Source organism: Apostichopus japonicus, chromosome 8, assembly GCF_037975245.1.
Source record: "Apostichopus japonicus isolate 1M-3 chromosome 8, ASM3797524v1, whole genome shotgun sequence".
Classification (NCBI taxonomy): Eukaryota; Metazoa; Echinodermata; class Holothuroidea; order Aspidochirotida; family Stichopodidae; genus Apostichopus; species Apostichopus japonicus.
Window position 1 is genome coordinate 18,341,848 of NC_092568.1, and position 136,510 is coordinate 18,478,357.

The following is a 136,510-nucleotide window of genomic DNA, read 5'->3' on the forward strand; positions in this document are numbered from 1 at the left end:
AATTGGGCTCCTACGCCTGTGGTAGTAAACATTTAAAACTTCCCGAAATATTTGATTCGACGTGGGTTTCGCTTTGTAAACTCTTTTTTTATTTAGAAATTTTTATGTAGAAAAAGGGCACATTTTTAATCTGAGGAAAAGTGGGGGGCACGTGCCCCCTGTGCCCCCCCGGTTCAGCCGCCCTTGTATATATAAATATATATATATGTATATATATATATATATGTATATATATATATATAGATATATATATATATATATATTTATAAATATACATACATATGACATGTGGCGTTTTATTTATATAGTTATTTATTTATAATATTAATACAGAGAGAAATCACGCACAACGAGAGTGTGAATGTGTATTCCGCTGTTGTTCTCGATACGTTATATGGGTACATAGGAAGGTGGTAGATTGCATTTCATTTACCCCACTATTCTTTCCATTTAATTCTTTTGAATATGAAGATAAATGTTACTTCGATAAAAGATCATATGTATACCTTATTGATGACCTTCACCCATTTAGACAGTGTCGTTAGCAACTTAAATGATTTTCCAGAAGTAAATCTATATTGCACTTATGAAAGGATAACACATTTTGTACACAGTGGGAACAGTTGCATTAATTAATTGTGATAGTGATCTATAGTGATAGTGATAGTGCAAGTTACACAGTTTGTTTCAAAGTGATCTTCAAGCAAACAATTGAGGTGATATCATACAGATGACACAAATTGTCACACAATGTGACCGAAATTTGTATATCACTCTTTTCTTTAATTTATATACTACAATTTTCTACTTTATAATTATAGTTCCATACATTATATAAAGTACAACAGAACGTTGTGCTGCAGTCGCCACATACTTAGGCCTTGGTAGCGCAGGTATCGGAACCATGGGGTCATTGGTTCGGATCCCAATTTAGCCTAATTGTTGACCTTTTCAGGTATGCCATTTTCCTAGTCACTTTTGAGTTGTTCACTTATATACTTATAGGCTAAAAGCAGATATCTTCTGGTAGCCTGCATGCAGAAACTCCGGCGCCTACCGTATACATATTTATATGCCAGAACAAAGCAAAACTGTAAGCAATGTCTAATTTTTTGGGTGGGACTAATGTAAACATGCGGGATGGGCATGAACACAAAAGATGATTCATAGATGATCATTATATACGCCATATTGAAAAAAGCAACGACAAAAAACATTCAAAGATACCGTAATACTATCGTCAATGGACGCCAATTAGGCAATACGATAGATAGTGTTTGTGCATTCCAGTTAATAGATATACTTTAGAACACAGATAAATGATGCATGTGGTAAACTTTATTGAGCTAACGGTAGTAATGTTTGCTTTAAGTCAGCGGAAAAATGAGATTAGGTTTCTTTCTTCCTTTCAATACTTTGATGTACGCGTTTCTGAAGTCAGGGCTACACCAGCCATAAATCAGAGGGTTTACTAACGAACTGACGAACAATATAAAGTCACACGCTGAAGATATCACGAACCTAGAAAAGGCGTCATAACTGCCCAATATAAAAACTACCGACTTGATTGAACTTGGCGCCCAACAAATCCCAGAAACAACAATAATCCTTGCCATAGTAACAGTGAAACGAAAGGATCTTGTAGGACTTTGCCGTTCCGGCATATGTTCCGTTGCTCTACTCCCTGTCTGTTCCGATGACGTAGTCGTCGCCGACATGGGATTACTAGGTTCATGCACCGGGCGTGAGTTGATCCGTTTCAATGCGATCGAATATATGCGTGAATAGAATGCAACGATAGCGAGGAAGAATACCAGTACCGCGAATGCTGAATACAGCTGTGCGATACTGTGGGAGCCCCCGTCTTTGTAATAGGCTTCCCCACAAATATTAACGTCTGCTACATCCGGTCTATCTACGAGGCCACCGACAACTGGCCACATTCCGGTAATCAGACAAGCTAACCAAATGCATCCAATAAAGAACTTGACGCGAGCCAAATTCATGATCTTCTTGTACTTCAACGGCCTGGATACGGCGATGTACCTGTAATGGGACGGAGAATGATGACGGAACAATGTTAAAATGAATAAGTTGAGTTAAGATACTAAGGAAGGAAGCAAACAATTTCCTTGTAAATCTTCGCACTAATTGTTCTGATATACTTGGGTGTAAGACACGAGTGGAACTCTAGTCCACATGTATCAGGTTTCCTTGTCTGCGAGATATCGCAACAGAAACGTACACTTATATTTGCTGTGTCATGGCCCCCTGCACCCTTTCGTCAGTGTCAGTCGGGTATTTTTTTTTTATTACATTGACCCGGGAATGAATTAGACCAATGCTAATAGAGATGTACATCGGCTTTGAGTACAATGTTTCAGTAAGCTGTCGTTTTTGACGAACTTATAACCGTAATAGTAAAGACTTTGCGATCTGCGGTCCCCATTACAATTTGCAAGGTCGGTAAAAATGTATAGCACTGTCAATGAATAATGGGCCGGCATATACGCGAGTAATGCCCGTGACGGTTTTAAACCCAGTCCGATCCAGGGTATAGCTTCTGAAGAGCATTTGCCCAGATAACATCACATTGACCCTCTTACCATGCTTCAACTTCCTCCATGGAGTAGTTGAAGGTTTAACCTATGATATTGAGATGAGGTTTTCCAACTAGCAATGGTGTACTATTTTGTTTCCTTCGATATAATTTTCACATCGTTAGTCACCCGAAAGCGGTAATGTGTTTCTGTTTTAATCTAGATTTGAAAAAAAAAGTAATTCCATTTTACAAAGAGCTTGAATGTTATATTTCTAATAACGTAAGATGTCAGTTAAATATGTCTCTTCTTTGAGAAGAGAGCTGGACATTCAAAAAACATAACAAAACCTTCATCCCCTAATTTATTCTTAGTACCCACATGGCAAACTTATTTCATGGAAGGCAACCTTCTGATACCATCCCTGAACGCTATTTAATTTTTTTTTTAATTTAGTCATCTTGGGTTAAGTGTAACAAATTCGCAAATTGGTGAATTGAGCGAGGTACATTAGTTGCGAGAACATGTAATCTGCGAAGATTTGTTTTTCTTGATGCATTCTCAAAATTGACCGTTCGCCAATAATATTTTGACGAGGAGGTATTACCTCCTGCTGTGATCGAACTTCATGGAGAAGTCGAAGGAAACACTAATTGGAGTAAAGGGCCGGACAGAATAATAGCCTTGTTTACACACCAGATTACTTTTTATTATACATTTTTCTCCAATACTACTACGGCTACTACTACTACTACTACTACTACTACTACTACTACTACTCAGGCGCGGATCCAGGGGGGTCCAGGGGGTCCGGACCCCCCTGTTCTTGGCCAAAAAGAAAAAAAAAGAGAAAAAAAAGAGAAAAAAAAAGAGAGAGAAAAAAAGAGAGAGGGAAAAAAATATTTAAATTAAACGCCAATTTTAAACATGTAGGACGTCAGAAGGGCGGTTATCCTTACAAGTCAGCCAGGTGTCTCTTTTCCGTCAAATGAACTGTAGTGTGCACGCGTGCTAACGTGCAAAAAATGCCTAAAAATCTCAATTTTCAGACCGAAAAGTTTCAAAATTGAGGTGGTGTTCGAATTGTTTTGGGCGGTGAGGTGGCAGAGCGGTAGGCTGCATAGGATGCGCCGACGAATTCTTCATGAGAGATCGTTTTCTGCGGTGAGAAGGCATAAAATTGTTCTCCGATCAACAATGGGCAAGGAACGTCTTACAGCTCTTGTTCTCATGAACACGTATTATAACACTCCTATCGACACTGACGAAGTGGTCCGAAAGTTCATTGAGAAACATCCACGGCGTTTGTTCTCTCCATACTACCATGAATAGATCATCAATAAAACTAGCTAACTCGTACTGATGCAGATACATTTCGAGTGAGTTTTTGTAGGTGCTTTGAATGGCTAAATTGAAGGGGGTTCCCTGTTGTACTTAAATATCCAAGAATTTCACAACGGATAGAGGGAAACCCACTCCCCTTAGACCCTAGGATCACTGGAGGCCAAACCCCTCACCCTTCCAGAATCCTGGATCCGGCCCTGCATCAAACAGTGGTGACGGAACGGGAGGGGAATTGGTGGCTAAAGGCATTATGATTTTTGTATCATCTCAATTCATCTGATATGTATTACCATATTTCATAGATTGTTTTTTTCTCATCAATTGAGAAATTGCAGACATAAGATCCATATTTTCAGGCTAGGTACATGCAGCTTAGAATACTCGGGAAGTGCCGTTTCCGGCCATCTGGGGGGGTTTGTAAAGCCAAAACTTTTCTGGTACGCTCCGCGCCAACCGATGGTGGCGCTCCGCTTAGATAGTCTTTCGATCAGGCGCGGCTGGACCAGTCAGACCCCCCCTGTCTAAAATCCTGCATCCGCCCCTGCTACTACTACTACTACTACAACTACTACTACTACTGCCACTGCCACTGCCGCTGCCACTACCACTACCACTACTAACGATACCACTACCACTACTACTACTGCTACTACTGCTACTACTACTACTACTACTACTGCTACTGCCACTACCACTACTACTGATACCACTACCAATACTACTACTACTAGTACTGCTACTACTGCTACTACTTCTACCACCACTATCACTACTATTACTACTACTACTACTACTACTGCTACTGCCACTGCCACTGCCACTACCACTACCACTACTACTGATACCACTACTACTGATACCACTACTACCACTACCACTACCACTACCACTACTACTACTGCTACTACTACTACTACTACGACTATACTAAGACTACAACTACGGGTCCGCATAGTTATAAATGGTAGAGGTAATATCGAACTTCTGTCTGTAATTACATAGCATACTATGGATCGATAATTATTCTTTAAATTGCCTGGATGGACAGATCCGACTTTTAAAGAATGTTGGGTAAATATTTTATCCAGCATAAATATTAGTATTTTACCAAATGTGGGTAAAGTTTTGCCTCCAAACAAGTATAAATTACGATGGTCCAAGCAATTTAATTGCCAAACAATATAATAATAAACTGGTCAAAAGTGGCTACATTTCACTTCATTGGAGGCAAAACATTAACCCAAAACATTGATACATACATACATTACCCAAGGTGGGTAAAATATTAACCCTGGTAACATATTTAGAGTGACCTGTAATTAACTCTTTTCGATCGAATATTTAGTCTGTTGCTCAATTAGGATAGCGATAACATATATCTACGGTGGGGTTTTAAAGTGATTCCTTATTTTCCCAGCCCTGACGAGAGGGGATGGGGTCAAGGGGGTACAGCCTTGAGCCCGGAGTCAATAAGGGTTCCCGGGAAAAGATGTGTTAAAGAAAAAATCTCATTAACGAAAAAACCTTGAATACAAAAAGAAGACTTCCAGAGGGGGGCCCGGTGACATCAATCCCTACTATATGCCCATGTCCTTACCTATCTATTGCGATAAATACCAGATGCAGCATCGAGACTCCACAAAAGAGTAGAAGTGGTAGGAAGAAGATGTACCTAGTGGAGGAGTAGCAGGTAAATGGACTGACGATGAGGCGATTGGCGACATTCAATGGGATCGCGACCATCCCCGTCAAAAGATCTGCGAAAGCCAGGCTGACCAGAAAGTGATTGGCAGGTTTCCGGTGGATTCGGTGATCCCCAAAGAAGGCAAGGACGACCAATAAATTACTTAAAACGATACCAAGGCACAGTGGGAAGAAGGCAGCCAGGTAACAGAATAAACCAAACGTTGTCACTTTCAGAGACAGGATACTCGTTTCTCCATCTTCCGTGACGGGTTGGGTCAAAGGGATCCCAGTTATTAACACATTTGCGTTTTCTTGCATGTCGGAGGTTTATCAGCACCTCACTGGTCACGAGCATCAACTATAGACACTGACGCTTTCCTCTTTAAGCATATGACTACTATCCTTCTAGTGGTATTCCCAGTGGTGATGTAACTTGACTGGCTGCCTGAATTACCAATTAATAATAATGACAGAAATGTTTACAATCCTATATTATGCTTGTTGACAAACGTGTACTGAAAAGCTCCCTTGTTTTATTATACAGCTATACGGATCACCTCATCATCCCAACATGATGAAACGGTATACACGTGAACAACTTTCTAGCTTTTGTCAAATTCAATGCCAATATCTGTAGACAATTTTCAAAACGTTTATTTTTCGTCAATGCTTATCTCTGTTGTCAAGCGATATATTCGGCTTTCCTTTTTTTTTCTAGTTAGAATGTTTCTTCTTTCTCACCCTTTCTTGCTGTAAAGATACTTTTCCAAAGTAGATTGTCACGCAGCAGCTAAAGAAAACTATTCAGAATTTTTCAGTGACCCAGCTGAGTATATTGGTATACCATACCGTGCGTTTTCCACTGATCCGCTGATCAAAATTTATATACCCTGCACATTACAGTCTCACTTCATATACTGACATGAAACCTATACGCGTAAAATATTAAAATGATATTTGTTTTGTTTTAGTTTGCCAAATTCATGCCAATATCTATATACATAGACAAATTCAAAAATTGTTCTCCCGTCAAATTGTTAATCATCAGTTGTGTATGCAGACAATTAATATGATTTAGATCGCGCATGTGCAAAACTTGCGCAATTGGCATTTATATGGATTCTTCTAGATCAGTAAACTCGTGCCACTCATGTGTGAAACACTTGGCATTCTACTATATAATATCGTTTTTAGTTAAAAGTCACGATTTCTGCTAATTATTAGCGAATTGAACACGATACAGTGTTTGCTGAGTACACAGGTAATTGACTTGTCTGGATTGGCAAGGACACATATATATCATCAGGATTGCACTTGATATATATCTGTTCCCTTCGCTGGTGAGAAAAATATGCCTATGTATATCTATAGCAAATGAAAAAAATGATTACGTCTCAAAATGTCTGTATATTATTTTCGCTGGAATAGAAATAATAAAAATAATATCCAACTATATATATCAGGTGCGTATCCAGGGGGGGGGGGGCGTTGGGGGCGCGCGCCCCCCGGGTAAGGAAAAGAGGAGAGAAAAAAGAGAAGAAAAAAGGGAAAAGGAGGGGGGAAAAAAGAAAAGGAGGAGAGAAAGGAAGGGAAAAGAAAAAGAAAAAAGAGAGAAAAAGGAAACAAGGAGCGAGTAGAAGATAGCTAAGACCTCGGGAAGAGAAAGAGGAACAGTCATAGTTTAAACGCTGATCCCTATTATATACACAGGGTAGTCAGTGACAGATCAAGGATTACGGAGGGGGTGTGCGCCTCACCCTACTCCTTACACCGACAACTCCATTTTTGACATTTCCATTTTTCCTCTGTCACTAATGTATCTATATAAATACTATATATGGTCTAGACTATCATAACGCGTGTGTGTGTGTATGGACGCCTTAAACAATTGTACAATTGTGCTATATGGAACCAACTGTGGCTGGTCTTGAACTCGACCGAGTCGTCGGGGTACATGACGCATTTCGGGAAGGGGGCGACCGCCCCCCCCCCCCCCGAGCAAATTTTCTTTATGACATCGCTAGTAATTTCAAAATAGACAATGCTTAGATGCAACTTACAAGGCCTGGGAAGTGTCATTTCCAGCGATCTGGGAGGCATTTTCGGCCAAAATTTTTCTTGTACGCTTCGCGCCAACTCATGGTGGCGCTTCGCTTCGATAGTTTGCCTACAGGCTTCGCCCCTCCCTTGGCAATTACTCGCTACACGCCTGTTCGAATTTGTAAAGCAAAGAGCAGATATAACATCATATCAGTAAGCATTGAAATGAATGTTCCACGTACGATGAACAGCCTCAAAAACTGTCTATGTGTGTAGTAAAAGGCGTAGGAGCCCAATTGGATTTGGGGGCTGTAATGACTTGCCCGAAAAATAGCCAAAATTTTTCGCGCGCGAAGCGCGCGTTCAACATATCGATATATCTATATTGCTTGTCCATAGATTGAATTTTGTGCAACATTATGGGTATGTTTTCAAGTGATTTTATTCACGAGAAATCTGAATTTTCAAATTCTCAACAAATAATGGGCTTAAAACCTTCAAAAGTGGGGCTTTCGGATATTGTGGGCCGTGACGTACAATCACCTACAAAAGCAATCATCCATAGGACATGCAATCAGGTCGAACATGATGTGTGACTGGTGACAATCTTCAAAAAGGTTATGGATGGAAAAAAAAAACTTTTGGGAAATACTTGGTTCTCAGGCAAAAGTGTACATCTGGTTGGTCATTTTCAAGCCCGAGAAGTGCTATTTCCGGTGATCTGGGGGGTATCAAAATCAGAAATTTTCTTGTACGCTGCGCGCCAACCGATGGTGGCGCTCCGCTTAGATAGTAATTCGCGCCCCCCGGGTTAGAAAATCCTGGATACGCGCCTGTATATAGTGACCAGATTTGAAGAACGGTTGCTCGAATTCGGTTTGGTATGGTGTATGTTACAGAGGAACATAATGGGGTTGTTGTCGATAACGATTGAAGCATGTACGCATATAATACCCTTTTTTTTTTGCAGGTTTATAACATGATAACTCACAATAATTCCGAATGCGCAATCCGATGTACTGGCGACTTTGCTTCTTCTCATTTCTCTATAAAGTGACTGTTGTCATGGGAACTTCACAATTATACCTACAGTGTGTATAGTTAAAGTTTTAATATGAATACTAGACTATTTCAGCTAACTTTAATGTTATAATATCCCAAGTATTAAACGTAATACCACACATAGGCCTACCCGGTTTACGTCAAATTTATAATCAATTCACTACATCGCCTGTTTGGTATGATTACAATTATAGGCTTACACTTTCATTTGTAATCGCTCTGAATTCCAAAGAGAATAACGTGTCATCTCTGTTACAGATTTTCATCCACAGAAGATATCGATATTTTGCTACTGTACAAAACCACAATATTGACCGACATTTATAACAGCAGGAGTCACTCAGTATTACTTGCAACGCGATATCTTTTGGTTCGACATTAGCCGGTGGTCGAAGTGCCTTAATTACACGAATAATTGCCCGGCTATCATCTGAGGAAGTAATTTTACAAAATATCAGAGAGACGCTCTACCAAAAATTGCAAAACAAAGAAAAAGCTATTAGAGATTACACACATAGAGTGCAGGCTGTTGGAATTAATTCATATAGTGCCGGCGTATTGCCACTTACACGGTTTGACCCCCAAACAAATGTAGTAGAAAGGTCTGTATGTGCTTATTGTTTTTTGTGGTTAAGTTGTCGATAAACTTAAAAGGAATTGTACCAAATAAGTCATAAACGACTAAATGTATTGATTGAAAGCATAGAAATTAACCCGGACCATTTGTTGTTACATGTATGTGTATATACACTGTATTATGTACCATGTTGATTAGGATTGGATCAGTTAAGTTATTTAGGTTTTCGTCACCATTCTTTCTTGGGTGACTTGTCTTAAAAGAACCAAATTGGTTTCCATTTCTAAGGCACTCGTGATACACATTTGACGATGATCACAGAGTCGTAGTCTCGATGCAACGGGACTAAGAGCGGGGGGGGGGGGGGGGGTGAAAGTGGATAAGTTAAGTATCGTAGTTTGGTGTTCGTGGACATGTTCCAGTCTTTTGGTTTTTATTGCTCATGTATGCTCTATCTTGATTATCTGCTTAAAAAGTAAAAACAATTGTGAAACGGCCTTTTCTCACAAAAAGTGCCAAATTATTTACCACGTGTAGTATCTTATCCCATTCGAACCGAATTGTGGTACCTTACTGGATGTAACACTGTAGAGAACAAACGGTTACTTTGTCAATGGAAGGCGCATGGCTGGGGTTGAGAGTGGATCAAGTTGTATGCTTTTTGCGTGCACAGACTTTATCTTGGTTGACTTCGTTGAATCGGTCAAGTTATTTGGTTTGCGTGCCTTAAAGTAATCAATTGCTCTCAAATTTAAATTGAGAACTGTAAACTGTATACTAAAACATCTTGTTATGTGTCATGAGCTCACTGTCATTTATAGGATAAAATTCACCAGAGCTCCAATTGTACTAGAAACCTAATGGATATAGGCTACAATACCTAGTTTTTTTTTTATTATGATAAGTGGAACGCGTCTTAAAGTATCCGTCTTTAAATTTACTGTATTATCGGTTGTATGGTATAGGCCTACTCGACATATTTTCAACTTTGTTTTAAGGTACCGAGATTAATATACCTAGGTTAATTCGCTACTTTGGAGTCCGTGAAATGTTTTATCGTCAGAATTGTCACTAGATCTTTGTCCCGCGATTCTGCTATAGGTCTGTATTCTGATATGGCTCCCTCTTTTAAGCGGTCGAAGATATCGACGAGGATAATGGCTGAAAAAACGATGTCGGAGAGGGTTGGTGTAATTGAAATCAGAACCAAGACGACCGAGTTTACCCCATCCCAGCATTTCTGAGTAGAATTGGCACCAACAATTTAAAGGGGTGGCAACAATTTAAGGAGGGGTACAAATACTCGTGTTCTGTAACTTGTGAAACGTTTTGTTACACATGATGGTGGAACAGATGGGTTGAGGCACAGAAGTCTGCACGTGGGGAGGGAGGGGGTAAGGCCTGGATACAGGCTTGCCCCATCCCCATGGGAGTAACTCGACATTTATTTGCAAGAAACTCGTCAACATTCTGCATTAGTGAACACGTGAGTCACAGGAAACCATTACCATATTAGAGTGTCTATTGTAACATCCCGGGTTGCGACTATACACAAAGACTATTCTGGGTCAAGGGCGGCGGAAGCACTTTTAATCTGGGGGGGGGGGGCACCGACATCAAAGGGCACTTTGCAGAAATTTGATTGGACTGATGCAGCCTTATATTTAGTACCCTTTATATTATTGTATTATCTTATTTGCGTATACACATCACTCCATCAACGCCCCCCCCCCCCCAAAGGAAAATATGCATACTAGCACTGCAATATCCAATGAGCAAATTGGGAAACAAGGAACAAGTTTTCTTTTGAGACAAAATGAGGTGAAATCATGCTAGTTGCTAATGTAGGAATCTTCCGAATTAGAGTTTATTTCTTGTCAATATCTTAACAAATTTTTTCCATTCGAAATAGCTTTGAGTTTGACCCACAGAAATTCATTAAAAGTCAGGGGCGTAGCCAGGATTTGCAAAGTTGTATGCACGACTATCTGAGTGGAGCGCCACCATCGGTTGGCGCGGAGCGTACAAGGAAATTTTTGGTTTTACAAACCCCTCAGATGGCTGGAAACGGCCCTTCCCGAGTGTTCATTCTGGTTCCCTGGCCTCTTGCTAACTTGAGACACCTCAATTTTTATGTAGAAAAAGGGCACATTTTTAACCTGAGGAAAAGTGGGGGGGGGGGGGGCACGTGCCCCCTGTGCCCCCCGGTTCCGCCGCCCTTGTTCTGGGTCAAGAAAAGATAACAAAGTTGAAAAAAAAAAGAGCACGATTTGGACGAACATGAGGCGCTGTTCTCATGTATTAATTGAGAAATGTAAAAAAGCTTTCCATTCTACCTCAGTAGTCCTTTAAATTTTTATTGTAAAATGTTGATACTCTTAAATGAATAAAAAACTAATTCTCTTAATAAGCTTCATCTTAGGTCTTTTAAAGCTCACTATCGACCTAATTTATTTGATGTCTTAACTTTTAATTTTTATTTTGGCACAGAACCTCTCCTCCTATACGGGAGTCAGCCTCAATGACCCCACTCTGTAAATTCCTTCGTCCGCCCTGTGGCTCTACCATAAAGTTTCATCCCCCAGTATGTTAATCAATCAGGGGGAATTTCGCTATGCCCCCCCCCATTCCCCTTCCACCACCTCCTAAATAATTGTGCATGTCACTGACCACTGCCCAGGCATATCCTCAAAGACTAACCATATAGTAGAACAAATTAACTATATAATGATAGTTTTCTGTTGAAAAAAAAACTTTTCTTTTACCATTATATTTCTCACGTGTTAATTAGCTTTCCTACTATTAAAATACACATTATTTTTTGTTCACTTGTCTGTTTTCTGTTTGAGCAGGGTAGTGAGATATTTTGTCAACCTTTGAACTTGAACCATAGTTGCACATACAAAACACAAAAATAGTTATGGAATGGTTTATGTAGTATCAGGAATGTCTTAATCACTGGATCCCATATTACTTCATGGAATACAACAAATATCTGGAGCAAAGAATATATACTGTGACAAATGAATTGACACAAAGTTCGCGAACACAGCGAAAACATTCATCAAGCTGATGTATTTAAGTACATTTAAAATGACATAAACTCTTCTATTTTGATAATATCAAATAGTTCATATCATAATATATAACAATATGTTTTTATAATATCTATTCCCAGCGAAAATAATATACAGACATTTTAGACCGTAAAAAAGGTGAATACTGGTGTTTGAAGAGAAAGAAACAGCAAAATGGTAATCGAACACATTTAAAAGAGAATTCGATTCTGATTTTGTGTTAGACTGAATATATAGGAGGATACAGGAATTGAGTTTGATGTGTTACAATGGCTTTCACCTTCTTCAAAGTTTATTTCTTAGTAAATTTAATTGGACATATTTACAGACAACAACAAGACTGGGCTTGATAGTTTTCTTAGTTTTTGGCCTCATGCGGTACTGAGCCAAACTTTGGGTCATATAATTGATAAGACTCTGACAAATAGGGCAATAACAGAAAAGGGATGGATGGGTGGGTGGAATAAAAAAATGCTATCAAAGTTTTAGCTGAAGAGAAGCTGTAATAAGGAAGGTACAGAAAACTGTGTCAGCCTCTTTATTTGCTAAAATTCTGGCTATGCCAATAACTCAACCTCTTACAATCTCATTCTCTTTGTAAGGAGATATATATATATATATCATAATAAAAAAACCTTATTTTAGCTTACTTTTGGTTTGGAAATGAAAAATTAATTCAAAAGCTAATTTACTCAAAGGTGACATCATATCTTCAGCATCAAATTTGATATTTTGCAAAAATCCCAGTCATGATTTCAACATTTCAAACTTACATTTTCACTTTTAATAAAAAAAAATTAAAAAAACAAACAAAGACACTACATTGAAAAATGTTCAGTTTGATTACACACTAACTGAGTACAGATGATTAGTTAAATTTGAACTTTGAAAGACAGAAAAAATAATTGGTTAGTTGTTTAAGTCTTACATTTTCTCTGTTAATAAAAAAAATATAAAAAAACAAACAAAGACATTACATTGGAAAATATTCCGTTTGATTACACACTTATTGAACTGAGTACAGACGATTAGTTAAATTTGAACTTTGAAAGACAGAAAAAAATGATTGGTAAGAACATGATTTTTAGCGAATGATTATCTTATCACCTTTCGACGTTGTATAAAAGCCATCCGTTCCCTCCATGATATCGTTCTACCTGGGTAGCATCTCATCCATATCGGCCACTACGTAGGACACCACTGCCCAAACGGCAGCACATAGATCCATCATATAGGGATCCTGCACAGACATAGTATCACCTGAAATGATATTAATGGAAATAATAATAAAACCCCCCCAAAAATGGATACATTTACTCAACCAGTAGACCCAAACTTATTGACAGATAGATTAAATGCTCTCTTATAAGTGTAGGCCCTAATAATGAAATATGTAAGAAATGTATTGCATCGTTGGTAATAGTGACAAAAATATAAATAAAAGTAACGGATTACATCCCAGAGGCTGTTCCATCAACCCTGAAACTGTCAAAGAATTGAATAAAATCATCATGTGACCACAACACTGGGCTTAGTTTGAAAAGCTTTTTTCCATGACTGGATGACATAATACAACATACCTCTTCTGCTATGATCAGGCCGAGTCAAACTCTGGTTTTTTACCCTAGAATGGGTTGCAAAACCTTTTATTATGGGTCATGAGGTATGAAGCAGATTATAAAAAAAGGTAGTGGGGGGGGGGGGGTGAGAGGGTAGGGAATGGATGGTGGTAGTGAAAAATGCAAATTTAATGAATAATAATCTACTCACCATCTGAATGATGAAACCAAAAGTAACGGTCATTTTGGTTCAGAAGATTACCCCCTGGTACCCCTGCATCCATCCATGACTGGACATCTCCGCCTTCGGTGCTTACTTGTAAGGTAGTTGCATTTATGGGAGACAGAAGGTCCAGAACTTGCTTCATAATTTCTTGGGTCGCTGCATTACCTGTTGTTGATCAATTAAATAATAAGCAAGCTCACATAAAGTATAGCTACCTGTCACTCATATTACATCAACACGTTTTAACCTGTAGTCGTCCATTTGTGATTTTTGTCAAAAACTGTCGATAGATTAATAATCTATGAACCATTCTGGTGCAGACTGAAACACATTGTTTGTTACACAGTTCCATGCTGTAGTGGGTAGTTTGTCGGGAGTGTTGTGGTCAAGTGATTAAGGCAATGGACTGGCGATCTAAGAGTTGTAAGTTTGAGTCCTGGCCAGATCATTAAATTGTGTCCTTAGGCAAGGCTATTAATCTCCATTGACTCTCTTCATCCAGGTGTGTAAATATCAAAATGAAGACAAAATGAAATCAAAATGGATTCTCTTGCAAACTTTGACTTTTACACTGTACAATAGTGTTCTTACCAGAGTTAGATATACCAGTAGGAGTGAAGGTTCCACCATCTGATTCCATCACGAGATCGTAGTTGCTAATATTTGACTGTAAAGTATTTAAGCAGACGAAAGTTTATATCTACGATGCATTGAGGCTACGATGCATTGAAGTCTTGATGACATAGTAACATCCTGAATAGGTTATTAACATGTTTTTTTTGTTGTTTTAAATAAAATGAGATTTCACTTTCATGAAGAAATCATATAAGTGGGGACTGGATTGCAGCTATACATTTTATGGGAACAATGTTCTTCACATGATTGAGTTTTGAAAGTGTGTGAGAAAGAATGACAAATATGATAACCAACAATGATTTTCATATTTTGAGATGTAGGTGCATACAATGAGACCCATATGAATTATTCAGATATAACCATGTGAGTGTTTGCTATAACATTTACGATGTCAAAGAAACACGAGGACTGATCTTTGATGAATCAATCAACTAATAGTGTTGGTCAGTTACTATACACACAAACACGCACACAGATATAGAATATTCCCCTTTAAGTGCCTGTTTGTGCAAGCATGATATCCATTGTTCCATGACAAGGATACAGTGCATTCCTGTGTGTTCACAATTTGAAAGGTCTTAATATGCGAGGAAGAGCCGAAAGGCCGATCATCGTTGTGATCCCTTGCCACATTTAGATGAAAACACCCAACAGTAAATGCTGCCCAGAGGATTTTCAAAAGCTGACCATTACTGAGTTCAAGTGCCATCAGCAAGGTTTTTGCACGCACGCACACTTACACCAACACACCTCATCACCATCGCATGGATTCCTTAAGTCTTTGGCAAGGAATAAAAAGAATAGAGGTTAGAAATTAGTACAAAGAGCATGACAATGTTTTATCAAGTGATGTACTCATAAATTTAGAGGTGTTCCTCCACCATGTTCTATAGTGTGATGACTAAATAAAATTACAAGCTGCACAGATCCGACAGGTAATCACATCATCACCGATTCGCTACCGTCAAGAACCAATCACAAGTGAGAGTGAACATTCAAATGAGGAAACAAGGGTCTTGCACAATGCATTTTACAAAAAAATGAGTCTTCTGTACTAAATGGTCTAATGAGAGTTGTGTTGTGTTAAAATGATATTTTTAACTATGTATGTCTTCATGAATATCAGAGCATTGGGAAAGCAATGGATTTAAGTACAACCAGAGGATGGGCTGAAAATATGTAACGGAAATGTAAGCCTAATAACTGATAGAATTAGATAATTAGTGGATTAGTAAAAACCATTTTACCTTGTGCTGTTCATAGTATTGCTGTGACCCTACATATCCCTGCTCCTCTCCTGTCCAAAATACCGCCCTCATCGTTCTTTTGGGGCGTAGACCAAGCTGTCTTATGACCGACAAAGCCTATACACATGAAAAGCAAACGTAAACTGTTGAATGGCATCTTCCAAAATTTCAAGAGGGTTTTACCTTATGCTGGTCATAGTATTGTCTTGCACCGACAAGGCCTTGTTCTTCACCAGTCCAAAATACAGCTCTCACGGTACGTTTTGGTCTTAGACCAAGTTGACGCATCACTGATAAAGCCTATAAACATTGATAAAGCATGGCAGAATAGCAAAACAATTTTTACTATCTAGCTTAAAGAGACTATTCACAGTGGTATAACTATGCAGAAGGGCCGGGCAGGGCAGCTGCCATATACTGGCTGGCTCTAAAGCAATGCATAGTTGGTTCTGAAGCCTGTGATTTCCTCTTGAAAAAAAAGAAAGAAAAAAGACACTAGTATCGTCTGGGGTGCTAAATGAGCTGCCAATTCCCAACTCTGCATATTGCGTCACTCACCGGGTATGAATTCATGCACCAGCCTGCCCTTATGAGGGTTACAAATTATTCCCACTCCCCCTATCGACTGCTGGTTACATGAAGACTCACAGACAAGAGAAGGGGGGAAATACCATCGTTGAGAAGCATGGGTGAAACAATTCCCAAAATTCCTACGTGTGCCCACATTACGACCATACTGTACATAAGCCACATTTCAACAGCATTCATTGACATTGCTGGGAAGAGAAGCCCCTTTTAATAGTTAAGTTATAAACATAATATAATGATCACTGTTCCCCTACAGCCATTTAGCTGTAGGTTACACCCATTACTAGTTCTAATTCAATAGCGTCTGAAAATTTCAACTTGAATCGGGCAAACAACCAGCAATTTTCAGCCATCAAGCCTTTTAACAACTTGATAGCCTGTAAAATGTCGGTTCAAAGCACCAAGCAGACGGCAATTAGTATTTTGCGCATAGGAAAGTACAATAATATAGTGCCCACAAGGATCATCAAACTACTTCTAACATTAAACTGAACACAAATTACACAATTGAATAAAAAGTACAAAGAACGATTTATAAGTATTGTAATTCTACAACCATAACCCACATAGTTCTCTCCGTCTCTCACTCCATATACGACGGACATGTAGAATGACTCAACGTACCTGCCAAGACACAAATGCTCCACCGCCATCATCCATCGCTCCCTGTCCGACATCCCAGCTATCCAGATGTCCGGAAACTAAAACCACCTGGCAACAGAGAGAAACAAAATGAAATCCCACCTCCAAAAAGTGACAGGCAATGTGGACATTAAAAAGATCAAGTTGATACTTTTGTTGGATTGTGACAGACCCTGTGGTTTCAAAGTTGCAACACACTCTGTGCATGTTCTCTTGTGGTTAAAATGATTACTTCTATATTAGTGATAACTTTGAGAGAAGCTTGCATTCCCTAATGATTTATACTATCAACATAAAATTAGAGAAACAGATTTTTAAAGTTCACCTGTTCAGGATACTTGCTGCCAATTATCTCCGCCACAGTATTTCTGGATACTGCATCAGGTAAGGTCTGGGCCTCGAGAATTAATTTAATAACAATCTTTGTTCCTACAGAAAGTCAAAGAAGAAAGCATCACAAATTTCAATAGTGATACTGAAAGATTTGGATCCCAACTTGAGAAAATGAATTTGTTGAGGTAGAAGTTGCTTCCCAATGTAACCAACCATACTTAAAGGCATTGAAGACTCGCCCCAACAGTGTGCGGCCATCTGAAAAAGTTAACTATCTGTTGCTTGCAAGTGACGTTTTGTTTGTGTCGCTACAAAATGCAGACAGTAATGAAACGTGATACCTTGTTATCTTTAGCTGGACCTGAGATGTCCATCGCTGTACACTGTGTTCACTGTGCTGTGGGTATTGACCGCAGCTGTATGTGCTGACTGTACACTAGTGTCTACAGTAATTACCAATGGTAGCATGCTGTGTGTGTATTTTCTGGGATCGATGGTGGTGTCTAACACTTCTGTTACACCTCATTCAAAACTAAGTCAGATTACCGGCATTAGACGTTTCTTTTTGCGTAAGTCTTCACACCCTTTAACTGTACTATACAATACCAAAACATAATGTCTATAAATTTTACTGCTTCTATACTATTGACATCCAGAGATAGTGATAATTGCAAAAATATGTCTGCTTCATATTTGATTTGATTTCCTTTTTCAAAATTATTTCCTTTTTAAAAATGAAGGTTATAAAAAACTAAGAAACGACATATATACCTCTGGCTGCCATCCTGGATAACATCTCAGCATCTTCAACAGCAATGCAGGCAACCGGAATCTTCTTTATGGAATCTTTATAAAACTGAAAATAAGATCCAAAAGAAATATTTCATGGCAGGAAAATTCTTCACCTTTACAGTGGATATACTTGAGCGATTCCTTCCATGTGACATACAATAGCTATGAATAACAAGATGACAGATTTGGGTTAAAAACAATACATGAATAACAACTTATCCTGTCAGTTAAAGCATTTTTTTTTTACTTAACAGTAAGACCAAGTAAATATCAGAATTATATAGCAGAAAAATATGAAACTAACAATAAGATGAATATGAAAAAAAAGAAGAGTTTTTGCTAATATTCACAATATTTGAATGATGAGTTTAAGACATATACCTGCATGCCGGTGTGAGGGCTATGAATTGAAAACGATGCAACAGATCTCACAAGGGCTGCAATTCCTCCTACTTTAGACGTCTCCTCTGCAGCAAAGTCTCGGTACTGTACAGACACACCATAGTTAACCCAGTCTTGGTCAAATACCACAATCTTTCCCTTAGCCTGTCCGGAGAATTAGCAAACACAATAGGTACGTAGTTAATACATTCCCAAACTCATGTAGCAAAATTTGGTGCCATTTGTGTAGAGTTGTATAAAGTCATGACTGGAGTTACTAAAATAAAAAATAGATAATAATTCGCACCCCCGGGTTAGAAAATCCTGGATATGCCCCTGTATATATATATATACAGGCACGTATCCAGGGGGGGCGTTGGGGGCACGCGCCCCCCGGGTAAGGAAAGGAGGAGAGAAAAAAAGAGAAGAAAATGGGGGGAAAAAGAAAAGGAGGAGAGGAAGGAAGGGAAACAAAAAGAAGAAAGAGAGAAAAAGGAGAAAAGGAGAGAGTAGAAGATAAACGCCAAGACCTCGGGAAGAGAAAGAGGAACAGTCATAATTAAAGCACTGGTCCTATTATATACACAGGGTAGTCAGTGACAGATCGAGGATTACGGAGGGGACGTGCGCCTCACCCTACCCCTTACAACGACAGCTCCATTTTTGACGTTTCCATTTTTCCTCTCTCACTAATGTATCTATATATATATACTATATATGGTCTATCATAACGCGTGTGTGTGTATGGACGCCTTAAACAATTGTACAATTGTGCTATGGAACCAACTGTGGCTGGTCTTGAACTCGACCGAGTCGTCGGGGAATATGACTCAATTCGGGAAGGGGGCGACCGCCCCCCCCTCTAGCAAATTTTCTTTATGATATCGCTAGTAATTTCAAAAGAGACAATGCTTAGATGCAACTTACAAGGCCTGGGAAGTGTCATTTCCAGAGATCTTGGAGGCATTTTCGGCCAAAATTTTCTTGTACGCTTCGCGCCAACTCATGGTGGCGCTACGCTTAGATAGTTTGCCAATAGTTTGAATTACCAAGGAGAAAATTTTTAAACTATTCATTTCCTTAAGCTACATCATTGCTATATTTATTTTTCTTTCAGTAGTTGCCCGAGTTTTCAGGGGAAAAGATTTGGTTGGGGGGGGGGCTGCAGCCCCCCGCCTCCTACGCCTATGTGTGTAGTGTTCGGTTTCGAAATATCTGAAATCGGAAATATCTGGGTTTTTTTCATTTCCTTCAACAAAGTTTTATAATAGCCGTTATAAGAGGTTTTAATATTTGTACACCAATAAATGAACTGTGTCTGAACTTTCGAAAATTTCCTGACCAACATTCTTCATCATACGTCCCTCTACCCGTGCAATTTGACCTGTCTGTGAGGGGTTGAAGGAGGTTTTTCTATATTGGTTGTCCATAGATTGAATTTTGTGCAACATTATGGGTATGTTTGAAGTGATTTTATTCACGAGAAATGTAAATTTTCAAATTCTGAACAAATAATGGGCTTAAAACCTTGAAAAGTGGGGCTTTCGGATATTGTGAGCCGTGACGTAGAATCACCTACAAAAGCAATGATCCACAGGACATGCAATGAGGTCGAACATGATGTGTGACTGGTGACAATCTTCAAAAAGGTTATGGATGGAAAAAAAACTATTGGGAAATACTTGGTTCTCAGGCAAAAGTGTACATCTGGTTGGTCATTTTCAAGCCCGAGAAGTGCCATTTCCGGTGATCTGGGGGTTATCAAAACCAGAAATTTTCTTGTACGCTCCGCGCCAACCAATGGTGGCGCTCCGCTTAGATAGTAATTCGCGCCCCCGGGTTAGAAAATCCTGGATACGCCCCTGATATATATATATATATATATATATATATATATATATATAAATGAAAATCGTAATGAGTTGGAAAATCAAGAACAGTGAAAAAACTTTCAGCCTCCACCGGGATTCGAACCACGGGCCTTCCGCTCTGTACGCGGACACCCTAACCACTAGGCTATGGACGCTGATTGTATGTCCAGAGGTTCCAAACCGGTAAGGAAGGTCGTAATTCCACTGTAGGCGTTTGTCACCTGTATCGAGCAATACTAGTTCTGTTTTTTGGTGACATATTTTGCCTTACTCTAGAGATCAAACATGATGCTAACCAACTCGAAATCATTTGTGATTCCTAAAGCCGGATCTCGAAAGAGATACTTTGAACAGACTTTATGTTAATGCAATGGAGGTAAACGACAAAGGCAAATGAATATATATAAATGAAAATCGTAAGTGAAAAAACTTTCAGCCTCCACCGGGATTCGAACCACGGGCCTTCCGCTCTGTACGCGGACACCCTAACCACTAGGCTATGGACGCTGATTGTATGTCCAGAGGTTCCAAACCGGTAAGGAAGGTCGTAATTCCACTGTAGGGGTTTGTCACCTGTATCGAACAATACTAGTTCTGTGTTTTGGTGACATATTTTGCCTTACTCTAGAGATCAAACATGATGCTAACCAACTCGAAATCATTTGTGATTCCTAAAGCCGGATCTCGAAAGAGATACTTTGAACAGACTTTATGTTAATGCAATGGAGGTAAACGACAAAGGCAAATGAATATATATAAATGAAAATCGTAATGAGTTGGATATATATGTGACATTTTTGCCTGGATGTATTTCCTCTTTGATGCACACTGTTATAAATGCAATTTGCCACAGACACAATTTGCATCTTTATGACACGAGAGGACTTCAATTATTATTCATGGAAAATCAAGAAAGATAGAGACATGTAAAGAGGAAGAAGGCAAGGCTAGCACAAACCGGACTTACCTCACTTGATCTGTTGTGAAGTTCATCAAAGGAATGGACCACCAGAACATCAGCTGTCATTCCTTCAACAACAAAAAAAAGTAACAAAAGACTAATTAAACAGTTCATTCATTAAAATTATTTTACAACAACCTATGATACCCCTGACAAATTGGTTTAGAAAAAAAAAACAGCCAGTTTAAAGATGGTCTGTTGGTTGTTCTATTCCCCCAACCCCCCCTACCCCCCACCCCCATGACCATTATTTTCAAACCATACTTTACCTTCAGGAGATGTTCCAACACTTCCCCCTAAGCTCAGCAAGGCGATGTCATAATTTCTCGGTTCCACCAAGGTAGCAGACTCCTGGCCTCTCACCCAGTGTGGTACCTAAACAGAGATAATGAATAATCTAGGTATTTTAATAATATCTTTAAAATTAATAACAACTTACTCTAGCTGAATACTTACAGTATACACCCAGGCCTAGAATTACACAATTTTAAAAACTGGCTTAAAAATTGTAAGCGCATTAATCTACATGCATGCTAAATCAAGTTCCCACTTCCACCCATCAGTTACTCAGTGAATTGAATTTCATGGCTATGTTCTTAATGGCTACTTGCAGAACAACACAGACAAAACAAACAGAGCTAGTAAAAGGCTTCAGATCCTAAGTGACATTATGATATCACAAAGTTACAAAATGAAAGCTACTCCCAGACATGAGTTTGGCTGTTTGGGGGTATTTCTCTTCACAACAATCTCTGTTATTAAACCAAAGTTGATGGTTTGGTTTGTGTCGCCTATATATATAGCATCACAAATAAAAACTTCAAGAGGTTTAGCTTTGGAGCTTTTACATATAATAACTATTAGAGCTTACAGTGACATTTTCTCCATGAACATTTTCTAGGCCATCTTTCTGAAGTTCTTCGATGAGGTAATCTAAATGAAACAAAGTATACATTGTCACAATACAAATATTTTCAGCTATATAGTAATAATCTTGTCCTAATTGTTGCATTTATAATTAACATTAGATTGTTCTTTCATACTTGGCTAATTAGGAAAAAAACATATTAAGATCTAAGTTGAATTGCACTCTTGCTAAGAATGCACAAAGCACACAGGAAGTTAAGAACCTAAAAGAATACATAGATCACCAGTGATAGCTGAGACAGGCTCAAATTGTACATGTACCAACACAGAAAAGACTGAAAAGGGGTAATTTCCTGTAAATTTGAATACGGTTCCTGTTTGGTCAAATCAACTTACCGATTGCATTCTCTAGATTCTTTGATCCAGAGATTCTGTTACCAAATGTATCAGTGAACAAAGCCAACCTCTTGTAAGCTTGGCCTTTACCAGTTCCATTCAACAAGAATTCAATAATTTGGTTAGCAACATCTGTCAAAATATGAAATAAGAAATATATCTATAAAGCCATTTTCCTTGAGAGGTATCTCTAGACTTAGTATAAAAATAGCCATTTTATTGTTTCTTTCAAAAGATGGTATCAAACACATTGATTGAGACCCAACTGAGCTGGTGCCTAAAACTCATCAATCTTTCACAAAACTGTTATAATTTACCTATTTAAAAACTCATTTCATTTACAGATTGGCACTTTTATTCTCAGGCACAGCCATAAAATTCTTGCCACAGCTTACTCCTAATGTCTCTTTCTACAGTCTATCATCATTTGGAAAATTAATTACCCTGTATTTTTTTCTCTGACTATCTTAAAAAATGTAGTAGTGCCTTAACTATCAATTGACTAAACCTCTTCTGTATTATTTTACACTTTGATTCCTTTTTTTTTGGATAATTATCAATTTTTTACAATTCACCCTGAGATGAACAAATGAAATAAAAATCTTTGGTACATTTCATTAGCAGCTGTAGTGAGATTACAGTTGGATCTTCTGATGGAACCCTACTGTAAGGCCAATGGAGCTTATAATAAGTATTTTTCATTCTTGCAAATTTGGACAAAATAAACTTAAGATTCCTTTATCTGTCAAAATATACCTTAGTCTTGGTCACATAGTCCTCTACAGCAAGATATGGAACAAGGTCAATTCTCTAGCAGGTTTTTTCTTTAGATCATTTTATTGCACATTGCATCACTGACACAGCTTGCATATAGTTGTAATTGGCTGGAAATGTCATCAATGGCTGTTGTAATTAATTAAAGTGACTGATTTACCTCTGTATGATTCAATCTCTTCCTTAATGCCTGTGGTATGATTGACAGAGCTGTGCTTGTCTATGACCACTGCAACCGGAGCTGAGGTGCATTCATAGACTGAGGAAACAAAATATAGTAACCCTAGAGATAATTGCACAATAATATCTGATACATGTCACACATTGACAACAGCTCAGTCTTTGTCTGCCTTCAAATTTCAAATGATTATATGTAACATTGGAAAATAATTCAATTGTACGACTAATGTCATTTAATGTTGGTGATGTATGATCTTAGTAACTTTAACAATAAACAGTGATTTCAATTAATAATGATGGGAGCCTCATTGCATTAGTGAACTGAAATATAATGGAAAAACAAAAATCTTATTATATTAGTGGATAGCATTGTATGAGCCTAGGCCTATATGAAACAAAGAAGCCAGAATATTACACTAAAAATTTATCATTGGATTGTCTGGCACTCCCTTTGTTTATACCTAGGATCCAGCTGAATGAATTATCACTGCCTTGGTATGAGCAGCATCATACCCCGGCCTACAGCAGCCCATCATTTACCCCACCAACCACTGGTTCTCAGGCCTACTGTATGTCTATAATTATGTCTATAATTATGAATAGTGACACCGAAATTTGTAGCATAGCGAGAACTATCACGTCCAGTTCTGAAACTGCGTGTGTATGTTATGTAGCGTTTGTCAGAATATTACAAGGTTTAACGTTAGTAATAGTACATCGTACAGAACTTCTAACTCGGGCTAGGCTAAGTAGCAAAACAGTTAGGCCCTAGGTCGATTTTGTGTCGAGTTCTCTAGGATATGAGATCTTCACGCTACAACGACTTAGGCTACGAAGCAGCCGACTTGCTCCTGTTAAGCAAATTTCATATCTTACCAAGCAGAGACATACAAAGTACTTCAAACAGCGACATTAATAAGCAAATGTTAGGTCTCATTTTGACTGATGATCACTAAAAACAGTTTATTACGGAATAGGTCTTAACCTTGGAAACTTCCGGAAAAAACAAAGCAGACGACAGAGAAGGGTAACCAAACTTGTAAGGGGTAAATCTGCTACATAATTTCTAATTGTCGATGCAACCCACTGAGTTAGTGTAGATCAGTGATGCAACCTCTTCTGTTCAAAGATTATATTATCTTTGTTATACCAAAGAACATAAAACTTCGTTTCTAATAACTTGCTATTGCCTTTTTATGAATCATGATGGAAAAGATCCACCAAGTCGTCTGCTAACCAAAAACAAATATGCTAAGAAGCAGATTTCTGGCCAGAAATTGTACTTCAGAAGGTCACAGTTTATGCATGACGATCATGTAAACTGCATTCTGGGATGCTTAAAAACAGATCTTCAAGTTACATTTAAAAAATAATGTTAAGGTTCAGTGGTTCCAGTGGTTGACACGGTTTCATCGTGAAGTTCCTGTTTAAGATCCATGGGCATTGAATAACATAACAGTGTTGTGCACCATGAATCAAACGAGTTTTGATCTCCACCAACAACAGTAGGTTAATCTACTCTATACAAGGCATCCACAAGCCAAACATCAAATTTACCACTGTTTATCTGGTAAGATACCGTGTTTACAAATTAAGCTTTCACAGTGTGACATGTGGTGCACCCAAAATACAGTATCCTTTGTCCTCTACCAAAAACAACCGGTTGCTTTAACTCAAAATGGGGCATGAACGTCACGCCAAGTATCAGATTCATTACTGTCTCACTCCTTGAGATATCGTCTCTACAAGGTTTTCACAATATCACCCCTGCTGACCCCAAATGACCTTTGACCTCCACCAAAAACAATTGCGTTCTTGTTCTTAATATGCCAAGTATCAGATTCATTACCTTTCCCTGATTGAGATACCTTGTTCACAAGTTTGTCACTGTTTAACCTATGGTGACCCCAAAATGACCTTTTAACTCCAAACGAAAACTCAGTATGGTACATCTACATAAAATGGTTGAAGTTCATGCACCTTATTGAATATTGAGTTATCATGTTTACAAGCCAAAGCGTCGCATACACACGCAAACATACACGGCACCATGACCGCAAAAATGATTCCTTTTGCGTTCAGCAGGGAATCAAGAAACGAATATTTTGACCCTTGACCTCAATTTTAAAGTGAGTGAATACTCGCGCAAAAAGAAACGTCTAATGCCGGTAATCTGACCTAGTTTCGAATGAGGTGTAACAGAAGTGTTAGACGCCACCATCGATCCCAGAAAATACACACACAGCCTGCTACCGTCGGTAATAAGACACTAGTGTACAGTCAGTACAAACAGCTGCGGTCAATACCCACAGCACAGTGTATAAACGATACAGCGATGGACATCTCAGGTCCAGCTAAAGATAACAAGGTATCACGTTTCATTACTGTCTGCATTTTGTAGCGACAAGAGCAAAACTTCACTTGCAAGCAACGGAAAGTTAACTTTTTAAAGGTGGCGGCACGCTGTTTGGGGCGAGTCTTCAGTGCCTTTAAAGGTCAAGAGCCTGTTTCTAAAGACCCCGGCCAGAAGTTGTGTACACCATCAATTCTGATCATTTCGACACCAAAATCAACCATGTGCGGTATTTGATTCCCGAGATCGATACAATTGTCACCATTTTAGGATGAAGTCAATGACCTTCCCTACCCCTTATTTCAACTCACGTTTTTGTTTGTAAATCTTGACACCCATACCTACCAAAATCAGTTGAAAGCAGCTTCTTTAACAAAATTTTCGCAGATTGGCTCGAATAAGGCCCTATATGGTTAATTTTGGGTTACTATTTAAGTCATCTGGTCGTTATGCAAACTAAAGGTCACCAGCATCACCGTCAGTCACCCATGAGGAAAAGTACTTTGTGGCTGGCTCTGGCAGTAATTTTGCAAGTTAAAGTTGGAGCATGAATGATCATATTATATCACTTTCTAGCATATATTGACTAAATAGTAATGAGCTATAAGAAGCGAGGAGGGTACGGCGGTCATAAGGTGACATGCGAGATCTAGAGTTACCATGTTAACATAACACGACATCTCGACAAAATTTTAATTTTTAGTCGAGATACCGAATTACGCTAACTTGACATTTCGGTAAAAATTCGTGAAAATGTCTAGTTGTCGAGTTTCACCTAACTCGTCATCACGACAATTGTCCAGATACCGACTAACGCTAACTTGACATCTCGGTAAAATTTTAAAATTTGAGATGTCAAGTTAGCGTAACACGGTATCTCGAAAAAAAATCAAAATTTTGTCGAGATACCGAATTGGGTGTAACATGGCAACTCGACATTTTGACAAATTTTATGTCGACAAAAAATCAATATTTTGTAGAGATGTAATGTTATGCTAACATGGTAACTCTACATCTCGCCTGTCACCTTATGACCGCCGTAGAGGAAGGTGCCTAATTTTTAAATGGTGGTGGTAAAAAGGAATTGCCTATAATTTCGTTTTGTTACAATGCCACGTACCAGCTGCGTGTGCGGGAAGCGGGTGGGGGAGGCGCATTCGCGATGTCAATATTCGACACAACAGATACGCTGATACTCATTTTGAAGTGTTCTTATGATAAGTTGTGTCTGTGAATAAATTTAACGTGCCTCTTAAGTTTAGCAGTTGACCGAAACTCTGGTAGTATGAGTGGGGAATGAGCATTAGTCAGCACCATGCAGTCGCAGTATATTTTGAGAATAGATAGTTGAACTTTTAAGATAATAAAAGTCGTAATATTCAGGAATAAGTCGAAATTGCGAGGATATTAAATAGTCGAACCCTCCATAACATTTTTGAGATGGGCCAAAATTTGGAAATTTAAAGTCGACATATTGATGCAAAGTGCTCGAAAGATGGAGAAAATAGGTCAACTTTGGAAATAAAATAAATAGTCAAAACTTTTAGATAGATACTCATTGCTGCATTTTCGAAATACAGAAGAGTCAAAATGTTGACACCTAATATTAAAATTTCCACGTTTTAATTGAAGGAATTCAATACAAAAACACACCTGTTTTCTGCCATACACTACTTTGTTGATAGCTTCCTACGTCACTAAATTAATTACTTCTTAGAAATATAGGATTGTATGGGAGGGGTTAGAAAGAGGCAGTGGCGGCGGAACCGGGGGGGGGGGGTGGGGGCTTGGGGGGGGGGGCTCAGCCCCCCAATGAAAAAGTTGAGGGGGCAAATGCATGATAAGCCCCCCAAATATTGACCAAGGCTCCGAAACGTGCATCTGCCCATTTTTCAATGCATACTTGTCGATCTGTCCGATGTACACGTATTCTATACTGTATAGGTGTAATAATGTTAGTAATTGCTGGAGGACCCTCGGCCCGTCCCCTGGCTATAGACCACATTGTCACCCCAACCGGGTCTTCACGCCCCGTGAAAAGTGGAAGCAGTGAGTGTGAGTACCGGTAAGCGTAACACAACTTCGTCTTAGGCCAAAGACTTGTCTCATTTCAGCCAGTTCTCCAACATCCCCTTACTTAGTGGCGGAGAGTCCATATATACAGTCAGGGGCGGATGCCCCCCTGACGGACTCAAATGGACTGCTGGCGCCCTTTTCAGCTTTTCACTATTTTTTACTTATTCGCGATTATTGACTATTTTAATGCGCTCTCATATACCTATTGACATTTGTCATATTCTGTTGGTGTAATTTTCCGACAAAATGGCGACCACACCTATTTATTCTCCGTTTATCTGCAAATTAGCAAGGCCCGGAAAGGGTCATTTCCTGCAATCTAGGGAGTAACTTTACTCAAAAATTTTCTGTACGCTCCGCGCCAACCTGTGGTGGCGCTCCGCTTAAATAGTGTCGAAAGCGCCCCTACAGACCATTCTTGCCCCCCCCCTGACCAATACCCCTAGCTCCGCCACTACCCTTACTACACTCAAAAACGTCTTTGCGAGTACACTACGAGTAATAGCTACTCTCTTATAACACCATCGAATATACAAATTACAATGTTTTTACAGACTTTACGTGCAATCTGAGAAATTGCAGGCTTGAGACCAATATTTTAGGGCTAGGTATTCGCAGCATAAAACAATCGGGAAGTGCCGTTTCCGGCCATCTGGGGGTTTGAAAAAAACCAAAATTTTCTTGTACGCTCCGCGCCAACCGATGGTGGTGCTCCGCTTAGATAGTCTCCACACATTAGCCCTCCCAATACTTGTTACGTTCCGCCGCACCTGGAAAGAGGTACATCTTACCGCTGCCATGTGTATGCCGCTGCTGATTAAATGCATTTCCATTCATGAAGGGCCCCGGGCAAGTATCGGGAAGTTTGACCCTTCAGTCCTGAAAACTGATTGACACCCCTGCCTAAATATCAAGTAAGCACTTAGAGAAATGCCTTTATAACTGGCTATTGATGGGATATTAGATGACAGTTTATCCAAGGAAAGATCTAAAATTTAGTTGCAAAGGATAATGCATTACAAATGATTGTGCACAAGGTGGAAAAGGGGGCCGGGGGCTGGAGGGGGGAAACAGATGTGGGGGAATGAGGAGTTGCAGATGACTCTCTGAAATATCCCTCCAAGTCCAAATACTGCATTTTGTATCACAAAATTGATCGTACCTTACGCTAAAGCTTAACCTTCATTTTAAGTTTCATCTTCTACGACCAACTTCACAGGTATGTCCAACAGTTCATAGAACAGAGTTAGTTAAGCAGGGACTTCAAAGACAGAACGAGTACAGCCACGTAAGAGATCTTCTTTTTATTGTAGTTATCTCTGACATGATACTGAACATCTCCTATATATTATACTCATCTCAATAGTCTTACTATGCTTTTCTATGCTTTACTCTTACAATGCGTTCTTCATAAAAGTTGGTCCATGCAATTTTCTCTTAATAATTGTACTACTCTTTTCTCATAAAGATACTATGCCTTCTTATTGATAGTCACACTATGCTTTTCTTTAAATAATCATACTATGCATTCTGACTGATAGTCACACTATGCTTTTCCCTTAATAATCATACTATGCTTTTTGACTGATAGCCCCACTATGCTTTCTTATTCCTATTCATACTGTACTTTCCTCATTGAAATACTATGCTTTCTTACTGATAGCCCCACTATGCTTTCTTATTCCTAGTCACACTGTACTTTCCCTCATTGACAAACTATGCTTCTTTATTAACTTTCTTCACATTAATTCTTACTATGTAACTTCATCATCATTAATCAATTGAATTTCTTTCATAAAATTATAAATCTGACAAAAATCAAACTCGGTCGTAACTGATTTCCCTAAAACAGAAATATATTGAGTCCTTGCAGAAATGAAATTTTGAGGAGAAAGCTTGAAATTAATATATTCTTTACACAGTAACAGAAATTCATGAAGTAAACAATGTTTTCTCTCCTTTGTATTTAATGTTATTGAGACTTCATACGGACAATCCTTCACAGAGCACTGTTTTGTATGGTATTCTGTGTTTCCTTGACTGTCCTTCGAGCGAGACGTCTCCCTTGTATCTCTTCCATTTCTATATTGCACAGGAACAGAACGAGTTCCACCAGAAGAGCTGATGTTTACAGAATTGAATTTGTCTGTGATCTGCTCGAATGGTTTGATGGCAAGTGGTGGGGTAGTTACACAATGTGGATATATAATGCACGTCAAAGCAAAGAGATCCTTTAGAAGATGTCCAATGGCCGATATGGTTGTAGGAGTCAAATCCTGGAAGAAACAGAAATGCTAGAGGAAATTGTGTCCATGAAAGGAAGGATGGAAAACCAGACAGCCAGTTGGCTTTGTGATTCCTTGCCATACAATTTGATAACAAAAATCCACATAACTATTTGACTAATGTAGAGCAAGTGAGTTGAATTTGTCCAAGAAGAAAGTCAGAACCAGATTAGATCAGAGATTTCTATTCTTTTTTTATAGCACTCATTTGTGGGCATCAACCAATTAATTCACCAGTAAGTATTTGACAGTATAGAAATTTTATTCCAAAATGTTTCAATATCCAGAGAGAACAGTCTTCGTATGTGAAATATAGACACATAGATGTATGCGTAAATTACCAATTTTGAGCTACTGTAGCAATCAGCTCTGCCACCAACCATCCCTTTAATAATTTATAATGAATGGGAGTTTCATGACATTATTAAAACACTGTGAAATATTTTCACAACCTACTGCCAAAGCCATGTAATATAAATCACAGAAAACATGGCAACTTTAAAGACCAGCTGAGATAACCTGGCTTTAATGTGTCATTTCCTGGACATCTACCACAATGCTTAACAGATAGTAGGTGGGGAATGGCAGGCTACTTTGGGAGGGGGAATGGGGGGGGGAGTTTGGAGGTGTTGATTCATCTCTGATCCTGTACGGAAGTGAACTAATATGTGGCTGACACTACCACTGTGTAGTCTAAAGTCTTCAATCACACATACAGGCAGTAGATCAGCCTAAGCTTACCTGACGTCCTCCTAACACAGTTTTAGTTTTGGTTATTAGTGAGTGCAGATCTTGACTAAGCTGTGATGGATCAGGGCTGAACATTAGGGTATAAACAGCATCCTGTAAAAGACGTGACACAAAGGTGAAGAAATTAAGAAATAATGGACAACTTTAGCCTCTACAAGAGATGAAACACAGTCATGGCAGTTTATAAACGAGTCCAATCACTACCAGTAATAAATATTAATTACCGGTACTTTATTGCATCAATTCTCTGTAATATCATATATAACTATTGTGAAAATCTGAATACAGGAAATAACTTATCCAGTATAACATCTCAGAATCGATGCAAAACGGCAAAGTTGCTATAAAAGTGAAAAGTTGGCATTTTTTTCACACAGGAACTATGGTATTTTATGACAGAAAAATCTCTGACCCTTCAATACTACTACACAAAATCTAAAGAATAAATTATTCCCTGAAAACACATTCTGTTCATGTCTGGAAATATGAATAACCCAGGGATGTGCCCACGCTGGGCGGCCCCACCCAGCACTAAATATTACCGCCCAGCACTGTCTTAAAAATCGTGAATCCCGCCCAGCACTATTTTCATCTAAAATCCCAACATTCCTAACAATATATTCAACATAAATTGGGCCTAGCCTATGCCAAAATCATACAGACTTAATAATGCATCAGTTACGCATGCGAGATACATTACTTACGGCTCTCAATCGGTCCCTTGTAAAATCTCTTTGAAACAAACTAATAACTTTTACCAGGTACATAATATATTTCACTAAAAAAAAAAAAATGTAAATTGTTAGCAAAACTAGTTCTTGCGTATGTGCTTAAAAAGCTACACAAGTGCCAGCATTTGTCATCTCAGCACCTTCAAAAATCAAAATTTCTCAAAGGGCAGGGGGACACCCCCTCCCGCTTAGACCCCTCCCCCAGGACGTCGATCAGTATACCCGGCACTCAGGAAATCCTGGGCACATCCCTGATAACCTATGATCATGACATGTTTATAGAACAATGGAGATAAGTTTTGATCAATACCAAACATGACAGGAAAATTTCTTGAAGTACTTTACTATTACTTACATTTTATTTATATTTCTTGCAGAAAAATAAGTCACTGCATTATAAATTAATTCATGAGAGTTTTTTCACTGGTTCACAATTATACATTCCTAACTACCCATATATAAAAAAAATCATGCAACGGTTGTAAACAATTCAGTTTCCATAAAAAGCAAAGGTGTTCTAACAAAAGCACCAACATCGCTGGTTTAAAGTATTTAGCAAGGGCAAGAAGTTCTTAGCCAGATGACAAAATACTGTTTTAGCTGGATTCTAACCATGTTCAGAGCTTCACATCTCCAGAAACCTTGATGGTCTATAGAAATGTAACAAGCCATGTACTCTAATAATAGTACTATAAATAAGCCAGTACTCAAAGTGGAAATGCCCCACCTTGTTGTTCACTTCCTCTTTTTCCTTGCATAAATCAATACTTTTAGCTCTCTAAATCACTACTAAATCACTACTTTTAGCTGTTCTCACCTTCAATTCTTGCAGTAATACCGATGGAGGAGTCGTAGATACAATTCCAGCTGTCTCTTCACTCTTCATCTTCATCTCAGTCGAGTGACCTGCTTTTGTCGTCTGCAGTTTCAGACACTTCTGTAAGGTCGATTCTAATTCTTGTTTAAAAGCACCTGACAAAATAAGGAAACATTCAATCTTGGCTGGTATTGAACATCGAAACCAAACTTTAATTTTTAGTAATAGCTAAAGGTCATCAGTATTGCCCCCAATATTATAATAATAATAATAATAATCATAATAATTATAAAAAACATAATGAAAATAAAATAATATTAATAATAATCAGCAGTTCTGTTTACGATGCTGAAGTGACCACAAATGGAGGGAGAAACCTGCAAGGCCTTATGGATTACAACTTACACGTCCGGTGGCTTCCAATTCATCATTTTAGCTCAAATTTGTAATCTTTTCAATTAAGAAAGTCTATCAGATGGGAAAACAGTAGTTTGCTCTTGGATGAAAAACCCACCTTACTATGACCCAGCCTTTATGGTACTTTTGAAAACTTGAAGAAGTTTTAAGCCTACAAAACATTTCAATCTTGGATTTGCCTATATTAGGGGACTTTATTAATTCATATTACACTGTCTACCAACTCTAAAGGTTTTACCTAGGACTATTATGCCAAGTACAGTACAAGGGATATAATTCTTACATTTCCTTCTGAAAATCATCTTTAAGATTTTGTTACAAAACCGTATGAGTGAATCGAACACAATGACACTTACATTATTACATTGATACTTTTTCCAGTAAGACTGAGACCCCCCCCCCCACACCCCAAAGAGAAGACAATTTGACATTTTACCAGGAATTTGTAGATGAATCCATCGTTGAACCTTTTGAAGTGAATTCCGTACTGCTATGGAGCAAGCTGTTTGCTGGAGTTGTACAGAAGCATCATCGGCAACCATATTTCTGATAAGAACTTTACATTTTTTCTCCACAAACCTAAACAATAAAAAATATTTAAAAAATCAAATTCTTTGTAACCTTTCGTTTAAAGGTGCTTAATAGCTTTAAACAGAATATACAAGTTCCCAAATTAACCTGAACCCTCTGTGCTTGAACTGTAAAACAGGCTGGTCGTCTGAATTTTTTTTTCTAGCTGCCAAACTATCTTAGCCATCTTGTATAATTAAAAAAAAATAGCAGTCCTCCAAACAATAGCCTTGTCTTTTCAGATTATAAAACAGTAGCGCTTTGTAACGCATTTAAGAGTTAGCAAAGAGTTCCAGATCTTAAGGGACCTGTGAAATTTACATGCAATGATGGGTGGAATGCAAACAATTTTTGGGGGATTGCTATTTGGATATGCCTAATCTAATTTTGTGGCTGTGTAGTTTGTGATCGGTTTGTTGTGTTCATGGCAAAATACATGTCTAAAAATCTTGAAATTGTCTGCTGCCTTTCAAACCAAGCACTACCACTTCTAGACTAGACCTACCACACATTTTCATAAGAGATAATCAGCCTAGTCTAATTTGCATTAAACAAATGGGTGTTCAGACTACCTACTGTTCAGGTAACATAATATCATTATGAGAAACATGAGCTGGATAAGCTGTACGGCAACCAATTTACTGTAAAATATATTTTAATCTTGTCTAACCTTTTAGCAGAGTCGTCTGCTTCTAGCAGAGTTTCTTTACAGATCTGGTCAGTACAATCTTGAGCTTCCTTCCTGAACCCTCCGAGGTCCCCTTCAGTGGTCGATGCATTTTGAAACATCGCCATCATCCGGTCGGCGAGTTGCTTTCGTTTGGCCATCAGCAGTCTCCCATCAATGTGCTTGATGCAATTGGATGCCACACGATTACTCACAAAGTCCACGCTTTTCTTCAGAGATGGGGATTGGGTATGGAAAAAATTCCTCTCCAGATCAATCTACATGAGGAAACAATAAAAGACTTTTTACAAGAGAATCAATATCATGACAGTTTGAGACACAAAACATAAATTTCAACTTCACAATTAACTACACATGATAAAAATTATGGAGAGAAACACCTGTTTCAGCAAAACTACAAATTTACTGAAAATAAAAAACCCTCTGTCTGTCCATCTCTCTCTCTCTCCTTGTGTTCTCAGTTTGTTTTCGATTCAGTTTACAGCCTCTGACATGATAAAAATTCTTACAAAATTGGATAAAACGGGTTCCAAGACAAGCAAACCTATTGCAGTTGTTGGTTCAATGGATTGTGACGTCATTGTAGCAACACCGTCGAAGTGTGACGTCACTGTAGCATCACCATCGATATGACAAAACAGCGGTGTATCGAGTCGAGTCGATAGATTGAAGTGACGCAAAATGAAGAATGACTTTGTTCAAGCTTATGTTCAACTTATGTTGTTTGTTCAAGCTTATGTTTTGTTTTGTTTTTTATGTTTGTTTGTTCAAGCTTATTTTCAAGCTTATGTTGTTTGTTAAAACTCATGCCAAGTCTGTGGATCTGTTCACCAGTTCTTAGATGAGTCTTAGATGTTCTTAGAATGATTCATCTCGAGTCCTACGTGCTCATGTTTCTCTGTTCTTACATAAAAAGTTACTTTCTATATCAGTTCTTCACTTGCTCTTGTACAATACAGTTCAATAAAATATCTACATAATTGAATTCTTTTGAGTTCACTCATATTTTGTATCTTTACCTACGTTTATATATACCGTATGTGCCACACGCCAGTAATTCGCCTGGGATTTCTTGTGTGAGAAGCAGTACCTGGTTTGTTACACTGGATGGCGAGAGCATACCTTAGTGGGGGGGGGGGTGGGTCTGCATTTTGTAATCCTCCTCTGAAACAGTCAGGCAGCGATGTTGGTAATATTTTTGCAAGGCGCTTGCAACAAACAGAGAGGCAGCCACCTCACAAGATGAATATCAGGGGAAACCCTGTCCAGTGAATTGCACAAACAAAATCTTGAATTTCTTGCCCAATTGAGTTAATACAGTGACTAGAGTCAATGACTTGACTCCAGTCACTAAAATCGATGTCAATGACACAACTCGACCGCAAAAGAGAGAGAGAGCAACTTGTTAACCACCTGGTCATCAGTGACAGAAAAGTGAGGAACTCTTTTTCTCTTACATTTCTCAGAAGACCTTACCTGCACTTGGGAGACATTGAACTCTGTAGTGTAACTGTGCGAAGAAGGAACGTTAACATCCGCAGCCACTGGAGTAATCTTCCTCATGGGTGAACTGACAGACGCCTCCGATAACAGACCTCTCGCATCACCTGATCGGATAATAATTAAAATAAAACTTTATGCAGCAAAGTTTAGATTAAATGACAAAATTTCATAAGCCAGTTCTCCTAGTATGTACTTATCCATCTGAAATTCCTTTTTTTTTGTAGTGGGAGGTTGGGGGGGGGGGGGGAGGGCTGGCTGGGAGAGTGGAATTAAATAACATTCAAGCAACAATTTGTCAGTTTTCTCTTAGGTTACTCAGATGAAGTGTTTATTTGAAGGTACCATGTCTTGAGAGGACATCCTAAATTTGGATTAATATCCATCCTTGGTAGAGTAAAGACTTCTTTGAGTTTTCATTTTATCAAAAGAAACCCCAATGAAAGTTGGAGGGGTCAAGCCAGGACTGACGGTTTTATTTCTCCAAAAAAGAAGCAACATACTATCAGGGCTGTCAAGAAATCCCCCCCCCCCTTTAGGTGTAACTTTAATTTTACATTGTTTTGACTGGGTCCTGGGAGCAATACATCATAATGAACCTAATATTGACCATCACATATTTACAAAATGCTGTTAACCCTGTACTGACAATATCTTTATAGTGTTAAAGACATTTCTGTTTTGTATAGAAAACAAATGTTCACATGGTAACAGTTGATGAATAATTATGAATATAGCTTATATTTATCTGTAATTTATACTTACTTAAATATGGACAAGCTGTGTAGAGGTATGGTTGCTCAATGATAGGAATGTGGTCCAGTGGAGGTTCTGTAAACTCGCTGCTCTCGGATAATTGTGTAGATTCTAACGTATTCAGTAAATCTGGTGTTTGGGATAGGACCTGTAGTAAACAAAAATAGTGTGTGAATTCAATAGGCAATTTAAAAACATACAAAATAAGTCAAAACTTTTCTAAAACTGAATATTTGGTCATTTGTAATAGATCCCTCAATTACATATGTTGAGGGCTGCTAATTATTTAATTGTTCATATCTTGTAATAAAGGAATTCTTTTGTATTCAAATTAGTTATTTTAATAAAAAATTATAGACAGAAGAGACAAATTGATCACAATAGTACTGAAAAGAAAATTGGCTATTGCTTAGTTTAAAATCCAAGGATGTCAGAGCCCAGAGAGGATGTGAAAACCCAAGGGTGTCAGAGCGTTATAAACTTGCACACCTATTTTGATATTTACTGTGCATGCTTGTTCAAATCTACATTAAGAGAGCAGACAAACACTAAAATACTGCAGCATGACAATAAGAATGACAAATGACTGGTCACACTGAAAATAATATGAAAATTTATGCAACAACAAGTAGCCTTTGTATAAGAATATATTTATACATATATATATACATACATATATAATATATATATATATATATATATATATAATTGAAATGAGTTGGTAAATCAAGAACAGTGAAAAAACTTCCAGCCTCCACTGCGACTCGAACCCAGGCCTCCCGCTTTGTATCGAGCACCCTAACCGCTATAGGCTATGGATGCTGACTGTATGTCCAGAGGTTCGAAACTGGTAAGGAAGGTCGTAATTCCACTGTAGGTGTTTGCCACCCGCATCGCACAATACTACTTCTGTTTTTGGTGACATAGTTTGCCTTACTCTAGAGATCAAACATGATGCTAACCAGCTCGAAATCATATGTGATTCCTAAAGCCGGATCTCGAAAGAGATACTTTGAACAGGGACCTTTGTCCTGGGACCTTTGTCAGCAATACTTGGCAGTCGAATGGAAAGTACAAAATGGAACACAATGAAAGTATGATGCTAGATAAGTGTAAGTTGCACTGATGGAATTAGAACCAAATAAACCATGACTATACAGGAAGCAGATTAAGGAGCAAAGAACGGATTACATATGTTTGTAGAACTGATAGTTGTTAAGTGGTCCCAAGTCTTCGTTGAGGCTGGTGATGTGAGACTTAATACAAAAGATCCAAGTATGTTCAGGTGAACCCAAAAGGTAGTTTTGGTATCAGATCAACAGACAACACTAACAAGGCAATTCTGACTACGAAAAGAAAAAGAAATAGACACAATTTACAGATCTCATCACCTGTTGGTCAAGATTACAAATCAACCGATTAAAATGATTTAAAACAACCTCAAAGTTTACCTCAAATAACCAGCCAATCAGGAGCAGAAGAAGGAACTGGTTGCAGGGAGGGAATTTTCCAACATTTGATGTACCAACAACTCTGAAAGATTCAAAAGTAATAATAAGAAAAATAATGAGGATTTATAGCACCCACTGACCATCAACAAGGTGCTCAAGGCACTGTGCAAAAGTAAAAACAGACAATACAAAGGAAAACTACCAAAGCAAGAAAATAAAAACTTACAAATAAAACAGAAAGGCTTTAGACATGACATAAGTTTTTTAGTTCTTCTTGAAATTGGCAAGAACTTTAGGACACTATGTTCGCTTAACTTCACTGGTTTCTGTGATCCATCACTATGTGCCACTGGACGCTGTATTATCTATGTGTGTTCTCAGTTAGTTTTCTACCAGGGCAAGAGAGACACACCGATTGGAGCAAAGGCCCAGAGAAGAGAAATCCCTATACTGTACCTCATTAGACTTTTATTGAGAATTGTTTGCAGGATCGGCCGGCAGGGTGCTCAAGCCTACTATAAAGTCTTGAGAACCTGTATCAATGATGACTGGTGCAAGATTGTGGGCAAAATTTAACACAGTCTGGAATGAAATCTAGCATTTTCCAGCCCTAGTAGGCCTTAAAGTAGGGTTTTTGCATCCAGAAGAATCTCATGCTTTCCATTTCTGAAATGGTGTTCCGATGATAAAACAAAAATCAAAATGAGCTTACAGGGCTAAGATTGATTGCCGCAGGATATGACGATATATACAGTAGTACACAATCAGTTTTCTCACATGCACTTGTATAATGCATATAGCTTTGTCAAATAACTGCCTTCCATTAATTTTTTAATTTTGGATATTAAGTTAACTAAGCACACATATACACTAATTTGATCCAACCATAAGCTGGTACGTTCTTTGCAAAACTAAGACAATATTCAACTTTTGATTAAACAAGCTTCAATAAAAGCGAATAAAAGCTCTTCAGTAGCAATTTCTATAATCGTTAACAAGACTTCATTTGTACAGACTTCCACGGCCACGTATGTAGTATGTACCTATATATGGAACTAAGCAATCTGAAGGTTGACTTGTAGTAGTCGAGTGTTACTGCATCTGAGTCTATCATACTGAGATACTCAACCAGCCAAGGCACTACAAGGACTAGTCTCTTATGATGGTATCCAGCCCAAAGACAGGAGAGAATGTCCAATTGGTAAGGCTCCTGGAAAGAAGAGAGAGACAAGCTTAAAGGTGGAATGGAATTAAAACAACAAAACGATATTGTTAATCAAATCAGCAAAAGACTCTACAGCAACTAGTTTAATAATTCTTTTTATCCTAAAATTAAATAATTAGATTCAGCAATGAAACATCATACATATGTATCTTTTGGATCATGGAAATTTGCATGACAATGGACATTTTGCTGTAAACAGAAACAGATGATACAGATAACATATTAATGCATTACATGCACCATCAGGCTCCCATAGATTCCCTTAGCATTTGGTAAAGGAATCCTATCACAAATTCAAACAAAAATACAGAATCTACACAAATTTTACTACTGCAAAAAAACATGTCTTTACAATTGAAATTTTGTTTCCGTGTTAACTGTAAGGAAATACTATTGCATGTGCATTAAACAATACAAGTGTAAATTGCTCCTTCCACATTACTTTTATTGAGGACTGTTAACTTTTAATGTTTAGCAACTTCCCTGAAAACAGCATTCATTTCTTGTCAAGGAAGTATTGTCACAATTTAGTCCAGCAATACAAAGCAACTACAATATAATATGCTGGTACATCAATGTTTAGTAAAAGGAATTGAAGACTCCCCCCAAACCGTGTGCCGTGCTCTAAAAAAGTTTACTTTCCGTTGCTTGCAAGTGAAGTTTTTTTATTGTCGCTACAAAATTCAGACAGTAATGAAACGTGATACCTTGCTATCTTTTATCTAGACCTGAGATGTCCATCGCTGCTATATACAGTGTTGTGGGTATTGACCGTAGCTGTATGTATTGACTGTACATTAGTGTCTAATTACCGACAGTAGCAAGCAGTGTGTGTATTTTCTGGGATCGATGGTGGTGTCTAACACTTCTGTGACACCTAATTTGAAACTAAGTCAGATTACCGGCATGAGACGTTTCTTTATGCCGGAGTCTTCACACACTTCAGTTATACACCCCCCTCACCCCAACTCTACTTTCTGTACACACTAAGTCACACATACACGTATACCTCGTAAAGCATATGCTGTGGAAAGTATGGAAATCAATTATGAAAGTTTGTAACAAAACAAAACAAAATCGAAAACAAGTATAAAGTCTTTAATACCTTAGGTCTTCCAGCCATAATCTCCTCCTTTAATTTTTCTGATACCTTCTCATTTTGTTTATATGGCAGGAACTTGATCAATCCTAAAAACTTGGCAAGAATTTGTACCGTTTGTAGACATGCTAGAAACTGGTCCTTCAATTCCTGCAATTTTAGAGAGTAAAATGTGGCCAGTCGGTCATATTTTCTGCATCACACAACAATATGGAAGCTATTATACAAGATATTATTTTGTTTTATGACAGAGCCTCTAACTTACATACACAGAAGTTCTCGGAAAAAGAGCAGTTTGTCAAAAGCTATATTCTATACTAACCATTGTAATTAAATTATAAAAAAAATTAAATAGTTGAAATTTCCAAGAATAAAAATGATTGTGAAATTCCGCTGTGTAGGATATAACATCAATGTACTTCTCCAATAAGGTTTTGTGAAGTAGTCTTCAGGCAATGGCAATTTAATCATGGGCTTGTACTGGTTCCAATTCACATACAATTACTTAAACAGTCTCCATTTTGGTACACATATAGTGTACTAGCACAGCTACATAGCACTGAGGGTGGGGAGAAAGCCCCCCAAACCTCTGTTCATGTTTTCCTCATGTAACTCAAGCCTATCCCAATCTGTGCAAATAATCATGATCATTGCCTCCATTTTACTTTTTTACATTAAGCCCAACTTTAATCTAGATCTCAGGTGCAGTCACAGTACACACGATCTGGCTTCTATTTATCCAGTTTTTTTTTATCAGGTTATAATTAGCATGTTAGATGAGACAACACTCATTTAATGAATCATCTTTACTTCTGTACATTTTCAATTTACCAAACTTACCTTGTCAGGAAAACTGGCAGATGATGTGATACCTTGGTCAGGTAAATATGAAAATTTATTAAGCTGCAAAAGAAAACAAACAATAATCATGATAACAAACGTGTAGAAATTCTGTACTTTGATGACGTTTTGATCCTAGCAATAGCTTCTTCAAAAGCGGGGAACTGTAAGAAGATCCAGCTAAGATGGAAACATCTGTCACTCTAACTTTTAGATATATTTACCTACGCAGGTCGCTATTTTTCTGCAGAGAAAGCAGTTCACTTTAACACGTTTTTTTAAATTTCCCTTTCAAATTATTTAAAAGTAGTAGGTGTCATAGAAGAGAGTATGCAAGCCACAAAATAATAATCACAATAACAACAACAATGAAAAATATAAATATGAATGAGAGGTGTGTATAATACATGGTTGATTGATATTAATCTGGCAACTCATACCTCTTGTATTCTGGCAGATATACAGTCCATCAAATGCTGGTTGAAGGTATAGCTGGTACAAAAAAAAAAAAGGGGAACAGTAAAACAATTTATTTTAAATGATTACAGATTAGTAAGTCATAATCAATAGTAATCAATTATGATCAATTTACTTTAAGTGATTATAGATTAGTAAAACAATCTACTTTAAAGGACTATAAATTAGTGTAATAGAATATAGACATTTGACGTAACAACATCATTGAATAAACGTCACCAATTCTTAACATGTATCAGTTACAAACAAAATGTTATAGAACTACAACCAATCCCGATGGGAATTGTTTTCCCTTAATTAGATCTGTGTCCTACATGCAGTCACATCCTCACCCTATTACTTTTCTCTTAACTACCCAATTCTAAACTATATCCATTGAAATTTAATACACAACCAGATGAAAAGGACACAAATCTTCAATTCTTGAATTCCCTTAATTAGATCTGTCCTACATGCAGTCACATCCTCACCCTCTTACATTTCTCTTAACTTCCAATTCTAAACTATATCCACTAAAAGTTAATTCTCAACCGGACAAAAAGTATGCAAATCTTCACTTTTCCAACTGAAGAATATGACATACCTGTCTGCTTCCAGGATGAACTTGCGGAAGAATTCTTGGCAGCCTGGAAACTGTGGCGGAGGGCAAGGTCCAACCACGGATGATGGAGTTGTGAATCGCTCTTCCAACCTAGACAAAAACACCGGTCAACGATCTCTAACTATATATCTGAGTCTCTCTTTTGACAACTTGGTACAAAATAGCAATTCTTGCATGCAAATGTGTCTTGATATTATGAAACATATTTAACATTCTGCAAGGAACTTTTGCAATAAATAATTTAAATTGCAGAAAAATGTTCACCATTCTAAATGACCAGGTATAGCCCGAACATTTTTTGACCCTTGGGTGGTTCTGGAAGTCACATAAAATGTCTCCAAGCCTTAAATACTGAGTTATGAAATTTTCTATAAGTATATATTACATACCTTAAGTTTTATAATGACCCTTTGTAATGTATTATTGCCATAGGAAGAACTACAGCCCTTGTTTTGAACTTTGACATACCTTTTCAATTTATCAGGGTTCTCCATTTTTAAATGATTGAGCAGGAAGTTCTCATGAGGACCCGTAACTTGGTCTGGATCTTCAAGGCACATCTATAAATAACAAAAAGTATCATCACCCCCAATACAATTGTTACAATCAACACTCACAAAATAAATTATCGCATAAAATCTCTGTTTGAAGCCTGACCATTAAAAGCATTCTTCAGTCTCAGGATAAAAAACAAAAAAACAGGTTCTACTCAATCTGTGAAGTCTCTATTGAATGAAATATGCTGTTTGTTTATTTTTTTATTTAAAGTTATACACAGTAGATAATTATAGAACCACAAAACCAAAGGCTAGTATGATAAACACCAATACAAATATAAGACATCATAAGAAGCTTTGTTTGACATGAATTCAAAACTTACTTTTATCAGTTGAGATGTAAATAGTTTTGCAAAATGAAAGATATTGGTGATGTCTGTTGCCATAGCAACAAGTTCCCTGCAAAATCAAAGAAAGAAAGAAAACAACTTTAAAATTTCATATCTGTCTAGTTCAGCAGTATATAGGTGGCAGAGGCCCAAACTAAACATTGCAATAGTAACCCTGACTAATCAACAAAAGAAATCTTTGGACAATTGGACAAAATTACAGTTCACATAGTGACCCAGAAAGAAGAACAATAGGGATTTATTCCTTTTGTATAAAAAGTCACATAAAAAAAAAGGTTTGTCAGAAACTTCCTTCACAAGTGAAAAGCTTACCTCACAATAGCTGTTACAACATCATATAGTAGTACCAACAACCTGAGCAATTTTTTCTTTACAAGTACAGTTTATTTATTCCTTTTTTATCTTCATTGCAATAACACTGTGCAATTCTCAAATGACACATAATTATCCTGAGAAAAGATATGATATGCATGTTTTAAACACATGAAGACAGTTTGGATGTTACAAACACTAGGGAAAATTGTAAGACAAAAGAGTCTCCTTTTTGCACAAAAAGCATAAATTTGCTTTATATTGTGTTTAATATGTTTAAACAGTTTTACGTCGCCAAGATTTCACTAACACAGTTTTTGTAACCAAGAGAACGCATGCATCGTATCCACAAATCTGAGAGCAACTCTTCTCTTTTGTACATTAGCATCTTTCATCAAGTGATATAGTGAAGCATACCTTATTCTTGTAGCCATACTAGCATGCATGCTCCATCCAGGGATAGTATGTTGGACTTGCCACTCACGTAACAACTCATAAAATTTATCGCTGTTGCAAGAAAGGAAAGGAAGTTTGAAACATTCATTACTTCAAACAATACAGATTTACTCTGATAAAAAGTTTTTTTTGTCCTTTTAAATCCTGTAAGGTTTAAAAATTATATGCTTGGTAGTTAAATCATCATGTAATTTAATATAAGAATTTTCCCAAACATTTTATGGAGCAAGGATAAGCAACTTGCTCGTCCAAATTCCACCTAGATAGCTAGTGTCCTTTGCCGAAGATGTAAAATTTGGAATAATTCATTTGATTTTGGTTCTAAGTACATTGAATGATAATGCAATAATTTCACTTCTCAGTAGATTTCTGCTTACTACATTTGTCATCCTATCATAAAAGTGTGAAAAAGCTATAAACAGTGTCCACGGTCTTCATGGAACAGAGACGAATATACCAATGGGTTAGATTGGCCTGGGCCCTTTGATCAAGAGGAGCCAGTGCCAACTATATGCACCCATATTACACCAGTATTATAACATAAACGCAACCCTTGTTGGGGCCCAAAGTAACACCTCTGTCCCACGGCTGCCCCAAACGGGTAACTCCGGCCACATGTAAGTTTAGGGGTTTTCCGTACTGGCGTGCCCTCCCAAAAGTATGATGACTCAGGGGAGAGAAGTTGTAAAGATAACGCAGGAACAAAAGATTAACGGTAACTTGAAGGATGTAATAACAATTAACTGGAGCAAACTAAATATAAAATATAATTTACTTACAAGTTACAAGCTCACTTCACACATATAACTCAAACATACTCACTCGCTCACAAGTGTTGACCGGTCAACCATCCGTATTCACTCCCTCATTCATAAGCTCTGCCAAACATTTTCAAACACAAGAAAGTTCTCTCAAACCACACGCACACACTCCCACAAGTTACACGCACGCAACACAATCAGCGCGCCGCGCCCGATACATTTAAAACCTCCGTTACGTTATTAAACAGTGATGCATCGATACAAGCGCACCATAGCCTAACGCTACACTATATACATGTACGCCCACACAATACGCCTATCGTTATAATCGTTCATTTACACTCTTTCCACCTGAAATGCAGACTTCTCCTGAAGTCTAAAAATAGTAAATCTTTACAATCATTCATTTACACTCTTTCCACCTGAAACGCAGACTAAAAATAGTCACATTCCTCACTACCTAGAAGGTGGTAGGTACTTATGCCTAGACTTAGACAGCCAGTTTGACTCAAAGTCCTTCTCTCTCAAACAGAGCTCGAGTCCGTGACAATTTTAGTATTCGAGATCAGCCACTTCTTATCAAACTCCACCTAAAAGGACCACTTGAAAAAAAAGAATTCAAAATTTCATAAATAACCACAACACCGCATGCATCGTGTATGGGCGCACACATATGAACAACTCTTCAGGTCTATGGCAAATGTGCATCGACGCATCAGAAAATAATCCTAAAATTTGTAATTGTCTTGAAAATTGTCACACATTCTGAATAAACTAATCAATGAGCTAATTAAACCCACCCCAGGTCAAAGACAGCAGTGTCCGTTGTGATTGCATTAGTTCCAAAACGAGGCGGAGGAACTCCTTTATCACCCCTTTTGGATCTTCTTATTTGAGCAGAATTTGTTATTTTCTCAACCACAATTTCTTGTGGCTTTTTCTCTTCGATTTTCTTGATTGGCCTCCTTCAAGTATATAGTGGATGCATGACTTCTTCTTTTTCTTTCAGGTTGGGGACGTTTAATTTTCTAACATCATCCGGTTTCATGTCTTCCTGGAGGGTGCACAATTTCAGCTCGTTTCTGTGGATTACTCGTTCCTTTCCTTTTCCATTCTCAGGAAGTATCACATATACTGGTATGTCCGGGTAAGGTTGTTTAGCTATGAAGTAGACATCTTCCTCCCACTTATCTTGGATTTTGCATCTCCCCCTGACTTTCCTTTTTCCATTTTTGTTTAATTCCTTTTAATATGATTTAATAATTTAATACGATAGTGAAATAAAATCTTGAATAAAATTCGCTAACAACTTTACTTGTTTACTTTTCTTTTAACTAAAATTACGTACGTGCCTCTGCGAAATCTTTAAAACTAAGCCAGTACTCCAACACTTCTGACACCAATGTAAGTTTAGGGGTTTTCCGTACTGGCGTGCCCTCCCAAAAGTATGATGACTCAGGGGAGAGAAGTTGTAAAGATAACGCAGGAACAAAAGATTAACGGTATACTTGAATGATGTAATAACAATTAACTGGAGCAAACTAAATATAAAATATAAAATAGAATTTACTTACAAGTTACAAGCTCACTTCACACATATAACTCAAACGTACTCACTCGCTCACAAGTGTTGACCGGTCAACCATCCGTATTCACTCCCTCATTCATAAGCTCTGCCAAACATTTTCAAACACAAGAAAGTTCTCTCAAACCACAGGCACACACTCACACAAGTTACACGCACGCAACACAATCAGCGCGCCGCGCCCGATACATTTAAAACCTACGTTACGTTATTAAACAGCGATGCATCGATACAAGCGCACCATAGCCTAACGCTACACTATATACATGTACGCCCACACAAGAATACGCCTATCGTTATAATCGTTCATTTACACATAGGTGTTGGAGCCCAATTTGGTTTGGGGGGCTGTAACGACGTGCGCGAAAAATATAACCAAAATTTTTGTGCGCTCCTCGTGTGTACAACATCTTAGTGTGCATATAATATAGGCATGCATCGGTTATTACATCGCATGCCAATTACATACAATCATTTGCCGTGTTATTACCCTTCCATATTGGTTATCATTTTTGGGGAAGTCTTTACAATAATATTGATCATAATAATATAAGTTTAACCATTGAAAAACACATTGCAATTTATTTTTCTTTCAGTAGGTGCCCGAAAAAAATCTCAGCATATTGCCCAAATTTTCACAACAATATTTGGTTGGGGGCTGCAGCCCCCCCCGCCCCGCTTCCTACGCCTAAGACTCCAGCCCTGTTTATGCAAAAAATTTTTTTACTTACCGTTGCTTCTTAAAGCAGTGGAAAGATCTATCAGATGGAAAGTTCTCCCGGTTATCGGTCTCAACATGGAATGGAACGCCAGCTAACATCGAGTTAGGTTTACTGTTATTAGAGGAACTAACTGAGCTCTTCTCCCATAGTAAGATTAACTGACGATGGAAGCCAGGCTTAAATCTCTGAATGGCATCATTGTCCAGTAATAATTTGAGGGTGGCCTTGTCTAGGAAGGCAAGGTATCTGCAGAATCATAACAAAAGTTCATGCAATTTTCTCGATGACCACAAATTTATAAATTCATCTTCTCAAGAGATAATTCTTGGCAGAACGGGATAATTTTCCCTTAATATCCAGCCAGACCTGATCTATCACTAGACTTTACAATTTAAGCTTATAAATGAAATTGGCACTGTAAGCTTACCTACTGAGTTTACCGAGAACTTCGACTGAGAAGAACACAGCATTATGAACGGTTGAGAGGTAACAATAATCGTAGCATCTAGTCTCACTGACAGCCCCTTTCACAGTCAAAAGTTGAAACAAGAAATATATCTCCATCCACAGGTTCGGAATCAAAAGTTCTATAAAGATAAATAATCGTAGTTTTCATCATATTTTAAATTGCATATAAAAAGACATACTGTTAAAGTACACTCAATGCAGAGTTCTCTGACCCACTTTCCAGTAGGTAGAACAAATCTCCTTCTTGAGATATTGTGCTCAACACATATTCACAGTATGACATGTTGACCTCTGACTGCCACCAAAAACAAAAGGGTTCTGATGCTTGCCAAGAATAATCTACGAGATGAGTAGCTGCAAAGCTGGCCATCTTGAAACACCATGTTTGTATAAAGGTGTATTTTTCTCCTCTGGTGGTCTCTTGTAGTTTTCTGTTTTGGTGTTTAAAACCCAAGGCATCACGTACACACACAACCAACCCAATGCAAGTACCTGTCACCATGACCATTTGCATATAGATCATTTCCCCTTTTAGCAATTAAAAGACTTCAAAAAGTGAATTATACATTACATTCGAAGACTGAGGTATCTACCCCTGAGGGCAATTAACATATGAGCTTACCTTCCAACATGATTGAGTACAACTCTATGACCAGTTCCAATTGTTCAGCAAAGGTAACTTTGTTCATCTCTGGTACAACGGCATCAACGTCACAAACCGAGACGCTTTTCGCCTTCTCTCCCGGGGACTGCGGAGAGAACCTACTGCTGACGGCAATCTGCTTTGTCTTACCAGATTTCAACATCTTCAATAAATCTCTCTCGTCTTCGAGGCTCGCTCTTCCAGAGTTACCGAGGACACTTCCGAGGTTGCCAGGAGAAGTCTGTGGCCATGGCGACTGCTCGCCTCCAAAACTGGGATGCTGCTTGGACGTGCTCAACGGTGTGCTCACTGCCGTTGGCGTGATTCTTCTGGGTGTTGAAGTCAGACTTGAATTGGAACACATACTTGGAAAATCTTGTAGACTGTCTAGACTGAAGTCATGAATTGAGCTAGGACCACTTCTATTACTACCTTTAGACCTGCTCCAGTCTGTACTCGTCTTGTGCGTATTGTACGACCGGGATTTCTTTGGCTTCCTGTCGAACCTCGAGCCAGCCGGCTTCGAAAGCCGTTCAAATGACTTGCTCGATTGCAATTCACTGTCCAGACTTGAGATGCTTCTGTTGCTGACATGTTTGACGTCTCCTCTTCTCGTTCTGCTCTCTAAGATACTAGTCGACGTGTCGATGGAAGAGTTACTCGTTTCCAGTACTGATAGATCGGAGAAATCCGAGGAGGCAGGGCTCTGAAATAGATTAACCTTGCTCTTACGAGAACCCGAATGTGGTCTCACGACTGGTTTACTCGTTTGCTGCTGCAAGGCTTTAAAGAGTTTGTTTGCCTTTCCTGCCGGTGAAGCCAATGCTGTCTGACCGTGGAAAGTTAGTTGAGCTGTTTGGCTACGGAGATGATTGATGAAAAACTGCACGAAAGAACTCCTCAAGCTGTCGAGAGCTGTAAGCTGGCAATGCTTGTTCTGAGAAGACATGGAATGAAACATATTGAATATATTTTAAAAGTCGAAACAATCTACATTGCTATATATGTACAAGTGAGTCCACTGGTGCATACCAATTGGACAGCTGATATTCTGCAACTTATAATAATCTAATAATAAATAATATTTATATAGCTCATAATCAGCAAAGCTGCTCAAAGCGCTTTACAAATGTAAAACCTTAAAACTAAATAGTAACCATCAAAAACCTAAATATTTCATATATAGAATCAATAAGGCATACAATGTAAAAGCCTATAGCAACAATATAAAACACACCCGTACTAAACAATAATAAAAAAATAATCGAGGCGAAAGCTTGAAGAGGAGTCCGGGACGTTGTTGAACTGCAAGTACACAATAACTGTGCACACAGCTGTTCTTAGTTATGAGTACTCATAACGTGCAATTGATCTGACAAGAAGCCAATTTATAACACTCTTTGTGCAACATAACTCTCCATGAACTTGCTTAAATGGTCATTCACTTGACAGTCTTTTTCCACCACAAAAAGTTAATGATATGTACTAGCTCGCAAATTTTAAATTCATACAATAGATATTTAGTCAGATGAAATTCAGAGAACAACTGAACCATGACATATCCCCATCATCTAATGTGTCTGAAGAGCCTACAAATACAAGCTTCCTTGTTAGAGGTCAGAATTTCTGTCCAAATTTATTAAACATGTTTTTTTTTTTTAAGGTTGCTAAAAGTTTTGAACAACTTAACACAAAGCTATTTTCATGGTGGCTTGAATTGTTCGACCTCATTCCAAACTATAGAGGATTGATTTAGACAGCTTAAAAATGACTCAATGAGGTGCATGGCAGGAAAGTGCTTTTTAGAGTTTAAGCATGACTAATTTTAATATATATACTGTAGCATATTGGTGGCATATATGTTCTTTAACTTAAGAAGGGCCTTGTAAGACTAACGAGTAACGTGTTGGCCTAGAAGTGGTTTATCATTCAAACATACCTTTGGTGATGCATTAATTGACTGTTTTTGAGTAAGCCAATCAACTATCTCCCTTGGACAGACCTCCTCATAAACTAGCTTCTCCAGAACAGCTGTCATTTTGTATTCTCTCCTCTCATCCTGCTTGATGTAAGCTCCAAACCTGTCTAATAAACTTCAGAAAGGAAGGAGGACATGTCAAGTAGAATTACAATACTATTACTACTAGGGGTAGTAGGCCTACTCCTACTAGTGATATAGTATTAGGCTAGTACTATAATATTCATACCAGTATTAATTATAGTAATACTATTATGGATAGACAGAATATGTTTCATATCATAGTTAGCAGTGTCTAACCAATAAATAGTGATATACAGTATCACAGAATACATGCAAGGCACTTATTCCAGGGACCTCTTTTTATTTAGGCATATGATGCAACATCTGAAAATATTTTCATAGTGAATAGGGCCAACACTTATGATTAAAACACTTGTAATAGGTATGCCATGAATTGATGAATCTAATTTTTGGGTGGCATAACTATATGTTTATTTCTTTTGCATATTTTTTGCATAGTTTGATAACAGAAACTAATACACTACAGGCCTAATAAATTGTTTACAATCACTAAGTTCGTGCAGTACAGCTAGATGAAAGTTAGGCTATGGTATGTTTACTAGTTACTGTACCAGGATAGGCCTACAATACTGTATGTAGCCTATTTACAGCGGGCCATTCAACTGCTCTGAGTCTGACCCATAGAAATAAAAGAGTTCTTTGGTCTGACCAGTAGTCAATTATTATTATTATGATCGTACAAAAATCCTGTGCTGCAGTCACACTTCACAGTAAATCGTATAAACAATATCAGCTGATGGAGATCATTCCCGCCAAAAGGAAATACAGTTTAGTATGGTAGCCGATAATCATCGTCGTGTGTTTTCAGAACTAGCACTAAAAGTATAATAGTGAGCAATCAGCAGTATGTTTCAATAGTACGTAGAGGCTTCCGTTGGTTTGCTTGCTTATCATTCCCGCAAATTATTAAAAGTGTATGTGGCTAGCTTTTGCTAACATGATATGTCGTAGGGCTATCTCATTTGCCTAACATTCTTTAAGATTCTGCAGAAGTGCAAGTTGCTTCTCACTCTAATACTACTGTGTAGCAGAGTTCCGGATTTAGAAGCTGCTTCAGGACTGTCCTGCACGGATAAAACTGAAAAGTATTCACTTCAAAGAGAATCCTTCGCCTGACTCCAAAAGTGAGAGGTAAACCTAGACTAGGCCTATGCTAGATTCACATTAACTGTTCAGTAACTGTGGTTAGCCTAGGGGTACTACGGGTAAGATAACTTAGCCCAAGTTTAGGAAGTTGTACCCTAGCCTTAACATTTTTTCTTTGTCAGAGGGTTCAGGCCGATAAGCATAGATAAGATAACTCATAATTGAAAAGAAGGTAATCTTGATTCATTATTTATACTATGCTGTTGCCTGATAGCTTTATAATATCTATGCAATGTAGTTAATTGTCAAGCAAACTGCTATTGTCAAAATTCAAACACAGTTTCCATTGTTCTTTTTGAAACTTTTCATACTATGGCTTGAAAATAGAACTAGATGTAATATTAAAGACATATTTGACATTATTGTCAAAAAATTTAAAGGCAGACTTCCCAGATTTGACAGTAGTTTCCTGTGTTATGACAATATGAGGTAATCTTTGATTAACAGAAAGGTGGGCCAACCAGAACTGTGGACTGAATAAACTACCCAATAGACTCAGTGTTATGTAAATATAATCATTTGCTAATGTTAACGTATGTATGTATATTTTATCTTTCAGGTTAAAGTTGACCATTAGATCTTTTTAGTTCCTGTGGGTAACAACAGAAGTAAGAAACATGACAAAAAGACAAAACCCATTCGATAACAACTTTTGTCAGTTGAAAACACATGTTGGAGAGAAAGAAGTGAACATGGGTGTGGATTTCCGTCAAAGAATGAAGACAGTTTATGGTAAGAACATGCTTATCATAGCTTCAGTGTTTTGTGTACATGGCATATATTCCAAGTCTATTATGTAAATCAGTCAATTTTTCCAACCTAATTGCAAGTCTACATTAACTAGTACTACAGTAATAATATAAATACAACTATCTTTGATCACTATCCCTTGGAGATGCTTTCTAATCTCAACTTGAGCAATGGATATATATTCAAACTAAAAAATTGTTTTAGTTATGTGATGCATATGATTTTTTTTGCAGTAGCGGTATCTCCCATTGTTTATTTGTCTTTGTTCACTTATCAACACCTGTAGATTAATAAGTTGCTTTATGAATCTATTTAATGTTAGCACATGATTTCACAAGTTTTCTAGGGAGTACCTATCACATCCCTTGCACTAGGCTCAATTTGATCTGATGCAGTCTGTATGACTTAAGTTCATATACATGTTAAAATTAGTTTCCCTTTTCCATGATTTCTTGTTCATGTGCATTAACAATTAACAACCAAATCTCTTACTTCAGAGAGAACAATGGCTATGTTGTTTGAAGGACAGAGGCATATGATAAACCCAGCAACTCATTCCTCCTCTACAAGAGACACAGCACCATCTCCTATCAAGCCCAACAATTCACCAGTGCAAGCTGCTGACCTACCAGATTGGGCACAGTCGCAATACACGCTCGATCACCACGGCAATCTCAGTACGCAACATCCAAATATATCCTTACCAGGCAGTTCAGGTAACTACAACTTCACCTCTGGTTGATACAGAACCCTTTAAAGTGGAGACGTGTGCATTACTGTAACAATTTTTATCTGTTTAATGCTTAATGAGATCTGAACGTTCTTGTTCAAAGGTATTAAAGGTGATGTGTATTTGCCCTCAACTTTTGACTTAAAGGGAATGTGTTAATGTTTCATCTCTACATCCTATCAACAAACCCAGGTTACATTTGTTATGTGTACTTTTTTTTGGTTGGAACATTATGTGGTACTTCCTCTTTTTGTTCTTTAGCCTACCTCTTTATTCTTTATATCAGTACTTTATTGTTGCTATACTACACACCTTGCTATATGGCATGAGCAGATTACGACTGAAGGATGGTGAAAATCTTGGCATGTTTTCAGGGAAATGTTTGACTTAAGTTACTTGTAACTTTTCTAGTTACTAAGGATATCTTTCAAAAAAACAGTACAAATGATCCTTTTTTTTTATTCACTTGCAATTTTTTGTTTCAGTCTTTAGCAATGTCAATGTTCACTGGAAAAAACATGAAAATATTTCATGTTTTACTCCTGGAGTACATTTTGAACAATACTATTCTTCAAACAGTCCAAAGAGTTCACCTACTATTTGACTGTAGTGTGCATTATGTATTTTGCAAAATGCTTGCATTATAATTTAATCAAAGTTTTAATTGCTTAATCACACAGAAGAAAAAAAAGCATTACAATTTTTGACTGTGAAAATTCTCCGCCTGTCTCTGGTCTTGGAAATAACCCTGTCCATTCAACTTTCATGATATTAAAAGGTTTTCGCTACTTTGACAAATGATGTGGGGAGCAAAAAGTTATTACTGATCCCTGATATCGTCTTGTGACAGAAATAACACACATATACCGGAGTTACAGAATTAGAATCTGCTATGATCATCCATTTGTGTAATAAAGATGATTCTCTCGTTATCGTAGGTCAGCCCAGACCTCCTCCACCAGCGAGATGTTCTTCCTGTAAATTCAATAGTGCTTCAGCCTATGGTGCCTGCTCCTTCTGCGATCAACAGATATGCTCACAATGCTGCAGAGAGTGTCTATCCTGCCAAGGTGTATTCTGTTCATTGTGTTCTGTTATCAAGTAAGTTAACCGGTTAATATATTTTTTCCCAACATTTGACTCATATGTAAAAAAAACATTTTGGTCAACAGTTTTATCAAACCTACAGTACTGAAGATTACTACAAATTAGCTTGTAATTGGTCAAAATAAGACCCTCTCATATTTTTATTTGGTCAACAGTTTTATCAAACCTACCATACTGAATGTTACTAAAAATAAGCTTGTAATTGGTCAAAATAAGACCCTCTCCTATTTTTTTTCTTCCTTTTTTTTGGTCAACAGTTTTATCAAACCTACAGTACTGAATATAATTAAACAATTAGTTTTTAATTGGTCAAAATATGACCCTCTCCAATTTTTATTGGACCCAGTGTATATTAATGAGCAACTAGTTAAAGAATTTAATTTGATTTCTTACATTTTGTTGGCCAGATTCTTATCATGTTAGTATAAATAACAAGCAACAGTAGGAGATCAAAAATACATTTTCACCGAATTATTTCAAATGAAATTTGACATGTCAAGCTATTTAACTACAATTTTTTATTGGTGTTTAGTGTTCAATAGTGTTAAAAATCAACCCAAATAAACCCACAATGCTGCTGTAAAAATGTTAAAACTATGGGTAAACAAATAGGTAGCATGGCAATATCTTTATCTGTATCAAAAATTTTAACAAGAACATTCAGGGAATGCTGCATAACTTTATTGGATAGAAATGAATGCAAGAAATCCTTCACAAATCTTGATAATATGATATAAAATAGAGTTATGAGCCACCAAAACAGCTGCTAGGAGTATGGAAACTTCAGTATGAATGTATTTTTTTTATCAATTTAATGACAAATGTAAGACAGCTATGACATCTCAAGATAATCATAAATACTAAATTATGGGAATGAAAATGACTAACAGTGTAATCCATCAAAGAGAAAGTCAAATTTCATTGGTCAATTCAAAAGTCACACAGTGTCAGGGAATTTACAAATAGCACAATTGAAGTTGTTTGTTACATTGCATTTACTTAAATCTGGACCACAGTGAGTTTGTTAATTAATTACTGCTAACTTGGCATTAAGTGTAGATATGACAAATTCATTGAGGTCATCATCAGGAAACGAGGGGGAAATATGTTAACTAAATACAGGAAGCTAATTCAATGTAGATAAAGAAACTAGTTATTGTGAGTGTTGCCAAGGAAACATATTTCAAGAATAAATACTATTGTCTTTCATCTCAATCTTGGCAAAAGCATCTCCACTAGAAATAGATATTTAATTACTCTTTCTATTCGTCATCTTATTGTTTTTTTGTTTTTTAATTCAGATAGACATTGATTTGGGGGTAAGGAAATTGTGTGTTAGATAGATGCAGTCATGTTATAAATTTGAAAAATGCATATATACAAATGGTTTGCTCCTATTGGTTGATACTTTGGTCCAGGGATTTTGTGAAGAAATGATCCTGGGAGTTTCTTTACAATTTTTAATATTTTTGGCTCAGTGTATTAGAGTTGTCTTCATAGTTTACCACATGCAAAATTTGTTAGGTTTCTTGTGTCACTGTCAGAGTGCCCATATCATTTCTTGTGGTGATAGTTTTTTTCCCGTTAAACTTTGTCACAAAATCAGCTGTCTCAGTCCAGACAAATCCCTTTTGAGTAATGACACCTGTAGAGTCAGTCATTTTGTAGCAAGAAAATGATATCTGAAAATATTTGTATCTTTGAATACAGCAGCTGGATAGAAAGTAACATATATCAACATAGATAACAGTTCAATATTACAGTACATATACATATATACAGTACATATACATATACATATACATATATACAGTACATATACATATACATATATACAGTACATATACATATATACATATATATACAGTACATATACATATATATACATATACAATATTACAGTACATACACATATTACAGTACATATACATAGCATGTCTCTGATAATTTTCTCTGATAATGATAATTGTTCATCAAAGGGTAGAAACCACCATTTCTGTACCAGGGGTCAGGATATGATTATAGTCCAGGTGAGGTGTCTCCCCTCCACCCTTTGAGAATTTTTTTGTAAAATGGGTGGGGAGGGGGCTGAGATACAGAGATGGTGCTATAGTTCACAACTTTCCAAACAATGTTGAAGAATTTTATTCTGTTAAAGGTTGAAACATAATACATATTTATGTACTAAACTGTAAGCTACTGTACTGTGGTTCATTACGGTATATGGTTGAGTTAGATGGTGCTCATTACAGCAGGATCCTTTCCACTCATTTTATAACACAGGAGTAGGAATGAATGTTATACAGTTGCCTCCTTCATTGAAATCTCACCAAAAGTGAAGTTGAGAGGTTGTTTGATCCACAATCTTCACATAGAGTAGTATAGCCATGAGTAGATTCCAACTTATGAATTCCTGATATTTTAATTTGGTTTCCTCAACTCATATTTTTCTCTTTTTATTTTACAGCTACGACGAAAGCTTTGAGAGATGTTTCTGTCTGAGCTGCCCCACGGACCATTGACAGGGCGGATTACATTGAAAATCTCTTTGAAAGATGTAGAGAGTTTATGTCAAGACTGTTACTTTTTGCCTTTTGCAACCAAGTGAACATATTTTTGAGTCTTGATGCCAATGCCGTCGTGGAATAGAGATGTAAAGTTTGTAAAATAACAAAGACAATTAATTATGACCCATTTTGTAATGGCAAAACCTTCTTTGCATTGTACATACTCTTTTTTGTTTTTGTTTTTGAAGAATTAAAAGTAAAAAGTTGCAGAGAAAGTTCCACTCTTTGAATTAGTTTTATTTTTGTTTCATTGCAAAACAAACTTTCCTAAAGTAACATGTTGAATTAAAAAATGCATTTCTTTGAGAATTAAGTGCACCCCCTCGTTGCCCCCTCACCCCAATGCATACAGAGGGCATGGGGGTTATTTTTTGGTTCCAAATTTATGCCAGTTTGGTACCAAATTGGCTAAGTTGGTTTCCAAATCGATCTACACCTCCTTCTCCCCTCCTTGAAAAATGATGATGTACAGACCTGACCGTGCCCTTCCTCAGGCCATAATGAAGTAAATGGCATCGGAAAGTGGTACGTTGTACCATCTACTTACAATGGTTATACCAAATATTACGTATGCTACTTGTCATTTGAAATAAATAACATTCCTACTAAATGAAAGTGAATTGTCCTAAAGTTGATACAGAATAAAGTTCTAAGTATGCTGTCATAGCACTTGACATTATCACTCCATTGGCTGCTCAGTAAATTACAGTCTTCCCCTTCCCCTCCCCCACCTCCAAGGTATCCTGTGCTCACTATATTGGCAGCTTCGAGCAAATATGGTGACGGGATTGAGTCACCATCTACCAGAGTCCCCATGCCCCCCTCTCCCTGTGCCCATCAGCTTGCATGCTCAGAATGCATGAAAGCTAGCGTGCATTATCGACGTCGGCAAGCTCCAAAAATTAGACATCTAGCAAAATCCCAGCACGATCGAACCGAAAATATTTCTCAGCCCACTTTTCGGTTCCCCTGCACCTTCCCCCCCTCCCCCCTCGCCGAATAGTTTGCGAATCATTGTTCCACAACATCAAAATTACGCTTGTGTCTAAAGTCTTCACTGAAAGAAATAATTAAGGTAGATTTTTTGTTTGGAGAACTGAGTATAGCTCAATGCAATGGCAAACTTTTGGGTCACCAGATCACTTTCCAGTATAACTTTATCTTCAGAATATTCTAAATATCTGGAATGTTCCCTTTAACCCTAATTTTTTATGTCAGATCCTTAGTTCTGGCCTTATTGATAATGCTAAATTGAAATAACTCTGTCAAAGGCAGTCCTCTTAGCAGTGGCGGAGCGTCCATACCCCCCCCCCCCCTCCTGATGGACTGCTGGCGCCCTTTTCAGCTTTTTAACCACTTTTTACTTATTCGCGATTATTGACTTTTTATTGTGCTCTCTTCTACCAAATGACATTTGTCACATTATCTGCAAATTAGCAAGGCTCGGAAAGGGTAATTTCCGGCGATCTAGGGAGTATCTTTACTCAAAAAATTTCTGTACCCTCCGCGCCAACCTGTGGTGGCGCTCCGCTTAGATAGTGTCGAAAGCCCCCCTACAGACCATTCTCGCCTCCCTTGACCAATACCCCTAGCTCCGCCACTGCCCCTTATGTTATATTAGCAACAACTTTTGGGAAAGTATTCCTACGCAACTTGCATTGAAATTGGTGTAGTTCATTGATTTTGTTGTGAAACGAAGCTGGCATAAAATATGACTTTGGTCACAAAATCAATTGTACAATAAATGAACAACGAGAAACTAAAGAAATGGGCGTCAAGTGATGGCCCTAACTAAGGGCTAGATAACTCAGTTGGTAGAGAACATAATTTCTGAGGCCACTGAAATCAAATCCCGTTCTTGCGAAAATTTTATGCTCTTTTCCATTGTTTAAAATTTCCAAGCCAAATTTTGGTTTCTGTCTGGCGCCCCCAAATAGACAAAACATTTTATAGATCGATACTAACTAATTGACTGGGTTGGCTCTGTCGGTTAGAGCACAGTAATGCTGTGTTTTTGTTTGTTTACTCTTTTCCAAATTCAATAATTACAATCAGACAGTTCCACTATAGAACTCAGTCATGTAAGTAGTATGCTTCCATGTTTCTATCTGTTGATAAACTTTGGACCATATGTGCATTTTATGCACCACAAATTCCACTATTTGAATGTCTCATTACTATTTAATTATATTTATTTTCATATTTTCTTCATTAACAAACCAGCACTGTTTCAATAACAAAAGGGAACATTTGAAATTTTAATGAATATACGTTCGCACCGGATAGTGATTGCATATGGCTACTAACATATAATTCTATCTAGTTTGTCAAAGAAAAGTAACATGATGTGGCAGCTTCTAAGTTACCCACAGGCCTTCAGTATGTATAAATATTCCCTTTTTATATAAATTGTCAGCTATAATATTATATCTCTCACTTTCAAAATACTGTTCATTAAAAGAAAAAAAATGTTGAATTACAGATTATGTAGTGAGTAACGAAGTTGTTAAAATGTCAGAACAAGTAATTTGACATTCATGAGTACTGCCAAAAACGCCAAGGTCAAATTAATAGACACTCATAGACAAACCTTCAGGGGTGCAAGGCTTTACTGCCACAGTGCAACCATCTTTTCCTCACTGAGACATTAAATATTATCTAATCGAACACTCGCCAATGTCAGGGAAAAAAACCCGCATGTAAAATATGTTTTAAATACTTAATTGAGCAATGTTGGAATTCAAAAGTAGTAACTTAATTTGAGACTATTAATGATAACTTGTAATTATCAATTCAACAAGCTTCCTCAATATTGTACATCTTTATTAGTCCTCCATTTTGCACAAAAATAAAAACTTGGTATTCAAGATGTAAACGTCGTTTTATTTCAATGGAAACTGGACGTTTTCAAAGAGTTCCGTGAACCCGAGGTATGAAACTCAAGTTTCTGGTCCTGTCAAACAGTGCATTGACCTTAAAAGTTCGTGTTGTACGTCACTGTTCCGCTGAAAATGACAACAGAAGAATAAAATATCGTGACTGTCAGCTAGAAGAAGAGAACAATATCACAACTGTGCACAAGTTATGAAAAGAAAAGCGGGATAAAACATATCCCTTGTCATAAACGTTGATCTAAAATGTACTCAGTTGATGTCCAGCAAGGCTGATTCTGTTAGATTTATCCATCTTAAATAATATAGGATGAGACGTTAGATGGGAATAATGACATTTCTCCTTCTTTCACGAGACCTTTAGAACTTATGTGCATCTGTTACCGGAAGTGAAAGTCTTGATTTAAAAACTTGGGACTTACATGTGAATAATGATGACTCAATGCATAATATATTTACATTGTGTGTTGTCTGCGGATGTCTAGCTATGTCAGGTACAGTTCAACATTTATATGCATAATAATATAGCACATACAATACACACTGCACAGAGTAAGCAACAAAGGCTACATAGTCCTATGACGAAGAGGCAATGGAAGCAGAGGAATCTGAAACAAACGAGTTGCAGGCTCTTGGATTAGAGGATTTATCGCCGAATTTCTCGCTTTCGCCTCCAACACCTGTCTCACCGGACTACCACATTCAGGAAAACGACGATATTTCCGGACACAATGGTAACCTTTGTGACGAGGGCCTAACGTTAGGCCCGAACTCGCCTAACGAACAAGTGGGAAACATATCGTACTGGAAACAGCGTTATGAAGTTCTTGATGGCCAGCTTCGTACATTCCGACAGCAAGCTCTAAAAATTCGGCATGTTCTGGCTACAAGGGTAAGGATTCTTTCATATGATAACTCTTTCATTACTTCTGCCTGTTACTTGCAAGATGAAAAAGGTAGTCCAAGGCTATGCTAGGTCTGTATCATACTTCATACTTTTCATAGTGTCCTATTGCTGTCTGGGTGAAGCTTGGTTATAAATCCGTCATGGACAACTTTTAAGGGAAGTCTCTAAGTAGTGAAAATACGAAGGGAACACGTATGGGAAAAGATGAAAAAAGGTAGATTCCTAGTTGGTCCTCAGATAAATAATATATGCATGAAGCTATAGGCCCCTCTGTGAGAACATTTGGGAATCGTAAAACCTATGACGAGCCTAGGTATGCACTAGTAGTGTCCGGGTCAGGAAAGTGTGGTGTGTATTGTGATTTTAGAGACATCATAGGTCAAGGTTTTTGAAGGGGAGTTTACTGGCTCAAAGCTGGTGTTCTATTTACCAAACCTACACATCTTTCCTACAGTGCACATATTGTTCATTCTTTTACCATATAAAAGTTACACAGACCTTGTTAGACTTGGGAGATTCTAAATAGGTACAGTAGCTCAATGAAGTATGTTCTGTGTCATGTTTTTTCCTTTCTGTTCTTGTTTCTCTTATGTCTTAGAAATTGTTAATGACATCGTTTATCATGTATAACTCTGCTTTACAACAAGGTCAGCCTCTGCTTTGCATATATCACTCTTAATTTTAACTTAAGTTCTGTAGGCTATCACAGGGAGGTATTAAAGAGGAAAAGTTAGTAAGTGGGTCAGTAAGAGGTGGTGAATTTATGTGAAGTATGTATCTTTTCAGCAATGATCCAGCAAGGGTGAAAGTAAACCACAGTTTGCAAGCATAATGACATGTATGTTACTAACTATAACATAGAACAACTTACTAACTGTACATACGTTCATGTTGCATGCATGGGAATGTTCTGTCTTTGGCTTGTAAACATGATTAAAGTAAACAGAATATATGTCTTAAGTAGTGTATTATAATTTGATATTGTGAAGATCCAGCTTTAGAAGTAAGTACAAGAACCATATAATGTGTTTTAATGTTCAGGGTACAAACAGACAGGTGAAGCCAAAAGTTCTGTCAAAATATACATGTTTGAAGTTAGTACAAGTTGGTTCATGCAGTCTGATGTTTTCTTTTCTGAATTTTAGTTTCATATTTTCTTGATACTAGAAATGTGCTCCTGGCTTACCTGTCTCCTCACAACCTCACCACTCTCCCTCTTGTATGTACCTAGAGTGAACTGGTAATCATTTTAGCACTGTACACCCTCTTTGACTGGACCCTCGTGGTCAATGATGTTCTAGATTTCTCATTCTACCACCCAAAGTGCCCAGACAACAGTCAACAGTGCTTGATGTACAGTAAAACTGATATTTAAAATGCAATATATATTTCAAAGTAGCCAAATAGTGTTGTTATGTCTCACATCAAGATCACTTGTGTGACCATATCATGTGTAGAGCACGTGCTGTTAAATATAATTTATTTATTCCTCTTTTCAAGTTACAAGAACTAGGAGAAGAAAACAAGGATGCAAAAGCTGCAGCTCTTAAAGCCAGTGATGAGGTTAGTAATTTTTCTCTCAAATGATGCATCTTGTAAATTATTTTGTGCTGTACAGTAAAGTACAGTACAGTACAGTACAGTAGGACCTCAATAGCATCATGTACTTAGTTTTACTTCAACAAACATGCTAAAAGTTGTCAGCTTTGTAGCTACTGTATTGTATACTGTTTGTTCATAACAGTCTTTAATAGCTCTATCAAAAAGGAACTTTAGGCCAAACTTACATATATATGATATCTTATTATGTATCAGGTTGTGATATCTTTTCTCCTTTTGTGGAAGAGTAGAAAGTGTATGTATTATTTACTGACATGGTTCTTTAAGTCACATACATGTGCATAAATCTGTTGTAGGTTGGACGAGTTTTACATGTACAGTAGATCTGTATAGTCTGTAAGAGGTGATGCTTAGATAAATTATTAATTGTTTAACCACAGGTTAATAAACTGAGCAATGAAATCAAGAAACTGAAGAAAGATGAAGCAGTTTCTTCCCATAAATTGGAAGTGGAAGAAAGCTCCAAAGAAGTAGAAAGTCTTAAAATTGCCCTGAAGGAGAAAGAAGATGAAGTTATTGCACTTCAGGAGGAATTGATCAAACAGGTGAGAAAGCAATATATGGCCGCAGCAATGCATGAATGTATTACTTATTTGTCAAAGTTTCATTACCCAAGCTGTGGTTTTACTGTCTGTAGTACAGACACACAGAATGAGAAATTAAATCTTGTTTGCTTTACAACTGACTGTTACAATACAGTATGGAATGGAGTGTACAGAAATGTTGACTTTTCTGCATTGACTTTCCAAGAGCAAGAAAAACAGGAAAAGAAAAAAACGAAAAAAGGAACAAGAACTGACATATAATATCAAAGAAAGCAAAATTCACCCAACCCATCCACCAGTGAGCACTACTGTTTGTATCCACAACTCTTTGAAACCAGGCTACTTACAGTGAACTAGAAAATTAAACGTGATACTGTACATTAGTTTGAATAGCTTCACAGTACAGTATGATTCCTCTAATGTGTGTGGGTGGTTCCTGTAGCCTGTATTAGTAATAATATTAGTAATAATGAATAATACATAAATGCAGGATATCTTAGTAAACTTCATGTTGACAGCTGCAAGCTACTGTATGTGGAAATTGACAGACCTGACCATTTCTACAGTATACTGTATGTAATGGAAAGTTCCATTGAACCTTTTTTGTGCCCATCTGTTACTGCATTGCTGTGATTCTGTGTTTTTGTAATATGTATAATTTCAATCTACTGTATATATAAAACATGCCATTGTGTAACTGTGATAAAAACTCAAACGATTCCCAAGACAAATTATACCATTTTGCAACATAAACAATATGCTGACAATATGTCATATATGTAAATGGCAAAATAATATTAATAATTTCCACCTCATGGGAAATATGTTTGGCAATTCAACTGGCACTGTAATAGAACTTTGTTGACTGCAGTAGTTGCAAAGTACTATTCATTGCATGGTGAGACCTGTGTAGACAGTTTTCATATGTGCCTAGCCATGGAAACACTGATTTTATCAAGTTATGCTTCCTGTGGGAGTATGCAGTATAAAGACCTACAGTATTTATAAAACTAATTTAGATGGTACAGTCATATCATAAAGTTTCTGGCAAGGGAATGCTAGTTTATATTACAGGTAGAGGGTATCGGTTACTGCAATCGATAGTGGGAACAAATAGTGCTGTAACCTCGACATGATCTCTGTTGGAAAGAAGTTCACATATGAAGTTAACTTAAAAGTTAACTGTAGGAAGCTGTGAAAGGGATGGTCACAACTCACAAGATAAATTAACATACAGTACAGTACGTGACGTTGTATTGAGTCACATGCACTGACTTGCTTGTGCATATTAAAGCTCCATTATGGTTGAATTTGCAATAACCTGGAGTTCCATGTACGTACTTGATGCTCAAAGGGCAAAATAAATAATGAGGTGCATTAGCTGACAGTGTTCCCATAGTAATAGATTACACACCAAAAATCCATATATTGAAACTAGGCATACATTTTTGTAGATCTGCAAATGTACCAAACCTCTTAGATACAACTTGAACCACATTATCACATTTTATGCAACAGTTTGCAGGTTTTGGATTTGGAAATGGAACAGTACCTGTAGTGCATACTGTACCTGTACATGTATGATAATGTCTTTCTACAGCGCAGTAGTGTTTGTACTGTAGCACGATAGGTACTGTACAGTATTGTCTGTAACTCTGTCAATAGTTTTCATTGACCGTCGTTAAGCGTTATGAATCTAGAAACAAACAATAAAGCAGTATATCAAATCTGATTAGTTTTGTTATTCTTGAGTCAGTCAGTCTGCCTGTGATTCAGCTCAGTTGTTAATATTAAGTAGTGACAATATAAACTAAATATTGAATTATATTTAGAAATATTTGAAAAGTTTACCAAAGGTCCAGGGTTACCATTCACATGGTTACTGGTCAAACTGTGTACAATAGTACAGTAGATTTAAGCAACCCAGATTTGATTTAAATCAATTTCTGATTACATTGGTTTACTAATTGAAACGTGCTGGTTTGTACGGCTCTATAAATGCACATTTATTAATTTAGCAAAACTTTAAACTATATACAACACTGGGTAGCAAAATCTATTCAACCCTAACTATACAGAAAAAAATACCCCAAAGCCAACTTTTCACTACAGTACTTGTATTTCATACTATTGCAATGCAAAATGTCATATGAAAAAGAAAAAAAAATTGTTTTTGTGTACTTTGACATTTTTCCAGGAAACTATTCACCAGGAAAGCAAAGCAGCGGTGGAATTTAAAGTGGAGGAGGTTAAATCCTTGGTGTCAGAAACAATATCAGAGGTGATTAATGTAATGAACTATCTTCTTTATAAGCAACAATTTTATTGTTGTTGTGGATAAAGACAGCATCAGTGAAAGTAATTTGTTATGCCCATTTAAGCAACTTGCCGTACTTATAAATGTTTTTCATATCTCGCAAGCTTTTGTCTTTTTAGTCCAACAGACACTTAATGTGATATTTTATTTGCATCCTACTTTATACTTTATCTGAGTATATATATCTCACTATCTAGTGTATTGGTATTTGATATAAGCATAATGTTGAAATCGATTTATTTTGTTGGGTTCATTTTCAGTTGGAAAAGGAACTAAGTGGCTATAAGGAGGAGAACCAAGAGGCAGTCAAAATGATATCAGTCCTGCACAAGATATTAGAAGGTTTGTCAGAGCTGTTACTTCACTGTGTGAGATATGTACCATACAGATGTCACATTTACGCTGTACCCTGTGTACATTAAGATATATTCAAATTGTATAAAGCAGTTCAAGTTTGGGAATACACTCGGTTCGAAGATAGAAACATTACAAGTCAGACAGATTGAACCCATATATGGTTATATCATATGATGCTTGTTGCAGATAGATAAACAACACAAGACATTGGAATGTGGTCATTGTCTCAGACACACTACTGTAGGTTGACTGTAACATGTCATTTCTTGTGCGTATATATAGTGGGATGCTTAATTGTTTTTCTTTCAAGTTGAACAGTTCATATACGGTGGTATGTGAGTAGTTAATGAGGCATTGATCCACCAGTCTCAACTCAAGATGATGAATTATACTTTTGCAATGTGTAGTGGTATGTTACTTTAATTTGGTTAGTTGGTAGTAACATAAACCAAAGTTGATAAAGGGAGGGGGATTGGGGGGGGGGAGGGTGAAGAGAGGGAAAGAGGATGGTGGTATGTGGTAGTTCATGAGGCGTTGATCCACCAGTCTGTCTCAAGTCAAGATGAATTATATCTTGTTAAGTGGTATGTTACTTTAATTTGGTTATTTGGTAGTACTGAACATAAACCAAAGTTGATGAAGGCTGGGGATGGGAGGGGGGGATTATGAAGAATAAGGGAGGTAAAGGATGGTTGTATGTGGTAGTTAATGAGGCATTGATCCACTGGACTCCAGTCAAGGTGATGAATTATTCTTTTGCATTCTTTTAATTTATAGATTGGTAGTAACATAAACCAAAGTTGATGAAGGGAGGGGGATTGGGGGGAAAGTGAAGACGAAGGGAGGAAAAGAGGATGGTACTTAATATTAGTTCAGATTCTTAAAATGTTAAAATCTGATCTTTATTTGGGAGTTACTGTACCAGATTGATTTTATTATTCACTCATATCATTAATACTGGAGTTCTTGGTTAGAGATTATTGGTACGCTACTATTTGGTTGCTTGCTGGGGGTGGGGGTGGGGAGGGACAAAGAGAAAGTGCTCAGCAAATTATAAATTCTGTGCCCGAAATGTGAAGCGGGAATACCTGTGGAATTAATATCATTTCAAATATTTTTTCTCTAGGAATTGGATAATACACTCCCTGTTTTGTTACTTGCATTTTTGTTTCAGTTTTATTAGACAAGTCATAACATGTGATTTCCTCTTAACCCTAACATATGGTTGTATTTTGAATGGTTGTTTGTTCTATTCAGCCCACAGTATTCCGTGCCCTGTCATACTTAACAGCGATGGCAAGTGGGAGTGGTCGCTACCCATCAGGAACAGCTCATCGTCCTTCCCTATGTTAGAATCGCCGGCACCAGAGCCACCCAAGGTCAACTCCTGCGACACCAGCGATGCGAAATGCAATCAACCCGACGATCGGCGAATGAGCGTACCTTGCCAAATTCCTGATCTGATGGAGGAAGAAGACGGTATGTTCCCGCAAGCGGAGGAGGGCGACCCTAACGTTGCACAGTTAGACTGGAATACCTGGCCTCGAACCAGGAGCAAACCGCCCATCGATGATCCTTCCATCGACGTCTGTGATTTCATTCCATATCACCTGCTAAGCTCGGAAAATGCGGACGCAATACTCGACACCATGTCTGACAATGTGAAGGAGCTCCTGGGGGCAGTTTGTCCGATGACGATACCGGGAGAATATCTCCCCGAGGTCCTTCCGTGTGACGAAGAGAGCTGGTTTGGCGATTCCCTCTCGACAGAGCTGTTAACCCCTGGAGCATCCCTGGACGTCATTGAAACGGACAACATCGAGACCAAATATCCTTACAAGCGAGCTATAGAGCCAACGATTCCAGAAGATACGAATGTCAGCTACGATAACATGGACTCGAATAGCTATGTCCCCTCACTGCTGAATACAATCGCCGACTCTGTGACTGCCACAGCCAACGTTTTAGACACTCAAAACTTCAAAGAGAACGGTAGTGCTGAGTACAACGGAGAACCGTGTCGGGATAACGGAAATGACGAGCAAGTTATAGAAGTATCTTCTGAGCCTACGGATTTAATTGAAGAAGACACGGCGGTAAAGTCTCGGTGTTCTTCTCATGAATATTCATCAGCTGACGGTGGTGACAGTTACGTAGATAGACAACCTTCATCCTGTTCATACGTTAGCGGAGACTTCACCCGGCTGAGCAGTTCGTCAGAGATCAGCAAAGCTAATAAGACGACAACACCTAGTGCAAGTAACGGTGATATGAAGCCTGCGTCTGTTTCTAAACCGCAAGAAACTCACAGACTCCCTCTGGCTTCTACAGAGAGTTTGACCATCCAGTCCTCGAACAGCTCCTCGGAAAAGGAGGAGCAGAAGGTCATCGTTGCGAATGTGGGACGAGATGCAAATGAGAACCCCTGGGATGCGGATTACGACGAACCACCCGAAGAGACGCCCGATGACTTCTTTTCAAAGGACAACCAAAACTCATCTTTCAGGACATCAAACCCATATAAACGTCAGGTCGCCCCACCGCCCCTGCCTAAACACAAGACATCGACTGTGGTGAGTATGATCTCCGACTTTTTCATGGAGTGGAAAGAATTGCAGTACATAGTCATGAGGGATAATTTGCGACTTGAGAAAAGTAATTTTACCTAGATATGTGAAGCAATTTTGTGGTTGGCTGTGAAGACTTCAAATATTATTCACATTAACCATTCTTGTAACATATTGCCATTACCTCCCCTTCCCCCTTCCCCTCTTCCCCCTCCTCTGTCCATCCCTAATATACATTCGTCATGCTCAATTCTCACTATTTGCTGTACACCACCAGTGTTGTTTCTTCAGATTTCTTTAAAAGTGAGATAAATAAGTCTTGACTCATCTCACCAAGCCACACAAGAATTATTCTATATAGATTTGGAGGTTGTAACATGTACATATTGGCACATTTTCATGTGACATCAATCTAATCACAAAGAAATGTGTCTCATTGATATTGTCTGAAAAGGTAGTCTATATTGTTGTAACTAGCAAGTAAGCAGTTGTAGTTCCTTTATAGCACTGTAAAATACATACAGTACTCACCAACATGGTATTCCGCATTGTGATTTTAGCTGCTGGCTCCATAAACATTCTTGGATTGTAAATCATTTTTTTGTGCTAGGGGGCTAGAAAACACCCTTCTCTTTCTGCAAGTGTTATGTTGATTTGTCTAGATGGCTTGGTAATAAAGGTTATTTATGACCCCCTAACCTTGGAAGGAAATATTAAAGGGAGGGTCAGTGAGAGAGAGAGATGGAGGCCAGAGGAAGAGTATATTGTCCCCCCCCCCAAAAAAAAATGGCATTATGTAATATAGCTCAAGTTTGTATATATTATGATGTAACAAGACCCACTTTTTCTTGTACATATGGTATCATAGTTGGCAACATGATCATTCTGTGGTCACTTTGATATATGATTAATTAAATGTTAATGAAAAATTTTGGATTAATAGAAATGTTGGTATCTCAGTATCTGAGAGCTTATGATATCCACTGGTAGTAAACTTCCACTCAATATACATGCCAGTGTGCAAGGCATGTTCGGTCCAGATTTCATGACACCGTTGTGTGGCTATTCTGTATCACACCATGTTGTTTACAAGTTTAATGCATGCATGCATGGCATTTCTTTACTTCCAGGAGAAGAGAATTTACGATGTGGCAGAAAATGGCATAAGAATGTCTTCCAGTCTTGAAAACCTAATGACTGTTACCAGAAGTAAGTGAAAATATTTTTTCTCACTAATGACTGTAATGACATTAATTTTAATCTGTACATACTGTACTGCATACATAATGATGATCATTGGTTAAACTTTCACATTGAAACAATAATTTGGATGCTAATTGACTTCCACTTGATCTTCCATTGTTGTTGTTGGTACTGTTTTGTTTTGGTTATTTTTTTTTTTTATAAACTTTTATATAGTTTTCTATGTAGTTTACAAAAATATGTCAAGTTTTTGTTCAAGATATGTCGGTAGCTCACTTTTCATGGACTTGTAGTCAGCATATAGTCAATTAGTAAGTATTGTAACAGTAGCATTGTAAAGTACATGTTTAGTACAAGGCAAGAAGTATCGTGTGTCGTCGGTTACTAATAGTGGGCTTAATATCTTCATGCTTTACTTGAACTGATTGTATCGATAATATGTCAAGCTGTTTTGAACGATTGCAACTTGTCAAAGATTATTTTAGCTGTACAACAAGATTAAAGCAGCAGGGCATCAAAACAGACTAAGTTCTTCCAAAACTTCGGATCAGCCTGTTGAATGCGATCCTTTCGATTTTCAGCAAATATTTGATAAATCCTATTTTAGACAATTATTATTTCTGATTATATCTAGCTTAAGACATGCATCCTTGAGAAGTGTCTTACAGTATTTATGTCCATCTTTACTTACCTTTCTCCTCACAACATGTGAGAGTGACCTGGAATTTTATAATTTTTGGTAATTTTTATCAATTGTGTTCAAGTATGACTATAAACAATGTTCTGATTACTTTGTGGTCAGTTAATGTTTGTCAGCATTATCACATGTCACATTCAAACCTAACCTGACATTAAACGATAATGTACAATATTCTGAGTCAGATAGTTTCAAATTTTCTTCACTCCTCACTTACCTGTCTCCTCACACCATCTGGACACTCACTCTACCTTGTCTAGAGTGACCTGGTAGACTGTTGTGAGGGGACAGGTACAGTTAGTCTGTAATCCTCGTAACTATAAAACTCAGGTATGGTTTTGAAATAATGTATTCACAACATTTGGTCAGTTTAAAGTAATTCTCTAATTGTCCTCCAAAGAACCTATTGAAGCATCTATGCAGGTTTTCAGTGTGTTAAAAGCATCATAGTTAAATATGCTTTACTGTTGGCCGACTCGTCCATCATTAACCATGCAGAAATATTTATCAAGAGATGCTTGTAGGTTCATTGTCAGTGATATGTTTGTCTTTCTCCTCATGGTCACCAGTTAAGACAGTTCGATCGACAACTTTACCCATCGTTACGTGAAGTTTATGGTATGGCGGTTTAGAACAAAAACAAAGAGTACCCTGCATTGAATTTTGTTTTCTTCTAGATATGTGAGAAGATAATTTATTTGTATTGAACATGAATAAACTCTTGTACATATAAACCTGTCGTACTCGATTACCGTAGCTGAAAAGGTTTGCACGGTAAAATAATAGGGACTGTGACACCCATTACCAGGAGTTCCTTCTAATGCTGGTGTTAAAATTTGATTCGTCCAAGTCTGCCAATGTTAATTAGATTAAATCACTTGGCTTTAAAAATGAAGTTCCTATCAAAAGGATGATGCTTGGTCCTTTGCACAAAGTTTAACCTATATATAGAAGACATGTGGTATATATATATAAATATATATATATATATATATATATATATATATATATATATATATATACAGCTGTTAAACTTAATACCACATGTCTTCTATTTCAGTTATAATGATCGATTTCATGATTGGTCTAACTTTCTTAGGGGTATAACTGATTGTTGATATGGTTTCTTACAGGTAGAGATCTATGTAGTTATTATGCTATGTTGATGATGTAAGTACTGTGTAAGGTGCTGTGGATTTCTTACATCTAATATTTTCAGTCGTTTTAGACTGAAGTTCCTTTTCTTGCTTTTTCTTCTGGTTCTTTATATATCAATATATTGTAGTGATTTCATCCGTTCCAATTAGACAAAATGCTTTTTTTTTTGAGTTCTCACTATCAAGATCAGTTTCCAAATTCACCACACTAATTTGCAAATTAATTTCTTAGTTTTTAACCAACTTATATCAGGGGGCTTAATTCTTTTAAGTAGATGACATCAAGTCAATAACACGATATGTTAAGTACCAGGAAATAATTCAGTTGGTATCACATTTCATAGCACTTGCTATTCAAAATGGTCCAGTTGCTCTCTGTACTGTATATACTGTACTGTACATACAAGTGCAAAGATGCATACTGTAGCAGTTGTTGTACACACATGCCATATTGCTTTTACACGAGACAAAATTCAGAACCTCTTAAGCTACTACATAAGGTTTGAATACTGAATTATTCCCTGGTTTACACGTGGTGATCACAATTAACTTCTGTCAGGGTACATGTACTATACTCTTCATTTCTACTTTCTGGGATGCAGGCAAACAGTCAAAGTGGTTGCACTCTTTGGTTTTATATTAAACCCTATTGCACAGACGGTTATTAAATACTGAACGCTACAGCAAAGCAACCGTTCAGAGGTTATTCACACTATAGGGAGACAAGACACTTCTGGTATGCTTTCTGACATATAGAGTTCTGGTTTATACTAACATATCCATACTTGATTTATTAATTATTTTATTTAACAAAGGTTATACTCGGTTAGCCTAAAGATTATCTCTCACAAGGCCCTGAAAAATTAAAGCTACAAGTAGAATAAAAATAATATAATGATAATAAAATAAAATAATATAGAACACAAACATAAACAATAAGACGACAATGAACGAAAAAATTACATGCAAAATTGACGATATCATAAAATGCAACATGGAACAATGAATGAAATGAAGTTAAGAGCATAAGAAATTGCCAGAATGACAGAATCTTCTTTGAAAAGTATTAACAAATGATTGAACATTTGCAATTAGATCTAAAACTGACATTAATTGTCAAATCAAACCAGAGAAAGATATGAAACCAGCTGGGCTAAATGTTTCTGTTTAATAACAGGCTAACACCAAACTTGTGTGCCTTATTTTCAAGTCATCTAAATAATTTTTTCTTCAATTACTACTATACATAGCTAATTCTTGGTGTCATCGTAATGCCTTCAACTACCATGGTCTATATCCATTCTATATCCATTCAATATTTCTATGGCAATGCAGGGTACTGTATGTCAAAAGCAAGTTTATTTCATCTGGAAGGGAAAAACCAGTGTCAAAGCCCTTTTATGTGTATGCATCACTGTGTAATATGCAGGCCACCTGTGAAATTTTGGCAAATGCAATTACTTACAAAAAAAACATTAAAAAAGGAAAAGTAAAAAAAGAAGCAAGTATATACACATTTTTCTTTTAAATTTCATTTGTGAATGTCTGTCTAGTATTTGATCCGTGTCTACTTAATAATATTTAACATTTCTGTCTGTCTATCTGTCTGTGTGTCTCTCTGAGTGTTACTCAATGTGAAGTTCATCTGTGTATGGCTCCATGTACGGTACTGTAAATCTATTATTCAATCAGTCAATCTTTCTTCATCTTCTCAACTTATGTGTGCTTTGGAAAAGGGTAAGCTAGCCGCTTTCACAGATGGTGCTCTGGTCAGTGGGATTAGTGTGTTAATGATCATGGTATTTAGTACTAAAGCGTTACGTGCACCTCAAACTGAAGGATGGTCAACTTGCCAAGTAAATTGCACACACATCTGCTTTATACATTGGTCACACTCATTATTTATGCAGCCTCTTAGATGCGTGGCAGGTGCTTTATGAAGTCAAACTAATTCTCAGTTATTAAAAAAAATAACAACTGTGTGAATGGACAGGGAATAATTTAGTGATCAAATTTTGTGTAGCAGTTTTGAAGGCTCTGAATTTTGTCCTTTGTAAAATACTCTGGTTCCTGTGTAAAAAGAAAAGAAAAACTACTGTATACATCTTTGAACTTATATAGCAATGTGACCAAGTTGCATAGCATTTAGTGGATGCAATACTGGATAAATTAAACCCTGATGGAGATGATTATGTATGATTATGTGTTAGTATCTCGGTAACTTCCCTTCAAAGAAAGTACAGCAGGTCTGTGTACATCCAACATTGTCGGTTTTGATGTTCAGAATTTTTGCAATGTGGAATCTGTAGGCGCAGTTTGAATATACTGGTTGAATTTATATTTCTTTAGTCCAAAAGTGTTGACTGTTGTACAGTACACGATTTTACGAAAAAGTCTGAAAGTTTTATTCATACACGATTTTCATTTAGTTTATATACATTTACATGAAATGCATACATCTCCTGCAGTATATTCATCTCCTGCATCTCCTGCAGTATATTCCAATCAAGCTCCTGGCCTAATTAGAAGTCTACAGCACACTGGATGTATCTAGACTATGACATACCTGTACTACAGTATGTTGCATTTAGTTTACACTGTACAGTACACTAGGTACTGTACAGACAGACTCAAAAGACTGACCAAATAACAGTTTGCATGCCTTCTAATATATACAAATTAACAAGACAATCAAAAATCCAGAACATTAATGAAACCTGATTGGTTCATTTTCTTTAGATGCTGTTGGAGATATCAGGGTATCGTTAAAGTAATCAACCAACAAATTGGTATCACAATTAAGTTTGACAATGAAGAATCGTAAAGATTAGGAAGATTTTGATGAAGAACATTCTCATTCTATAAGAAGGAAGGTGGAGATGTACTGTATTATATTAGATACAGTACTGTAACTGTACATACAGTATAGTATAGTACAGTAGCTTATTCTACGTAAATTTGCTTGGTGGAGGCTCAGATGCAGAGATTTTCTAAATGGTTGCCAACTGCAAAATGGTCAAAAATGTTCAATTTTAACTTTTCTTTCTATTTCATAATTTCACAATCTGTAACTGCTATTGCTGTTTTCTAAATCTTGATTAAAATATTTTTTTTTAAAAGCAGCTGGTTGGGTTTCTTTTTAATAACCACACAATATGTATGCATGAATGTGGTCCATGTACTATTAACAAGATTTAAGCATTTGAGCAATAAGTTTAATTTCCACATCGATGGTGAGATGGTTACCACTTCCCCCTCCCCCCCCCCCCACACACTCACCATCGGTACATCAAGCTTATTTGATCAGACTTATCATTTAATTTAAATCTGTGCCCTTATTCTCATTATCCAATACATGTAAAGCAGGATAGGCCCAAGAACATAAATTTGTTATGAAAGTATTGTACTGTAGGCTAGTAGGTTATATGCTAATTGGTGTTTGTATTGGAAAGTAGCAGACAATTTGCAGGCTTTCTCAAACATCTGTTGATGTCATTACTGCGTTAAATAATGCCCTGGTTGATGGTGCATGACGTCTTACTTTTGAAAAGGTCATTTCAAGTGTGAATAGAGTTCATTTTTTTTCGACTTTGTTAGTATGCACAAACTCATTGGTTGAACTTGATACCAAATAGTATACAGTTGTAGTGTCTTCAGAGTAATTGTCTTTAATTTAAAGTGATATACCAAACAGAAACTGACTGGGAAAGTGTAAGCAACCTTAAAACAACAAAAGGAGTGGTTGGTTGGTTTGGGGGGGGGGGGAGAGGTGGGAGGGGACGTGGAGCTGTTGAACTTAGAATTATAAGTGGTTGTGTCCTTAAGCAATTGGGAAATCTTAATTGGGTTTGACCAATATCAAACATTTCTTTGCTAAGGGTACCACTGGGCAGAGTTTTTTTAAAACCAAACATGTACTATTCTTTTAACTTTCTGCTACAGAATCTTCTTGCGCAACTCATCCAGCTAGTAAGGTTTCCTCCATCAGTAATCTCTACAAAAATGTATCTGTTCCTGTGTTCACATCAGTAAAAGGGGTAAGTTATGACAAAAAAGTAATTAAAACTGTTATTGCTGTACTTTAGGTAATTAAAGCTGGATGTAAACTTTCTCTTTTAAATAGTTTTTCTGGGTTTGTTTTTAATATTTCATATCAATGTAATTCCCTCCACTCCCCTTCCCTCGACCAGATTTTGTCTTGTTGCTATTATATTATGTCTGTGCCGATGCTGGGATGGTTGCTAGTTGCCCCAATAAGCACAACTAAAGTAGCTTATAGTTATACTAAGGAAAAGGAGAATATTAAATAAACTTTTATTTGATACACATTTGACACACAGTGCTAGATATCCCATGGCAGTTTGCAACATTGGCTGAATTTGTATGAAATAGTGTGGAAGTTGTTAAGAATATATGCTAGAGAAATGCATGGCCAAGTGCAAAAGGGCTAAGCTTTATGAGTGGGAGGCAGTTTATACCAACATGACATATAAACAAAGTCAAAATACTGTTGTATTTTGTATATTTGTCATTGTAGGCAGCTATTATATGTAGATGGAAGGTGACCAGATTAGGAAAAACAATCTAAATGGGATTTTCAACTATCAGAATGGAGTTTTATGCTATTTCTTATGACTGTCACACTGTCTGGCTGCCAGTAGAATATCCCTTTAAGGTTTTTATCAATAGTGGTGGGACTACACATTAATGATCTTTCTAGCATATTTTATCTGTCAGATCAAGCCAATCTCAACTTAACATTTCTACGTTTGTACGTAATGTTTATATTCTTGTATTTTCCACCCTTTTAATTGCGTTCTCCACATAGAGAATCACCATGATTCGAGCTGCTCCGTTTTCTGGCGAATCTTCCGATTCCTCTGATGACGAGCACGGAACCCCAAAGAAGTCTCCCCAACCTCGGCTCGCTGGCAAAATGTCAAAGTTGAATGCTCTACTCAGTTCAAAGAGTAGCAAGAATTCGTCAACTGTCGAAGCCGAAATAAAGAAAGGTAAAAAACAGAAAAGGGTCGAGTCTTTCAACAGAGAAGATTAAATGTCTGGTTGTATAAGTTCATGCTTATTGTTTGCGTATCATGCTGGTCGTGAAGTTGAATTTCTTTGTCAACTCTTTTGATGTGTTTTTATTTTATTTTTCTGTAATGTGAAGGTACTCTTACATTTAAAGGGGCACAAACCCCAACCATCATATTTGGCTTACATGGCAGATCTTTGTGAAGAAAAATCCCCCCGAAACAGCTAAGAAATATCTTGTTCCGTTTTGGGGTACACCTTAGTTTAGAACTTGTGTCTGGCTGCTGTTATTTTGTTTATCTGTGATGTCACAGTGTCACTAGGATCTGAAACCTGTACATTCTGTTTGTTTTTTTAATTAATATTTTCCAGGTAGAATGTTGTTTTGTTTAGTGTTGACCATAACACAAATGCCAGCATTAGGTCATATTAAATGGTTTCAATATTTTAGATTCAGTGTTTGTTAATCTCCCTTACAGAAAATAAATATTGTAATGATAAAAAAACGTAGATACAGTATAAGCACATGTGGCTCGATGATGTCATATTTAGACTTGATCAAGTCTTCAAGGTTTTGTTTAGAGAAATGCTACAAATCTTTGGTATAGATCCCAAATGGAATATATGGAACAATGATGTTTCTTGGGTTTACAGTATGTCTCCTTTAAGCTGGATTTTATATCAGACAAGTTCTGCTTGGCATAACTACATACATTCAGAAACAGTATTGCCAAAGGTCGCCTCATTTGTCAACGTAACGTATTCTGCGATTCTATCCTTCCTGCTGTTGCGAAGAAAATTTCCTGGCCAAAAATAAAATCTCCACTTCCATACAAGATTTGATTTACGTGAAGGATAGCCAAAATGTTTGGCAGGAAATTGCTCGCAGACTGTTCCAGCTCGTCCTTTTCTGTGTTTTTGTTCCTTTTCCGTAAGGCCTCATGTGTAGGCCATTAGAATAACAATTTTGTTCTCAATATACATTAATTATGGTGTCAAGATAGATAAAGGAAGTGCACCGTTTCTCGTCGTTGACTACAACGTCCGACGATGGACACACATAAATCTTCATTTGTGTCGATAGCATTTATTGTCTTGCATCTGTCTCTGTTGTCAAATCTGTACCGTAAGACTGTTCGATCTTGGGTGAATTTTTTAATTAAGTCCTACAAGACAATGTGTTTAGGACTATGTTACAGGATAAAAATGAAAAAGAAAAATGAAAAAGAAAAAAGAAAAAGAAAACGATTTTTTTTTTTCCAATGATGCATGGTCATTTTTTATCAGCTGTACAAATCAGTTCCTTTCCTAACGTAAATTCTTTCCTAAAGTAAATTCTTTCCTTATTATAAGTTATGTTTTGGTAAATAACACAAAGTGATATTGCATATTGGGAATTGGAGGTCGACCATGGAAGTTACTCACTTGTGCTCTACCTGGGCAGGCAACAGTCAGTGTCAAATTTGATTTTCCATAAAGTCACTACACCCTTCTTTTTATTGCATTTTATTTTACTTGTTATATTATCAGACGAACCGGACTATGCAGTACCGCCAGATGCAATCGAACCTTCAGAGCCGATTAATTGTAAGCGAACATCGTCTTCAAAACCGACTCTCTCAGTCACCAAGAGCGCTCCAGATAACTGTAGCAGTGAGTCGGTCTCTCCCTCTTCAAACAAGGTATAAACAATCTCACTCTCGTACAACATGTCAGTCAGTTTTGTAATGGAGAAGTGTACCACAGATATACCTTGATACTTTATGCTTTTCAGGTCTTGAAAGTGAGAATGTGACCATATGTGACAAAACTCCTAACAATTGCTGAAAATATTTTTATTGGTGATGAATTATTGTTTAAGTAAAGTAACTTTAAAATGTTGATTTGTACACGAATCCCTCATTTACAGTCAAAAGTGTTTGAGAAATGTATTTGTTGGCAAATGCCCTTTTCGTTCATGCGGATGTTGTTGTGAATCGCATTTTCTTTCCTCGGGGGGATAAAATCCTCTTCTTGCAGACACCTGGAAGAAAGAGCGGCTGGCTTACGAAACTGGGAGGGAGAGTCAAGACCTGGAAGAAGAGATGGTTTGTCCTGAATGAAAAAGACTTTCAGCTGATGTATTTTAAGTCAGTGGTAAGTTTCAAAACGTGCTCTGCTGCCAGGAGAATTGTGATTTGATATCTTTTTAATAGCTTTAGTTAAAATAAAAAAAAAATAAAAAAACCGGAACAATTACTTGTACAGGAGAATGTATTCTTTCTGTTGGTCTTATAACAGTATTCATGGTTTAATATCCATATCCATTCCAATCATATAGCAGTTTTTTTTTTCCTCCATTATTTTTAAAGATCTATCCAATGTCAGAAATGACAGTGATGTCTTTTTGGTTCACTTCAGAGGTCATTTTGCCATAAAGTGTTTTGAATGAGTATGGTTTAGTGTCTCACATGTTTTGGAAACTTTCTGTCTCTGTAATACAACTTATGGTCCTGTTAGTCAATATTTTCTATGCTTCTCAGTATGATGTCAAGTTGAAAACTTAAAACTGATTCCTGCTTTTACATTACAAGGGGGTTACATGTTGATTTATTTTAGTTTGTTTATATTTGATTAGCATAACTGATTTTATCATCTCTTACTAGTACAAGGCTATTTGGAAGTTCAGAAGTAAACTGTTTCTCTCAAGTTTTCTTGTTAGATTGTTATGATTTTTATGTGCTATTTTGTTTGTTGATGGTTTGGAGATTTGGATTGTTTCCATTTGGTATTAAAATGTCGATCAACTTAAGAACAGTAATTTTTATATTGAGATTGCAAATGAATAATAAATTTGTAAAATTTAAAGATATTTTAAATTTGACAGAATGACATTCAGCGCAAACCAAAAGGTCAGATAGCTCTTGACGCTAGTTGCAAGATCACTTCGTGGGATCAGTCTGCGACCTTTGAACTTACGACGTCGAAGAGAACATTCTACCTCACAGCCGAGAGCCAAGAAGAAAGAAAATCATGGATAAATGGTGAATAATTTTATTAATGGATTTCCTTTTAATTTTGATACCTCGCTTTGACCATATGTCAAAACGAGAGAAAATAAAATAGAGATTCTGTTGTTTGCGACCCTCTTTTGATTTTCAGAGATATTTTCGCGCTGATATCTGATATTCCCGAGGAGTTTTAATAAGTTATGCACAGATGCTTCACAATATCAAGTAATGCCACTGGGTTAAGGTTTTCGTTACTTTAATCGGATCACGAGATGGGAGTAAAAATCGTGAAAAGAGATTTTGTCGTTGAGGTTCTACGTCTGTTTCACAAATATCATGTTGAGTGGATATCTGATAGTCTTCAAGACTTAAGACAAGCTGTGTACATGTACGTTCTTTTTTGATAAAGTAGAAACATAGGTAGCTGTGAAGAATTGAAGTCATTTCTTCTGCACCATCTGAGATGTCTCAATGACGTAAAATGATAATTGTGACTTTTCTTATACCTTCAGAGATGCAATTTTAGAATTAAACACAGCTTTTTTCCCCCTTTTTTTTAAGTTTGTTTGTTTTCCAATTTATGAAATTTCTGTCACTAAAGTAAAGAATATGTTCCTATTTGATACTGTGATCATTATACATATTGGCTGTGAAACTTTGATCACTGCAGCTGAGTCATACCCTGGTTTCTCCTTCCTTCCAATTATTAAACCCCTGGGCTTTTGAGTAATAAATCGTCAAGAGATATAGGAGAAGAGTGTCGGTTCTGTTTGCTGAGCCACATAATTATAATTAACTTTAAAATGTATCAGAAGTATACAAGATCCTTAAAAAGAGCCCCAATGATGATGACTGATCAATGAGATTAACATGCGGAATAATTGATTCTGACTGATACGTAGCTGTTTGTGATATGAAAGCTATGCATGATGGATTGATAAAGGACATAAATGTTAGCATTTTTCTTCACAGAGTGCAGTAGACTATTGTGCAATTTTAAGTAAACATATTCAGTAAATTATAGCATAGGAAAAAAGGAAACAGACCACTGCTATGCTGTAGTAGATGGAGTCATTTACTGGTATTTAGAAGCAATGACAACTTGTTCTTGAAACTTACTGGTTGAGCCTAATTGCTTGATTAAAATATAGTGGTTTTTGCTTATCCTGGATTAAATCCACACAGTTTGCCTTGTTTGTAATTGTTTGTTCTGAAGAAACAAACTTTGTTACTTTGTTGCATTTTGTCAAAGCGTAAGCTACAAGCCAGTCCTGAATTGGGGAGAACAACTGATTAGTTTTCTAAAATAACTGCTTCTCTAGTCCAATTGGAAAATATTGTGTAGATAATGTAACTGTCAGATATGACACAGATTCAGCTATTTAAGCTAATTCAATTTTCCTACTGAAAATGATTAGGGATGGAGATTTAAAGTAAGGATATTTTGTTGTTTTGAAAAGTATTCCATAATACATTTGCCAAAAAGACATGTTCTCAAAACAGGTAATTTCAAACTTAAAGAGAAACCCACTTTGTATATTGATGTCTGCCTTGTCAATATATATGTAGAATGGTTATTCAAGATGGAAAGGTAGTACAGAACTGTATATAATCTATTAAGTCTAATTATTAAAACCAGTCATGTGTTACAACACAATTATACACATCTAGAAGTGTCGTAATCCTAATCATTAATAAAGGGTCTCGTTCTTTTACTCCGCCCTTCCCTCTGTTCTATAGCAATTCAGAAGGTACTAAAGAGGTTCAAGTCTCCGTCCACAATGGCAGAAAGAAGCAAGTTTATATTTATGCAAGGCTGGGTGAGCCGTATCAACAACGAGAAGAAGTTCCGCTGCTGGTGCATTCTCAGCGGAAGCAAACTACATTTCTTCAGAGACGCAAAAGGAAAGGTGAGTTGTTTGGTCTTGTTCATTGATGGTATTTTCCACGTCATTTCTGTTAATTTAGGAATTGATTTTTGAATACTATTGTTGTTTTCTAACTGAGCTAGGTTGATTGAATGTAAAACTTTGGCATACCTTACAGTAGCTCATTCTAAACTCTTAACCAGTGATGTTTTAACAATCAGTCTGGCTTTATTTCTATGAATATTCAGAGAATTACAGGGCAGGTATGTATTTGTTGTATCTATTCCTGCACCCCATCACTGCCTTCTTCACCACATAATAACCCCATTGGATAGACTAGATTGTGTCCCAGCCTCTGGTGACCCTCTCAAATACTGTAGGAGATGACAGAGGCACCCTTGAACATCATTGCTATGTCACAACAGCAAACATAGGTCTTTCAGAACCCAATGAAATGAAAGACTGGACATACGATATAAAAATACCAGATCCATGAACAACTCTTTACAACACCACTGAACTGCAGCAGGTTTGAAAATCAATCAAAATAATCAGGCTCCTGGTGGCTTTTGAATCGGGAATGTAATTATTGTGGGAGAGAAGTGTTAAGCAGTGAACCTAACCTCACCTTCACCTTCAAATTCCTTCTTTTTAATTAATTTGAATATTTTTCTTGCTCTAAAAGGCTCCGTTTGAATCTGTGGACATGGAAGCGTCCAAAGTTCAGAAGTTGACTCAGTGGGACGAGGCAAAACTTGGCAAGCCTAATGGAGCAGACTATGAGAAGACTGTAACCGTAACGACTGGAGGGAAATCACCTAAAACAATCATTTTATTGTTTAACTCTAAAGAAGGCAAGGTAAGAGGAGAAAGAATGAGCTCCAAGGTTTGAAGACATAGTTGAAGAAGGCTGTTTGCTTGATGAATGCATCGTCTTATTTATTTTATTAATTGAAATTAATTTAGAGGGAGCATGATTTTTGTAAGCATGTCTTTGTGATGTGTTTCAATTATGAGTAAAAACGAATCCATTGTCAGAAAGTTCAATTGTGTCGACCAACCAAATTTGGTTGTCAATCTAACTGATCACAATCGCAATAATGCTGCATGCTTCATTACATACTGTCATTGGAGAGAAATCATTTGCAAGGTGGAAGGCCCTTTCTATAATCCTTTTCTTAATTTATTTTTATCCTTTATATATTTTCTGCTGCATAATTGGCAAGTTCTGCCAGGGTCATCATATATGACAATCACAGAAACTTTCTTGCTCAAAAAGGCTTGAACAATTGCAATATGTGACAAATTTCTATGCAATATATACCATGCAGTATAACCATGTTGTTATTAATACCACAGGCATAGATATATATAACTTCGTGTTCAAATTTTGTGTAGTAGTTTTGAAGGCTTAGAACTTTGTCTCTTATACAATGTTATGCTTTCTGTGTTCTTTTAACCCAAAATGGAGTTTTAGAACCCTTGTTTTAATCATCTGAAGTATTTTAATATTCAATATTGATATCTTTAGTATACTAGTAATTATTCCCTGCATAAAATGATAAACTGTATGTGTTGATTTTTGTGCTAGTTAGGTCACCCTACTCACAAAAGCAGTAGAAGTTTAAATCTCTACTGTAACTTTGATGAGATTAATTTTGAAACTTAGGATTTTATTAGGAAACAAACCAACACAGTCCATTAGAAGTTTTAGGTTGTAGTGTTGATGTTATTTCACTGTTGAATTATCACAGTCACATTGCCAGACATTCCAGCACAGTAATTTAATGTGGTTCGCTCTCTTCATATACATGAGGAAAGCATAGGGATACCGTTTAAATCATTAAGTAGGGATAGGGATAATTCCATCACACGTTTAGAAAAGGGATGAAAGATGTTAAAGTTTCCTTTCTTTATGTTTTTTTGCAGGAAAATTGGTTCATACAATTGAAATTAGCCTCTGGTGAAACAAGCTCTCCTTGTGAAGACGAAACAGAATTCGAGAGACTCGCCAATCAAATTGTGAATGGCAAAGGAGGTACCGGCACGCTATGGAAGAACCCAGTTATGTGTGCAAACAAAGGAAGCTTAGAGAAGCCACTGACTTCACTGCCCACTGATGCATTGAGGAAAGAGGCTATGAAACTAGCTAAGGTGAGTACATATACTGACATTTATTGTAAACCAGCTAGTTGTGTTTCATTTATGTAAGTTATATAACTGCATTCCATATTCCATCAGTAACATTATTGGGGTGAAATGTACCCTATGGGTGCTATGAAGTATTTCATTTCTTCTCTCCGCCCCACCCCTCCCCCCATTATCTCTCAATAAAATGAAAAAGAAAAAAAATTGTTTTGCTAACTTGGTAATCATCAATTCCACTTGATGACATGGCAAGCCCTGTACTATTTCTTACTACAAAGTAGGCTAGGCTGATGCACATTTTGTAGTAAACATGTTGCTTTAATGTAGACATATGTGTGTTAAAGTGTCATCAACTTTCTTGTTATTTTAGATACCTATCGTGGCAAAAAAAAATAGTCAGACAAGCCATTGGTTAAAAGCACCTGCACATGGAGATATTATGTAGCAAAAACAACAAGCTACTTTAACAGTCAATCAATTATTCTACCAATTGTTATGATAATTAAAATTAATAACATTTATATGCCTATATCTGAGAAAATTGCCCCATTGATAAGAGGGCTGCGAGTAGGGTTGTTACATTATCACGTCCAATACATTTATCAATCGGTTAGGTTTCCATCATTATTTTCTGTTCGTCTCACAGACCTGCAGCCTATTCATATCGGTTCCTAAGGACAAACCAGCCATAGACTACCATGTAACACTGGTACAGAATGCCCTTCAGTCTTGCCTTTCACATGCTGTACTCAGGAATGAAATATACTGTCAACTCATCAAGCAGACAAACCCAGGAGAGGTATCAACTATTGTCTCTCTTATTAATTTATGCTTTAAAATTGAGCAAAGCACTTGATTGTATTGTTCTCTTTTTTCAGTAAATCCAAGGAAAACAATGACGTAAAAGGTTTCCTCCGTGTGTTTTAAACAGGCTTTAATAGAGATTTTGAATTAATCTCACTTTTCATTGTTTTAAACTTTGAAATGTCTTATTCCATGTTTTTAATTCTCTTTTTACCATTGTGTTTGTACATTTTCTTTTATCATTTAGTAGTTGTATTAATAGCTATTTATAACATTTATACTTTTCTTTTGATAGTTATCAAAATCCTTAACCAACAAAGAGTGAGATCAATAAGTGATGGTAATGAAAGTTATGGACATTAAAGATATAAACAGTTACAGTCTTGATTTTTCGATATCTTTTCTTTATGTAGCAACCGGTTGAATTTCAATGCTAAACTTACTCAAATTCTGACATAATTTCCAACAGATCCCTCTCCCTGTACTCTGCTCAAAGGATTAATTAGTTTATTGTGCGATATGAGTACTTTTCTTCAAACCCAAAGTTGCCTCATTAGTCAGTAATTACACTTATCAATTAGTCACAGCTCTCCTGAAGGCCCAATTGTTTTTCAAATTTGTTAGTTTATATCCTGTAGAAAGTAATGTTTGAGTGGGTTCATTAATTGTGAACATTGTTAACATAAGTATTATACAAGTTCTTAGTGTTTGTGTATATGTAGGGTGGGTGATGCCTTCTTGAAAACAACAATCAATTGTTTCAAATATCAGGGTAAAGTGTTCTTTAGGATGATATGAACAATATTGAAATTCATATTTAAATGTATGCTATTCTTCATCACTTCATTGAACACCTTTCATCCTTTGCTATCATAGGATATATCTGGCAGGCACAATTGCTTCAGATTTTACAATGTGTCGGGATTTGCCTTTTCATATTGATATTAATTGACATGTACTTATTTGTGCCTTTGTACTATATGCATATCTGTGGGGGGGGGTCCTTACAAACATCATTTGGTTGTTTTACATTTCAAGGATGTTGAATAAGGACAATATGGAAACGCAACATCCCCTACTGTCCATAAGTATGTTAAAACCCTTTCTTAATTTGCAAGATGTTTACAGAACCTCTACTCTCTCATTCTTTCCAATCTTAGGTTGATCCCGGTGAACACTCCATCAAACAGGCTTGGCAACTGCTTTGCGTTACAGTGTCATCTTTTCTACCTCAGCAAAATTTCTTTGAACTATTTAGAATGCATTTAGAGAGATGCAGTACTACAAAGTGAGTATGCTTGCATATCAAATCAAAAAAGTGGTCCCTAGGTGAGCCTCCCAGATTTGGATAAAACTCTACAAAAGTATTATTAGTTTGACCATGTTGACTAAATTCCAAACATTAGCTTCATATACTCATTTACGAGATGTGACCCTCTGAAAGTTGTTTTGAAACTCCCCTTTTCTCTCTTTACACTCACGTTGCCATTTTTTGAAAACTTTTCCAGTTTCCCCCAACTGTTTTAGGTAGGGTTGTGATTCTTTGTGGAAGGGCCAGAGGCAAGTCAAGGATCCTGTCGTGGTTGAAGCCGACTCCCTTGGGGGGGGGGGGAGTCTGATGGTCCTCCCTAGATAAACAAAATTTAAATGTGTGCGTTCTGAGCCATATTTAGACTATCAATCAGGTCTTCGTAAGTAGCTCTACATGCAAGGTTGTGCCAATAAATACTTTGTGTGGGATTGAAAACAGTTGGGGGGGGGGGTAAAGGTTTATACCTGTAGTAGTGATCTAATTCTTGCCCAGCTGAATCCAATAATCCCCTGGCTGAACCAACCCCATACTGATGAAGGGAGGTGTGGGGAGGGAATGACCCCTCCCCTTCATTCAAACCACTGATAATACTACATATATACTACTATGCATCTGTTCATATTTTCTTGATACAGAACCGAAGTCGGTAGATATGCTATATACTGCCAGAGAATGATTCAACGGGTCAAGCAGAATGGTATAAGAGAAACACATCCATCCAACCTTGAGATTTTGTCCATTATACAACGTCATCCCTACCAGCATATGCTACCATTGAGTATACCAGTACATCTAAAGAATGATTCGTATCAGGTCAGTGGATCCCTCGTTTCACAGGCTTGATACTCTAGTGTACTCTAGTGGTATTTCATGTTAACGATTCCTACGATTGATCTGGATGTTATAGCCAGTCTTAAGTCTGGGACACTCAGCATGTGTTTTTTTTAAGACTGGCAATTCGCAGTGGGTGGCAGCAGTCCACTACTATAACTGCCCAGTATCATCAAGTGTAACTAATCTTGGGGAAATTCTGAATTTGACCTAAACGAACACTGTTCACTAACAAAAAATGGTCGTTGGGTACACTTATCGTGGTTCAGTGTGTGGGACTCATTTGTAAAATGTTGGTTCTTGACAAATGTCAACAGCCAACTCACAATGTTTAATTTGAGTCAAGTCAATTTCAGTTAGGACATATTGGGGCTGAACTTGTACTTATTCCAACTGTAAAGTTCTGTATTTTTCCGGGAGTGTCACTACCCGACAAGCCCAATTGGGTTTTTTGGTACGCTTCCTTTCACAAATTTTGTTTCTTATCTTCTTCTATGTTATTATGTCATACTTATTTTGTGATAATACAAAATAAATCAAATGAAATCAAATGAAACATCATCCCAACATTAATATGTGTTGATACAAATGGTGAAAGGTGATTTTCAAGCTCTCATATGTTTTTCATCTGTGACAGAGAAGCAAGCCTAAGCAAGCCTAAGCAAGCCTAAGCAAGCCTAAGCAAGAGAAAGTTCTTCCCATGTTAGTTGACAAAATTATGCAAAAGAGCTCGGCTATATAAATTCTCCTTTGAACAAAAAAACAGTTTTATTAACCTTGCTCACCTGTTGCTCTCCACAGTGAGGTAATATTTTGACACTTTCCATAAAAATATTATTTGTTAAGAGAATCCTGTGGAGCACTTTGTATTTGTAAATTTCGACCCATTATTTCCAATAATTTACATATATATGGATAGTATGTATTCTTTCATGTACATCTGTCTTCTATGCCATAGGTGGTCAGTTTTGATGGTTCTAGTACCGTCAAAGAGTTTCTCAAGACGCTCAACGACGAACTCGGTCTACGAGACAGCTCCCAGACGGGTTTCTCTCTATTCACCGATGACCCCTGTGGAGGTGAATTACTCCACTGCCTTCCTATCAACATAAAGGTAATTAATTAAAGCCTCAGAATTAATGCCCGGCATCCGTCCTTGCTCCTTTCTGTGTTTTTTGTCCATACCTGTTCAGATGTGGTCTGGTGTGTACCTATGTCTATATGTGTGGACTGACTGATCTTAGAAAAAAACCTCGTCAAATGTTCTATATTTTGAACAAAGATTAGTGGCGTGCTTGTTTAACATTGTAATATCTGCAGCAGTGAATGGTATATATTTCTTCAGTAATACTGTGGCATGTCCAAGGAGCAATGATGAGATAATGAGGATATTCTTATGCAATAAACTTTGCTTTGATTCTCAAGGCTTCTGTTGTGGAAGTAAAGAGGGGTGGGGTGGGGTTGTTTTATCATTTGGGGGGGCTACTTCATCTGTAATACTTTTCAACCTATATATGCTTTGTGTAATACATTTATATTCGTATTTGCCTTCTTTGTGAAGATCAAAAAAAGAAAGAAAGAAAGAAGTGTATGGGTTGTATGTGTCATGATAACCATTTAACCTTTAACCTTTTTTAACCCAGTGATACTTTCTGTAGTATATAGCTTTTCCATGTAATTTTAGACTTACAGACTCTCTGTTACTTAACACAGGACTATGAAATGAACTTAACAATCTTGAGAGGGAAAAAACCTTTCTGAACAACATCAACATTAAATGGCATTAAAAAATCTGGTACCATAAATCTTGTTCTTCTTTTATCTATAGATATGTGACGTCATTTCCAAATGGGAACAGACCGCTAAGGAATCTCGCAGCGCTAAGAAGGAAGTCAACAGGATGATGAGGCTGACATATTGTAGCAGGTATGACATTTACTGAGAAGTTCATTTGTTATTTTTTATCCCAATGCTCGATGTACACAGTACATTTTGCCACATGGGAAATGACTAATGTGTAAGAAGGTATGTTGGCAAGTAATACACCATTCGGTTTCCATTCTTTCTTTCGTTCTTGAAGAGAGAAACAGGTTATTTTGTCATGTTGCTAAATTGTCATCAGTTGAATTTGCAAAAAGTGACTGGTTAATAACCATTACTGGATTGTCGCAGAGATTAGAGAAATGATTTCTGTCCATTTCAAGGGCAAAATAGGGGAAGAATCTCCCTTTTTGCTTTGAGTGAAAATGTTTGTAGGGTATTTTCAGTTTCAAAATGTTATTGTGAAGAAGAAAATTATTCTCATTTTCATAGACCTCTACTTGCAACGTGGCCGCACATACCTCTTTTGGAGGAATTGTGCAAACCTTGCTAATTTTTATTTGGATGCATATTGCATATGTAAATGTCGATCAAGTGATTGCTATGATAGGATCTAATTCCTGAGCTAGGTACTATGACCATGTGCCTTGTATTAAGACCATTTTTAGTGTACCTTTATACCAAGGTACACTGCAGGTTCTTTATACAGAGCCTTATATATTTTTCTATATTACAAGATAAACTGTACTCCCATCAGTTTCAAAATGCAAATATTAAACACATAAGTTATTCACTGGTTCCAGTGTGAGTTTCTTGCAAGGTTCCATTCCTTTAATACGTCACACCTGCTTGACTTGTTTTTGCAGGTTATACTATGCAGTGAGTGCAGCCAGTGAAACAGAGAAGGAGAGACAACTGCTTGCATACCAGACAATGGAGGACATAGTGGATGGTCGATTCCCTGTGAACAGAGAACTAGCCTTAGAACTAGCTGCAGTAATGGCACAGGTCCGTTGAACTCTTAATAAATAGCACTCAATTTTTATTTTGTTTATATTTGGTAAAAAATGCACTTTGAATATTATGCAATTGACATCTTTTCAATTTTCATATTTAACCACAAGCCAAGTTAGAAATTAGCAGGCTATGTGAAATTAGTTAAATTGTGTGACCTTCAATTGTGATTAGTGTAATGTTGAAGTGAGGTGGTAGAACTGACAATCATAGCTATAGATTATTCATTAGATACTTAATAACGATTGTCGGGGAAAGGAATCGTTTGTTGATTTAATTTATTTTTTGTTTTTGTTTGTTTTTGAGACTGTTGAAATTTGGTTCATTGGTTGCAATTAAATTGTGAGTTGGTAAGCTCATAATATTACTTACTAAGCAACCTTCAATGTTAATAACAAAAGTTAATAGTGTGCTGGAATATGCATTAATGTGGTATGTGAAGTATTTTGTCTTCAAATGACAGTAACTGAATTTTATAGCTGGAAAAGTACAAGCTAATATTTCATATGTCAACTCGCCCCAACAGTTTTAATCATATTTATAATCTTTTGATAGCTCTTAATGAATAAATGAATCAAATTAGACGAAGATTAGCCTTTAGCTTTTTGTCAGGGTTTGTACTCAACTCAACAGTGCTAGGTGGAATTTGTCTTCACTCGAGTGGAAGGCCGCTCTATGCTCTCTTGGGCTTCTATAAATACAACCATGTGATTCTCTCCTTCAGGCCGAGTATGGTGATTATCAAACGGGTACAAACAAGGCAGGAAAGACTGGGCCCTCACCTAACCTGAGAGTAGCAGCTAACAAGTACTATCCAAAGAGATACAAACCGGTGTCCGATGATTTATTGAAGTGAGTGTCTCTGCTCCTCAAACCAAGGAGGTTTTCAATGTCTATCTATTCTATTCCACACTGTCACAAGCAGCTCAAACAGTAAAAGATAATTTTCTGCCTTAGTTTATGATATGTATATATATATATATATATATATATATATATATATATATATATATATATATATATATATATATATATAGATATATATCTTTTTCTCTGTTTTTATGCTTCAGTGATTATTTATCTGTTATTTATTTTTTCCTTTTAGCAAACTTTTTGAACAGTTAGGTGAGAAGTGGTCAGCCTTGAAGCATAAACAGCCTGCTGAGTGTATGAAGATCTTTCTTAATGTATGCAGAAGATGGCCCTTCTTTGGAGCTAAACTGTTTTCTGCCAAGGTAATGTCTTGTTAGATCTTGAAAAGACTAAATATCGATGGAACAAACTCCAAGCATTTGTCTTGCCAACATCTTTATGTGAGTGTTGAAACAAACACTTTATATAGAAGAAGTCACTTAACAGTGAATCTATGTTTGATCAAACTCTTGTCCATGTAGTGGGAAAAACTTTGTAGATGATTTTATTCCCATGAATGTTTCAATAAAAATTTCAGTACTTGAGGTCTTAATCATGAACTTTTGGCATTATGTAACTTGTACTGAAAGAGAAAATGTTTTTCTGTTTAAAGAAGCACTCTATTGATGATACTAAAATTTCCGGTGAAGTTCAAAACTGAAATCCCATAACAAATAGCTTGACTTTTCAAATTTCATGTCAAACTGTGAAGTATCAGTCAATTATTTTTGCATTTTGTAGTAATTAATAATTAGATTTATAAAGCGCAGACATATCCACCGTTTAAGGGTGATCAAGGGGCATCCTAATATTACCTGGTCAATGATAACCTGTCAAACACAGACAATCCTTCCACATGGCAGCAGCTAAACAGCACCCAACAATTGTGTAATCTGCTTTAAAATGTGTTACTTCATGTGTTGCTACAAAAAGAGACCATGCAATAAAATCTTGAGGATAGAATAAAATACATTAATTATGCTCGCATAAAATTTCGACCACATTTTGAGGATGTCTTTTTGGAAGATATCTTAGTTTTGTTTACTTGTAATCTTATTTTGCCAAATGCTCGTTAGGTTTGAAACTTTTGCTTACTAAAAATGAAGAGATTAAATAATGGTCTTCTTTGGTGTTTGAGCATAGAATCCTCTTTGTTGCTTAAGAAGCAATATTTTCTTTTGAAATGAAGTGAAATTGATGACATTATTTACCAAATGATTATTTGATTCTCCAACAGTACAAGTCAGAAGAACTCACAACTGTCTGGCTTGCCGTACAGGATACCGGTATTAGCTTTCTAGACTACAAAACATTGGTAAGTGAGCTGTTCATATCTGTACTTCATTTCCAGTAGAATACAAATTTTACTTTGTGGAATTAAAATCTTCATTTTGCTTTGGGGTTTTTTGAGGTTGGTTTCCTGTCCAGTATAGTAAATAATAGGAGAAATAATTCTCGCAGAATTCTTTCCAATGAGTTAGTAAGTGAAGCTTCTTCTTTGTTTTGACGAATGATGCCTGTCAAAATCTCTGGTTTGTTACATTTAAATGTTATATTATTTTACGAAAAGTAGGGTAATACCGTTAAGTATTTTGATTGGCAGCAAACAAGCTTATACTAAATGCTCATTCACTTTGTGTCTTTCACTGATACCATCACAATAATTTAATATCCTGTCACTGACTTGTTTCCAGCAAGTGGAAGTGTTGTGTTTTCGCTATATGACAAGTACCAAGAAGGCACAAAATAACTTGGAAATAATTGTTGGGCACTAGCTGATTGATCATAACTTATATATTATCTTAGGTAAAACGTCACACATGTTGCATGTTCTATTAGATTCACACAATTGTGCAATTGAACACTGGTTGCCAAGTTTACAAGTACGTATCAAACTTCTCCCCAAATCCATCTCACACAGCATTTTTTTCTTTGGGTTGTATTCAATTGAAATTGGGATGTGATGTCTGGTTACACTGTATGCAAGGTACTGTGGCTTCTGTTGGTGCCCCCTGTCAAAGCGATCGCTGTACCACATTGCCACCCCCCTCCCCCCGAGGACGAGATAGTTCAGTACGATAAAGCACGGGGCTAGTAGTCCTGAGCTCACCTGGTTTGAATCCCTTCTTTGCCGAAACATTTCTTTTCTCCTTTCCAAGTTAAGGTTTAGTTCCTCATTCAGGTTTCCATCCTCCATTTTACTTGTACTTTTAAGTTTTCAAGTAGTCTCCTTTTGCTATCATTGTTGAGACTGCAGTAAGATGTGGGACCAACAAGCTCCACCCTCCACTTTCTCCTCTTTACTCATTGCAGCGGGTCAGTAGACGGGTACCACTTCACACGGTGGTCACCTTTGGCGGGATCAAAGATGACTTCATGCTGGTCTTGCGGCAACAGGGAGAGAAGGACGGAGACTGCAAGAGCGAAAAGATCATCTTAATCATGACGAAACCAAAGGTGAGCCTTGTGAGAAGCAGAGACTGGAAGGATAATAAGATTGTTCACGAATTTACGATAATGTGATGAACGTACGCACTTTCCTGCATAGATCACACACTGCAAAGCATGTCACTGCAGTTATAAATGGGAAGAGGGTATGTGTCAATGGTACCACAACTGGAATGAGAGTCATCAAAGTGGATTTTCCAATAAAACTAAAAATAATCTGTAATTTAGCTTTTGCTTTGAGTTGTGTATATTTTCAATGCTGTTTGATACAAACATGCCATTAATAATTAACTTTAAAAGCAGCTAATGAATTTCATGTCAAAAGAATGACAGATAAAATTCCAAGGTTTTTAAAAATTACCATGTTGCTTTTTTGCACGCACAAAGCTCATGGTTATCATTAATCGATCGCCCGTGTTAACATTCATATGATCTGACATTCAAAGAGGTTGCTTTAGTTTGATCACTTGCATATATAAGTATGACTCATTTCTCTGTGGGTTTGATCACATGTCATGAAAAATCGCAGTGAAATGCATAAATCTGCTTCCTCAAGGGTAAATCCACTGAAATAAAATTAAAGTCAGTTATTGGATTGCCCCGGATTGACGTGCAAAAAAAAATAAGCCGAAAGTCCCTTTGGCATTTCTCCCACTCGCACATCTTTACTCCTAATTTCTTGGAACACTGTTCATAACAGGCGGCTTGTGATGGAACACAGAAGACAATATACTCTTAATGAAGAGAAAAGATGCAGATATTGATCTGTTCTTGAAAGGAAAGAAAGACTGGTAGTGCCAAATACTTTTCAAAATACATTCGAACACTTTCAGGCTGTATTAACTTAGCATGGATTCATAATCTTGTAAACATTGATTCAGATTTCTCCCTACACCATTATAATTAAAAAAAAAAAAAATGTTGTATGTTTCAGTCCTAGATATGTTGTACAGTACATGAATGTTAATGAGGAAATGGGCCAAAATGAACCCCATTGATTGGTTGGTTGTGAATATTCAGTTTTACTGGGTGGGGAGTATGAGATGCAGACACAAGATATAGTTTGATATATTCCAAACTGATATTACTTTTTGACGTGTTAATCTTTTTATTCTTTCCAGCATCATTTTTAACTTTTTTTCTTCTTCAGATTCTGGAAATCATCGGTCTGATTGCCTCGTACATGCATCAAGAACCTGTAGATCGGAGCAGACAAACCTCGAGCAGTAAAACAGGGAGCCACACGATGCCCAAAATATTACCACCTAAAACTCTGAACCTGAAACAGGTATCGACCGTCGACAGGAAGCCTGTAAAACCAGCCCTGACTAGTCCGATGATGTAATCAAAGTTCTTTCTTTGTATTATCCCAAGAATGTTTCCATCTCAAGATTTCAAAGGAGTTAACCAAGGATCGATCTCTAGATCCCAAATTAAAACAATTATTTAGGTCATGTACAAAGTGAGTATTCAATTTAAACTGTTTCTCAGCCATAATAAAGCATTTGCTTGGATCACTCAACAAGGTATTTTACATCTAACATTTTACCAGTTTCTTCTAAATCCCTTTAAAATCTATTGGACTATATGTCTTCAAATGGTTTATACCTTATTTCAGGAGATATCCTCTGTTCGTTTTTTCATTTCTATCTTGTAGATATGTTACGATTATCTTGCCTGCCAATCATCATCATTTGATATGTTGCAATCATACATTTAAAATCAGTGGATTTATGTTTTATTTTATTTATATATTTATCGTAATTACAAATGAAAATGTGAAATTTCAAAGAATTAACCTTAGAGAGGATCAAAAACAGTGCAAATGATATAATTAGGATGGTAGACAATAAAAGGAACCAGTTTTCATTGTCATATATCATGGGAAGCCATGTATCATCAATATCTTTCTAATAATATTCAATAAATAAGGGTGAGAAATTAAACACTCTCAAAAACTATTTTGCTGAATGGTTATAATATCCTAACTGCTGATTCAACTTGGGTAGTGTGCAAAAACATTTCACCTTCCCAAAAAACTTCAATAAAAATAAATAAACTAAAAAATTAACAACTTGATGCTTACTGTACCATGGTATGAAAGATTGCATCTTGAGTGGATTTCAAATTGTTTCTGACTGTACATGTTCAAGTAAAATTTAGTGAACCTAATTTTGAAGGTTTATTTGTGAGTGGAAAAATGCAACAAAATGCATCATACTGATAGTAATTTCTGACCACTTGTAAAAGGTATATCTGTTAATAAGTAACGGACATATCTTGTATTAAACATTCTCGTTAAGAATATCCACATATATTCCATAATGTGGTCGTTTACTTGCAAAGTTACAGATGTTTGAGCTGCCCCATAGGAATGCTATAAAAGAATGTAAATTAATATTTTATATAAGATGCTTATTGCACTAATGGAAATATTAGCAAAATAAAACAGGTGGCTGGCAGAAGGGGGTGGAGTGGGGGTGTTGGTTGGGTCAGGTTGGATGTGAGGGAATGCAGGGGGTGAAATGTTTTTCAATGACCTTAACCTTCTCAACACACATTGATGAATATCAAAGATTTAGGGTAGATTCTACAAGAGACAACAGGCCAAATCATTTCAGTAAAATTATCTCATCAACACATCAATGCTATCGTCTGGCATTTTTTTTTTTTTTGTATTCTGCTTATTTTGTTGTTTGGAATTTTTTCATTTCTTTCACCCAGTGGGATCAACATAGATGGAAAGTCTTTCCATTTAAAGCTTTATAAAGAGAACATTCACAAAATTCTTTCTAATGGAAATCTTTCAAGGAACATACTACTATACATTTGTATCTTCATGTGAATCCTGGTATGATATGTGCTTAGTTGTAACGTTAGACAAATTGAGATAAATTGTGTACATGTTAGCAGGTGATATGCTTAACTTGGCTATAGCTGTGTATAGGCTATAGCTGTGTATAGGCTATAGCTGTGTATAGGCTGTAGCTGTGTATAGGCTATAGCTGTGTATAGGCTGTAGCTGTGTATAGGCTATAGCTGTGTATAGGCTATAGCTGTATATAGCTGTATTAGAAAATAAAAAAATGCACAGAAGTTGCTCTGCTTATTCCTGTGATGCGATTAACCTCCCATAGCAGACTGCATATATATATATATATATATATGTATATACTGAATTTTCGATGGGAAGTGGGTATTTCTCTCTATGTACAGCTCATGTCTGTCGGATGGAAAGGTGGATTTACTTCATCGAATTTGTCTTTCCAGTTAAAATTCATCAATAAAATGTTTTCAGCTGTCAGTGTTTCAGGCTAAAATTGTAATAGTGACAATTTCTGGAACTATATGTAAGTTTTTCTTTCCTAATTATTAAATCAATGAAAAAGATTTGTTTTTTTTGGTCTAAATCTGATAAGTATTGAAAAGAACAAAAATTGAACGATCAATGGTATGGGAGGGGGGGGGGGTGGGGGGTATAATGAAAACCCTCATTCAGTCAGTTTTTGTTGTTGTCAAATATCTGCCTATTTAAAGGGGCTTATAAAAAATTCTTCTTTGGGATAGGAAGCTGTTGTCCTGTAATACATTTAAGATATCATTAGAAACATTACAAGAGGCTGTATGGTTAACCCTTTTCTCCTTTGTATTCTTTCAGTACTGGCATTAACAGGAAACAAAAATACCTTTTTTGATACTAGCAAACAGTTCTTAAACAATGCCTCAAATTGTTTCTCTATATTCATAAAACTTTTCAAAACTTTTACAGGTTGTAAGAATATGGTTGTGTGTCTTTAAAGAAAAAAAAAAAACGAAAGAAAGAAAGAACGAAGATGAAGATGAAGAATAAGAAATTTAAGTGGCTGCCAATGCAAACTATTGAAGTGTTTCCTTATATTTTGTGTCAGGGTAGAATTTTTGGATATTTTGTCTATGTGCATGTGTTTGTTTTCTAGTCTGATAACTAGTTCTTGGTGTTACAGTATGATAGATGTAGTAGTTTTAATATTGTGTGTGATAAAACTGTTGTGCATTTCCTGAATCTTAGTGGTATTCTATAAAATGTTTCTGGTCTTCTTGCTAATGAATGGCACAAATATATATTGCTTTTGATACACATTATTAACCATGTTAAGTATTAGTTTTTTGTGTTTTCTTTTGTGATATAACTTTAATATTGACAGTTAAGATTGTATGTAGTTGAAATTATGCTTAGCTCGTTTGGGAGGGTATTACTTCATTCTATTTGTTTGACCTACATATACAAAGGGTATAAGGTCTTGTTAATAGTGTTATTTATTATGTCATGTCTATTTTTAGACTGAGTGGAAATATGTATAAGAAACATTAAATAAATGACTTTTTGATGTTTCTATGTTTAGATAAGCTACTAATGGTTTGCACATTTTTCAATCATGATTTTGTTGATACCTTACAGATTTTTTTCTACATTATGCCTGCTGCAAGCACTTCAACTGTTGTTTAATGCAAAGTTTTGTCTCTTATTCTATGCTTGTATCAACTATGGAAAAAGAGTTTGTAATATATTTTTTGCTTTAGCAATATGTTTTTGATGCAAATAATTTGTGTTTAATGAAAAGAATGTCTCCAATGTGTGTCTACCATTAAAGTTATAATATTGTCTACCTCGAGTGGAGTTAGTCAATATATTCCCTGGATTCTGGAGCACAGGACTTGTGATCTTGGACGACAGGACTTATGATCCTGAAGCACAGGACTTGTGAATCTGGAACACAGGACTTATGATCCTAAAGCACAGGACTTGTGAATCTGGAACACAGGACTAATGATCCTGGAGCAAAGGCATTGTGGTCCTGGAGCACAGGACTTGTGACCCTACAAATCTGAAGTAGTAATTGTAAATAAGTTAAGCTCAATTTTCTTCTACTTTATTGAAATACATCATTCTTGCTGCTTCTCATTGTAATTAGGAACCTGATAAGAGGAGCTATGCCAGTTCTATCCTCTTATTGGACATGATGTCATTTTGTGAAGTTTTCAACCGAATAATTTTACTTAAGCAATATCTATCATGAACAGTAGCCATGTAAAGTTCTTCTTTTTCTTCTTCTCAGAGTAGTTATGTTGTCACTTGCTGAGTCTTAAAAGCAAAGATGTGTCATTGAATTAGTTAAACACCTTGCCAAACCATAGATAGAATATATGTGCTATATAAACACCTTAGTCTTTGTTTTTTCAACCCTTTCTTTTTAATATTTATTTGCTGCTCAAAGTGTGTAAATACATGTATCCATTATAGCTTCTCATATATCCAGCATTATTTATTTAGTGTTTTGTGTTCTTTACCCAACTTTCAAACCCATAAAAGCTTGCTTGAGTGCAACATTATTTTGGGGGGGGGGGGGGGGCTGAGGAGAGTGCCAGCGACACTCGGATTAATCATATCATATTTATAACCATAAATGTCTCTCATTTTATTAATGTCTGTAATGGCTGCCCTTCCCTCCAATTAACTGACCACCCTCTTCATTATATGGCTTGTTGTCAAGTCTCAACTGTTCAGCCACACTCAGATCATGTTCACAGACCATTCTCACAAATATATGGAGATTTACAATTTTTTCAAAATATCCCAAGATTAGGGGGAAAATAGGGAGAACTTTTGTGAAGAAACCAAGTAAACTAGATAAGGATATAAAAGAAACAGACACATTTAGCGGGGAAGGGGTGTTAGCACGTCATCTCTGGAATAGTATTTGTTATTGCCGCCTAGCATTACTGTGACAAAACACAAAGGTCATGACAAATTTCTTTTTTCAATTAATTCCTGAAAAATGAAGTTGATTTTCTTCACGTTCTAAATGCAGGTAGCAACATATCACAGCCCATTTCTGATCGTAATTTAGGAATAAAAAATTAAGAAATTAGCACACAATCAAGAGAGTGTGAGTTTGTCCTAAAAATGGGAGACTCCTCTGAATATTTGCAAGTGCTAAAAAATATTCACAAATTGAGTGGTTTGATCTTTTCCGCCCTAGATAGCAAGTTTTATCCCACATGATCAGTCACTGCTGACATAGTGTTGAGAAAATAAATTCTTCAGGCAACATAATGGCTGTATTTCCTTAAAGGCATTGAAGACTCGCCCCAAACCGCGTGCCGAAAAAGTTAACTTTCCGTTGCTTGCAAGTGAAGTTTCTGCTTGTAGCTACAAAATGCAAACAGTAATGAAACGTGATACCTTGTTATCTTTAGCAGGACCTGAGATGTCCATCGCTGTACCGTTTGTACACTGCTGTGGGTATTGACCGCAGCTGTATGTACTGACTGTACACTAGTGTCTAATTACCGAAGGTAGCAAGCTGTGTGCATATATTCTGGAATTGATGGTGATGTCGAACACTTCTGTTACACCTCATTTGAAACTAGGTCAGATTACCGGCATTAGACGTTTCTTTTTGCGCGAGTCTTCACACTCTAGAGCCCACCCTGTGTCTGGAGTGATACCCTGGGAAACTTGCAAGCGGTGCTAGTCGTCGTTCAGATCAAAACAAAGGACCTGTACGCAGGGTTAGATAACGTTTGTTCGTGGTACGTGCTTTCGCAGTTTCGTTACGTATGACACGACCTGGTGCATGGGCGAAAGCTGCAGAGTTGTAATACATGAATTTCGTATGACTTCGACAACGATGGACGGAAGAAATGACGAGGAGATCCGATTTGGAATACTAACAGGTAAAGAGCTGCTGCAAGCAACCTCGTGCACTCGCTTGCTGTGTTTGTATTATGTTATGGTTTTATTAGTGGGTTGGACGTTAGACCTGGGCCTACTCTTGGCTAGGCCTAGCCCAGTGCATGTAACTATTACAACGCAAATACAGTACAGCCTAGCATACAAAATAACTGCCTCTGCCGTTAGGATTGAGCTAACGGACTAGCCTTACCTAGGCCTAACAGTAAGGCCGTGGCTATTCTTACGACTAGTTGTAACAATTATTTATAAACTATTCTTACGACATCGGCGAATTCATGCGAATTCAAAGTAAATAAAGCATCTGCGCATGAAGTAGGGGTAACCCAAACCCTAACTCTAACCCTCAATCCAACCCTAACCCTAAACCTAACCCTTAACCTAACCCTAACCGGAAATTATTGTTACTCCTGGTCGTAAAAATAGTACTCCTAGTCGTAAAATAGCAACTGCGCATGCGCAAAATGGAACTATTGTTACAACTAGTCGTATGAATAGCCACTTTGTAACAGTAACACCCTGCATTCATTAGCTGGATAGATTATACAGAGTTAAGGGTAACGTTGACATACTTGCCAACCATTAGATGCAAGTCTTGAGAAAGTTGAAGAAATATGGCATGGGTTACAATGCGGAACACTAATAACCCTTGAAACGATGAGTTTCATTTGGCTTGAAAATGTTATGCAACATAGCCAGGTTTCACTTTTAGGGTGCCAATTTCCAGTTTCTTCTCATTTCTTATGAATGTGTGTGTGGAGGTGGGGATGTACGAGTATCCATGTTTGTACCAATGGGGGGGGGGTTCGAGTTCTTTGTCTATCCTTCACCCAGGCGCGTAGCCAGGAATTTGCCAAGGGAGGGGCGAAACTGTTCATTTGGCATTGAAAACTATCTAAGCGTAGCGCCACCATGGTTGGCGCGAAGCATACAAGAAAATTTTGGCTTAGAATGCCTCCCAGATCGCTGGAAATGGCACTTCCCAGGCCTTGAAAGTTGCATCTTAGCATTTTCTCACTTGAAAATACTAGCGATATCATAAAAACATTAAAAAAAAAAAAAATTATGCTCAAGGGGGGCGGCTGCCCCCTTCGCCCCCTCCCCCTTGGCTACGCGCCTGCCTCCACCGTAAAAGATTCTGTTAAAATCAAATCCTAATGAAGGTTATAGGCCCGATATGAGACAGATTAAACTGGAATTGTATTCATTGTTCAGGCTAACTAAGTCCAATGTTCTTGACACACTGCTGGGATTTGAAATGTGGAATGCAATTTTACATCCGATATTTTTTTCTTTTTAAATTTCCATCCTCTTTTGACAGTGAGCGATCGATGTGCTCAAGGTTTGTCAGAAGATACGAGTGGTCCAAACTTGAAAGCGCTTGTTGAAGATGGAGAGTGGTATGTTTTTAAGATGTGTTGTGCATGGATAATATGTAGCAAATGTTAGTCTTGGCTTTCAATCATTCATAATTTGGTGAAACTCGCTGTTGTCAGCAGTGTTCGACTTATGGCCAAAAAATTGCATAGCAACAAATTTCGACAATTGCTATACAATATTTTTGTTGCATAGCAGTTCCCCAATAATGAATAGCAGTTTTGAAATTACCACAAAACGGACCAAATGTTGGCGATTAATGTATTAACTAGAAAATGTTTGTTTATTATTATTATTTATACTAGTGTTGCTACGATAATCGTTTTCAATATCGGTATCGGCCGATATTTGCAATATCGGCAGCATATCGGTATCGGTAAAATTTTGCCTAATTGCCGATAACAGCAAACCGATATTGAACTTTTCTTTTTAACAGCAGAGCTACCTGTACTTATTGATACTTGCAATGATTTGTTAATCTGCCCAAGACGATCCATTTCTTTAGCGTCAGTTAAACTCAGATTCATTTTCTATTAATATCCATGGAAACCTGACTCTCCGTAACATCTAAAAACACGTCTACGGCGCGCAAATATAACCAATGACCTTCGTGAACCTTGGCCTACACACAGCATTAGTGCAGCATATATACACTGTACTAACCATTCATTTCCTCAAAGGCCTCCGTGAAAACCTTGAACATGATGCATACAGTAACTGCACAGTTCAGCAGTGTTGGAAACCTTGTTCAATTTCCCGCGAACACACTGCCGATTTCCCGCCGGTGTTCGCCTGCCTAGCACGCGTAACGTGCGAGCATAAAGGCGTGGTGTCCAGGGGCCCGTCTTAGGGCTATGGTGGGGTCATGGGGTAGAACCCCTCGTGGGGATCCTGGGGGCGAAAGCCCCCGAAAATTGTTGTCATTTTTTGCGATGTCTGGCGATGAAAAAATTCGCAGTTGAGGATGCAAAATACTGACAACTTTTTTTATTTAAATTGTCACGAAACTGATGAAAATTTTAAAATGACAAGTTAAAGTAGCTATATTATGTTATAAAATGAAAAGAGATTTAATCTGTCTTTCAATCTTTAAAAAGTGCAACTTACAAAACTTCCGATATTATGAAACAAACAACGTTCAGCAAAGCCCCGTTTCTAGACTGCCTAACAATGAATAGCGTGCATTATGCGTACATTTTTACAACTGCAGTGTTTAACCCTATGCCCAACTACTGTACCACGGTACATGTGCTGCGAATTTGCACAGGTACCTTCGCAACAACTATGAGCCCATCCCCTGTGTAACACCTGTTTGTTAACATTTTTTTGGCACGTTGCCAGGGAACCTTTTAGTTACGTGAGATCCGTAACCGCCGAGGTGGTTAGGCTATTTGCTTTACACTTAACTATGGTAGGATATTATTTTTTCAGGTTTTTTTTCGCTATACGGTCAAGTGAATAAGTTGTACATTGAGTATAAACTCAATAAATTATAACTTCTTCATTGTGATCGACAGTTCGTAAGTTAAGGTTTGAGTGTTTGCTCCCAAATCTGACTAGGAATTTGTATCGCACAAATCGGCACAATGTGCGATGCTGATTTGGAAACGTCTCGCAAGTTTGTCGTTTTGGATCGCATTTTGCGATGCGATACCGGAAAAATCGAACACTGGTTGTCAGTATGGTATCTTGTGATTGGTTCAATTGGAATCTTCTTTCAGTATAACCTTGGTGCATGCATGAAACTGACACTCTTTGAAGGTATCAAACCATTTTCATGTAAAGCATGATAATCCATAGTATTCTTCAGAGCATTCAGTCTACTCATCATTGATGTTGTAGTTAATCAGTATGATTGTTGAGATGAGTTAGATCTTTACCTCCCATTAAATGGATGGTGGGTAGGGACGGTAATGGAGAGAGTAACACCCTTTAATACAGGAAAAGATGATGTGTAGTTTGGCTTTTAGAAAGCCTCAACCAATATTTGGCAAAGTCTTATCTTGGTTTCTGGTTAACAAATACATAGCAATTGATATGAAATTACTTGTGGTGGTGCCAACTTCTAGTACTGACAGTTACAGTATGGCAAGAATTTGTCTATCATATTTATAAGTTTTTGGATGCACATGTCTTTCTTGAAATTCATTTCATAACTACAATGGAAAAGAAAAAACTTTTCCTATTCTAGCCCATCCAGTAGTGTGGAGGTGATGAAGATAGTGCCTGATGAAAAAGACCAGATCCAGGTAAATTTATTGCAAAGCGAAGTTCTCGATTGTTACTCATTTGGTCTAAATGTCTTGTACTGTGGCCCATTACAACAGATAACTAACCATATTATGCATTAACTGTAAAATCTAATTGTAGATTGATGTGATCAGTTTTTGATCTTCTTAAACGGTACAAAAGTGATATATATTTGTAAGTTCCACCATAGATTCCCCCCTCTAGCTGTTCTTTCATCTTCTTACATATATATTTGCATATTGCACTTTGAAGTATTAAAATTGTCTAAGAACTTACCACATGACACATTCCTTCTAATGTTTTAAAACTTACAATACTTAATTAGCAACTTATGACATATGAGTTTGAGGACAATGTAGAGCAAGGCTTTTCTCAAATAATTTCTACAATGGCCAAAGAGAAAACATCACATTAATTGGTGCTGTACAGTACCTACTGTAGCATTAAAGCATTGTTCAGGGTAGGCAGGTACAGTACTCAAGCCTATAAGGCCTTTCATATGAGCCTGCATGGCAAACTGGCTCAAGTTTGTGGATTGATGTCTGATTAATTTATTTATTTATTTATTTGTTTATTTATTTATTTATTTACATTTTACGTGGTTTGGCTTCAGATAGATTGCTTCCTACTTTAGTCTTATTTTGAGTTAGGTTGTTTTGTTAGAAGTTCTCTTTAATTCTTTCAACCAAATGAAAACAGTTGCTCTGAAAGGATAATGAGTTTACTCCCTATGATTATTATAACAGGATGTGCTGATTGATTGGAGTGACCAGCTGGCATTGGATATCATCCTGACTACAGGAGGCACTGGGTTTGCAAGACGAGATATCACACCAGAGGTGAGTGGAGCTACATCATCGTAGTCACAGCAATGGCAGCTGTGGAGAAAATACCTAGACGTTATCGCATGGCCTCTCTCAGACTGAACGAATATGACGTCATTTAACAGTCATTTAACAGACCCAATGATGTTGAAGCTTTACTTAACATTTGAGTTGTCACAAAATTCAGTGGTGCCATATTGGATGCTATTTAGGTACTATTCCACCAAATCAGGGACCAACGAATGAAATCAACTATTTATAGTTCATTTGAAAGAAGCAAACATTTTCCTCATACTGATTTAACATTTAATCACTTGCTACTTTGGAGAGAATTCTTAAATCTGTACATTGTTTTAACCGTATGGACATATTTTAATTATAGCCAATTCTCTTCACTTTACGTATTTAAGAGAGATGGCTAAAGTATGTGTGTTATTTGTACAAACTTGTACTTGGTTTTTAAGCATTTTTGATATTATTATCACTCTTGACACCTGTACTGTTTGTAACATTTTAGTTTTTTATTTTCTCTCATACAAGGCAACAAAGGCTGTCATAGACAAGGAAGCTAATGGATTATCGACTGCCATGCTGACAGGATCCTTACAAATAACACCCTTGGCTATGCTTGGCAGGTGAGTGCTAGAGTTTATAATCTGTGTGATCATTACCATCAACAGATAGAGGCAACATAAAGGCATCTTCTTCATTTTTGTAAAAAAAAAAAAAAAAAAAAAACAATCATGTTTCCAAAGTTTCTGACCAGTATTCACTACCCACTATCTCCCTATATGCATGAACACACACACGAACGCACATACTGTACATGTTTGTATTACATTCAGACCGAGGACCCCATTGTATTTTCCACTTTTCAAATCCACGTACCCTTACCTTAACAATACCCCATACAATAGAATCCTTCCGAGGACGTGGTGATTCTCTAGAAATCACAACTGAGGACCTGAAAGTCTTTTGTTCAAGTCCTCGGTCAGAATACAAAACAAGTGCACACACACCCACACAGCAGTGTGGTACTGTACGTATGCACCAGGTATTGGTACTGTATGTTCTGCATATGTAAACGAATACTCAACTTCATTGAAACTAGTAGTAAAGCATTTTGGATTATCATCTTACGATAAATGTGTAAATACACATTAGTCGTTGACATATTCCTTAACACATACTCTAGCAATTTTAAAATATAAAAAGTAGGATATATCTCTTGCCAGACTTATGCTCCAAGTGTCATGATGAATTTCAGAATTATTCAATGTTTGTAATTTACTCATTCCAAACTCGATCAATTTCTAGGTGGATTGCAGCAATTTCATATTTCACTATTTAAATGATGCGAATTCCTATCAGACATAAAAAAGTAGTTTAAAATTTTCGTGATTGTGATGGAGCAAGGTTTGAATATGCAATTCAAATATGTTTATATTTTCATGAACATCTCCCCTTCAAGACTATGGGAGGCTGTAATCTTGAGTTGAAAACAATCAGCTTAGATTTATTTTGTTTCTCCTCTCATGTTGCAGACCTGCTTGCGGTATTCGTAAAGAGACATTAATTATCAACCTTCCAGGAAGTAAGAAAGGATCGCAGGTTCGTGGAAACCCCTCCCCGGTGTTTCTTCCCAGTCATGTCGCGATTACAAACTAGCAATGGTATTCCAATGCTTATACACGGCATAGTTAATCATGCAAAACAAAGTCGCCCTTAGCTTTACCCCCTTGGCTCAGACTGGAAATCAGGATTTGACAAGGTGACTAGTAATATTATGTTAAATGCGGCTTGGGAAACAACTTATTCCTTTCTGCAGAGTTGGTTGCAGAAAACTGTGGTAAAGTGATACCCCTTAATATATTAACTACAAAATCTGTGTGTAGTTCGTCGCAAAATCATTGAATTTTAAATGGTTGATATTGTCGGTGTTCAAGATATTATAAGAGGCTATGTGGGAAGTTCTCAAGATGCGTCAACAACAGTATTTCATAAAATTAAATGAGTTTTTGATTTTGCAGTTAGGTGGAACACTGCATTATGAATGAGGTAACCATGACAGTAATATCTTTGATTGTGCATATATAGTATTTCCATTTGTAGGTGTGTCATATCAAATACAGACCCTGGACAATGTTCATCTCTGTATGATTGTCCAGGAGATATCAACCTCCATCCACCTATATCCTGTCTGTAGGTCTGCTAGAACTATATGCAAAGCACACACAAATTTCTAGTAGAACAGAGAGAAATCACAAAATAAAAGAAGAATTTCTTTTTTAAATGCTATGCAAACATACACGAACAAACTTCATATTGCTGTGCTCATATTTTTGTGCAGTTGTACAAGATTTTACAATACCTGTTTTTGTTGAACAGGAAAATTTCCTGATTGTTAAACCGTGGTTGAAGCACGCTGTCAATCATCTACGAGAGAACAAGACTGCCGTGAACGCTGTACACTCCAAGATGCAAGACAAAGAATCAACACCAGCTCACACACACGACCACGTGAGTAAATAAATTGCGAGTCGAAGAATCTCAAATATGAGAGAAAGATATTAGAAAAGAAGAGCAAGAAACTGATAGAGATTTACTAAGAACTAGTAGAAATGGAGAGAAGTAAAGTTTGGTTATTCTGTGGTTAGGGTGGTTATTGGTTGATGCAACTTTTCTTTCTTTCAAAGTATCTCCAAATGATGAGACCTGAAATTTTAGAGGTAGAGAAGTATTGTCATTTACACATTAATGGTATTTGTATAATGTTATAGTACAGTAACACTCTTGTTAACATAATTCTGCCTGAAGCATGAAATATTATTACCTTAAAATAGATGATTTGCAAAAAAAATATATAAATACAAAAATTGAAATCATATAATTCCATGAGAAAAGTGTGTTAATTACTATTTTGTGGAGTTTCCTTAAACGACAAGAAACTTGCAGTGACCCACAAACTATAAGAATATTTTGTTTTGATGCTTCCAGTGTGCTACATAATAAGAAATAAAATCTCTCATTATTAATATCAACATTTTATGATGAGTGAATAGGAAATATGGATTTTTAAACTAACCTTATGATGTCGTTATTTGGTGCGGATATCAAACACGTGTCGACATGCTCTTTAGTGACCTACCAAAGTTTTAAATTTAAGTGAGTACAAACTTAATTGCATTTTTTAAAGCTGACATCTTCCTTCTTTGGTTTTTGTTAGTAATTCATATACTTACCCAAGATATACCATTTATTGTCTGTGTTGTCTTTTTTGTATATTGCCTTTGCCAGGTCTGCACCGCAAATGAAGCAGTTTCAACTTTCACTGGTATGCCGAATTTGTTTTAATCATTGGCGAATGTTGTTTGTCAATCATATTACAGTATTATTATCTATTCATTAATCAACATAAATTATCAGACATGAGCTTTTTTCGCGAATTCGCGGAATATCCGTGATTTCTTTTCTACCTTGGGGACAAAAGCTATTATCCTAACACACTGTAGCATATGCAAACTGGAGCCTATAACGCAATTTTTGCAAAGTTCCATGATTTATTTTACCCTAGGCTCATCCCTGAACATATGTGGTTCCTTTTAGGTTGACTGCATTTTCAATAGCTTTAACTGTCGTGAAATGTGATATTTCATTAAACGCCCACTTTCCATCTCTTTTGGTCCTCATCACTTCCAGTAGCTAAGCTCTACATGTACTTTCGGTTTGCAGTAACTATTCATTAAAAAAAAAAAACCTTTTCCTTTCAAATGTTGTTGCTATCTTTGCAAAAATACACAAAACATGTAGGGATAGATGAGTTGCTGCTTCTGAAACTGTTTTCAGCTCCTAAAGGGATTTACAGAGAGGGGTCTTTGCTCAATTTTATTCCATTCATTTTTATCGCCGTTCAGATTTTTGAAATGGACTGTTTTCTTTCCTTGTAGCAGATGATTGTAAAGCATTATGTTTTCATCATCAAGAGGCAATTATCATTTCTTTAAATATCAGTTATTACAGTAGGTTATTAGATTGTTTTTTTTTCATGTAGATGAACTTTCGTACAGATGCGTTCGTCAAGAATACGTTTTTTTTTTGTACTCCGTCTGACGAAACACTTTTATTGAAGAAAGGGCTTTGTTAATTTGACATTTCTGTTTGTTTTTTTCTAAACCTTCCTCAGATATAGGCAAGGTTGCACGAAGACCCAGGAAGTCTCAGTACCCTCTTATAAACTTTGATGAAGCAGTCCGAACAGTAATGGAACATTCCAAGTGCCTTCCAGTTGAGACCATTCCTATCGAAGGTAGTCTGTTTCTTATATATTACTCGTCAAGCTCTTTTGAGATTATTGTTTTATTTCATTTAGTTTTTAGCTCATACCAGCATGCTGGTGTGAGCTATTGTTACAATGCGGCGTCTATCACTCTATCACTCTATCACTCTATCATTCTATCACTCTATCACTCTATCCGTCAACAATTGGTAAAACCGCTCCCACTCGCACAGTGTTTGATGGAATTTCATGAAACTTGGACACAAGGACCATTAGGTATAGGTCCATCAGAGATGATCCAAAATTTGGGGTCAAAGGTCACCTGTGGGCCGTAATGGGCCATTTTGTGGAAATACGCAAAATGCTTCTTCTCCTACAGATTCCATGGTACAATGTTGAGGGTTTGTCACGATAGTACTATGGTAGTTTTACCTTCAGGGTGTTCATGAATTTGAGATCAAAGATCAACTAGGGGTCTTTTGTGGCCCGGGCCGCGGCCCTATATTTTCAAAGCTCCTGTTCGTACAGTGTATGGCCAATTATAATGTAACTTGGTCACAATGTTCCTCGGGATGAGAGTTACGAGGGGTGTTCGGAAAATTGAGGTCAAAGGTCATTTAGGGGGTCATCGGGGGTCATTCTTTGTAATATTTTCAAATATCTCAATCTTCTCAAGATTTTGATGGATCATATTCAAAGTTGAACTGATGATTGTTGGATTGTGTATGAATAAGGTGATGCCTAAAAAATTTTGGTCAAAAGTTAATTAATTACAATTAATCCCCATTGTTTAAAAAAATCTGAGCCTTCACTTTTTGCCAAAGCTCCTTTAATTTGTCTCCCAGTGTCTGCAGTGTTTGTTTACATTTGTGGTTAAGCTCTGCAGAGGCTGTTAGTGGAATTAAAGCAGGACTGGGAGTTGTTATTAACTGTTGAACTGTAAGCATGAGAGCCCTATAGCCAATCAGCACTTGCCAATTCTTAGAAGTCTTTGAGCCTGAGGTATGTAGGCAGCTTGTGAAGTTATGCCTTGTAGGGAGTGCTTGTTATGTCTGCTGAGGTAGAGGGGAGAAAGTTTAATAGGGTAGGTCAGTGGTATCGTTTAAGAGAGTGGGTAAAATAGGATTTAAAGGGGAAAATAGGAATTATAGCCAGTGGTGTGGCCAGGATTCTGCTAATGGAGGGGGGGGGGGTATCCCTCACGGGCCCAAAATTGGTTTTGTGGGCCCTACATTTTTAAGCTCGAAAAGGTATGAGCTTCTGCACCATTGGTGCTCTAGTTATTCACCTTCAGTACCAATTTTTAATTTTTACACTTGATTTGGTTTAAGTTTGGAACAATCTAATGTGCCAAAAGCTAAAGAAAAGAACTCACATCTTCACATTATGTATGATATACTGGAATTTGTCATCAAAGTAGCATTTTTGTGCCATATTCAGTCGACTTTCTGGGTGGTGGACATATATAAATTACAGGGAATAATTTAGTGTTCAAATTTTTGTAGCAGTTTTTCTGAGGGCTCTGAAATTTGTCTCAATTTGTCTCCTATAAAATACTATTGTTTCTTTGTAAAAAAATAACTACAATACATCTTAGGGCTTGTATAGGATTTTGTCACGCCATACCGCTGGATAAATTTTCCCCCTGAAGTATACATGTGTGTATTTCAGTGGCATGAACGTGGAAGATAGCAAGCATGTTGTAATGTAGTAAAGATGAAGTAGTATACCGCCACCTTTCTGTTATTAACACTATATACAGTATCAATGATCACAGACAGATTTGATGATTATAATATACAGTAGTACGTACAGAAGAGCATCATAACACACATCTCTTGTTTGCTCTCAGCCTCTTTGTTCATTCTTTATTCACACCCTTACCTAACCCCTACCCTTACCTATATCACACATGTGTGAAAAATTACAAACTCAAATCAATAGTCAAACCTACTGTAGGCCTCCCACTCTATAAAAAAGGTATATGCAATACCCTATTCTGTTGGACTATGGGCACCAATGTTGTGATGAGGGGTCTGAGAGTTGTAGAGAGGAAGATATCATGTCCACTGTAGGCATCTATGCACCCTTATATGACAGTTCCTCAATTTTTCTCCAACTCAACAGACTCTCTCGGACGAATTCTGTCGGAAGATATCACAGCTAAAGTTTCCATCCCGCCGTTTAGAGCATCCATTAAAGATGGTTATGCAGTCCTCTGTGAGTACACTTTTGTCAAAGAAAACATTTGAACTAAAAGATTTGTTGTTGTTGTTGTTGTTGTTCTTGTGTCTTTATGTGTCATGCATCTATTGTATCTAATGTAGTATGTTACTAAAGACAGCCCACACCAATTGTAAACGTGAGTTTGTTGTTTCCAATTGAAAACCATGCAAGTTCTGCATATGTAAATTAGGGATACTCCATTCTGTATATATAAGAAATTGCAAGGTGAACAAACTTGTCAAGCATTCTTCCTTATCTCCAAACCTTCCACAAGTTGCATGCGGGTAAAGTTAGAAGGTCAATGTGTATTGTGGCTATCATTGATGTATGCTGTTGCCCAATGCCCATGCAGACTTCTATAACCAATCAGCCAATCAGCATAATGTATATGTACGTATATTTGAATATTCATTATTTACCAGATTGAAATGTTCAATCTACAATGAGAATTCTAGAAATAAGAACAAATTATGTCAACGTAACTGTTTGGAGTAGTTCTGAGTTGTGTCTTTTGTTAGACATGAAAAATACCTGTTTTTGTTTGTTTGTTTTGTTGAAACCTATTGTTTTCTATAGTAGAAAAGAAGTTTAATCACTTTTGTACAAAAATAAATTTGCAAAGGACACACATGAACAGTTAGGTATAAACAATTTTTGGTTTGGCTAGGCTTGAAAAGAAAATGAACTTTTCATTCTTAACACTTATAGCATGCATTTGGAGACCTATAATGAAATTCAGCACAAGTACCAACTAAAACCACAGACGGAAAATTGATTGCTCAGTGAATAAAAGCTCAAACTGTAAACGTTAATAGATATTTATTGTATGAGAAAATGTAAAATAATAATTGCATTTTTCTCCCTTCATCTCTGAAAAATCTTGCAAAGGCAGATATCTCTCTTTGCATTAAACTTGAAGAAGTGGCTACTATTAGGTGTGGATTGTATATTTAGAAGTCATTCCAAACCAGACCACCAAATTTTAGCATAATAAATATGTATTATTAAAATCCTTCAAAACATTGGCAATATCCACAAGGGTCTTATACCATGTTTCCCCACTGTATGTTTCTTTTAGCCAATAAAATCTTTTTGCCTAGGTCCAAAGCTGTTTATATGCCCACCTGTTTTTAGAATTGACATCCATTTTTGTCCAATATTGCTTTCCACATAGTATATAGAATGAAGATTCCAAATTGTCAGGGAGGTCTGAATATCATGAACTTCTCTGTTTTGCAACTGTATCTTCTTCCCAATAGATACAGCCTTATCTCTCCCTGGAATAGTTTTGAGTGAATGTGTGTGTGTGTGTGATGTCTGTATTTGCTTAGTTCAATTTATAATGTATTAGCCTAATGTGAGACCAGTGTCGCCAACAACATGCTCCACAATAATTAACACTAAAATTAGTGTAACTCTCCAATGTAACCCTGCAACGTTGTAGGGTTTACATTGGAGAGTTTATTTCGTTTATTTTATTTGTTTTTTTCACAACATATATACAACAAATGTAGCGAATACAGAGAGTTATGGAATGAGAAAGGAAGTGTATCAGGAAACCCTTTTGGGCTTATCTAGTGTTACACTCCCTGTACATAGAGTACACAAATAACTTACAAAAAAAAAAGAATTAAGAAAAAGAACTAAGAAAAAGAGAAGAAAAAAAAGAAAGGAAGAAAAAGAAAAGAAAGAAAGAGGAACCTCAATCTCAGTATAAGTTGAAGTAAAATCTCATTAATTGGAAAGTGGAGATGCAAACAAGTGTTTCAAGTCATACGGAAACGGTAACCCCTCTTATGAGAGCCTTGGGTATTTGCAATGGATAAGATCGCGATTATCTCCATACATGTATTCATGACAGTTCACTGCACAGTGTAGTCGTAAACTCTTTGCTGACAATTAATTGTGCCACAGCATCGGATGGTCCTGGCCCCCGTCGTGTTGTCAGTAGCAGCACTGCTGGTCAATCCCAGCCAGCCCCGGTCCGGTCTGGGTCTGTGGTCCGAATCACAACTGGTGCCATGGTCCCTACAGGAGCAGATGCCGTAGTGCAAGTAGAGGACACAGAGCTGTTAGCTGCAACTGAGGAAGTAGGTACATCGTGCATATTTTTGTAATGATCGTCTTTGCCATAGGCGTAGGAGGCGAGGGTGGGGGGCTGGGGAGGCTGCAGCCCCCCAACCAAATATTTTGGAGAAATTCGGGCAATATGCTGAGAATTTTTCGGGCACATACTGAAAGACAATATATTTTGCAATGTGTTTTTCAATGGTTAAACTGATATTATTATCATTATTATTGTAACGACTTCCCCAATAATTCTAACCAATATGGAAGGGTAATATTGCGGAAAATGATTGTATGTTATTGGCATGCGATGTAATAACCGATGCATGCCTATATGATATGCAAAATAACACGTCGAATGCGTGCGGAGGGCGCGGAAAATTTTTGTTATATTTTTCGGGCAAGTCATTACAGCCCCCCAAATCAAATTGGGCTCCTACCCCTATGGTCTTTGCATACTACTATTTTTTCACTCTTAGCACTATTTTTGACTCGGTTCTTGTATTGTTGCCTTAGTATACATATCATTATACACAGGGAATAAATCATCTGGTATGTAGCATATCAAATTGGTATACAGTTAAGTGGAAAGATGTAGCAGAGTTCTTTTGTACAACAGAACGATAATATAGTACGCTATAAAGGTTAATGTTTACAGGCTTCAAAACTGTTTCACAAAATTTGAACATTAAATGCATCTGTCGTGTCGTACGAGAATTCTCTTATGCAATGGTGATCATGATTTTTATTCATCTTTTTTCTTTTCATCTGGTATGTAGCATAGCAAATTGGTATACAATTAAGTGGAAAGATGTAGCAGAGTTTTTTTGTGTACAACAAAACAATAATATAGTATTCTATAAAGGTTAATGTTTACAGGCTTCAAAACTGTTTCACAAAATTTGAACACTAAATGAATCTGTCGTCATACGAGCATTCTCTTATGCAATGGGGATCGTGATTTTTATTCATCGTTTTTCTTTTGATACACCCTCACAGTGAAAAAGCAGACAGATGTACTTGTAGTCATGGCAACTGGCTGGTCTTTGATTTTTAGTGTCTAATAACACACTTGAGCATGAGTTATATTTTTTATACACATAAAGTAGTCCTGCAAAGGAAGAAACTAACAAACTGACTCCACACAACAAAGGTCCCATTCCAAACTTGAGCTTATCTGTTCAACCAAATTCTGTGTTTTTTTTTTTAAAGGGAGCAGAAGAATTGGAAGTCAAGATCCTGACCTCTGCCAAAGCTGGTCAAGATATCAGGTAGGTAGCCCACCCAATTTGATGTGTTCTCTTTTTGAATTTGTGGTTAGTTTGTAGATGGAATTGTAACGAAGCAGTTGTCATTACATCAGACAAGAACAAAATTTCTGGCGTGTATAAATCGTTTCCAAAGCAGGAGTATTGTCTCCACTTAAATGCTTGAAATAACTTTGAACTTAGGACTAGCTTAAACTATGATTCTCTTTATATTCAATGGATTAAGCTGCATTTACAGTACACAGTAGTGTGGTAGTATTTTGTAAACCCACATTTTGGAGAGGGAATAGAAACTGTGAAACTGATATTTTGTTTTTGCCCCCATGCTTACAGACCAGCAGGCTCAGATGTTATGAAAGGTGACACAATTCTGAAGAAAGGAACAAGATTGGGTCCATCTGAGATTGGCCTTTTAGCCTCTGTCGGTGTCACACAGATCAACGTTTACAGAGTACCAACGGTCGCTGTGCTCTCCACCGGTAACGAGGTAAGTGTTCATGTACAGTACAGTCGAATCAGACGAAGTTAGTGTTCATGTACAGTCGAATCAGATGAGGTAAGTGTTCATGTACAGTCGAACCAGATGAGGTAAGTGTTCATGTACAGTCGAATCAGAGAGGTAAGTGTTCATGTACAGTCGAATCAGATGAGGTAAGTGTTCATGTACAGTCGAATCAGATGAGGTAAGTGTTCATGTACAGTCGAATCAGACAAGGTTTATAGTGTTCATGTGTACAGTCGAATCAGACGCATGAATGAAAGTCAACAGTTTCAAGAGTTTTCACCGGTTTTCATTAGAGGAGGGATGTTTCATAGCTGACGTGGACCATGGACTGTTGTAAGATCCCAACATCCCAAAAATAGTTTAAATACTTAATATAAGGTTTTAGCTCTTCATGGACTTTGTTATGAATCATTTTGTTGTATAAAACTATTTCATGTCGTAAGTGCTATCATTTTAGAAAGACGTTGCATGTAATCTGCTTGTTAGTCAGGATGCTAACATTTTGCTCGTTTCTTGGTCCTCCCTCCAGTTGAGTGACCCCCACGGCACCCTCGAAGAAGGCCACATCTTTGACAGCAATCGGACAATGTTGATGATGGCACTTAAAGAACACCGTATCCCATTTGTCGATATGGGTATAGCAATAGACAAGTAAGACTGCAACTTTTGAAATGTCTTCCTCTGAGATTCAGTGTTATCCAGTATTATGGCATCATTTGTTTGGTTCAAACATCTACCATATTAACCAGCCAGTTGGGACAATTTCCTAATGCTAATACATCTCTCAACTGTACACCAAATATCATGCTCTCAAAGCACTGGTATTGACAGTACAAACAGTTCCTAACCTTGATCTGATGGAAACATGATATTCATACTGCTTGTACTGACAATACGAGTGCTCTGAAGCGGGACATGGCACTACAGTATAGAAAAAGAATTGTCCCAACTGGGTGCATTTAACTTTGAGGCTCATGAATGTTTAATACTCAATTTATAAATAAATTGGTAAAACTGCTAAAGGCATTTTCTTTGTGTGCAAGAATCGTCGTGCAAATCAGTAAATTGATCCTTTTGCATTTTACATTACTGATGCCAAATTCGTTTTTGTTAGGAGGTTGTGCATGTTTGTGACACTATAATGGTCTGTTTGGTAACCTCGGTAACTCCGTTCATTGCAACTAGATTGTACACATGGCTTGCATAAGATGTTCATTGATGCTATGTAAGTTTGTGTATGCTTGCCACTCTATTCACAGAGTTGTCAGTGTGCAGTAACTCGATTCTTTGCACTATACAGGACATAAATAAATGACAGAAATACATTTCACTAGTTGTCTACTACTTTGCATCAAAGTGGTCATTCTTGTAATACAATAATTTCTTTATTTTTACATGGCCATACAGATCGGGTCAATTAGTCTGTGTATGATTATCAAATGATTGTGATAAGACTTAAAACTGGTCAGGTTGAGTTTTATAATACGCATTGCCTTTTCATTCTCTTGTCTTTTTTACAGTACGGACGACTTGCACAAGAAGTTGAGTGATGCTCTCTCAGAGGCTGATGTCATTGTTACATCAGGAGGAGTGTCAATGGGAGAGAAAGATTTACTCAAATATTGTCTTACTGTGCAACTGAAGGCCAAACTTCATTTTGGGAGGGTCCTTCTGAAGCCAGGGTCAGTCAAAGAGACAACTTTTTTTGAATGACACGATCCTAAAAGAAAATTGCAGATGCGTTTGCTATACTTTTCATTGAATTTTTCATATTTTTCATGTATTATGCTAATGTTTATTTATTGTTAAAAACTAGAGATCTTCACTTTTCAGGTAGGCATGATTTTCCTTGCTGCCCTTTCTTAAATCAAACTGTGGCACTTGACATCAGATAAATAAATACAATGAAACAACTTTGTTTGGGTTCCTGGGTATCATTTTCATCTTCATCTGTGAAAGAGTTGAAAAAACAAATGTTGAATTACATTTCCTTTTTTCCAGAAAACCAACAACATTTGCAACAATACCATCATCAAATAGAGAAAAATTAGTTTTTGCCTTGCCAGGTATGTCAGCTGTTCTTATTGTAATTATTGAATTATTATATCGAACTTTTCGAGTTTTAGAGGAAATTGAGATCTTTTTGGCAAAGAAAATGACTCTGTGCAGAACCTATTTCATAGGTTTTGATTTTTCTTGTCACTTGTCAAAGTTGTCGATGTAATTAAATGTATTGACTTGCAATAATTATAATAATAATAATAATAATAATAAAAATAATAATAATAATAATAATAATAATAACAACAACAATAACATAAAAATGAATTCATTATAAATGCACTTTTAATTTCATCCGATATTCCAATCACCAAACAATTGTCAAAGCTTGAAACATTCCATTGTCTTCAGATTTATTGTTGCACTTTCTCATTTTACAGGTAACCCAGTTTCATCCATGGTGTGCTTTAATCTCTTTGTACTTCCTGCTCTGAGAAAACTGATGGGAGACCCTTCACCATCACCAACCAAAATAAAAGCCAAAGTAAGCAATTCAATCTTGTCAAACATGATTGCATGTGAAAACAATGATCAATCGTTGTCGTAAATATTACTCAACCTCGCTGTTAACATTGCTGATCCTTTCCCGAATTGTCATCGGCCTGATGTTTTTGATCCTAGCAGGATCTTCTTCTGAGGCTGTAAACTGAGATGAATAACAAAGTAAAGAACACGAGAAGAGAGACATATAGAGAGACAGACAGACAGATGGAGTGACAGCTAGTCCATCCATCTATCTCTCTCACAACTTAGTTGTCTCTCTATCTCTCTCTCTCTCTTCTTGTGTTCTTACTTTGTTTTCATTTCATTTTATAGCCTCTGAAGAAAATCCTGCTGGGATCGAAACGTCCAGCCCTCTAACATTAATATTTTACCGTAGACACCTTCTTTTGCAGTAGATCAGCAGGTTTTTTTAACAGTGTTTTATGGTCTCTCATGAAATTTCATCAGATGGTGAATAAAACCTCCTGCATTTATCTGTTAATGTACTTTATCTTCAAATCAGAAATAGCTATGTCTTTTCCTCTTAGTCCTGTCATCTTCATCTCAATTGTCTTGTTCCTTTGTAGCTTACAGCAGATATTAGACTTGACTCCAGACCAGAGTTTCAAAGAGTCCAGCTCGTCTGGGGAGATTCTCAGATACCTCAGGCTTTGACGACAGGAAAGCAGATCAGCTGTCGACTTCTGAGTATGTGCCAGGCTAACGCTCTCTTGCAGCTTCCTCCCAGGTCAGAAGAAGTCTCCATCTTGAGAACAGATGATGTGGTAGATGCGATTCTCATCGGCAGATTATGAAAAAAAAACAACCGAAATACGTCCTTCGTGAAAGCATTCAGGTGTTAGTTATTAGTTTGACAGCAAACTAGCAGTTTATAAGGCCCATTTAGTAGTCAATTATGTTATAAGACTATTTGTTAACAAATCATGGCTGGAGATGGATGGAGATTTGAACAAACTTGGTAAATTTTTCCCCCCATGGAGGTAAATGAATCGACATTTAAGTCGGAAAAACTACTTAGAAATAGCTTGATTATATGCAAAACAGAAATGACTCGTTACCAATCAGCAGCAAGATGGTACTTTATGCAAATCATGGGAGCTTTGGTCAGTATTGTAAATATCCTGACTTCCTTTTTGTTTCTCCATCTTTCAGATATTGTGTATTCAAAAATCCTTGTATATCAGGAAAATAGCTAGTTTAATAATAATAAATAATAAAAATAGTAAAATAGTACTTATAGCGCGTTCATCAGCAACGCTACTCGAAGCGCTTTACAGGAATTGAAACAATTAATATACAGGAAACATTGAAAATACAGGAAACATTCAAAAGCAAATAGTAGAAAAATATCGCCTAAAAGGTATACACCCATTCAACCTATAATAGGATAGAAAAATACATTAAAGCTATGGTAATACAAAAATACTGTACAGTTCAAACATCAAAGGCAATTCTAAACTAATCTGTTTTCAGCAATGTTTTAAAACTGGCAAGGCTTGCGCAGGTACGTATTGAATCCGGCAAAGCATTCCAAAGCAACATTCCATAACTCTCATTTTTTATCAGTGCTGTAGCTTTTATTGGTTTGTATGTTGAAATGCCTAGAACTTTTTCTCCAACTGATACACCATAAGTACTGGTGGTGGGAATAAGCGATTGCTAGTGGCTAGAATGGTATCTACTCCTGATTGTGGTAGGGTCACTAAGACTGGCTGTCAGTTAAGAGAAAGAGTGTCATTAAAACTGATTTATGTCATATTAGAGATTGCTTATCGGAATGGTATCTTCTGATTGGTTCAGGTCAGTAAGACTGACACTTTATGTCAATTTGTTCCCCTTCCGATAATACCGTATGTAGTGGTTTTGGCAATAAGCGAGTGCTACTTGGAAGTGTATCTACTTCTGATTGGTGCAGGTCAGTAAGGCCGGCTGTTATGTTGGTTTGTGCAGACTTTGTCCCCTTCCAATAATACCGTCAGTAGTGGTTTTTGGCAATAAGCGAGTGCTATTTGGAATGGTATCTATTTCTGATTGGTGCAGGTCAGTAAGACCGGCTGTCGATGTATGCTGATTCAGGGTGGCTACATCACTGCTAATATAAATGATGTGAAATGCTTACCTCCTATGCCATTCTATATCATGCAATAGCAGGGACAGATATTTCCTCTATAATGGGTCCATGGAGAGTATGCAGGAGCAATCCTTTTTGTATTAATTCATATTTTGACACAACTAGTACAGTTAATACTTATAAATTGAAATATTACAACTCTGTTTATTATTGTTCTATTATATCGTGTTATTATCGTTCACAAATTTGCTGCCCAGGAGAATAAGCGATACAGCTGTTAGATGTCTTCCAGAGTGCTTTCATGGTATCCTTGAGAAAACAAAAAATGCAAACATTTGATAAATATAGGATAATCCATAGTATATATTCGTAATGATTAATTTATTTCATATACCACTACTCCTGATGGCTTGTAAAGTGAATATATTGCATTGTGTGTTGAGAGATTTAATATAGACGTCTTAACTCACTTGCATCACTTTTCTCTTTTACACCTGAAGCCCCCCTCAAGACAGGACAAGAACCTTTGTTAAATTTGAACAACAGAGCAAGGAATGTGTCATTCAGATATTCAATTTGGTGTTTGCTTCTGTGTCATAACAATAATTTGTGTCCCTGAATTCCCTCACGATGGCATGATGTTATTGTAAGAGAGGTATTGCTGATAACAGGATCACTTTGGCAATGTTAACAATCACATAATCTTAAAGGATCGTGTTCATATGATGCATTTTACCAAAGTCTTTGATTTTCTTGGTAACTCTTGCAACATAACCAACATAACGCCATAACCAACATAACGCCGGTGCCTTTCAATCATAAGGTCCCCGGTTCGAGTCACTCCCAGATTAATGTATGTCGTCCAGTTACAGAGTTGTTGACAAATGACAAATTCATAATCATGGACGCTAAATATGATTGTAAGAGACTGACTTCGGTCAGCTTGCGGCTTTGATAAGCTAATGAGGCTTCTTTGCGAGTTTCTGCTTGCAGGAGGATCTAAAATACATACATACATATGTACAAATAAACATTAAAAACAAATTGTGGATAAGAGGTACTACGAGGCAGAGAAAGTTCAGACATAAAGGATACACTATTTGGATCAGCTGTATAGTGTATTTATTGTAACTAGATGTGTGTATCACCGAGTCAATACAAACTGCTGTACTTGTTTTAAGCCGTAATAATATCTGTGTTTGCATCAGCATCATTAACCAATCTGATTTAAACAGATTTACAATTGATAAATTTAACATATTTTATGATCCATGAAGACACATTTAATACGTTAGGATCAATCTTTACTTCAGCTCAAATAATTGACACTTCTCATTTTATTTTCAATTTTCTATCCATTGTCTCTATAAATATTCCCATACAGTAGCGTAGGAAGGTACTTTTGAGTGGGGGGCTGAAGACTGATGGCCGGCCTGGGGGAGGGGTCTAAGGGGAGGGGGTGTCCCCCTCCCCTTTGGATTTTTTTTGCATTTCCAGGTGGCCTCAGATGCAATTTGGTGCAATATAGCACACTTCAACCCACCCACTCCATTTTGTATATTATTTTGCATTTTCACCTGGCCTTAGATGCAATTTGGTGCTCCAAATGAGATTTTTTTCTCATTGGGAAATGAAAAAGGGGTTTTCTGACTTGCGAAGCGGGGGGGGGGGGGGCGGAATGATACTTCCGCCCCCATATTTTTCACTGGGGGGGGGCTGGCGCCCCCAGCCCCCCGGTTCCTACGCCCTTGTTCCCATAGAGACTATGAAATACTAACAGATAAAGACTGTGCCTTCAAGAACAAAAATTCATAAATAATAATGATGGAACTGAAGTCTTATTTTGACTTTTCTAGAATTCTTCATGCATAAAGAAATAATTGTTCAATAATTTACGTTTCCTTCACGTAGGGTAGAAGGTAAAAGGTTCCTATTTCAAAGCATTTGGAAAATTACCTTTACTGCATGGATTGTTTATTATGTTGAAAGTTGCCGAAATGCCAAACAAGTCTTTTGAGAGAAGAATAATGCTTATCTGTCATTGATTATTGAAAGGACATCTTTAGTTTCCGTTCTGGTTATTAATAGAATCATTAATTTAAATTGGATGTGTGAGCTTGATTCTTGGTGCTCTCCTCGTACACTTGACCGTATAATTAAAAACACGGCCTTGAATACAGTCATTGATATTGAACAATATAGAACTATAGCTGTTGTCATTCATTGTCATTCTTTTTGTAAATTTACCGTACTTATTTGTTTCTTTGAAACTCTTTTGTTATGTGTTCGTTCTGAATAAAAACAAATTAGTAACACAACTGGCATTCTGAGCTATGATGATGACACCTAACACGGATACATAAATGTTAGTTTATTACAAGAAGACAAATATCGTGATGCATGATAATAAAATTAACTACAAAACTGGCAGTATGATATTATGAAAATAATTGCAACGCTATATAGTGACTGCTTGGCCCACATTTTGTTCTGGTGCTTGCTCGTTCTAATTGTCCAAGTGTAGTGGTCAGGCCTTATAGGAGGGTTTTAAGGGTTACGGCCCAGGGTCCCATGATCAATTATGCAGGAAGGGGATGGTGAGGGGTGGGGTGGGGAGGGGGTTGGGGGCTGGCGTGTAGTGGCAATCGAAGTGCCTGAAGATTAATTAAGGAAAACAATTCCTTTTTGTGGTGATAATTAGCTATATTTTATATTAGAAATATGTTGAACTTCTACAATCGAAGACTTACATTGATTTTTAAACCAATCTGCTAGGCTAAACTGAAAGATTAAAGATAAACTAAGTTAGTTTTAAATTTTTAAGGAAGGTCGTAATTCCACTGTAGGTCGTTTACTGTACCTCCATTTCATTAACAAAAGTCATTTCAAAGTATCTCTTCCGAGATCCGGCCTTGGGAATCACAAATGATTTCGAGTTGGTTAGCTTCATGTTTGATCTTTAGAGTAAGGCAAATATGTCACCAAAACAGAACTAGTATTGTTCGATGCTGGTGACAAACGCCTATGGTGGACTTACGACCTTCCTTACCGGTTTCGAACCTCTGGATATACAATCAGCGTCCATAGCCTAGTGGTTAGGGTGTCCGCATATAAAGCCGGAGGCCTGGGTTCGAATCCGATATACAACTGGGATTCTTCTCGTAATTAATTGGAGACGAGATCTCTTTAAACATATTTTCACAACTAGTACATAGATTGAGAACGTTACAGCTGTGTTATACAAAATTTTTGCAGAACTTAAAAAAGGATCGATCATACGCATTAGGAACCAAAGCCGTATTTACGGCTCTGTTTGGACCCAGAACCTAGACACTTCTATATTAGGTACGGTATGACAGCGCCCTCTGAAAACGGTAAAGATCCCTGTTTTGCAGTGATCAATGCGTTAAAACAATCAACTTCTGCTAATTGGTTATCACAGCTAAATCAACATATGCATTAATATGCATGCATCATCTCCATTTTTTCTCCCTCTTTTCTACTACCTTGCGGGGTTTTCAACGAAGGTTTGATTTATTTTGCCCTTTTAAACATGTTGAAATCATTTTAATTATATCTCTTAGCTTTCAGTTTGATAGGTTACAAAGTGCTCCGTTCATGTGCTGTCCACTCGGTGAGTATAAATATAAACTGAACCCTCGTCCAGTTCAACAGTGTTCACAAGGGTTGTGTAATTTTGTTTATAGCTTGACAAAGGATAACTCAATTACAATCTGAAGTAAGTAAATAGCTTGGAAAAAACACCTCACAAGTATCACTGAACTATACAGTACCAAATTAGTGACAAATATCACGTTTTAACAAGATATCACTAGCTATCATTGAATATATCAAGGAAATGGAATGCAGAATAACAAAATATACCCTAAAATCAGAAATTATTAATTGGGTGGAAAAGCACATGAGACAAAAATTATCAACGGGTATAGATAGCACATGCAATATTTCTTCGGAAATGAATGTCATGTTATGAATTAATTACCGTACTTGTTATTTTTGTTGTCTATGGCATTTTTAGTCTTCCGCTTCGAGGAATTGGGTGTGGGACTCCCTGTTTAAAGGTTATAGTCAAGTTTGATATGCCGAAAACCGGTTAAACAAGTGTCCTATTTTGTCAGTTAAAGTGGGCTTAGCTGACTACTTATGTCTATGGTGTAACAACTCAATAGAATAACAAAAGACTTTTATGTCATGGTAAAAGTCTACCCTCATATTAAAATTAAGTTTCGCCTTAAAATAATCCTGTAATTAAAATCTTTCAGAACCATCGTACTTGTTAAGGTTATGAATATATCAACTATTGAAAGATTTGGATGACTAAAATACTGAAAGTAGCCTAATTTCAAATTAGGAGTGCAAGCATAGCAAGCACTAACGACTTGAAAGCAATGCGACATTCAAATTTTCAAATTGAAATTTTCGACGTTTTCAACTTTAACAACTTCAAATAGGTTAAACGTCAAAAAAAGTTGAGAAATGTTACAGTTACGAAAAAATAGAAAAATGGACCCCCCCTTAGGCATTTTCACCCACCGTGGTTTTCGGTTAGCTAGGACCCTCAGCTGTCACAATAAACTTGTTTGCCATTAAGTTAGTGGTGGGTGTTGCCACCAGAGCTGGTGCCATGGCAGCACTATAAAAATTGGGATAAAATCATATCTTTGGGAGTATACAACATAAAAACACAATCTAAGTGTTTAGTAGCATCAATTGTATGGTGCCTGTTTGATTGCAATCAAGATCTGAGTCATTTAAGGTTTTATTATACCAAATCAGGACCGTTGCGATGACAACGCTTCAAAACAATGGGGGGGGGGGGGGAATTAAGATAATTCATATAATTGTAACTGAACAACATGAAAACACAGTCAATGTGTCTTTGGCATATATATTTCAGACTTTATGGTTGATAGAGCTCAAGATCAGGCCATTTTAAAGTCACGATCGAGCTCAATAAAGACCGTTGCCATGGCAACACTAGGCTGACTGAATTTGAGTTTGAAATGGACTTTGACCACAAAATGTCATATTTATGTAACTAAAGAACATAGAAAAACAATCTAAGTGTCAAGGTATGAAGATTTAGAGCTGCCTGGTAGATTAGATCAAGATCATGATCATTGCAGATCAAGCTCATTCCCAATCAAGACCATTGTCATGGCAACACTATGCTGACAGAATTGTAATTCGAATTTAAGAAGAAAATGTCATGTCTGTGCTCAAATATACAGTTAGACATTCGTAATTTTACATTTTGTTCTATTATTTGAATTTATAATCATGGTGTTACCATGGCAACAGCCCTATTAAGACATGACAATGACCTTAAATGATCCAGATCTTGACTGCAATCAACCGGGCAGCGACAAATCAATGTAAAAAAGACAATTAGTTTTGTATTTTTTGGTATCTGTATATTTTATGATATTTTTCTCAAGTCCAAATTTCATCATGGCTATTGCCATGGCAACAGCCTAATTAGGATGACTTCCCTGATTATGATTGGTTTCACCAGGGCAGCTTCAAATATATATACTGAGACACTAACGTTGTGCTTTTAGGTTATTTTTCAAATTCTAAGTTTTCATGAATGTGTTGCCATGGCAACTGCGCTGGTGGCCACACCAACCATTAATTTAATGGCAAACAAGAAGATTGTGATAGCTGAGGGTCCTAGCTAACCGAAAAACAGGATGGGGGTGAAAATCCCTAAGAAAAAAAATGGTGGGGGTAAAAATCCCCAAGGGATTCGCTTTTTTTTTCATTTTTTTGGGGGGGGGGGTCTTTCGCTGCGTTGCCCTAATTCGTGCTTCTCCATCAGTCCTCGCTTTTGCTACCGTATTTTTTTACTCTCTTGTTCTCACGTTATTTTCTTGATGACAAGATACAGTTGCGCCAAACTGTATGAAGCGAGCGTGACGCATTTGCGAGTTACCCAATGGTAATACCAGTTCCTAATACAGGACGATACCATGGTTACAAACGGTTACCCAATTTACCTAGCTAAGTTTATACCTGAACTAATGCTTTATAGAGATTTTAGCTGCTGATAGAGTCGACCATGTCAGATCGAGTGTTGACTTGTACTGCACATACCTCATTACCATTCAGTCTTTCAAAATGCAACAATTGTAAACAACGTTGGCTGATAGATCAAAATTTGATATTTATAAAGATGATTCTAATATTTTGTATTAAATTGAATACATACTTCGTATGTGTGTGGAACACAGTCATTGGGGTTGGGGGCTATACACGCAAATACCGCAGTTTCAGAGGATCAATAAATACATAGTAGTCATTTCCGGACTAAACAAAGTCTTGTAGTTGACGAATTCCCGATCCCTACGCGTGTTTCCCAAAGTTACTTGCATAAACTCAAAACCATATGAATTATGTTTCGGGTTTCGAATTACTGTGCTATTTCCAGCCATTCAGATCCCTATATACGATTAGTTACATGTCACGTTAACGTGTTTGACTTAATAAGTATTGTCCCTTCCTCATTCAAACAGGTCTTGAAATGTGAATAGGTACTGTTTGTTGAAATTTCAGGCTTAATCCCAGTTCATGATCGTCTGCAAAGAATATAGTTGTAAAGGGAGACAACTTACAGCAAGGACTCTCTTGCGAGCATTATCTTAAGCAAGCTCAGGTTGTGAATTAGAAGATTACACGGAATCCGTTTTTCTTTTACTGCTTGCTTCGAAGTCATCGATAGTATCGGGGCATCAGCCTATTGTACATTTACGTCTTGGAAGGAAGCGACATTCTTACTGCTTGCTGGAATGTAAACAAAGACAAGCGTGAGCTTCTTGTAATAAAGATATTCAGATCCGTTGTTCTAAAGAGAGTAAAACGGGATGAATAGATATTTCGTTGAAGGCAGTGCCGTTCACTGTTACCAATACATTGTATCCAACCAACAATACCAATTTAAGCTCGTAAAAAGTTAACTCGTCAAATGGTTCAGTGGGTAGAGCAGTGGACTGGTAACCCTGATGAACTGAGTTCGACTCCATCAACGATTATACACGTTTAAAATTCTTTTTCTCTTTCAGCAGTCCACGCTGAAGTCTTGATATATTAATTCAACCATATAATTTTCTAGCTGATGTGGTGGCCGATGCTATAGAGGGTGACGAAAGACTCATTCCTTGTCGGTCGTGTAAATCGTGGCTAGGGTTCAAGACAGGCCTCTGGCGATAATACCTCTGGCTGTGGCATGGTGCTTTTTTGTGGCCTAGGATCCCGTGCCATGTCTCCCTTGTTGTCGCAAAAGAACCCGGGGGGATGCGCAGAAGGTCGGTCAAATCGACCAGAAGCGTACTAGGTGGCGTGCGTGAATCCTTGCCTTTGGCCAGAGGTGGTGACATCTCTGCGACCGGCATGCTTGCAGCCACCGTCCACTGAATACGTGGCCTAATGAGGCGCTATTCTCCTAAATGTGAACCTATGGATGCCTTTAAGAGCCATATAATTATTTAATATTAAAAAACAACCTGTTTCAAACTAGCGCCATCGGATTCCTTAAAAGCCGTTTTTTTTTCTTATCACTCTGAAGGTGGTATGAATTTTATTGTAATGGGGTATTGGTAGTAAACAAAACAATCAAACAGTCATGCGGTAGACAAGGGTTTGCAGGAACTTAATTAAACTCATTGTTTGACATAAATGTGTTGGCAAAGATTTACACTACCAACACCAAAGCAAGTATTTTATTCGTTGCAATGCCAGAGACATACAAGCCAGCAAGACCATAAGATAACATTTTAATATACATATAATTCAATCTATATCACTTTTGCAAGAAAACCAAAGTAGACCATGCAGTGTCAATATCGTCCCATTATAAGCAACAGTGTCGTAGCAAATTCTCACACCGGATAGTAGTTAGGTAGTTTCAGAAACTGAGAACTTTGTTTGAGATTCACAAAAACGTATACCCCGTATTCTGTTTTGATAACTTCAGGAACAAAATTTACTTTGATATGCCGTAGACCGTTAAAAACCACTGCTCCCGGTCTAACTAGAGTTGTACAGCACATTATTTTGTTTGTTTGTTTTTTAGAATGACCCTTTAAACAGTTGAGGTTCACTAGTGAGAGTGACTGGACCTTTTAGATTAGTACACAGCTCATCAGACTTGTTCCTCGGTTGCACTACTAAACTCAATGGGAGAAATTAAGATTATATGGTATCAAATGATATGTTTATAATTTTTTACAAATTTGTTATTAAGGACAAATGATGTTAAATGCCATCCAAGGGTGCTCTGTTGCTTACAGTATATGAAGATTAACGAATATATTCTGGTTGATCTTTCTGGTTAACATTAACTATAAGAACTGCAGTGAGGAGTCGACGTCACCATCAAGTTAGCCTAAACGAATATTCCAGAAATTAAGAACAGCTACAGAAACATTATTGTACTTAAAGTTGTCTGTTTTCTTTCTATTATAACATCAAGACTAAAATTCTGCCTTATTCATTATTTAATTATTTGAGTGAGTTATCAAGTTACAGCAAAATCTATCTGTCGATAATTATCCCATGATTGAATACCTGGGATACTTTTTAAGAAAAGTCACCAGGAAAAAACCTGGGCACGAAAACCAAACTACCGAACGTCTGATTCGCTCTTAACCCCAGTCCCCTTGCATCGAGACTGTAACTGTGTGATCATCGCCAGGTGTGTATAACCATTCTCCTCGAAAGGGAACAGATACTTCACATGATCTTCGGGATGTCTTCAACTTTGATGTCGGATGAATATTATCCTTGTTCTTTATTCTATTTGTTTTACAAGTCAATGGACTGCATTCTGATGAACAATGAATAGATGAAGAAAACTGCTATGACTGGAATACCAAGTAGTCCCCGTTATGTTCAACACGTAACACACTAATGGACTTTATCGATACTCATTGACGAACCACATCTTCTTTATTCGAAATAAGTATATAACAATAGATAGAGATTAATGCCATTCAAGTGGTGCATTTGCTTTCATATTAATGAAACCTGTACGACAAGATGTTTACGCCATGTGAGCAGTCGAGAATTCACAGTGAACGTTTAGCGTTTTAATCGGCTTCCGGTAACACATATCAAGCATTCAATTGGTGGCTATATAACGACGAAAAGACATTAAGCACATGGACATTAATATCCTCCTACTTGAGGTACGTATGTAAGGCTCATTTGCATCCAATATTTTCATTTGCTGTAAAATAGAGCATTTTTTTCGCAATCTGGGAAATCAAACTCGACCGCTTCGAGGAAACTTAAGGTCCCTGAAAAAAAAAAAACGTGTAATGATATCCCCTCGGTTGGACCATGGACGATTATATAAGAAAACCCCTTTCATGGGTTCCAAATGAGAAAAGAAATAGAAGACAATAAATTAAATTCGTTGTCAATTCGTTAATTGTTAGTGGATAGATCCAGTTATGTTTTTGTATTACGTTTGTTTGGTAAAGTAACGCAAACCCGGTCACGATGTGGTTCCAAGCGGTACCATCATCTTCTTAGAAGAGTCTTAGTTAAGGTAGCAGAAGCACACCCAACCATTAACAGGTGTCAATGTGAAAGAGATGAACGACATACCCCCAAAAGGTAAGAACATGTTTATTCCACCCTGCAGGGAAATAGTAACTTAAAAGTTCTTTGACATGCAGACAAAGGTGATAGCTTGAACAAATCAAAATATTACAGAGCGTTTCTCATTTGCATTGATTTTTATAGACTTATTATTTATTACAGTACCTACTTTCCGTTATAAAGTTGGGATTCCCAAAATAATGGTGGATCGAACATGTTGAATTTCTGAGCATGTACCTAATAAGTTATGCTTTCAATGTTTTCAGTGTCAAGTGTGTAAATTCATACAGCTCCATACAGTATTAATAAAAGCATGGTAAACCTTTTGTCTGCACGCATCAAGACATGTACAACATGAATCCTATACCCTTTCTTCAAGTTTATGGTTGCAACTACATTACAATAAAGTGTTGTTACCTTTAATACCATTAACCCTTCTAATTATCGGTAACAGAGAATCTTTTAGCATTCAGATTCCAGGCCATGTAACTTTAATCAATGTTGTGAACACTCTAATGTACGTGTTACATAAGGTGCAAGCTACTTCCATTCAAATATAGTACGCATCACTTGTGTTAACTAGATTATGAAATTTCATTACTTTTAATTCTAACATATTTCAATTATTCTAAAAGTCATAAGGGGGAGGATATGGTATTCTTTGCAATTGAACAAAGCAAAATTTTGACTGGAATGAACTACTACCAACTAAAGACCTTAGTTTAAAATTGCATTGCTTAATTGTGACCTTATGTTAGATGGTGTTGACAATTTACATTTTACTTTGAAGAGTTGACAGAATCAATGAAAGCTTATAGGCCCGATGCATCAGTCTGTACCTTTGGTACAAAGCAGCATTTTCAGGGGTCATTATAGGAGTCATAATAGTTTTATTGCTCACTCACCACAAAGCAAAATAGCTTTTAATGATATTTTTCTCTCTTTGTCCATGTCTTATGGTATTACTTCTTATAAGCAAGGAGATAGTTTTAATAGAAGTCTCTAACTGAGTGGAGAGACTTAAAGGGAAAGCCCTTTTGTCTGCAACTCCTTTGTATGTCATTACTAATTAAAAGCCAATGCTAGAATGTCCCGGATACATTACTGAGAAAAGGCATTGTTGTTTTAAATTCTGGCTTGTATACCTTTTCTCCCAGGCCCTTTCCAACTGGCTCTTTAACAATTTATATTAAAGTTAGCACCGCATGTGCCTGTACGCAATAACATACTTTTAAATATAAAAGTTCCCAAACTTTATACTTATGGTGACGTTCATTGGTACTATACTATCCTTGTTTAATATCAATCAAATATTCACAAACAAGGAATCCAAAGTTAACTTAGTACTCCAAAATAAAATTAGTACTCCCACACTGTACTCCCACACTGTAAGTTTTGCTAGTTTCTTGTCTGAAATATGAGGTAAAAGTTGGAAAATTTTAATTTAAGGATTTGTTTTCTATGAATAGCATATATTTGAGCTCAGACAGAAATTAACTTGAGTTGCATCTTCAAATAGTCACGAACAAGGATTCCAAAGCTGAAACAGTACAACACAATAAATATCAGTACCCACACACTGCACTGTATCACAAGAATTATATAAGGTTTGCTAGATTTTTGTCTGAAATATGAGGTCAAAGTTGTAATATTTTAATTCAAAGATTTGTTTTCTATGAAAAGCGCATATTAGAGCTCAGAAATAGAAAATAACTTGAGTTGCATCTTCAAATAGTCACGAAAAAGTACTCCAAAGTTAAAAGAGTCAAACACAATAAATATCAGTTCCCACACACTGTACTGTATCACAATAATTATGTAAGGTTTCCTAATTTTCTTGTCTGAAATATGCGGTCAATGTTGGGAAATTTTAATTCAAAGATTTGTTTCCAATAAAAGACACATATTTGAGTTCAGACATAGATATTAACTTGAGTTGCAACTTCAAATAGTCACAAAGAAGGACTCCAAAGTTAAAACAGTACTCTGATCATTGTTTGATTCAACACCTTCATTTAGATACTATTTAGTCCCCAAATAATGTTCTAGATCCATTTATATTTTTGCAGGCCCATGAGAATAATTGATTATTGCCTATCCCCAGTTGCCTACCCACATCCTGACCTTCCCCCTACAGTATTCAAACGCTAGATTCAGTGCAATTGTATAAAAATCCTTATTAAAGTATATCTACAGAGATGTACGGTGAGTATAATGTAGGTACAATCATTGTTTGAACCAACACCTTAATTTGGGTACTATGTAGTCCCCAAATAATGTTCTAGATCCATTCATTTGGATTCTGTTGCAGTTTTGTTTTGTGGGGAAGTCAAAGGTCATTTGAAGTCACCATGGGCCAAATAGTGAAAACCTTGTGAACACGATATCTCAAGGAGTTAAGCTTGGACCAATCTCATATTTCGTGAGTAGATGGACCACATTTAGAAGCAACAGCCTATAGTTTTTTGTGGGGTCAAAGGTCACTTGGGGTCACCAGGGTCAAATTGTGTGTAAACCTTGTAAACACGATATCTCAAGAAGGAAAGCTTGGATCAATCTCGTATTTCGCGTGAAGGGGTACCACATTGAGTAAAAGGTCCCAATTGTTTTTAGTAGAGGTCCAAGTCCATTTAGGGTAACTAGAGGTCAACTTGTGAAAACTTTGTACACACGATAACTCAAGAAGGGAAGGTTGGACGAATCTCAGAGTATTTAGTATGTAGTTGTTACACGGTCAGTACAAGAGTTTATTGAGGTCAAAGGTCTTTTGGAGTCACCAGACGCCAAATAGTGGAAACTTTCTTTAATAAGCTACCGTATCTCCCACCGACCAGCCTATCAGACAACATGTGCGTTACGCCTCATACGAATAGGAGGCTATTGGCAATTGGAGATGAACTTATTGGCATTCGTAGAATCTAAAACTGAAAACTCGAACAAAATTGCATTGGCTTCAACGTGTCGCTCGGAAGCCTTACTTTGCGTGCCAAAAAAAGTGTACGTACTCTTTGTAGTACAGCGGTTCTATTAGAGATTTTCCGTCGTATTTGTTTCAGGTTGGATGTAGTTTCATTGTGACCAGGCAGCGTTAATGAAACTTAACAGCTCGTCTAGTTAGACTTTTTACTATGACCACTGCGAATAATTGTGTAAAACGGTCTTAGTTTGGCAGTGAGTTCACGAGCTATTGTCTGGATCGGCTGTTGAACTCAATTTGGGTAGTCTCTTCCACCAGTCTCAGCATAGCTAGGTCTTAAAAGTAACGTTTCGATTTTCGTCACGTTTATGATTATGGGACAACTTGAACAAACTTGGCTAGGCCTATGAGCAATTTTATGTTGTCTAGGCCAGCAACGGTTGGGTAAAATAGAGTTCGTTAACACAATAACGTGAAGAATACCAGTCAGAATACCAATACACTTAAGATGGCAAAACACCTCTTAAATGATTTCTTAAGGCAATTTTCCTACTGGCTATCAGTCATAATTTGCAAAGTATAGAACAATTTAAGGAGTTTTGAGACAAGTTTACTGTTGTTGCTGCTAGGACTTTTGGAAGATAGATGCTCTTACAACCTGAGATTTTCATTGCGTAAAAGATCGTTTTGATTTAGGCAGTGTAATGGAGTAATAGCGATATTTTTTCGCGCATCAATCTGCAGCTAAAAGACAAGATAAATAATTGGGAAAATGTACGCAGTCGCTCTAATCGAACAGCAGTTCAAAGTAACAGTGAGGTACTGCATAGGCTTAGGACTCGCGCATACCTAGTTACTGTATAGTATATATATGCCTAGTAAAATAGAGGAACCCTAATGTAACAGAAGCCAAGCTATCTTCGTAGGTATTTTTATAGATGTTGTAGGCCTAGTTTTAGTTTTGTGAGACACTATAGTGGGCCTAGCTGCTTATTTATGATTCTGCGTCATGTTTTACTTTGTTCATACTTTTGGTGGAAAAAGGTTAAATTTCATATTGCACAGAAACATAATTTTCCAATGTGCAATTACGTAGCACAATGCATCTGCCTAAGTGTCTAATCTTTCCTCACAGAAAGTTTTGATGTTGTAGATCTGTACTATGGAGACTTGGACAGCAATCATGAGCCTACTGGCGAGTGAAAGTTGGCACGGTCGCCAAATAGCGAGTACTTTTATAAATATTTGTCGAGGCCTGAAAACCTTGAAAACATGATTTCTCATGGTAGAAATCATGGATACTTTTCATACATGGTATATGGATTTGCCATATTGAGTACAAGAATCCTGTTGCTTGGGAGGTCAAATATCCTTTGAGGTCATTAGAGGTCAAACTGTGAAAAACCTTTTACATGATATCTAATGATGGAAATCGTGGATACCTCTAATACCTGGTGTGTGGATTCATAACATTGAGTACAACACCCTTATTGTTTTGGTGTATAGCCACGCACAGTAGACTGACCTGGGTTTATCATGCCATAGTGTTATTGTTTCAAAAAGGTGGTTCGTGCCATTTCTATTGTAACAGCTAGTTCTGGTTATACTAAAATCTAGCAGTCTATTTCACTGAAGTCATCGAAACCTCAATGCATTTTGCATTCTGGTTTTGCATGTGACTCGCCCAAAGTGGAAACTCGAACATCACGGGTCGCTTTATTCTATTAGTATTTTAATTTATTATTATTGTTATTATTATAATTTTTTGAAGTAAACTGGCTCAACTTTTATCTGAACAATATATATATATATATATATATATATATATATATATATATATATATATATATATATATATACGGTCATTGGTAAATTAAAGCTCTCGCCTTATTTAAAGACGTAAATACAATGGGCTTAACATTTTTGAAAAATGAATCTCATGTCAAAGTTACTTTCCTTATACTATACAAACTGAAGCCTCAAACCGATTTTAAAGCTAAACTTGTGACAGATGTTACTGACTCTGTTGATTTCTTTTTCATTTTCTGTTTTGCTTTTCAGACATATACGGCAAAATATTTTCGATCTGAGAAGCTTCGAATATTATATGTGTGCGTTCCATTAGAAGTTTTGCTAAATTTAGCCCTAAAAGACAATCCTTTGGTAATATGATTGCTGACTACAATACTGAAATATTATATAGTATAAATTCAGGCCCGTGTGCAGCTTTTCCAAGGAGGGGGGGGGGGGTCGATCTTATGAAAAGCGTACCGTTTTAACGACTAACTCCGCTGGTTTCATGCCAAAGGCACGTGTATCGAGCGCCGAAGGTGCAAGCTACACATAGGAGATCTGGGATATGCTCCCCCCACCCCCGGAAAATTCTTGATATAAAAGCCTTTCCGCTATAAAGATTATAAAGATATAGAAGAAATATCGCATCAATAGGGAACGACTGGAAGAGTTGCAAACGTGAAGAAGCAGTCGCAGTCAAACAGAAGGATATATGATTATAATCGTACTCTCTCCATTCGGCAAGTATACTCGGCAAATGTGACATACCACACACAATACGATATGATATAATACAAAGATCTTCATAGTCTAGCTAAATATGACTCTCTATATATATCCATGTTTCTACCTTCATGATCTGACCCATGTTTTGATCCCCCAGTCACATTGTCCAACAAGATTTGATACGGTAGGAGTAGCGAGTAGCCTGTAATTTATGACTGGATATCTTTTTAGCGTACAGATCACATCACGGTTGTCAACCGTGATTGACAGACTGTTTTTCAAAGGCATTTAAACGCCATATGGGTCATTATAAAAATTCAAAATAGCCTCAAAATACTATAATAAATAAATAAACAATAAAATGAGTATTGTAATACGTAGCAGACGAACTTTCAGGGGAAAGATTGAGAAGGGTGGCATAGCTTCTGTCAACCTGGAAAGAGAGCTTAAATCTATTTTCCTACTTTTAGTTAAATTTTATTTATTGGGTTCTCAAAGGGAATGGGGTGGGGGGGGGGCTGGGGAACGATCGCTCCCATCGATCCCCCTGGTTACCTCCCTGACGCGCAATATTACTGGTTATGAGATAAGATCTCGCCTGCGATGGATCGTGAGAGTAATCTGGCCGCCGAAGTGTCGTCTGACTTTCGTCTGACCATGGTGGGATTTTGCAATTTCATCAGCACGCCTAAGGATCGCCCTGTAGTCGGCTCTCCAGCAGGCCACTGATAACTGATCTGCCGTGGCGTCGAAAGCCAATTCGGGCCCTGGGTACATTCGTGTCGCCAGGCACCCATTTTCAACGCTTCATTTTGTCGAACGGTTTGTATAAAAATGAATAAAAACATATTATTGTTGACTCTCTACTTCTATGTGACCCTCATCAAGTTGACAGGCCTGCTGACCACTGACACACCGGGCTGCCCCGATGAACCTTACATTTCTGCGTCATCATTTCCGTGACGTCTCTTCCCTGGTGTCATAAACAGGCAGACCGACAAACCATCTACCAAACTGTATATGAATAAGAAATATAGATCTATATAATTAATAGAATATAAGAAACTGACAAGTTGGTATAAAAAAAAACGGACAACCAGAAGAGACAAAGATTCATATTATATAGGCCTACGTAAATTGCGAGGCTATACTACATGGTCCGTTGTGTATGTCCTAATATTTAACGTGTGTGGTTGTGTTTAAGGCCAGAGCTTGACAACGTCAGCCTGCGGCAACGATGAATGCGAGACACTGATATAAAATACATTTCGTTTGTCAATATTTCTTATCACCAATCAAATAAATTTTACGAAAACGATCGATATGAACAATTCTCGATAAAACCTGTTTGTCTTAAATTGTCCAGATTGCCTTCTTCTACTGTCTGTCTGCAGAACTATCTAAAAATTTTGCCTGCAACCATTTGCTCTCCCCCTCCTCAGTCGGTCATCAACAAACCTCAGGGTCATTTTACAACCATTTTAACAACAAGTTATGTGTTCAAACAGGCAAACAGGTACTTTCAATACTAACCTTAATAAGCTTGTCATTCTCCAAAACGGGCTGTGAGGCACATGACGTCTTCAGCTCCATGTGATAATACCTGTCATTTATTCTCCTCCTTGAACGTGCTCAAGTTCACTGATCTCATTTCTTTAAATGTTCTGACGTTTACTTACCGTGCTATGAACAATCTGCTTCCAAGTTTTTTTTATTTTTTTGCTACCTTTTATACAATTGGTTATTCTATTCACAATTATAATACTAGACAAGCTGGTCATTTACGTGCTTCTTTTTGTCGTAATTCAAAGAGCATGCAAAGCCTCCGATTTCGTTCTATATCTTTGTGGAACAGATTTCAACTTGAAATCTTATACTTCCGGGGCTTCAAAAGCCTTTATTGATTGTATCCGTTGTAAGGGATGGGAGATGGTGGTGGTGGGGAGTGGGGGGGGGGGCTAGTGTTATAGGTCTTATTTGTTAAGGTTATCTATTTTTTTGTGGGGGTAGTTCTTATATAGGTGTTTAGGTTATCTATTTTCTTTGATGGGAGTACTCTATTCGATTGAGCCCAAAAGGGTTTCTTAGTTTACTTCCTTTCACATTTTTTTACTTATTTGCAGTTATATTGTCTTGTTCATCTTGTTATACTATGTGGTGAAACAAATAAATAAATCTAAAAAAATCTAACACCCATACTCGCCACTTCCTATCGTCTCTATAATAACCATTCTACCATTTTTAATACGTTAGTCATTACCATATGATCTAAAAACCACAAACATCTGAATCTAAAGCAGAATGAGTTTTCATGATGTCATACATTCGATATAGATCCATAAATAAATCCCCTTTTTGGCTACTTCACACATATGCAAAAACAAAACAACTTTTCCATTGCCTTATAATTCAGTAAAATCAAAAAGGCGTGAACCATTTACCAGTGCAATTCTTTGTGCCTCTGAGTGCTGTTATTTATAGTTCAAGGACGGCCTTATAGTTGATGTACGTTAACGAAATGGAAACCCCCGTGTATGGTATTTTTACTGTGATGACTGTGATCGATCGGAGTGCATTAGGATAAGGACTATTTGAGAATTATTATGACAAGTAATACACAGCTAATGCTAAATCTGGTTGAAGTCTTCTCATTTCCCAATCGTCCAATGGCATGGAGATTGTTTTCTATATTAGGGGTGCGGCCTACTTGTAAGACCTAAAGCCCGTACCACACTGCCCCAACTAATCAGGACCCGAGTCAACTCGACAGTCGTTACGTTACGTTACATGGCTAATCGCTGATAGTCGGACAGTAAATGCGGCTGTACTTAAGACTACGACTGTTTAAGATTTTTTTTTTGAAAGTCGTGTCGGCTTTCAGTCGGGAAAACTGAACGTGTCTTCCCGACTGGCAGTCGGCAGGACATGCGTTGATTCAAGACAGTGGCAGTCGGCATGGCATGCGGTGGCTCAAGACTGTGGGAGTCGGCATGGCGTGCGGTGGTTCAAAACTGTGGCAGTCGGCATGGCATGCGGTGGTTCAAGACTCCGATGTCAAGCTCAGGCCGAACAAGGCTTTGGAGGTCCCGAATCCGGTCTTATACCGACTATTTATCGCTTCCATAATACAAAATTAATAATAAAATATCAAAAAGTTCAATGTTGACCAATTGTCTTGCTCATAACTACATATACAGTACGACATACCACACA

The 136,510-nt window shown here is 37.0% G+C and overlaps 6 protein-coding genes across 10 annotated transcripts; 3 read left to right on the forward strand and 3 right to left on the reverse strand.

Moving 5' to 3' along the window:
- Nucleotides 1–1,285: 1,285 nt before the first annotated feature.
- LOC139970854 (alpha-2A adrenergic receptor-like) lies at nt 1,286–6,015 on the reverse strand. The gene is made up of 2 exons (XM_071976895.1): nt 5,482–6,015; nt 1,286–2,046 (listed from the first exon to the last, which is right to left on the reverse strand). Exons 1-2 carry the CDS (start codon nt 5,886–5,888, stop codon nt 1,368–1,370), a joined length of 1,086 nt encoding a protein of 361 aa, XP_071832996.1. The 5' UTR covers nt 5,889–6,015; the 3' UTR covers nt 1,286–1,367.
- A 5,518-nt stretch (nt 6,016–11,533) lies between these two features.
- On the reverse strand, nt 11,534–24,814 carry LOC139970857 (carboxypeptidase Q-like). Of its 2 annotated transcripts, none has more exons than XM_071976899.1 (14): nt 24,656–24,814; nt 23,760–23,858; nt 22,826–22,957; nt 22,434–22,495; nt 21,832–21,937; nt 21,569–21,630; nt 18,731–18,895; nt 18,329–18,413; nt 17,550–17,653; nt 17,207–17,293; nt 15,995–16,111; nt 14,703–14,778; nt 14,097–14,276; nt 11,534–13,586 (listed from the first exon to the last, which is right to left on the reverse strand). In XM_071976899.1, exons 1-14 carry the CDS (start codon nt 24,714–24,716, stop codon nt 13,480–13,482), a joined length of 1,443 nt encoding a protein of 480 aa, XP_071833000.1. In that variant the 5' UTR covers nt 24,717–24,814; the 3' UTR covers nt 11,534–13,479. The 2 variants fall into 2 exon arrangements, with proteins under 2 accessions (XP_071833000.1, XP_071833001.1); XM_071976900.1 differs by lacking the exon at nt 15,995–16,111 and adding an exon at nt 16,178–16,294.
- Nucleotides 24,815–29,503: 4,689 nt separating this feature from the next.
- Nucleotides 29,504–51,118, reverse strand: LOC139970862 (codanin-1-like). Of its 3 annotated transcripts, none has more exons than XM_071976908.1 (21): nt 51,012–51,118; nt 50,209–50,362; nt 48,249–49,206; nt 47,586–47,745; nt 47,168–47,404; nt 44,052–44,141; nt 43,296–43,371; nt 42,884–42,975; nt 42,398–42,505; nt 41,778–41,829; nt 41,338–41,400; nt 40,504–40,647; nt 39,217–39,383; nt 38,174–38,255; nt 36,732–36,870; nt 35,943–36,073; nt 34,449–34,723; nt 33,645–33,787; nt 32,792–32,946; nt 31,235–31,336; nt 29,504–30,484 (listed from the first exon to the last, which is right to left on the reverse strand). In XM_071976908.1, exons 2-21 carry the CDS (start codon nt 50,305–50,307, stop codon nt 29,963–29,965), a joined length of 3,795 nt encoding a protein of 1,264 aa, XP_071833009.1. In that variant the 5' UTR covers nt 50,308–50,362; nt 51,012–51,118; the 3' UTR covers nt 29,504–29,962. The 3 variants fall into 3 exon arrangements, with proteins under 3 accessions (XP_071833009.1, XP_071833008.1, XP_071833007.1); XM_071976907.1 differs by having other exon boundaries at nt 50,209–50,350; nt 50,883–51,102; XM_071976906.1 differs by having other exon boundaries at nt 50,883–51,102.
- Nucleotides 51,119–51,273: 155 nt separating this feature from the next.
- Nucleotides 51,274–56,850, forward strand: LOC139970863 (apoptosis regulatory protein Siva-like). 2 transcript variants are annotated; one of them, XM_071976909.1, is made up of 5 exons: nt 51,274–51,462; nt 52,037–52,209; nt 52,725–52,943; nt 53,896–54,058; nt 56,532–56,850. In XM_071976909.1, the coding sequence occupies exons 2-5, from the start codon at nt 52,095–52,097 to the stop codon at nt 56,584–56,586; spliced, it is 552 nt and encodes a 183-aa protein (XP_071833010.1). In that variant the 5' UTR covers nt 51,274–51,462; nt 52,037–52,094; the 3' UTR covers nt 56,587–56,850. The 2 variants fall into 2 exon arrangements, with proteins under 2 accessions (XP_071833010.1, XP_071833011.1); XM_071976910.1 differs by having other exon boundaries at nt 51,274–51,455.
- A 2,907-nt stretch (nt 56,851–59,757) lies between these two features.
- LOC139970855 (pleckstrin homology domain-containing family H member 1-like) lies at nt 59,758–97,354 on the forward strand. Its single transcript, XM_071976896.1, has 26 exons — nt 59,758–60,414; nt 61,930–61,992; nt 62,430–62,594; nt 64,792–64,875; nt 65,172–65,253; nt 66,526–67,841; nt 68,966–69,044; nt 74,835–74,929; nt 75,721–75,904; nt 77,457–77,608; nt 77,946–78,062; nt 78,793–78,949; nt 80,657–80,826; nt 81,470–81,643; nt 82,714–82,938; nt 83,579–83,731; nt 84,897–85,024; nt 85,684–85,861; nt 86,838–86,993; nt 87,708–87,805; nt 88,567–88,708; nt 89,439–89,566; nt 89,820–89,949; nt 90,864–90,941; nt 91,940–92,083; nt 93,225–97,354. The coding sequence occupies exons 1-26, from the start codon at nt 60,115–60,117 to the stop codon at nt 93,417–93,419; spliced, it is 4,893 nt and encodes a 1,630-aa protein (XP_071832997.1). The 5' UTR covers nt 59,758–60,114; the 3' UTR covers nt 93,420–97,354.
- Nucleotides 97,355–98,515: 1,161 nt separating this feature from the next.
- Nucleotides 98,516–120,445, forward strand: LOC139970856 (gephyrin-like). Its single transcript, XM_071976898.1, has 18 exons — nt 98,516–98,791; nt 100,129–100,207; nt 102,376–102,433; nt 103,181–103,273; nt 103,799–103,893; nt 104,803–104,869; nt 105,647–105,778; nt 106,556–106,592; nt 107,442–107,564; nt 109,662–109,754; nt 111,675–111,850; nt 113,040–113,098; nt 113,429–113,582; nt 114,130–114,251; nt 115,121–115,282; nt 115,602–115,666; nt 116,042–116,145; nt 116,732–120,445. Exons 1-18 carry the CDS (start codon nt 98,692–98,694, stop codon nt 116,957–116,959), a joined length of 1,947 nt encoding a protein of 648 aa, XP_071832999.1. The 5' UTR covers nt 98,516–98,691; the 3' UTR covers nt 116,960–120,445.
- The last annotated feature ends 16,065 nt before the right edge of the window (nt 120,446–136,510 follow it).

Coding starts and splice junctions, on each gene's coding strand:
- LOC139970857 (XM_071976899.1), bottom strand. CDS start 24,716: ATGAGACCTAACATTTGCTTATTAATGTCGCTGTTTGAAGTACTTTGT. Junction 23,859..24,655: donor ACTTTGTATGTCTCTGCTTG/GTAAGATATGAA, acceptor TTGTTTCCTCAG/TCTATGAATGCACCTCAGCT. Junction 18,896..21,568: donor TTCACAACAGATCAAGTGAG/GTAAGTCCGGTT, acceptor TTCTCCGGACAG/GCTAAGGGAAAGATTGTGGT.
- LOC139970855 (XM_071976896.1), top strand. CDS start 60,115: ATGGAAGCAGAGGAATCTGAAACAAACGAGTTGCAGGCTCTTGGATTA. Junction 81,644..82,713: donor TTAACTCTAAAGAAGGCAAG/GTAAGAGGAGAA, acceptor GTTTTTTTGCAG/GAAAATTGGTTCATACAATT. Junction 83,732..84,896: donor AGCAGACAAACCCAGGAGAG/GTATCAACTATT, acceptor TTCCAATCTTAG/GTTGATCCCGGTGAACACTC.
- LOC139970862 (XM_071976908.1), bottom strand. CDS start 50,307: ATGACAGCTGTTCTGGAGAAGCTAGTTTATGAGGAGGTCTGTCCAAGG. Junction 47,746..48,248: donor GTACTCAATCATGTTGGAAG/GTAAGCTCATAT, acceptor TTATCTTTATAG/AACTTTTGATTCCGAACCTG. Junction 34,724..35,942: donor TCAATGTCTCCCAAGTGCAG/GTAAGGTCTTCT, acceptor TTCCTCATGTAG/ATTGATCTGGAGAGGAATTT.
- LOC139970863 (XM_071976909.1), top strand. CDS start 52,095: ATGACAAAAAGACAAAACCCATTCGATAACAACTTTTGTCAGTTGAAA. Junction 52,944..53,895: donor ATCCTTACCAGGCAGTTCAG/GTAACTACAACT, acceptor TCGTTATCGTAG/GTCAGCCCAGACCTCCTCCA. Junction 54,059..56,531: donor TCATTGTGTTCTGTTATCAA/GTAAGTTAACCG, acceptor TTTATTTTACAG/CTACGACGAAAGCTTTGAGA.
- LOC139970856 (XM_071976898.1), top strand. CDS start 98,692: ATGGGCGAAAGCTGCAGAGTTGTAATACATGAATTTCGTATGACTTCG. Junction 100,208..102,375: donor CTTGTTGAAGATGGAGAGTG/GTATGTTTTTAA, acceptor TTCCTATTCTAG/CCCATCCAGTAGTGTGGAGG. Junction 107,565..109,661: donor TGAGACCATTCCTATCGAAG/GTAGTCTGTTTC, acceptor CCAACTCAACAG/ACTCTCTCGGACGAATTCTG.
- LOC139970854 (XM_071976895.1), bottom strand. CDS start 5,888: ATGCAAGAAAACGCAAATGTGTTAATAACTGGGATCCCTTTGACCCAA. Junction 2,047..5,481: donor GTATTTATCGCAATAGATAG/GTAAGGACATGG, acceptor GTCCCATTACAG/GTACATCGCCGTATCCAGGC.